At 40.9% G+C, this 104,301-nt stretch overlaps 2 protein-coding genes across 6 annotated transcripts; both read right to left on the bottom strand.

The window, feature by feature from the left end:
* Positions 1-14,970: 14,970 nt before the first annotated feature.
* Positions 14,971-51,829, bottom strand: fermt2 (FERM domain containing kindlin 2). Of its 4 annotated transcripts, XM_085256738.1 has the most exons (17): positions 51,608-51,829; positions 50,286-50,443; positions 37,414-37,647; positions 31,336-31,464; positions 28,110-28,142; positions 26,277-26,502; positions 26,044-26,146; positions 25,576-25,683; positions 23,486-23,620; positions 22,890-22,939; positions 22,204-22,328; positions 21,914-22,020; positions 21,617-21,832; positions 19,277-19,297; positions 17,928-18,052; positions 17,650-17,791; positions 14,971-17,276 (listed from the first exon to the last, which is right to left on the bottom strand). In XM_085256738.1, exons 2-17 carry the CDS (start codon positions 50,440-50,442, stop codon positions 17,103-17,105), a joined length of 2,085 nt encoding a protein of 694 aa, XP_085112864.1. In that variant the 5' UTR covers position 50,443; positions 51,608-51,829; the 3' UTR covers positions 14,971-17,102. The 4 variants fall into 4 exon arrangements, with proteins under 4 accessions (XP_085112864.1, XP_085112866.1, XP_085112867.1 ...); XM_085256740.1 differs by lacking the exon at positions 19,277-19,297; XM_085256741.1 differs by lacking the exon at positions 28,110-28,142 and having other exon boundaries at positions 51,608-51,828.
* A 2,619-nt stretch (positions 51,830-54,448) lies between these two features.
* Positions 54,449-74,723, bottom strand: ddhd1a (DDHD domain containing 1a). Of its 2 annotated transcripts, XM_085256977.1 has the most exons (14): positions 73,492-74,723; positions 72,063-72,239; positions 68,405-68,506; positions 65,313-65,441; positions 64,154-64,301; positions 61,932-62,041; positions 61,704-61,810; positions 61,355-61,617; positions 60,452-60,527; positions 60,071-60,220; positions 59,246-59,310; positions 58,973-59,145; positions 58,098-58,295; positions 54,449-57,196 (listed from the first exon to the last, which is right to left on the bottom strand). In XM_085256977.1, exons 1-14 carry the CDS (start codon positions 74,135-74,137, stop codon positions 57,012-57,014), a joined length of 2,529 nt encoding a protein of 842 aa, XP_085113103.1. In that variant the 5' UTR covers positions 74,138-74,723; the 3' UTR covers positions 54,449-57,011. The 2 variants fall into 2 exon arrangements, with proteins under 2 accessions (XP_085113103.1, XP_085113104.1); XM_085256978.1 differs by lacking the exon at positions 68,405-68,506.
* Positions 74,724-104,301: the final 29,578 nt, after the last annotated feature.

The following is a 104,301-nucleotide window of genomic DNA, read 5'->3' as shown; positions in this document are numbered from 1 at the left end:
AACTCCCTTTTAACAGGAAGAAACCTCTGGCAGGACCAGGCTCGGGGAAGGAGAGACATCTGCTGCAACCAGGTGGGGGTGAGGGGAAAGAGAAGAGGGTAAAAAGAGACAAAAGGTAAGCTAGAGGAGAGAGAGCTTCTGAAGTTGGTGGCCCGTGTCAAAATTGTCCCGAAATGTACTGTGAATGAATGAAACACTAATAGTTTATAGGGGTTAAAAAAAAAACAGAAAGTAGCTTCTCTTCAGTGATTCGGACTTCCCCAAGTTACAACTTTAAATAAATATGGCACTACCAAGGTTGCTGAGCTCATAAAAAAGAGCTTTCTGGCTTCTGAGGATATTGTGAGTGTAGTGGTGGAGAAATTATATATATTGTTTTTTGTTTTTTTCTATGTCTCAAACACTGAAGAAGACTGATTATCATATTTAGCCTACAAAATATCTTCTACAACTAATTTAGCCTGGTCTTAGCCTGGACAGGATTACAGTACCTGGTGAGGTAAACCTCACAGTCCCTCTGATGATATACTGGCAGTTATGACACCAATAGGTTTTATTGCATAGTCTGTATGACTCAGACTTTAAGTACAGTATGTGATATCTCCCTGTAAGAGTTCATGAACAGTAACTGTTCAAGAAGTCTTGTAAAGGAAGTTCTCTTTAAAAAAAAAAGAAAAAGAAAAAGAAAAGCTTATCCACCTTTACACATTTGTTTGGACATGTCTCCCCTCCTGAAACAGGTTACTAGAGTTCTAATAGCATCACCTCATGAGAAAACAACAGCATATAATGGTGTTATACAACAATTCTCATCACGCTGCCTGTGGCGCAGACATTACAGACTTGTGGTTATACGGCAGTTTCCCACATTATGACTGCTAACTAGGGCATTTCCCAAGATCATCTAAAAAAGAAGCTCAAGTTCTTTGAATTAGTCGTTTAGACAGGCCTACTCTACCTGAACACTTTCCAATAACGCCCCGCCGGACGTGTGGGAGGTGTCAGTGTTCAGGACCATCATCTTTTGTTTTTCTACAACCTTGCCAACAGAAATCTGCTCCATGGGAATTCACAAACACACAAACACACACACACAAACAGTGGATGGTTTTGTCTGGTTGTGAGTCATCCATGTTCCCCACAGATCCCTAATTCCTCTCCTGATAGATCAGATCTGGCTTCTTTTACACGCTCTGTCTTCATTTTGAAGAAACTTGGAAACCTCTGCTTCATCTGAGATAGCTCATATTTTATGTGCTTCTGTTTTTTTGCCTATGGGGATTTGATCGTTAACATGTTGCGGAGGGAGCTGTTGAGCGGTTAAGCTATCCTTACTTACCACGATAAGCAGAGGACCCGCTGTACTATAGCAGATGTCCTTAGGTCAGCTTTATGAGATGAAATGCATGATAAGAAAACCACTTGTGGCTGGAAAAACAGCAACGCTGTAATCAGAAATTCATGTTTCTGTTTTGTCCAGGAAAAAATCATTGAAAACAACTTGCAGGAGTTTGCCTGGCTTTACATTCTGGAGCCTGAGGAATCTACTACAACATGCTATTTTTTGAAATATAAGTCTAACTGTATTTATGGCAGATTTCAATCGGTTTTTCATTCAAGAATGCAACTTATTTATCATTCCACTGATAACGGGTACAGCTGATAGTCAGATTACTCTGCTTCATGCAGAAACAGAGGACATTTTCACTTGGCAAACAGCACAGCAGTAATTAAATATGAACGTTCCCAAAACTTCCTTGGGATCGTATTACTGTTTGTATGGCTTTGTTATTCCTTGCAGCAGGTAGCTTAGCAATCTGGCACAACATGTAGTTCATTTCAGGAATGTGGAATTTGAAAAAAAACAAAAAAAACCCCTCTTGATCCTCTGAGACTACCTGAGGCTACCTTGTGACCATCCACTTTGTTACAGAGACCCTTCTGTTGAGTATAAATTGTAATCTGAAAGGGGAATAGTTGACTCCTGTGGCTGTGAGGCCCCTGGGACAAGTACAAGAAGGTACTTTGACACTGCCCTGCACACACTCTGTGTTCTCCTACATGAGTAAACACTTTTTAATGTAATGACTCCCTTTTTCCAGGTGGAGGAAAAAGCAGAAAGTGGCCAAAGGGCGAGAAACTGATCCACACACACACACATATATATGAGAACACACACACACAAGCTGAGAGGGTGAAAAGGGCATTAGCAGGCATTAGTTTCCTGCTTTTGAGTTTGGGATTTGGGGCACTTGAGTCTCTCCAGGGAAAGCCTGGTCAGTGAATTTCTCTGATGAAAGAGGCAAAGCATTGAACCACGACAAGGTTTCAATAAAAGCCTCAAGACTGATTGCCCAACGAAAATGTCGGAACCTTGGCTATGCTCATTGCTCAATTCGATGCTGAGGTTAAATTTTGGATGCATGACACACCACAGAGACTGACACATCCTCCAGGTTCCCCTTGTGTGGTTTGAAGTTTCCAAGACACGTTAGAGGAGTGGAATCTTTGCGTAGGGAAGGCTGTTGGAAAAAAACAAAACAAACTACAGCCATTCACTGAAAAACAGACTCTATCAGCAAAGAGATATAACATTAGTAAGGTCTGTGGCAAATATGCAGAATTGTTAACTGTTTCACTCTTTAGAGGAACAATTTTCAATCATTAATGAGGCAATCATTCTGTTTTATCAAGGTGGTTACAAGACAGCAGTCAATAATTGTAAAATCTATACTTTTTGTAATTTCTGATGCTTAGTTTTATGAGTAAAACATTATGGTAAAACACAAGAAGCACAAAATGCATCTAGTTTTTTTTTACATTGCTTCCTCAAAACTGCTTTACTGTCATACTGAGTGATATTCAAACCACTGTTGAAACCCTCTTTTCAGCTGCACCATTATATCAAGTAGACATTTAGATGTGTTGTGCATCATTTTATGCTCATTGTTAGCACAGAGGAATGCATTTCCTCATAGCCAGGAACATTATACAATTCCAAGCTACTGTCAGGGCTCTCCGGCACTTATTCTCCTTTGGCTCCATCACTACCCCCCAACCCCCTCTTTCCCTCCCGCCAAAATCCTGGAAAAGATAAACACGCTTTCAGCCTGCAACTTCACTCGTGAGATCAGGGAGAAGGAGGTTCCTCAGTCCCATGTGGCGAGCAGGGTAAACACAGGGATCTGACTACAGAAGGAATGGAATGATGCGAGGGACCCTTTGCTCCAACCACCGCTTTTGCTTCTCATCTCCCCACACCATGGCCAGATGGCCGCCATCTCCATTCTTCCCTCTTTCACTCCTGCTAAATCAAACACTGAATTCATGTGGTTTGGAGCTTACTCTGCACAGTGTGAAGTATGAAACACACACACTCATCAGACACTGGTTACAGAGCTGCATGGGAGCTCACTCGGGAGAAAAACATGTCTTATTGTGGCTGCATACATTACTTCAGTAAGTGTGCACAGTGTGTGAGCTGTGGCATGCATTGATTTTTCCATGTATGGCTTTGTGTTCCAAGACAGCGTATGTTTTATACTCTTCCATCGGTTGTTTTGTAGTTCTTCCTGAATCTTGGCTCATCCAGAGCTGAGGAGTACGGTTATGAAAAGGGTGTGTCTGAAACTCCTCGTTTAGATTTCACTTATCAAGAAAAGTGTATATTTGCACTCTTCATGCACACGTAGCCCAGCTAATCACATTTGAAAGAGAAGCATCTGACCTGTGTTGTTTTTAAGGTACTTTCTAGCATTATCATTTGTATTTTCCACTTGAATCTTACAATTAAGTTTCTTTGCACGAGTGAGTTTTAGTTAAAATCCTCTGGTAATCAGAACCAGTTCTAATACACCTGGAGTAAACAAGCTGCTTGGCTGCGTGCACAGTTGTGCTCAGTGTAGCATGAAGACACAAACAAGCACCTCTGTGTTGATGGTTATTACAGAGTTTCTAAGACTTTATCCTTTTACAGTGAGGCATTTTAGGACATTGCCTGTCCAAAGGCTTCATATGATTTGCTCATTCATTTTGTTTATTTTGATTGCAGGACTTATCCATATGATCTTTCAGCCACTGCTGGAACATAAGGACCCGTCACTTCTTAAAAATGATCTCACCAGCTAATCGTATAACCGCTCACACTGACATAATTCTTGACAACAGTTTTGCTGAATTTTGGGACCAACACAGGACCATTCCTTTGCCAGAGACCGACACTTTAATTAGATTTGCAGAAGATATTAACCATCAATCATGTTAATGCCCAGCCAACCGCAAGTAATGACTTTCATGGTCTGATCAATCAGCGCGGCTTTGTCTCTTTATTAAAAATGCCAAATATATTTGCTTTGAATCTCTGTTTTGAATTCTGCATTCCTAATAAAATGCTGGTTTTTGAATCAGTGACGCAGGTTAGTGTGAAAAAAAAAGTCTAATTAAATCAAGACCCAGCTTATGAGGGAAAGGCAAACTTTGCACTTGTTGAAAAAAAATGAAAGAAAATGTTCAAGAATAACAACAAATTACTTTACAGTTTTATAGTATAACAAAGGGTTTTTTCAGTCTCACACTGTTGCTTGAATTTGTCCCAAACTCATCTAATGCACCACTCACACTTATTCATTCACTCATTTAGCACAACTAAGTGGTAAACTACCATACCTTGAAAACTGCTTTTGTAGATTTTGTTTACTATTAAAATTATTATTAATAATAATTTAATTTAGATTACAGAATGTACAGTGTAAAATTCCAGTACAATGCTTGAAAATCTAGCAGTTTTTACAGAAATCAGCCATGAAAACCTTGAAAATCAGTAAATGGTAAATGGCCTGTATTTGTATAGCACTTTACTAGTCCCTAAGGACCCCAAAGCACTTTACACATCCAGTCATCCACCCATTCACACACTGGTGATGGCAAGCTACATTGTAGCCACAGCCACCCTGGGGCGCACTGACAGAGGCGAGTAACACAAATAAGTAGTGAATACAAAATGAACCATTCAGCCTGTCACTCTAAGGCCGCTGCAGTAGTACGGAGTACAAACGAAACACAATGTGAAATGCCAAACACTTAATAACTGTGAAACGTGGTTCAGTCTGCCTCTGTTTTGCATTTGCCTGCCACCATCCACTGTGGAAACACTTTAGAAACTAATTTTGTCCACAGGCAGCTGCTTTATGCAGTGTTTTTGGGGGGAAAATTATTTTTTCAGAAGAGCTCATCCTGAATCAAAGTTAATACCCTGGGGTGTGCTGAAGCCAAATCTGAGAGCAGCTCACTGGGCAAAAAACTCCGTAATGGAGGCACGCACCATTAAACAATACAAACTCAATCCATCTCTATCACAGCAGCGGGACAGCTAAATGATAGCTTTGTGAGTGTCTCTGTGTGTGTGTGTGTGTGTGTGTGTGTGGGTATTGTATGGTACTCTTCAAAACACTGTCACCTTTATCATTTTAAAGGCACCTGCAATCATCACAGGAGTCACTCTGTCTGTATTCATGCATTACATTAAAGACGTCCTTTAATACAGCACTTTTACTTTTTTTTAATATATACAGCTTTCTACTTTCTTGGTCATTTCTACATATGTTTCTAAATGTCTAACAAATGTTGGAACCTGGTGCCATAAATATAAGGTAAGTTATTTCTTTACAGCAGTGCAAAACTAGCGAATCATTTTACTCTGTGCATTGGTTGGACAACTTCAGGTTTTCAGCTCTCTTTTCGAGTTTTCATCTAAGAGTCCTGTGTCTTCTCTTTCTCCTATCTCTGCCTGTCAGTGACTGACTCTCACTCTACCCCTTATCACTGTTTCACTGCCAGCTGACAGTCAAAAGCACCTAAATTAGCTTATCAAAGTGCAAAGCTCCCTGGGTAACACAGTAAGCTAAGATTCCTATTTCAATTTGCCGTTTCAATTTCGTTTATACTGTCGACAGAACAAAAGACACTGCTATACCCATGAGTCCAAACGGAGATAAGGTAGAGATGCAGGGACGGACATGGGAGCCACTGAGACTTTGGGACAAACACAGATCTATTAACAAACAAGCAATAAAAAATGAGGGCGAAATTGAAGGAGAACGCACCAGTGAGGTCTTTAAAAGTTATGGCTGTATAGGATGTTTTAATGCTATTGATGCACAGGGATCGATTTATAGACACCTGATTTTTTTTTTTTCAAAGGAATAGGTCATAATGCAATAAAAAGTGCTGTCGGATTGCTCTAAACTGCACATTCCCCCATTAGATTACTTCTGTTTTTTTCCTTGTTAGACAAGTCAGCAGACCTGAATAGATGTACTCTCATTATGCCTCAGGCAACCATAAGTTCTCCTACTGCCATGCAAAGTGACCTGACACTTGTCTTTTTGTTCCATATGTGCTCCCTGACCAAAACTCTGTTTTAAATTGCATGATTTAGCCACACAAAATACATTTTTGAGAGAGAGGTGATGCAAATTACCCAATTAAGTGCAACAGTGCTTAAAGCCAAAAGATCCCTGAGGGAGAAGGGAATTACTTTAAAGACTCTCACAGCAAATAGCCTGACAGCAGACTTAGGCTGAACTGTTACGTGAGCTGAAATACACAACATCTGTATCTTTAGCTATGGTTTCTAACCCTTATTGCTTACACTTGTTTGTACGCATGACCATGCAATCCTGCAGAAAGTGATGAAGCAAGCGTCTTGGCTCACCACAGGCCCATCTCATCTCAATAAACAGCATGTGACATGACCTCATCTGCTTGGAGGACACCCTCTGGATTGGCTCTGAGACTTTAATGACACACTTATATTTCTGCAAATGCATGTGAGGTGTCCTGGAATTCAAAGCAAGGCTAACAAGTTGGTGGTCAAAGGTTCACAGTGCTCATCCAACACATGAGACATAGGAATGCCTAATTTTGGTCATGGAAGGGGACTGCTTTCTGGTTTCCATCAAAACCAGAACAGGTTAAAGCAGTGATGGTATGATTGTGTAAACCAAGACCTGACCAGTGCCATTTGAATTTATGAGTAACAAAGAAAATAGGGAGGATTTAGGAAACTTATTGAATTAACTTTTTAGCCTTGGAAACAAAAGAACATGTGTTCATAAAGTCTTTAAAGTCAGGTTAGCAGCACCAGAGTGTAATGGATGACATCAAGATAAGATTCTTGGCACTCATTAGTGTTTAGCCCAGACTGAGCCTTTTCCATGGAAATATCTACACTGAACTGTCCAAGATAATGGCAATAACATATGTGAGGTTTGTCAAGGGTGGAATTCCTGTCATCTAATATGTGAAATGGAACGCTGAAGATACTATAAGGAAATTGAAAGGGTTTGGAAAGTGTCGTGTTTTCAATAAAACATCCGTAGTAGTTAGCAAGCTTCTTTATTTTAACGTGGCTCACATCCATGTACGTAAACATAACCTGCCGCTGCTTCTACGACACAGTATATATCACAATTTGGTTAGACAGCCCCCTAGTGGTGAAGCTGAACTACCCACATAACTCCTATCAACACATCCCCTTTTCTTTAGATGTTATCTGCTGAACACTATGGAAACATACCTAACATTGCATAGCTTGAATAACATCACAAACACTTGTGACAGTGTAAACTACGGAACACACAATAATGCAGAAAGTTCCTTTTTGATATATGCATATATATCTAGCTATATATGTATACACCAACATATACATATATATATATGCTTAAAGGTTTAGTCTATCAGGTGGCTTGATAGAGCGTGCTGATCTTCTGACAATGGGTGACTGGTCTCTTTGCTCCACACTGTCCTTCACGGGTGTTGTTGGTTCAGGTGGTGTGTTGTTGTCATCACACTGTTCTTCCGATGGTCCCATTGTCTTTTGAGTGTACAGTAAACTCCTCCGATTTCTCCTTAATATCAGTCCATCTTCAGTTTTCACATTGTACGATCTTGGGTTTACCTCCTCCAGTACAGTTGCTCTCTTTTCCCAGATGTTTGCATCTTCCACTCTGACTGCTTCATTGGGTGCGAGTGGTTTTAGACTTTTTGAGGACTTGTCAAAGTTGACCTTTTGTCTCTTCTGCAACTGTTTCATTTTGTCTCTCACTTGTTTATGTTTCCTGGTTGTTGTGTAAGGAAGAGTGGTCCGTAGTTTTCTTCCCATTAATATTTCTGCTGGTGACTTGCCATGCTCCAGTGGTGATGCTCTGTAGCTCAGTAGTGCCAAATAAGGATCTGCCTTACCATCTTGTGCTTTCTTTAGTAACTGTTTCACAATGTGCACACCTTTCTCTGCTTTCCCATTGGACTGTGGATGCAGGGGGCTTGAGGTCACATGTTTAAAGTCATATTCCTGAGCAAATAGTTGGAATTCTCTACAACTATAGCAAGGTCCATTGTCACTATGAACAATCTGTGGTATCCCATGTCTAGCAAATATTGATTTCATGTGCGTTATGACACAAGTAGCTGACATGTTGGACAATAATGCCATCTCTGGATAGTTTGACAAGTAATCAATAACCAGCAGGTAGTTTTTTCCTCCTAGGTGGAAAATGTCTGTTCCGACTTTCTGCCATGGTTCCTCCGGTATGTCTGTTATGGTCAGAGGCTCTTTTGGTTGTTTTGCCTGGTGTTTGATACACGTATCACAAGTGGAAACCATTTGCTCAATGTCTGCATTTATACCTGGCCAATAGACTGCTGTTCTGGCTCTCCGTTTGCATTTCTCTATGCCTAGATGTCCCTCATGCAGTCTTTTCAGGATGTCTCCTCTCAGTGAGTGTGGAATTACTACTCTGTTTTGTCTTAGCAGAAGTCCATTCACAACACTTAGTTCTGCTCTTATGTTGTAGTATGTTTTGCATTCACCTCTTGGCCATTTCCCATTCAACAGTGTTATAACTCTTTGCAGACTAGAGTCCTTTTGTGTTTCAGCCTTGATCTGATGTGATTTTCTGTCTGACACAGGAAGTGACTCTGCTACCAGGTTTACATGTATATTTACATCCATCTCTGTGGAGCTTTGCTCTTTGTTTGGGGTTGTGGCCCTAGAGAGTGCATCTGCTAACACAATGTGTTTACCTGGTGTGTAGATCAAGTTGAAATCATAGCGCTGTAGTTTCATCATCAATCTTTGAATGCGTGGAGACATTTCACTTAAGTTTTTCTTGATTATGGCTATCAATGGCTTGTGGTCAGTCTCTGCCACAAATGTTGGCAAACCATAGACATAGGTGTGGAACTTTTCAAATCCAAAAACAAGCCCCAATGTCTCTTTTTCTATTTGGGCGTAGTGAGATTCTGTCTCTGTCATTGCTCTTGAGGCATATGCCACTGGCCTCCAGTGGTCTCCATAAGCCTGCAACAACACTGCGCCGATCCCGGCCTTCGATGCATCTGTTGACACTTTTGTTTTTCTTTTTGGATCAAAATACGCCAAAACTGGCTCTGTTGTAAGTGTCTTTTTCAGTTGTTGCCACTCGTTTTCCAGTTCTTCATTCCATCTGAACTCGCAGCTATTGTGTAGAAGCTGTCTCAGGTGCACTGTTTTGGCCGCCAGGCTTGGGATGAATTTTCCAATAAAGTTAACCATTCCCAGGATTCTCAACACACCTTTTTTATCTTCAGGACGTGGCATTTCCAGTATAGCTCGTAGCTTTTCCTTGTCCGGCTCGATGCCTTCGGCTGTCAGCTTGTCACCGAGAAAGGTAATGTCACCCACGCCAAACTGACATTTTACTCTGTTCAGTTTAAGTCCATAACGTTTCACCCTTTCCAAAACCTTTACTAGTCTCTCATTGTGCTGCTGTAGTGTGGATCCCCACAAAATGATGTCGTCCATATAAACTCTGACTCCCTCAATTCCCTCGATCATATGCTCCATGGTCCTGTGGAATATCTCAGGAGCTGAAGAAATTCCAAAAGGCATTCTCAAGAAGCAGTAACGCCCAAATGGCGTGTTGAACGTGCAGTATTTTGTACTGTCCTCATGAAGCTTGAGTTGCCAAAATCCTTGGGACGCATCTAGTTTGCTAAAAAATTTTGCACCAGCCATTTCACTTGTTATTTCTTCTCTTGTAGGTATCTGGTAATGCTCTCTTTGTATGTTAGCATTTAAGTCTTTCGGATCCATGCAGACTCTAAGAGCGCCGGTTGGTTTTTTAATGCACACCATGGAGTTAACCCATTCAGTAGGTTCTTCAACTTTTCTTATGACTTCCAGTGCCTCCATCCGCTCTAGTTCCTCTTTAAGCTTGTCTTTAAGAGCAGCTGGAACACGTCGAGGTGCATGAACCACAGGCTGAGCTCCTTCTTTCAGCTTTATCTTGTAGGTGAAGGGTAAGACTCCAAACCCCTTGAATATGTCTGGGTACAGATCCACGATTTCTTTCACACTTTTGGGCTCAGAGCTGTTTATACTGTATACCCGTCTGACTAGGCCGAGTCTCTCACATGCTTTATCTCCCAACAGAGATTCATGTCCCTCTGGCACAATGATAAACATCAGACTGTGATATTTTCCTTTTACTTGTACCCGGAGCCTGCATTTACCTTTGGTTTTGATTGGTTCTCCATTATATGCTTGGAGTAAACTGTTATTTTGGAATATGTGTGGTTTCGTTTTCATCGCTTTCACATCCAGCTCATTCACCAGATTAGCCTTGGCTCCTGTGTCCAGTTTGAAAGTTACCAGGGCTCCGTTCACTGGTAACATCTCTGTCCATTTGTCCTGCTTCACTGTACTGACTGCAGGTTGGTCCATGGGTGTATCTTGCTGCATTACCATTCCCACAAAAAACGTGTCACTGAGAGCAGTTTCTTCTACTGTGTGTACTCTTTCTTTTTGTTTATTCTTTGAAAAACATTGCTTGGCAAAATGGTTTTGTCCATTGCATTTTTTGCATATTTTACCATAAGCTGGGCATTGTTTCCTTCCATGTTTTGTGCCACATCTTTTGCACAAGAAAGTGTCTTTTGATTCTTTCTGTTCTTTTTTGTACGTGCGCCCTGCCTGCCGTGTATTAACTGCAGCTACAGCTGTGCTTTCCGTGTCTGTTTCCCTCGGCGACCTGCTGAAGGTTTTTGCATGTTGTATGGCGAGCTCGCTGGCATGACATACTTTCACAGCACTTGCTAAAGTCAGATCCGCCTCTCTCAGAAGCCTCTCTCTTATCTTTATATCTTTTATTCCAAATACGATCTGATCTCTTATCATAGATTCTTGCAGCTGTCCAAAATTGCATGTTCTTGCCTTTAACTTGAGGTCAGTCAGAAACGTATCAAAACTCTCTGAAGGTTGTTGTATACGTGACCGAAAGACGTACCTCTCAAATGTTTCATTCTTTTTGGGCGAACAGTGTTCATCAAACTTTCTCACTACTTCGTCAAACTTTTCTTTGTCTTCTGCAGTTGCGAACACAAACGTGTTATATGCTTCCACCGCTTGTGGACCTGCTACGGTAAGAAGCAGTGCAATCTTCCGTGTATCAGGCTTACTATCTAGGCCGACAGCTTGCAGGTATAGCATAAACCGCTGTTTAAAAGTTCGCCACTCACAGTCCACATTTCCGTTCCAGTTGACGGCATCTGGTGGCTTAACACTGTCCATGATGACCTGCTTTACTACCCCACTCCTGGTACCATGTCGTGTTTTCAATAAAACATCCGTAGTAGTTAGCAAGCTTCTTTATTTTAACGTGGCTCACATCCATGTACGTAAACATAACCTGCCGCTGCTTCTACGACACAGTATATATCACAATTTGGTTAGACAGCCCCCTAGTGGTGAAGCTGAACTACCCACATAACTCCTATCAACACAGAAAGAATGATGAATCTGACATTATTTTCTTTTCATAACGAGTAGGATCTCAACTTCCAAAATTAATTGGCTTGCACAAAGAAACACTCAAATAATGCTGGAGACAAACTAGACTTTCAGGGATTATAGTCATTTGTTGTTGATTTACAAACCTAAATAAATAAGGCGATTAATTATGCTTAAAACTTTTTAAAAATTAGGTTTTGACATGAGTTGAAACATAAGAAATATATTTGTTTGCTGCTGGAGAACAAAATGGAGAAGAATTTAGGAGAATGCCAAGATTGTTTCATCATAAATCCAATGGAAATCTACTCAAGTTTTTACTTCATTGTGGCTCTTGATGGTAAAAAAGGGTAACTAAAACCATTAAGACACGGTGACTATAAAAGTCACAACAAAAAAAACAAAATATTACAGTCAGGACCAATCCAAAATATTGGAGTACCAACCATTAGAACAGCATCGCCATCCCGAAAATTAGTTTTCGCTCTCATTATATTTACCGCTAGTAGTTGAATCGCCACACATTTTCCCCTGAAAATGACATTTTAACAGCAGGTGCCAGGAGTTTGAGGAAGATAATAAAAATATTGATCTAGATAAAAACTGGTTTGAAAAGCAAAAAAAAAAAAATCTGCACATCTGCCGGCATCGCTCACATTATCTGTGGCACACTGCTCACTGCAGGCAAAGAGGGTAAATGTCAGAAAGGGTTTCCTAGAGAGAGAGAGAGCTCCATGACATTAACAATGACTTTAACTGGCTGTGAACTACAGGAAAGCGGAGCAGAACTTCCTTGTAATTGAATTATACAGCCAGGAAGCTGCTGCATTGAATGACAACAGGTGCTACTTTGCTCTCTGTATTGTGCTGCTTCTTTTATGTGTTTACTTCCTGCAAAATGCAAAAAAATGTTTGTGAGAAGCATATAGTCTATAAATGTCACCTTTAGGTCTCCTGCAACATATTCTTCTCTCACATCAAGGCAGTCTAGATGTTCAAAGAACTCCACGTCATTGGCTGGAGCCGTTATTGTGACGTCTTTACTTCCAGTGCACGCTTTGAACACAATAGGGCAAGATCCCACTGGAGTATAGGCTATATAACATCAGAGAGCTTTAGAAGAATAGCCACATTTATGCTTCCATATCTAGATCCAGTTGCCAAATGAAACTTGATTTGTTGACCGCATCAAATGGTTTCTTGGAAGTTATCGCTGCCCAACTTTCCAGTTTAACTGTTGGATTGTGACACATTTTTCAGCAAGAACAAGATGTTCTTGGAGGATTTATTATTCCCGCTGTCATGCTGCACACCTCATCTGATCGCACAAATGACCGCAGGGCTGTTAAAATACACTGTAAGATTATTAAATGAAATGTGGGAGGATAGGAGTTGAGGACTCAACGCCAATGCTGGAGAGTCTTCTTCTTCTTCTTTTTTTTAAAGGGATCATTAAAGCTGAAATCTCAGCAACCAGAGAAAAAAAATTTACGGTACTTTTTGTGAAACACATTTTTAAGGTTTCCAAGACTAAACTTCAGATGTACAACCTTCTCTATATTTTTTAACATAAGCATTGGCAGTGAGTCTATGGCCCAAAGTTTTCCACATACAAAAGTTAGTTATGGAGTTCCACAGGGTTCTATAGTAGGGCCAGTATTTTTCAACAATTAACTTTAAAAAAAAAAGAATATATTCATAATGATCACTGGATTTTTAAAGCAGTTTTTAATTACCACACCTAATTCTAATCATAAAATCATAATTTCATCCAACCCTGTGCTCACAGTCCCTGTCATCTTTACAGTCTCCATCAAATATCATGGTAGGAGCTCCCTGTTTAATACCTCCATCGCCCAGCATCTCTGCAGGTGACAGACATACACCGTACCCACTATAGAGGAATGGGCAAAAGCTTGCAAATAGGCAGACTGTCTGCAGGCGTTCTCTGATCTAATCTCCTCCACAATCTGGCATTTGGCTTCTGCTGGGATGCCAGGTATACCATTCAGATGTAGGCAAAAGCAGCTCTTTTTGGTTAAGAATGCACCCAGCACTGGACTGCAGGAGAAACATGGGCAGTACAGATGGCTGTAGACTGCCCTCTGGTGGAGAAATATAATCAGTACACTTGTATATGACGCTGCAACTCAAGTAGTGTTTGTTGGGTATATTATTCGGCAACTGGAAATTGTATCCTCATCACAAGGTTCAGTTTTTGTTTATGTTTCAATGGGAAACTCCGTAAGTATAATCTTTCTCAACTTCACTTAATGTATAAAAGCTTCTTTGTCTTGCAGTCTCAGCTGACTGTTCTGTCTAGTAGCTGGTGTTTTGCGCCTCTGGTATTCTTGCCAATCCCCGCTCATGTATTGACCCATGTGCCTGTTCATCTTAGCCGATATGATGCCTGACATGTACTACATTCCATGTAGTACTGAGGCAGGTTATTGGTCGGTAGTTGGATGGGACTGGTCCCTTCTTGGGGTCCTTGGGGATCAGGACCGTCCGACCTTCGGTTAGCCATTCCGGGTATCTCTCGTCAACTAGCAGCTGGTTCATTTGTGCTGCCAGACGCTCGTGGAGTGCAGTCAGCTTCTTCAGCCAATAGGCGTGAACTATGTCGGGGCCTGGTTCATGCTCTTCATACTAGAGACCCTTGCTTGGATGTCTGCCACCGTGATGGTTACTGGACCCTGTTCAGGGGGAGGAGGTTGCTATGGTCTGCCCTCAGATCCACTTGCCAACTTCTAGCCAAGCATCTCACTGCTGCCGTATTGTAGATCAGTCTCGGTAAGCGTGGCTGTAGATATCATCCGTAGTGCTGCATTAACATTATCGAGCAGACCTTCTGAGGCCACTTCTGCTACACTGCAGTAGTGATGTCGCGGTGGGAAAGCTCCACTTTACACAGTCTGCATTTGTTTACTGTGAAATGTTTTCACTTTTTAAAAAACCTGTTTCCATTTCCTTCCTTCTTCGTTTTGCCGTTCGCGCTAGTTTCTTCTTTGTAGTATTTGTAGTATCCGCGTCGTCGATTATAACGACGAATTGTTGCAGCCTTAATGTCATATTTTACTTTTGTGCAAATGTTATATTGTAATGGCAAATTATGTCAAATCAAGGACAGATACAGGTAATTAAATAAAAATTATTTTATTCATTTTTTTAAATAAATGCATTTTTACAGTCAGAAAACAGAACAGCAGGACATGCACTGCTACTCTTGACACTGAAGGCAAACAAAAAGTCAGAGAAATTAAAAATTAACAGAACAGTTTTCGCTTACCTCTGTTCTTTTTTTCTTTTTTTTTTTTGCTGATTTGTCTCTCCTTCATATGGACATTATTTAATTGCACACTTCAATTGTGTCAAATACCAGACAAATAGTAAGTAGTGAAGTAACCTAAAATGGCATAGAGTCAAACTTGCAGCAAAAAAAGCACATCAATGACAATGTCAGTTCTTTTTTTAAATGAGCTAAAAATGACAGAGCTACAAATGGAAATGTAGAAGAGAAAGCAGAAATGGGGGGAGACAGGGCACAGTGAAAAAGGCTTGTGTATCTGTATTTTAGAAAAATATATATACTCAACAGAACTTCTTAACCAAACCTGGAGTTTGAGACTAGTGTTATCTTCATATATATTCACATATATCTTCATCTGAAACTCAGTAAGACTACAACATGAGCAGGCACATTTACTACACGTGTTGACAGATGGCTTACCTGCAAACCCCCAAAATGCAGAAAAACAAAACAAAACTGTACAATTCTATAAAAATGTTTGTGTTTTTTTTACATTAGTTACAAAAAAAATACTTCATTTACTGATCCTTCATACTGAGGACAGAACAAAAAAAGTTTGCATATTTATTTTTTAAACTCTGTGACCTTTTGCTGGTGTGTACTGATAATAACGATAACAACAACAACAATAATAATAATAGTAATAATACTATATGGTGTGACAAACAAAACAGCGTTAATGTAAAAGCCAGTACAAGGGATATGTGATAATGTCCCTCCTGTTATGTAGTGTACATGCACTACGCTATGAGACATCAGTGGTTTCAGATCTGAGGATGCCGTTCAAAGCTGACCTAAAACTGTGGTCAGAAAAAGAGCCATAAACAGATGTGTTAATGCTCTCTGGCATAAAATCTGTGCACTTTAAGCTTTGTCTAAACAGAAGACTGCTTACAGTTTGGAAAATATAAAAAGACATCATGTTTTAAAGGCATGTTAATTACCTTAGTTGAACATTCTAACTGAAAATTTTTACACCTTACTTTAAAAAAAAACTAGTAGGCGGTTGTAGTCAGCGCTACACTCTATCAACATTTCTGCAGCAAGGACATTTACATCAGCCGGAAACCAGATAACTCAAACCCACTTGATGCTCATGCTGTTGCACTGAACTGTAGTGTGCTCTCATTTTTAGCGGTCTATTAAATACAGAGTACATCTCACAATGTCAAACCTGTCAGCTAAAACATAATCAACAGAGAGACTCAACAGGAAGGACACAAGTTGTGAGGCAACGACAGAAATCAGAAGCAAAAAAATAAACGGAAAGTTCAGGACAGCTTATTCATAAACAGGACTATATACTGCACAAGTGCACTTACACGTGACTTCAAAGAAAAACCTTTCACAGAGTGGACAGGATGGACATGCAGATCTGATCGACTGACCTCTGCTGTTATAGATACTCTTGATAACCACCTTTTAGGATGAGTAACTGTAGGTCCCTGAGGCACTACAATTACATTTTTATCTACGTTGTTATGTCAGCCTCTTTAGTCCAGTTCCAAAAGAGAGAGAAAAAAGGAAAGTGAAAAAGAATAAGTGGGGAAAAAAGATTCTTTGGGATTTATTCTGATGTTTGAATGGTGTTAAAGGGTCGTCATGGACGTAAGTTGGTGGCCAGTCCAGGAGGAGAGGAGACAGGTGGTTGTAGGACAACAGACAAACTTAGCTTTCTGCTCAACCACTGGAGTTCATCTGAACTGCATCCACCACAATATTAGTGTTGCAACAAATGACCTTGTCAGCATTAAGGCAAAAAAACCTCCAAAAAACTATGACCTTAAAAATAGCGTCAACCATGGCAATAGTCATGCTGCTCTGGGCTTTTCAGCGCAGACCTAAACAATTAAAAAGAAAAAGTAAAATAAATTCATATATTGAGGTTTCCCCCCGACCTCCAGCCACTCCCCCTCCTGGCCCCTGACCTACAATCATTGAACCCTGGCAGCCTGGAACAGCTCAGACCCAGCCGCTTGTCAGCTTATAGAACATTTCCTCATCTAGAGACTCATTCTGGTCCTTGGCACGCGTGGACAGGAAGATGTAGCCACCAATGAACTCGTGGACCACCTTACAGTCCACTTCGGCGCAGATGAATGAAAGACTGGGCTCGTCTGCAAATTCCACAGTCACCTGTGCACACAGAGCACGTCACATCAGTCACATCAGTCACATCAGTCGTTTTTTGGCTGACATAGTCGTTTTATATGTGTGATCAGCTAAGCTAACATCACAACAAGCAATGCAAAGAACTTTCACTGTTGACTTCCACCCTTTTTACTAGATTAATAGATCAACAAATTCAAGTCATTCACTTAATTATCAAACACAATTAAACAAACCAGCAAAATAAATCCAAGAAGGTTAAAAGGAAGCTAAATTTGCCTCTTCTGTTTTATAACACTGTGTTAATTTTGTATCTGATCGAATCAGTGTGCCTGTCATGTTCCAATAATGTTTTTAAGAAGGTAATACTAAAGGTAAAGCAGTTATGTGGGTTTCCTACCATCTTGATCTCCCAGTTGACGTTCCACTGTTTCATGTTACTAAAGCGCCATGTCTTGATGGCATCTCCGGTGCTGGCGTCCATCCGGATCAAACGATTATAAGTGATACCGATCAGCTCCTCCCGCTTTCCACCCTGGAACCTGCAAAGAAGAAAAGAGTTAGAATCTATTGTGGAATGAAAGTGTGTTGATACAATGACTAAATATGTGACTGTCAGTATGTATGATGAGTTTTTTTGGATGAAGACACATCTTTAGTCAGTTGTTACAAACATACTTTGCAAGGAAATGAGTGATCCCAAACTCAGGAAGGGACTGCCATGCCTGGATAAAGCGCATCTTGGCCTCAATGAGACTCATTTGGGCCACATTCTGGTGGGCTTCAAGAATCCGGGCTGAAATCTGACAGAAACAAAACCGCACTCATTACACACATGACTTTTTTTTTTTTTTTTAATGTATTTTTTATTTACTCCCACCATTTAAAGTATTCACGAACATACACACTAATGACTGTAAACAAATGCATCCCACACACCACACTCTAACAACCCAATGCACCAATTTAACACACGCTTAAAGTGTAAACAAGCTGTGGTTAACCCCATAAAGCTTTCAGAGCAGGGTGTCAATAACCAGTGAACGTTCACAGTGAATGTCTACTACGTACAGCTAGAAAACAATTATGAATCCGAGTCTGCTTTAGAACCCAGACTGAGGTTAATGAGCCAACTTAAGGAAGCTTTCAGGGTGAACTGTGTGAATTGGCATGCATGTATTCACACATGTGTGCCTCCCTCCAGTGGTGCTACATGATTCTTAAGGCTGTAACCTAAACCTTACCATGAGCACAGGAGCAGAAAGTCAAAATGACCACATAGCCCAAAACAAGGATTCTACCATTTCTGTCAGTACACTTAGAGAATGAGTAGTAAACTCCCCTAAAGATAAGTAATCCATCATGGACTGATCATTTTATACATTAAAAAGGTTGCAGTGAAGCTGCCTGAACATCACAGCTTCTCTAATGCACTTGAAAAGCTTTAGTGGTCTCTGCCGGACTGCATTACAATAAAATACGTAAATTAGATTTACCGTGATGGATCACTTATCTTCAGCAGTCTGGGCTCTGCTTTACATATATTAGAAATACATGAACTAAAATAAGCATCTAACTAAAGGCTAAACATATTATTAAAAAAAAAGAAAGAATAAAATACATTAAACTATTCATCAGTCTAAAAACATTTTCACAAGGGTCTGCTCTATTACATCAGTGAGGCTAACGTTAAATGCTGCATATGGACTGTGTGTTAAATGAGCTAAAACATGCAAAAGACCTGCATGGTCCATTTGTTTCACTCAGTCTGTATATTTATAGCCCCACACCACACAGATGCTCACTTGATACAATTATGTGTTACTTTCTTATCTTGTACACCCCAAAGAACACTGTTAGAGTTAATAACAAGTGACATACAGAAACTATACCATCTACTATGGCGGCCACTATGACTTGCTATAGTTATTGTTAGGTTTGATAACCCAGATACATAAATTGTTCAGAGTTCAAACAATCATGCAAGTATCTAAAGCTTAAAACAGCAGCCAGTGGACACAACTTACCAAGTCCCTGATATAGCCTGGCTGAGGAGGAGAGGTAGGTATGGGAAGATAGATGGGAATGAAGGAGATGCATACAGATAGAAGGAATACAACGTTTGGACAAAGAGAAGAAGACAGTAAGATCACTGTTGAGAGAGGAAAGATTAAAAAAAACAACAACAACAATGCAGGACATGACTGTAATAACAGAAAGCGGGGAGGAAGGCTGTGGAGCTAAAGGGGCATGCAGCATTCAGCCAGGAGGAGGAAAGTACAGCTGCAATCAAGGAAATCACACATTTTCACATAAAGGAAGTGGGCAGTGTAACTGCAGATTTTAGGTCAGATCATGCCTGCCTGTTCTTTGTAAACACAATGAGCCATTAAAAAAAACAAACCAAAAAACCCTGAAGTCAGTTTCTATGTAATATCTTTGTCAGCCACAAGATGGCGATGTGTGACAGCAGCAGTGAAAGGTGTTGGGCTTCTCCAAGCTGCAGGTCTTTATTTTCTGTTTAAAATAAACCCATTTATCCAGAAACCACCCTGACTCACGTAATCACAAAACTCCTGTGTGCGTGTATCTGGCTGGAGATGCAGCACAGAAGTCTACTCTGACAAATCTTGCAACAGGAAGTCCAGTTTAAGGGAGGTGGGGAGGGGCTGCAGCTGGCCAAAGAGTTAATGGGCTTATCCCAGACAGTTTTCCCGCGCAACATTCCCAAGCATGGCTCATTTCCGGATGTCCCACGCCCACTACATATGTGTGTGTGTGTGTGTGTGTGTGTGAACAAGGGACTGTACACCATTACGCTTTAATGTTATGCCCAGGGAGATCATCTATTAGACTGTGTTTGAGTGCGAGACTGGATCTGTGCCAGAAAGGACCACAGACAGACACACATCCTGTGCTATTACTACTAATACTCAAAAAACAAAAAGGGGAAAAAAACCTTCCTATTTAAGCTAGCCCCAGTTCCATGCAATTATTTTGCTACAGAGTGTTTCTTTTTTGTAACCCCCCCCCCAACAAAAAAAAAACCCTTATCTATTTCTACACCCCTTTTTTGTCACTGGCCACAACTGCAGCTCTGATTAAGTTATACAGCAAGCATGTAAGAAAAATGTAAAGAACTCTAAAATAGTGCAGGAAAAGATGAGCCAAAGTGAGCTAGGACTCTTCTCTGTCTCTCAGTGACATCAGGTAAACTGTAGGTTGGGCAGTGACACACATTTATGGCATTTTTACCTGACACTAAATCAACTCTTTGATTTTATTTTTTTTATCAGTAGGTTTTGTTATAGATGTGGAAGTAATTTCATGTGGGTGACCCCAAATATATTTAAGGGATTTCCTGACTAAACTAAGAAGATAGCGAGTCAGGCTCAAATAGAAAGACAGAACTGAAACTTTAAATTTGAGCTGTTGTAATTCGGGATTAACTGCTGACTTTTAGTACTGCTGTGTGTTTGATCTCTTAACATGCACATTTCCTCTATGAAAGGAGCATTAAAGAGAAACACTGCTTTGTACTGTGGTAACCTATAGGAAGTTTGCAGCACAGACTAACAAAGTCTAACTTCTCCTAGAGTGTCAATAATTTCTATTTCAACTGCTTTTAATAACATTCCTGGTTTCCTATGGTTCAAACCTGCCTAGATCCTTTCCTGTTCTACGTCCATTTTTACCCCTTTATTCCCTCATTTCTTTGAGCAATTTTTTTCCAGACATCAATGATACTTAAAGTTATGCTTCAGATAATATTTGAGTCGTCACCTGCTGTACCAGCAGCAGCTTCCCAACATCATTCTAGCCTCCTAGCACCACTGTATTTTCCTACTACGATAAGAACAAATCCAGATTGAGTGAATAAGCTACGAGAAGAGAACCCCCTCCCTCACCCATCCCTGACCATGGCAGCTGTGTACTCAGCTGTTCCAGGGTACACAAACACACAAATCTACATAACACTTGAGAACATTCATCGTTAATGATTAAATGTTACACCAGATTATAACGAGGTCCATAATAACGGGTTTTCTGATCCATTGCATCTGATATGTATCCATATGACTCTCTGCTCTTTAAGTCCTTTTGTCTACAATCACAGAGCTGAGAACGTGGTGGGTAGAAATGTAGAGAGGAGGAGTAGAGGAACAGGTATTTAAACAACTCAGATGTTAGGAGGACCCCACCTGGAATGAATCAGATGCTTTTCAACCTTTCAACCATGTAATCAGCTTTTCTAAAAACACACACTAGACTAGATGATAACCCTTTTTTTCCCCTTACCAAACATTTCTACCATTTTAACCTCCACATTGCTGTAAACAGATCCTAACCTGGACTACATGGCTTACCTGTTTGTTCTTGTACTTCTTCAGGTAGCGCGGAGACACCAGGCATTCTGGGTTGATATCAGTAGCAACTGGTTCAATGGGTAGGTCAGGGTTCATGTGCTGCATCTTAAGGAAGGACAGAATGTTCTGGACCTCCAGGTTGTATGAGCTATCCGCCATGGTCTTCCCCTTGGAGGCCAAGCGGCATGCAGCCATCCAGTGGGCGTACTGTTTCTCCTGGAGATGAAAAGTCATAATTAACCAACTCTAAAAAGGAATAAGACAGCGCATTAAAGGGTGCACCAACTTCAGCCTCACCGTGTCACACCGAAGCCAGATCTCATTCATGCCATCAGCCACAGGGATTAGCAACTTGATGTTGAATTTCTGACCAGAGATGTTAACATCTGGCGTTACCTCACAGCCTACAAATAGAAAAGCATGGTGCAGGCAGGAAAAAGAGGTCAAGTGTCAGAGCCTGTTCTTTAGACATGCAACCTCAGATTTTTTTTATTTGCAGGGAAAAAATAAATGGGCATGACATTGAGGGTTTTTTTTTTTTGTGTGTGTGTGTGTGTACTCTTATGCAACTAGGGAAGTCTCTGCACCTCTAAGATTCATTTGATGGGAAGGTGTCCCATGTGCCTCCTCTTTACTCTTGTAACAGGAAATTGTGATATCCTTGAATGTGCACCAGTACTGCTTGTAGCCCTTCAACGTCAGTTTCTTGGGTCTAGAGAGAAAAAAAGCGGAAGACATGTCAGAGTTCAGGTGGGAGAAAAAAAGAAAAAAGGAAAAAACAACCATTTTCTTTATTGGTGGTGAGGAGGAACAGCGGGGGAGGGGAGATCATAAGTACAAAGGAGGGGGAGGAAAAGAAGTAGAGCTTCTCAAGTGCAAAGTCAGCGAGATGAATAGGAAAGAAGCCAGCACTGTGGAAAACCATTAAAAGAGGAAATGCCTCTTGATATCATACCCCCCATTTTATGAGACAACCACCCAAGGGGCCACCTGCCTGTCAGCAAAAGCTTCAAGCCAAAAATGAATATGATTCGAAAGCTTGGTCCAACTATAATCACTCTAGATTTTTTGCCAAAGAATATTTGCAGGCTGAGCTTTCAGGTTGCCTTTTAAGCTCATAAAAAAATAGAAAAACAGGCTTACTTGGCCAGAGAATGGTCCCGCCATAGTCAACAGCTTTTGGATAAAATGTAATCTTGCATAGACTAACATGCAGTGTTTAGTGGTTTTGCTAATAGTAAAGGTGCATTTAACCTCATGGCACTGGACTTACTTGAAGACTTTAACATAGTCTGCTAGCTCAGGAATAGATGTGATGTCACCCTAGGAGAAAGGGGAAAGCTATTGTTAAAATAAGCCTGGAACACTTTAACATACATACATATATGTGAATAAAAGGAAAGAAAAAAAGGGAAAGGATTAAACACAAAACAATGACCTCACACTTGACTTTGTACATTTTCAATGTCATTGCTCAGCACAGTAAGCTGGCTTCTTATGTAATATCTCAGAGGTCAGTTTCCTCTGATAAGCTAAATACATGTTTCAAGAAGTTGTTGTAACAGTAGAGACATATTTTCAGTGGGGCCTTAGAACCCCCAGCTCTTTGTTAGATGCAGAGCTTTTGAATAACTGTGAAATTTTGCACTTCCAGCAAACTGTAGTGCATTGCATTGTCTTTGTGCGTTTCCTGTCATGTTTATGAGTGCTGATGAAAGGAGACTTCGTCACAAGTAGAAACAAAAGCACCTAACTGATGCCAAGATTTCACAATTGGGAAAAACAAATTCACATAATGACGCCCATTTGGACAAAAAGGATGCAGGCAAGCCCAGTGCACACTCAAGCACCAGTGGTTTTGTCTCATACCAGTGTGTTGGAAGTCTTCCCTCCCTCCAAGGTAATCTCCAGATCTGACAGGGCTGCATCCACTTCATCCACCTCCTTCTCACTATTATTCATGTGGTTGTCTGATGACATGATTGACAGCTTGTTGATGTGGTACTGAGAATGAAACAAAGAGCGATGCTCTGGTTAAAAGCATGAAACCTGCAATCTATTACTAAAGTGTCCATTCCCTTAAAGCTTCCAGGTCTAAAATAAAACACTTGAGACACTGGGATTTAAAGAAAGTGTGAGGTGGAGATAGACTGTTAGCAGCTTGTTATCTGTTGCACCAACATGGTCAACAGTATTGCTTTTTTCTATAAAGTTTTGCTGTGTGCTACCGGTGCATAAACGCTCCAGCTACATCTTATAAAAAGGAAAAACAATCTGTGATAATTGCCATATAAATACTTTAAGATGTGATGGCATTTGTGTTAGCAAGTGCTGCCAGCATACACCACTGAGTTTACCAGCTATGCCGTTTTTTTTGGAAGAAGCTGAAGATAAAGAAAGTTGTCTAAAGAAGAGAAGTGTGCTAAAGTTACTGGTAAAGATTCACTGAGGTCAGGCTGTTATAGGCAATGAAATTGTTTTTACCAAGTGTATACTGAATGTAGGACTGGTGCAAGACTGTAGTAAGAGATTGTTCTCTATTACAAACCCCCCACAAACAAACCCATCAGTGAGTCACAGATACCAAATTTAGCTTGTAGATAAATGGTATTTATAATGTCACCCCATCAGCAACCCCCACCAATATATGAATGAACAGCTGTCAAGAAAGTGAGCGATACAATGCAGCGTTTGATAGAGATTTAGCTGATTTAGCTAGGATTTAGCTGGCTAAGGCTTCATATTGTAGGACAAAGAGCTTGCCATGATGTCCAATCCTCTGGCTCATCTTTAAAAAATGCAACTCTGTGAAGGAGTGTTTCCCATTTTTCTGTTTGTTTGTGTGATCATCAGAGTTACTTCTTTATCTGCTGAAGTACTGACTACAACCTGTGTCCCAAGTCCATGACTATGAGGTCAATCACTAATCTTGACCACTGATTACCTCATATTTGAGAACTACCATAGTGATACATCCGGGTGACAGCATGCTAAGTCCAGCCAGCTGCATACCAGAGTTGGACAATCATTGCTCTTTATTTAGACCTTAGTATCTGTCAACAGTGAAACCTAAGCTAAAAGCCAAGACTGAAACGCAGTAGTAGCTACTAAAGTGCTAAAAGATAGGCAGCAACAGTCTACCTACCGGCCCAAACACCCAACTTAGATTAGCATCTCTCCCAGTGCAGTGTAAGAAGAAACCAGTGAAGTGTAATTACAACTGGTCAGACGAAACAAACCTAACACCTCAGAGTGAAAGAGTGGGAAAAGGAATGTGAACAGGTCTACAAGACCTTGTCTTTCTGGGGTGGGTGGTCTGAGGTATGGGGTCCTGTGCTCCAAGATGCCCTATAATTACCCTCAGGGTGAAGACAGGGTGGCGTCCTCAGGTCTTGGCACCCACAGTTTATGGGGGTCAGAAATAGAAGGAACACCACCCCAATGGTACATGAGGAAACCTAGGGGTGTAAAAGAGCTTCAAATCTGTACATCACTCCCATTCGAGCCAATATCCATTCTAGCGACTGTCATTTCTACTGATCTACTTTGAACTTGTCTCAAAACCCAATAATCCAATGCCACCAGTGCCTTTAAAGTCCACCCAGACCAAAATTGTGTTTCTGTTTTACCGAGAGTCACGTAATAATTCTTGGGTTCAAACTGTTTGACGAGTACACTTCAGTAATAAGAACCTCTCTTTAAATCTAAAAGCCTATTTACTTTGTTATTAGTATGAACTAAATAGGAAACAATACACAATAATCAAGATTTAGCCTGCATGCTGCAACAGGGCTTTCAGCATTACAGCTTCACTCTGAGCTGCAATCCTATCCAATTCATTACCTTGAAGCTGAGAAGAAAGCGTGCCTTCCACCCAATAAAAAAAGGTCAGCGTTTCTTTAAATTTCATACCTTGCCAACTTAAACTGTATCAGTACGCAAACACTCAACCTTCTTACCTGGAGGGCAGCAAACATCATCATTTCCTCCTCTGTGCATTCAATTTCCTCCAGGAGAATGGCCCACTTGGCCTGTTCATAGAGCTGGTTCACTCGAATGGCATCATACTGTGGGCACATCAAACCATATTATTGAGCAAACTGGACAACTTTGAATACAGTGATGTCAAAGGTAAAGGTTGTATGAGATTAATGATACAAAAGTATCAAATAACTAGTCTTTCAAACGCCCCATTCAGGTCATCGGTACCAGATATAGAACGTAAGCTCTACAGGCCAGTGTTAAACAAATATTTTTACCCAAATCATGGCAACTAATGGCTGGATGTATCCCTGCTTACTTTATGATTATAATAACTTATATCTGGTGCTTTTAGGTTATGATGATACAGAGCTATTCGGCATGGCAGGGTCTCAATAATTATCTCAACTGACTACAATGTGCTGTGCTTTTTCTGTATGATTTACCTTTGGATTGAGGTCAAAGAAGCTGTGATATTTAAACCTCAGCAGCAGCACCTCATTCTCCTTTACATCCTGCTCCATGAGAGACCTGGACGAGTCCAGCCACCTGTACAAACAGGGATTACAGCTAATTAGAATATGTTATTTTTTCACACAACATGAAAGCAGTCTCTTGTAAATGTTGTCTGTTAACGACCTTTTTTTTAAACTAAACCACTAGGCAAAGTTTAACTCACCCCTGATTGATTTTGGCTTTGTCCAGCAGGGACTGGGGCTTGTACAGTTTGACCAGAATGTCTGGTGAGGAGATTGGCTGGCTCACAGCAAGGATGCTGGGATTGCCCTCTGACAGGGGACTGTCTCCGAACCAGGCGGAAGTTGGTGACAAAGGGCTGCCGTCCCTTGAGTCATAGGTGGGGGTCATGGTCTTACTGTATAAGCCTGGACTAGAGTAGATGCTCCCTGAAAAAAGATAACCATCAGTTACCGTATTCCCTTGCGGAGCCAGAAATACAAACCTAACACAAAAAACTTCCAAATACTGACACTCACAATCAAGTTAAGTACACATAAGTCACTAACACAGCATTGAGGGGGAAGAGTGAAGACTTCTCAGCACACGCAAATGCAGCCTAGCCTGACCAGTTAGTGGTCAAAAACACCATGTGACTACCAGCACAAACTTTGCAGATGAGTGACTTCAACACCACCCTCCTGCTGATGGTGGGGTAGATGTTGATCAGCATGCAGGTGATGCACAACATGATCAGGTTTACCCATTTACTTACAGACCAAAAGAAAAACCAGCAGGAATGCACTGCACACAGCAAACTACAGCACAATTTACCCACGAGAAAGAGAGAGAGTACAAAAATATTGGAGGAGAATACATTGAATATCTTTTAAACATGTTAAAGGAATATAACTAAATAAAAAAAAACCTTTGATAAACTAAGTGTCTAAGCAACTTAAATGCTGAGTTATATGTATATTTGGTCTGCAGTGTTTTAATTTGGGAGTCTGGCTACAAACAAAAGCCCCCAAAGTGAAGTTATTTGCATTTCCTGTTAGTCCAAGTTCCAAAGTATTTTCATTCCCCTCCATTCCAACTCTCCCTCTGTAGGGTCAAGCAACACTGGCTAAACCATTAAACCCCTTCTGAAATGAGGAAGTGGGCTTGGTTTCTGTATGTGAGTGTGCATGTGGATGTTTATGTTTGCAAACTGAGGTCATGAGAACATGTTGCTGGCTATGGCCTCCCCTTCCTTGTGGGGGAGGGTGATCAGTGGTTCTTTCAAGGTTTTCCTCCCAATGCAAAGTTCATCAGGTCAAGAAGACTTATCCTATCACCCGTAGGGTCCCCTGGGGAATGCCAAATATCTAGGGAAAGTGTGTATAAATTGAAAGCTGGAGTTCCATTAATAACACAAAGGAGCCTCCTCCATCCTGTTTATTGAATCTCAAATGCTGGTGCAAAAACAAAGAATGCTAACATGACTTTACTCCCTAATACTCCCACACTAGTGATTCATAGAGGGCTTAGATGGAAGGAGCAGGACCACCATCAGCTGTTGAGACTACAAGTAAACCATGGGATGGTGGTCAATAAATGAACTGTCATGGATTTGGTTTTTACAGCGCTCCTGTGTGGGCTGCTATTTGAAGCATGCAGATAGGATTATAAGCATGTGATTTTAATTCTGAACACAAGTTTATGGGTAAAAACACAAATGTCCTACATATAACTTGCCCGATAACAACCATCTCATATCTGCATACTCAAGCAAGTGATTGGCTATCCTGCAGGCACAGTGAGCAGGCCCCTGGAGTAGCTTTAAGAAAAGTGAGCAATGAGCTAATTGCTAAAAGGGCGCAAAGCCTTTGTCATGACACCACCCGAATCAGCTGACTTCCTTAGGAGGACCAGTCAGGTGACTCGGTTGCTAGTCTCAAATGCTACATATGTCATGTGACCTTAACACACCAGCTGTGGGGTGTAGAGAGGAATAAGGAGGCAATGCTGAGGAAGCAGTGCTGAAAAGAAAGGACAGAGGAAGGGGAAAGCTTACCTTTCACAGGTCCGATGTATATTATCTCAGAGGCTAGGATGAAAAGAGAAAGAGTAAGAAAAAGAAAGACAGGAAAATGTAGAGGGAAGGAAACGGATAGAAATCAACTCAAGTGGACAGATTTAAGACACAGAAAACTCTACAGGCATAGAAGGAAACAGAGGAAAAAAGACAACAGTTGAGGAATACAAGAATGGGGTATATCTTTGGCATTTCCACAGACACTGCCAACTGCTAGCCTCAGAGTGGATGACTCAGTTTACCCTCTTCACAGAGGGAGATCGCCCTGGCATGACTAGTGAAGTTCTGCAGTTTCCATCCACCCATTCATAACCATCCAACGCAGCATGACTGATTGAAAATCCAGGCAAGGCGTTGGTCAGAATGACCCAGCCTTGCATGTATAAAGTGCAGCACATTTTTACAAAGTAAAGGCCGTTCGAGGTCTGTCATTCTCAACACTGACAAGACAGACGATTACAAACAGCGGGCATGCCAAGGCGTAGCCGCTCCACTGGGAGCTGCTGAACTGGCATCACAGGCAGCGTCGTGTCTATGTTCGTGTAACAACAACAGCTGAGGATGGTTTTTCTACCAAAAATGACCAATTACGTGAGGCAGGTCAAATGAGTGTGGAGACATTTCCTAAATAGTAATTTTAAATATAGAGATTGAGGTTTTGGAAAAAGATTGCCAGTCTACAAGTGGAAATAAATGGTCATGTACCCATTATGGACTTGTTGTTTAGACAAACACCCATTTCATTTGCTTCTGAGATCAGTGTGGAGCTCACTGTACAGTACACATAGGCTATTTTGCATGTGTTTAGGTACTCTATAGGCACACATTTCTTGTATGTATTTCTTTTACCGTTCTCGGCAGTAATAAATCAGTTAAAAAGACATTGAGAAAAAGGCAAAATGATCTGTTTAAAGCTTGAGTATCTCCAAAACATTCAATCGGACTCAAATACTTCAGAAAAGTGTTAAAATAACTGTCGCGTTCTTATGAATGGTATTATAATCAAATGTGTTGTTTTATCAGCTTATTGAGAAAATATAATAATCGCATTTAAAAAGGTGGATTGTGAAAAGACTAATAAAACTGTTGCATATTAATTTCCTGTAGATTGAATAATTGGTTAACTAAGTATTGCAGTTCTAAATGTGATAAAGGTCGTTCTGTGGTACTGATTGCATCTTTTCAAAGCCTTGTGATTTCTATCAGGAGATCTGGGCCAAGAGGCCAGCCCTTCCTCACGAGGGGACGGAATAACATCTTACAACTTGGCCATAAAATGTACTTTGACTGTAGCATGTGATCTGCGATCTGATGTGTGTGTGTGCGCTCACATACACACACACACACACACACACACACACACACACACTCTCTCACACAAGGAGACTGGTGACAGTAAACAGATTCTCCACATTCCTACTGAAACTCTGTTTCTCCTCACCACCTAATACTCTGACCACATTCACCCACTGGGAACAAAATGTATCTAAACCAAAGGCGTAGAGGAGTGTGTAGCACACCCCTTAAAATGTGGTGATGCAACTCTGGGCATGGTCGATGTGTTGGGAAGTAACTGCTTTTTGCAGTTTCAATCACTCATTACGTTTAAATATATGAGTGAATAAATACACCGTTCACTCTGATCCACATAGGTTTGTAATGATACTAGAATTTTAAACTTGATACAAAGTAATGCTCAATAGCATTCTTAGTACCATGGGAGGAAAATAAAATAAGACACATGACTCTTTTCTACAAGATAAGAACTAAACCAACAATAACATCAATGTTATTTTATATATTTAACAATATCTTATATCATTTTAAGCAGTGCAAAATTTGAGGTTGTCTGATGTAGTGCTGTGCATCTGGTGAGTTGGCACCATCCTTTCATTGTTGATCAAATCGTACTGTTAGGGGGTAGAGCAACACACTTTTTAGACACAAATAATTGTGCTAGTCTAACACAATTTACACAGCCTATTAATGTCGGGCAGGTACTGATAACGATTCCTGCCTAGTTCCACCATTAGCATCATCATTAGCACCTTAATGATAACTTAACAGCAGGCTAATGTAGCTACCAGGTAAATGCTAATAGTTAAACAGCAAACTTTTATGAGTCCAGTAGCCAGGTTAATGTTTCTGATAACCGTTTAAAATGTCTTGAAATTCCTTGAAGTGTTGTCCAGTGTTGAACTTACTGTTCATGTGTTCAACTAGTGAGGGGAGGGGCTGTGTGCCTGCCTATCTGCAGCAGTGCTTTTTGAAGGTCTGTGTCAACTAGAGGAGGCAAAGACAGCACTGCCGGGTTGAGTATCTAATCTGAGAGCCATTTTTAGTATCAAATAGTATCCGAGTATCAATTTTTTTGACAACCCTAGATCCAAATCTGTATTTCAGGAGAATTTGTTTTTCACAATGAGTGTTCAGGCTGCTATCCCTGCAACTGGTGAGTCTATATAGTCATTCAGTGCACACAGAGCTGACTCTGCAGAGCAGAAAAGACTAATCGCACAAAGAGTCTCATTCACCCTGTCTGATGGTGTTAGCAGTTCTGCTTAATGCTAACTCTGTGACAGCAGTCTGTTTTGTTCTGCTCCTCCCTGCTCAGATGGTTGTAAGTCTCCCATCAGGAGGGAGGAGGGTCAGTATGACTGCACTCCTGTAGCCTGGTTTGGGTTTAAAATGGCAGCGTGACCAACTATGTGTGGAATCTCAGCCATTTTTAGTCCTCCCTGCCAAGGAATTGAGAGCGAGGGCTGTAGATCCCATGCAGGCCTCAAACTCACACATTCATATTTGGTCACGAGAAGCAGGGCGCACCAAACTCGGGTCATCTTAGTGTTTTGGGTGGGTGTTTTTTTTTTTTTTTTAAATCGCAAGTGCATGAAATACAAAAAAGAATCTAAGAAGCTTCATGGGGCCAGCACAACCTGCCATACAACCTGCTGTCCCAGGAAAATAGGAGCAATTGTTTTTCACAACAAAAGAAAGTGAAAATTCTTCCTGATTACCTAAAAACAGATCAGAATGTAAAAACCTAAATGGTTAGGTTTATACAAACTTTCAACTCATGGGTTGGGAATATGAACTCAAAAATACCCTGGCTTTATTCATCAAGAAATATTTTTGTTCCTAACAACTCCAAACTCAGTTGGAGTTCTTTAGGAAACATTGTTAACGAGCCATAGAAGCAGCTCACCTGATCCAGGTGTTAACATCGGACCCTCCAGTTCCAGATCATCTTCTTCTGTCTCCTCCAACTTTTTCTTCTTCTTTTTGGGATCACGGGGCTTGCGCAGTAGAGATAACTCCTCTGGGTGGCGGATATCTTTTGGGGAGAAACATTAAGAAGATCCATTCAATGTCACATAAGCATAAACCTTGACTAGCAACAAAGCCATTTGGACACAAAGACAGACAGGCTTGGATGTCATAGAGTCCCCAAAACCATACAGTAATTTGTGTTTTTTCAACTATAGGCTTGAAATAAAACCACATGACCTCAATGACTTTAAGCTGTATAGTAGGTGAAAATAGGGACACTAAACCAACCCAAATCTCAAAAAAAAAAAAAAGGTGAGAGGCAGATGGGGGGGGGGGGGGGGGGGGGGGGAAAGAAGGACAAAAAAGCAAAGGGAAACAGATGCAGACAGCTGTGCACGTAAAGGGTGGAATACTGTAAATCCCTTTTCTCAGGGCTCTAACAAATCTTGCTTTAACTTTAATCCCCAGCTGAGACTGAGCAGACATCCTCCATCGCCCTCCTACTCCTCTTCCTTAGACAATTCCTCCAACACACATTAATAACACAATTCAGCCGACATTGGAGAATAGTAAGGTAGCGTTACTTTTACCCCCCTGCCCGCCAAAAACCCTCCCAAAACTATTCACAACAAACAGGTAATAAAGATGAAATGAACCAAACTGTAACTGCATGTATGCAAATGGAAGAGAAGTGTGCAAGATCCAACTCGGACAGTAAGACACCCGCCATATTGAATATAATGACTAAAACAGAGCAGTCTTTATTCCCTGGCTTCTCGCTCTTTTCCCTCCTTCCCTTGGGCCTGGAGGCCAGGGAACCATCACTCAGCAGCAGCAGAAATGATGTTTTAGGATGGCTTGGGGCGGTTCTGATATAGGCGGTGAGACGGCCAGAATGTGTCAGGACTAGAATAGATGGAGCTCGGCTAGAAGCAACGCACATCTGGACCCACAGCTGGACTTGGTTTTCTCGAGGATTCCATATTAACTGACGAGCACGCAGATACTTGAGAGCAATATTTCATATTTTTATGTAATCAAGTGCATAGCTATCCATTTTCTCATATCTATTGAATCAAATCATTTTTTTCAAGTAACTGAAGAAGGTGTTGTGGAAAGCACAGGCAGAAGGGTTGAGAGAACGTCTTGGCTTGATGTGCAAGCTTGTTTGGTTTGTGTAACTAAAGCAAAAGCATTCCAGGAGTTTTAAGAACTACCAGATGGGAGCTCACCCTTTCTCTGCCTCCCTCCTCCCCCATTCTCACTCTGCTGTAACAGACGAGCACAGTCCCCGTGCCCTTATACAGCCATGTGAGTTCCAGGCCTGCTGCTGCGCTTTAGCCCCCGAGGAGGCAAATATACACAGTAAAGTGTGTATCAAACGGCAAGTAGATGGATAGGACTGTGTCTTTTTGTGAGACATTGCAGAACCATGTGGCATTTAATTACAACCTAACTCTGTTTAATTGTTATGAGCCTATCATCAACACTGGGAACTTTTCCATATTATAAATATTAGCATGACAAACTCTGGGGGAGATAATGCATCTGATGTAATCGATCTCTATTATTTCAATGAAATGAGTTAACGCCATGTTTTTCAATTGTTTACACTACTTTGAGTTTGTTGTCAAAACCAGACAGCTCAAAAACTATTAAGAATTAAGAACTATAAACATGTACACGTATGCAGCAGTGTATCTGATTTCTGGAAAAATCTGTGGCTGCTTAATAACGTGCAAATTTGTTCCACTAAAATGCACCGACATCCAGAAAAATTATCTACTCAGGAGATCATTTATGCTGCTCGTATGCATGATTACATTCTTTAGGTCACTACCCACCACAGTTAGTGGCCATAGGTGGTAGGAATGTAGATTATCTCCATAACTGTTGAAACTACATCAATCACCCTGCTGATCTTCTGCTCAGCTCTCCTCGTACTTGGCAACCAGGCTTCAAGACAGCTAAATGCCTCCATTTAAAGAAATACTTCACTCTTAACTCAGAGCAGGCAGTACACCCTTTTCTGGCTGACAACCATGGTCTTGGAAATGCCAATTCTCATCCCGGGCAAGTGTTGTAGTTAATTTTTTGCTGACATATTCATACTCCTACGCTCACCACTTTTGGCTGGTGTCAGGAGGAGGAAAGAGGAGGAGGGTGATGGTCAGAATGCTTACAAAGGCTTGGTGGATTTTCATTTGCAGAAATGACACCTAGACAATAAGATCCCAATCTTCTGTCCTGCTGACTTGTGGCAGTAACCAGGCCTGAAGCCAGAGGAAAAGGATTGACTGGGAGCCAGCAGCGCATGCAAGATTTACTCTTTGGAACAGATGATTCACTGCAGTGAGTAAGACCAGCCGCAGAAGAATCACAAACATCATCACAGTCTAATTTTACAGCACTTAAGTTTGCCGTATAAACTGATATAGACCTACATGGGCAAAAAATTACAAAGGAATCATCTGGTTCCTGTGTTTCCCTTGCATACTCCTAAATGTTAAGAATAGGTGGTCTAGTTCCCACATATAGGCTTTACTTGGGCGGGCTGCCCAGGTATGTTAACAACAGGCCTAGGATATTTGGCGACTCGTTTTTTTGTTTTTTTTTTAGTTCTGTTCTTTTTAGCTGCTCACCACCAAGCCGGGCCCTTTGCTTCACATGCTACCAGTCTGGTGCTGTAGCGGTCCTCCATATAAAATATGGAAAACCTTTCCCAGTGGAAAGGACTACAAGTGGCGAGGATAGTCCTTCAGCTCAGAAGATCTACTGAGCGCTGAAGGGCACTTCAAACCTGCACCTGTAACAGGTGGAGTGGAGAACTGGTTCATGCAGCTCCAAGCCAAGCTCACATGAGTTTCAGAACAGGCTCTGCTGTCACCACACATGGAAGCTAGATGTTGCAGTTGAGTCACAGGTCTAAAGACTCACACACACACACACACACCATTTGCATTATATGTTTCAAGAATTGAGCTGATTACACATAAAGGAATGATAAACTTTTGGTGTTTATATTAAGTCAAATCATACTACGAGTTCATTCAGTTCTTAAAATGGCACAAGTCTCTTGTACTATTTTTCACTCTGGCTTTGACAATCTATACCAAACGGCCTTAGTGGCTTGGGAAGAGTGACAGTTCTCTTTCTCTGTCAGACACAAGGCTAAATATGTGCTAAAAGGCAACTCAGAAAGGATAATGATGCACTTACATTTAGGAGATGGAGCTGAGGCCAAACCACAGTACTCCTGTGTTATGACAACAGTTGAGAGCACATTTGGGCCCAGTCAAGCAGGCCACAGGTTGATGGGTCATAACTCTGCTGGACCAAAACGACAGAGCTAAGGTCCATACAAAAATCAGAAAGGTTTCTTGAGGACAAAGTGGTGGGACCAAAAAATTACAGATGTCTGCTTCAAAGTCACTCTTCATGTGAGGTGCTACTGACAAATTACTCATGAATCTGTTTTGCCAGACATTATTTAATGGCTCACTGTAACATTTCATTACTGGTGCGGCCTATTAGCCATTCCATAGAAAACCCTCTGTGTTGGTTTTCAAGCGCACAGTAGTTTAAAAGAGCTTGCACAGTTGCTCTGAGTGCAGCAGCTTGACTCTTGTTAGTCTGAAATGACGCTTTTCTAAGGGAGGCAGCAGATTTGCACCACCTCAGGCTCCAATGTCCCCAGTCATGTGTTAGTCAGTTATGAAGAGTACATTCTGTCTGCTGGCTCACAGAACAAATGGTGTTAGAGGGTGTGTGTGTGTGTGTGTGGGTGGGTGGGCTGAATATATATTTAGTCAATATGAGAAACCAGGTTGTGAAGATGGCACAGTGAGCAAAAGGAGGAGCTGGAATTTTGGTGGGGTGCAAAGCAGCTTGCAGGAAAGGCAGCTAACAACAGTACACCCTACTGTGGGATGACATTAGCTGATCCATCAGGATTGGGGAGTGAGTTGGATTTCATGACTTGTCTGAACTTTAATTACACAATATACCGAAGTTATTGGTTGCATCATTAAGCAAATGAAGATTCAACAATTTCTTCTGTTCTCTAAAACTTTAAGCTGAGTATCTTTTGGTGTGAATTGGGCCAGGAAATTGTGACAGAAGTTTTCCCTGTAGCATTGTAGTTGCATTTCTTCACAAAACAGAAGACATTACAAAAAGTGGAAAAAATATAATTTTGGAGAACTCTGAATTGTTTACAGAGTTCAAAATTGTTATCTTTAAACTAATTGTGGAAAATCCCAAATGCCTCTTTTTCCTATCAACTAAGCAGTAGAGGACACGATGTAAGGTCAAAACAGGAGTGGAACTGAGTGATTTTTGTGTATTACAGTACATCAGCCTTTTGCTGAGCCCTCTTCTCTTTTCCAGTCTTACCAGATGGAGTGCATTTGTCAAGAACAAGCTGCTTTGGACATGGGAGAAGTATGTAATGACAATGAGAGTGTTATGTTGATTTCTTATGCTGGATGTTCACTGACAGAATTCAATTGCTCTAGCGAGACTAAAAACCAGACAAGACATTAGTTTGGAGGAAAGAATAATGTTTGTTAATACTGCAAAGTAAAAGACTGTTGCATGAGGTAGTTGTAAAACTGTTTTCTCTTTCTGTTTTGCAGACTTGCACAAGTAACCCAATGACTGAAGAACTAAACACGAGAACTAGATCTGGTCTTAAAGCCAAGCTCATCATCACTGGAAAAAAAGAAGAATCAAATCTGGTTTCCGTCTTTCACTATACCTGCTCCTCCCTTTCTGCTGTCTGAAACAAAGGCCAGCTGGACAGGCCTCCACTCTTCCTGTCCACTCGTATTCACTATGCAGCTCACAGGCAGGCAGGAGAAACTATGCAGAGGAAACTGTCAAATTGAAAGCTGCCCAAATAACAAAAAATGCTTCCAGGTCACTGCAACTGTAAACTGTCATACATCTACAGCAAAAGGAAAAAAAACATCCCCACTCTCTATTTTTGAAAATAAAATCTTGCAACTTGCAAAGTCAGCTAAAATAAGTTTTTCTAAAATGTATGCTTATGTAAATGTGAATATAACAGATGTCTCTGCCCCGTATTTTCAAAAAAAGCTTCTTTGTATATTTACACTAAATAAAATGCTCTGCAGAAACTAAACTAAAAGCTAAGTCAAGCGATACCAAAAGGAGACCCTGTCACTGGAGCCCCGGATCCTACTTGCCGAACACAGTTCAGTGACCAGGACACAACAGGTGTGTTATGATCCTGTCTAAGGATACACGTGCGTGGGAGTTTTTTCAAACCTTCAAACTGTACTGTAGATAGTGATTGAGAGGCAGAGGCAAGGGGCAAGGATTGAGATCTGAGCTGAAGAAAAGTGGATGTTAGTAGGTCAGGGGTTGTTGGAGTCCAGCATGTGACCTCAGTCATCTTTGGCAGATCAGCAAATATCTATAGTGTGTGCGTGTGACCTTTAGGCATTAGTTACGCCATGGAGGACACTTAAATTAGAACTGATGTTATAAGAAGGAGACTGTGACCAACAGTAGGAGTCATTTCTGTGTACCTTGTTGCACACCTTTGTTTCTGAGACAGATAAATAATCTCTGTTTACGAAACATTATTGTGAGACTGATTGGAGCCCAGGTTTCAAGGACATGACTTTAGATTGGGCTGAAAGTCAGGAGACACCACTTTGGCTCTGTGAGCTTAGACTGTGTTTAATAAACACAACAAATTGCCAGGGATAAAAACAAAGAGGGAGGAAGGGCATGATTAGCTATGTTTGATGTCGAGCATTTTAGACCTTTTCCAAAAATACTATCACCACAGGAAGTTTCCAGTTAAACAGGGTGTGCATAAGTAAACTGCATGCCCCATTTTGCAAGTGAAACAATTTCAAATACATAACTACTTGCCAACAACACCTCATCTCACACTGGCTTCAAGAGAACTTTTCACATGTCCACTTAAAATAAAACTGTTCATTCTATTCCTCTGAAAAGGAGTCGATCGTTCACTCACTGAAAGTTTTGCAGATGTCCGACACGGCCTTGAAGACCCGGTCAGAGAAGTTGACCTTGACTTTCATGTGCTTCATGTTGGGGAGCTGGAGCCGTAGCAGTTTGTGCTGCGGCGTAAAGAGCAGCCTGGCGTCAGCTTGGATGCCGTACTTATCCAACGTCCAGTGGGTTTTTAACAGCCATGTCTTCTTCTTCTCCCACCAGAGAGCATGGTCCGACCAGTCCCTCTTTACATCTAAGAGAAGGCAGAAAAAGATGGAGAAGTTACAGTGATCAATATGTAAACTGAAAAGCTGCAAAGAAAACTAAGCAAAGAACGGAGCATTGATATTGCTGTATGGTAGAACACTGTATAACACTCTACTGATAACCCAACCAAGTATATCCCCTCCCAGCTGGAGGTCACACTTGATTGAAAAGGGGCACCAGCACATTATTGCAGAGACGGTGAAGTCAAAGACAGAGGAGGGGGGGAAAAGACTGAATGTGTGAAAGACGTGGCTGTTTGTGTGACGCTGAGGGAATATCAGGTTCATACCGCCCTCTTTGTTCCAGAGTCACACCGTGATCCCTTTAAAGCAGACGCAAGGCACCCAAAACCCTGCATTGCTTCCAGGCTTTTGCTCTGCAGGGGATCACCAACAATAGCGACTGACCTGTAGTCTCATGGTGTATGTGTCTCACTTCAAGGGGAAGGTGAAAACCACAGGGATTTGAGGGAACTCAAAGCATCTGTTTTGCAGATCACCTGGTTCTCGTCGGTATGTGAGCAGCTCAGCAATGTGCTGAAGCTCTATTTGAATTGCAAATCAAAGTGGTGAGCAAAACCGAATATTCACAGACATAGTGGTAGCTCTGTTAAAACCATTGTTCTCATGTATTAATGCGATTCATCAGTGACTGGGATACATTCACAAATTAGCCACGCAAGTTAAGCGGTTAGCTCAAAGGCTCATAACTTTACACGGTGTTTAAAATACCAACCGGCTATTTATGTACCCCACACTGTGCACGTGTTCCTTTATGATCAAGAGTAAAATTTAACAGTCTTGTTAGCAGACTGATAGTTGAGATGACGTGAATAAGCCTGAAGGTTTTTTTTGACTACTTTCAGATGTCCCCCGAGTAGTGATGTCATTATCCCGACATTATTTCAGGAAGGCATTTCCCAGATCGGTCTCATTTCCTCCACCCACATACCTCTTCACTGTTTCTCCAGCTTATTCTCAGTCTCACTCTGAGTCTCTCTATGCTCTTAGTGAGTCATTGCCCAGACAGAGACGTCAGTTTGCTCAGTCACCGTTTAATCAAATCATTCGATACTGATACTGCGGGGTCAGTGAGGGTGTTTGAAAAAGGTCTGTATGCTCGTCAACAACCTATTGTCAGACAGACGTTTGATATCCCTACAAAGATAAGAAACCAATAGTCAGATCACAGGAATATAGTGCAAATACAGTATATTGGCACATCATGATTCAGGTTTCAGTTAGAAAATACAAAAGCTCAGTAAAGTTTACATATGCAGACTAAGGGAAAGGTTTTACCACAAAATACCCCTATGAAGCTTCCAATTGTGCTATTTAATCTCAACTAACTCTAATTCAATGAATTATCGAGTCTGTACATTAATGGAAAAAAATATGTGCTTTCTTCCTCATTAAGGACACCGACCTAGTTTGCATTCAAGGCTGGTAGCACAGGAGAGAATACGTCGTCAGCTCATTACATCTTCTGCTGTTATGACACGAGGAAGGACACAGGTAATAATGCACAAACTGGAGCCATAATGGATTGCAATTACCTTCAAGTACACTGTGAGCAAGCAGCAGTTACACACAGAACAGCGCAAAACCTCACATCCATTTTCCCTTTATAATGTTGATGTTTGCTGGTAATTCATTCTATAAATTGAAAAGTACATCAAAGTGAAAGACTGCAAAGATGATCTTGAATGTTTCTCTTTGCGACCTTCTCTGTCAGTCAAACAGTTTGGTGCCACCATGGTGGGCTTTTGTTTCCATGTGCTGCTGTTGTTTTCCACGACCTTTACATACAGGCATCTATACACACTGTTGACACACTCCTGCGGACTCTGCCTAAAAGCTGAATGAATGGGATTAGTGGGTGAGGAAGTGAAACAACAGATTGTCTCTCCTTAGACCAAGGAAGCAAGACTGCTGAGATGCGAGTAAAGCAAACTGGGCTGAGGAAAGGATTACAAGAGATGGGGAGAACTAGTTTAAGGAAAAGAGTGGCCACCAGCATGTCAATGCAGATGGCATTGTGAAAGCCTAGGGCTCTGTGAATTCTCCTGGGGAGGGGTTGTTTGTCAGGCTGTTGGCACTGTTTACTCCAGTGGGCAAACACTTGGTACTTGAGTGAAAACATTCCAGGCTTTCTGAAGCCCTGTGAGAGTTGCTTTAGCAGCATGGGGTCTAGCTGTCATCAAGCAGTTCTGATGCCTCAGCTGTGCAGATAACAACTTCATATGCTACCTTTAGAGAAACTGCTCCCTTAAGTCTTCTACAGCTATTAAAGGCTGAAATAATGAGAGGGAGCACAGAGAGAAAATCTGAAAATAATCCTGAATGTATTTTCATAACTCTGCTCACAGTTTTTCCTCTTTCAACCTTGTAATTTCTGGTGTCTGGGAGCCCTGCAGAACAACTAGCATTAACGTTTGGCACTCAGGTCTTCACCACAGACCACATTCTATAGAAATATCCTTATACTCGGCATGCATGACCACCATACAATCTGTGGCAAGACATGAGTGCACTTTTTGGCTGGTCTCAGCTACCCTCAAGAAGCTCTCTACGGCCCCTGCTTCTGTTTCTTTGTTGCCATCTTATGCCAAAACCTTCCTGGACACGACTTTACCGTCTCGTTGCTTGTATCATTACGCAGTGGGTCGATGTGTCGTGATTGGATAAGGGCAGCTCGGGCAGGCCTCCATTGGACTCTTAAAGCTGTAACATGGTAACTCAATCCACAGATAGAGGGAGGGCCAATGGCATCTACCAGCTAAAAATGCAGTCTGCCAAGCCTGACGTAATACAGCAGCCAGAGGAATGGGGGGCCTAAGTAATTGGCTGCATTAAATGTGGACCCACAGCGCCTTAACAGAATGATGTGTGTGTGTGTGTGTGTGTGTGTGTGTGTGTGTGTGTGTGTGTGTGTGTGTGTGCGCGCACGTGCGCATGTGTACAGCTTGAATGACATGAGGAGGGGAAAGAGAATGGGAAAACCGTGTTTTATGACCTCTGCAGGATATGACAGATGATACAGAGTATGTGTGAGGAGGTGTGGGTATTAGTCTAGGGGAGGGTGGTCTTCTTATGCATGCACTAACTAAATTAGCTCCTTGTGTTATGTGCGTGTTCATGATTTAACAAGCGAAATTAATTCATAAATTGTGCCCAACCAACTTCTTTCCCCATTCGTCACCCTTACTGCCGCAGCTTTCAACCAAGACCACTTCCTCTGCTTTGTGCACCAGATACCACAACCAGAATTACTGGTTTAGAAAAAGAAGAGGACGGATTAATAATGCCATTGTTTTAGAAGGCATTTAGCAAAAAAGACAACAGACAGACAATGCTAAAATTGTACTCTAAAGGGCTTGAACTGCCACTCCCTTCTACATCCTGCCTCTTCATCCATTTTCTTTTAGTCAGCATCGGTGCAGTTTATATTAAGTGACTGTGTGTAGAGAGCCCGTCTGTGAGGGGGAGAGGACGGGACAACAGAGAAAAGCATGAGAAAAAGGGAATGAGAGAAAGGTCATGGAAAGGAGGAGTGGAAGAGGATGAGCAGAGGACGGGGAGGAGCTCTGTCTAGGGACACAATGTGAGAGGACAAGTGATAGGAAGCATCAGGAAGAGGAATTTCAAAATGAAGGTCTATCTGTGAAAAACACTAAATATACAGAAACATCTTCGATTGTCCTCATGCCTCCAAAAACTAAAACATTCATGTTTGCATCTGTTGCAGAACAATGTCATAAGCTCATAAATAAATCTTATCTGATCAATGGAAACCAATTCTCAATTGGAATAATGCTTCTATATTTCTAAAATGTACAGAATGACGACAAAAAAAACAACCAGCAGTTCTGCAATCATGTGACCATGTTTTCAGCTAACAGTTATATTTATTTTCTGAACTAATCAGCTAGTCTTTAAAATGTCACAAAGTGTCTCTCTCAGTTTCTTGAAGCTCAACCTGAAATGATGAAACGGCCAATTTTCTTCCATTAACAAACCAATTTACCAACAAATAAGACTGAAAAGAGCAGGAAAAGCCCACAAAGGACGGAATTTTAAAAACATAAATGATCTGAAAATAGCTGATTATTTTTCTATTGATCACTAGATGAACAACCTATTACCTAATTGTTGCAGCTCTACAGTAGATGGGACGCCAACAACAACAACAAAAAAACCACACAAGTCATTCTTAGATGTGGTCTCTGTGGACTCAGTGACTCATGCCCTCTCTTTATTGGGTTTCAACCAGCACAGTGACAGTCAGCTGTTGCCTAAAGCAAAATCCAGGCTCATTTCTAGCTTCACTGATGGAGATGATTTAAGAGAAGACATGGTTACAGCTCTAGACTATTTCTTGTGTTAGCAAAGAACAAAATGATTGTGGCTATCACAACAAATCTGTTAGCTGTCAGTGATATCCAAAGCCACGCAGTGCAAGATTGTATCTTTTTTTTTTTAAGCTGCTGATAAAAATTAGCTCGGTCATGCAGTTTCCTTGGTGACTTCTGGCTGACGCCACGGGGAAGTGGTGCAGGGTGACAATTTGTTTTCATACACAACAAAGACAGTGCAGCAGGTTCGTCAGCCTTATATCTCACACACACACCCACACTTTCTCCCCCTGTACAAAGAGAAAGCCCTTCTAAATATATTCCACATCTAAAGCAGGGTGAAGGTTGGTATTGACAAGCAAAGATACAGCCAACAACTGCAATGCACTAAAATAGAGTTACAGCAAATGGCTTTTAGGTTCTTTGTAGCTCGTACGGTCACGCTGGATAGCATCAACATCAGATAGCCAACATGTGCACAACAGGTTAAAAAGAGAGGTGATGACAGTATCTGTATGCAGGGCATCAGACAAAGTCACGGTGGATTGTATTTAAAGATCAAAGCGATACAATGAATTCAGCAGCTGGTGTTAAAGACAATGTATGGAGTTGTAAACAGTGTTAATCACTACACATCAGAAGACAGCCACACGATGCACATGTTCCATGTGATACACAACTAAGAAAAGTGTAAAGTTAATAAGACAAACATGCAGTGTTAATCCCTTTGCTATTCACAAAGCAACACTGTTAAAACTGCAGTGCTTTCCATTGACAGGCTAAGTTAAATTAGCTGAGATTACTTCAGCCTCTTGTTACGTAACACAGAATTCTTCCAATACCTCAAACATGCCATTTATCAAAGGAAAGAAATATGCAATACACACAGTGCCCAAAAACCATTTAAGTGCATTCTGATGTATTTTGGAATTTATAAATCCCCCCAACACACACACCCAGCCTAGAAGACTCCTATTTACACAACAACACTCGAAACTATACCATTACTGACGTCATCTTCATGACGGTTTCACCACGCCTTTAAAGGTCTTTAGTCTTTTGTCTTCCCACCTACATCACATGCTACAAACTACATCTTTTCAAGCATAAACAGGCCCTCTGGGTTTTCACATTAGGCTGGTATATACTTGAACGCTTGTGTACAAGGTACAGAGGTAATCTGGTTGGTTGTTTGGTCAACACCCTTTCATTCAACCAAAATTGCTAGACAATAACAAGTTTTACTTTAAAAAGGAGGAAAATGACCACAACAGTGGCCTTTAAGAACTGGTCTGTAATCACCGAAGGAAAAAGATCTACCCTGCATTTTCATGGCTGCTAGCTTTATTAAGGTTTACATTTACTGAACTCTTTTTTTATCGTTGGCTTAAAGTTTAATTGGCAGTGACACTGTCTAAAAGAACAGTACAGTAACTTGTCTCTGTTAACATGTTTTACCAGTGTTGGTGCAGAACACTTTGGACTTTCCATCTATCCATGGAAACTTACCCCACTTAGGGTCGTGGGTGTGAACACATCACAGTAATAATACTTTTATAATGAAACAGCCACAGATTCATGAGCCCCAGCATTTGTCAGCAGCAGCTAAAACCAGACCAAGCTGGTCTCTCCTGCAAACAGGAAACTGGCCGCGTCTGTTGTTATGATTTCAGTTGAAAATAACAAGTTCAAATAAGATTTCAGATACGATTTCAGCCAGGATAGTTTTTTTGCTTCAGTTAACCTTTGATTATATATAGACATGAATAGCACACCCAAGTACTTACTCCTATTGTACTTCTTTGAAGTACACTGCCTGCAGCGCGTGTGAACCATTACACAATCTATAGAAAAGACCCCAGAGTCGCATATAATTGGCAGGCATCACGGTCAGGTCTACTGATGGGAAGGATGGTGGTTCAATACCTGGCTTCGCCAACCTTAAAGTTGAAGAATCCTTGGGCGATATTGAGCCACAAATTGCCTCCAATGAAATAAAAGTGTGTGAATGTTAAGCAGCAATTATACTATCTGTGTCTGTAAGATCTTCATGATCGACTCAGGTCCCAGAGACATAAATTTTGTCATCAGACAGTCCTTGTGCCTGCCTGTTTTCTGTGACCACACCAACTCGTCCATGTAGAATTTACATTAGAATACACAAACTACGCATGTGCCCCAGGCAGTGGTCTTCGAGCGTACATCAAAAGACATATAACGCCTAGATTAGACTCCACTGCAGATGCAACAACAACAATGATCAAGTAGTCATTGCTGTTATACTTGTTTGACGTACGCTTGAGGTCCTCCACCTGATGAGAATGCATAGTTGGAGCATTGTAATGTAAATTTTCTGCGAACGAGTCATGGTCACATTAAAGTCTGCATAAACCCCAGCTCGTTGATTTCAAAATTTACGCCACTGGGACCAAAGTGGACCCTAGCAGACTCCCGGATGTGGAAAGTATAATTCCTGCTTACCCAAATGGCTACTCGTCTGTCGTGTATCTAGATGTCTATCGCTGCAATGTGGTAAAACCTAGGCTTTAGGTTAAAAGTGTTTAGGCATATAGGGAAAAAGCACTTGCATGAATGTGTATGTGTAAATGGGTGAATTTCATTTAGAAAAGTGCCACATAAGTAGCCCATTTAATATTACCCCTCGTGCTCACTGCCTAATGATGAAATTTAGGTCACTCAGAAACCAAGCAGACCCTCGTGCACTCGCTGACACATGAAGTGAAATCAAGGCCTTACAGTTTTACATCCCAGTCTCATCTCAGCAACTTACAACTCTGCAGGACAAGATCAAGCAGCTTCAACTATAAATGAAGAAGACAATATGGAGGCCTACACGTAAGATGGTAGTGTAAGAGCTGCTGAACTAGGCTTTTATAACATTGAATGAGATATCCTAACATGAAATTTACTGATAGGAGTAAAAAGGGTGTAACAGCGCTGGCTTTGATACATTAGGAAAGGCCAGAGGGCTATTAAAGGAAAACTCCTTAGAGACAGATAGTTTGTATCCATTTGTGTCATAATCCAAACACAGCAAAACAGTGAGGGTACTCCTCCTCCACCCTAACACAGCTTTATGCAATTAAGTGTTCAGGGACCCGGTGGAATAATGACATTACAAAGTTACTCTGGGACTAAGATCAGTGGAACAGATACACAATACTCATTTGTCCTCCATGTATGAAACCTACCAGACGTGCCTTCAGGACTGTGATAAGCTGGCCCGCTGATGCCCCTGTGATTTGGATGGCAAAAAACTATATTGCAACATCATGAGAAATTCTCAGGAGAACAAACATACCAAAGTGAAAGTTCTAAATACTGGAGGCAGCTAAGAAACTCTTATTTTAGATGATTTGATCACTGAAACAAAACTTTTCTCTATGAATGGGAGAGCAGAGGGGAAAAAAAGAGGTGGGGACAGCTTTAAAATGAATGAATGTGGGCTGAGAAGCAGAACAAAAACTCCAGATCAGTTTACTCCATTGACACACAGGTGTGTGGTGTTACAACAACAATGTGGAGCGCTAACATTTCCTTCCACTGGATCCTTTGTGCTGTTTGTACTACAGAAAGGTCAGGGGGGGCAAAAAAAACAACAACCTGGCATCAGTGTCGCAGAGGAGCCAATAATATTTTGTTCCGGTGCATGTTTCAGATGCCAAACATAATTAATTAAATCATCCATAACAAACAGCAGTCCTTTCATACAAGTGCTTACAGAGAGAAGGCAATGGAAAACAATGATATTAAAATCCAACTGGATAATGGTGCACTTTTCAAATCTACATTTGTAAAGGGGATCAGATTACCAGCCATTTTCAGTGGGTAAATCATAATCTTGATAGCATTAAATGAATCATTATTAAATTAATCCACTAATAGCTCAAGCTCTGAACCTAGCACTCATGAGATTCTGGTTGCATCAACTTCAGCTGTATAATCAGCTGAATATTAAAAGGAAAAAAGAAAAAAGAAGTAGCTCAGCAGACCTAATTGGGCTGCCAAACACTTCTATATATGGCCAACACAGAGTATGTATAGAATTATACTGACCAATGGCCAGCATATGATCACATTTGCAAGTCTAAGTACAGAGCAACACAATCACAGCATCTTACCGGTGAAACAGGAAAGCTCTAGCCTGGGCAGGACCACCACTTAGGATAAGTACTTCCTGCCAGAGAGATTAGACAGTAAGATGAACACACAGCCTGCCAGGCCATTTCTCACTTCATGAGGGCAGACCTTTCGAAAGGCTCCACAGCCACAATCAATGAGTCTCATTAAGTATAGCAATTTGTTTAAACCGTGTGTCGGGTCACGATGATAGAAAACAGAACACAGGTGGTTATAACCACCTATCAGTGTTGTCCTTTGTGTACTGTAATAAAAGTAAAAGATGTGAGAGATGTGTTCGCTCTCCTCGGGAAAGCTATAACTGATATTGCAGACCCATCTCTCTCTCCTCAGCCCAAGGCGAGGATGCAAGGCACACAGGCAGGAGAAGGTGCATTTAAAAAAGAAAAACCATAGCGGAAGGTCAACATCCTGTGCTAAACGGCAGCTGTTTCCCAATGAAACCTGGACACCACCGTCTTAAACCAGGGCCTTCTGGTCACCACAACCTGCAGCAGCGGCAAGATCAGTTTTATTAAAGACACCAAAGTTAAATAGCTGACCAAATAAAGTATTATCTTGAAAACCAAATTTGTTCAATGCAAACATTACAGTCACTTGCAAATCAATCCTAATTCAACACTTAACAAAAAAAGAACATGGTGATCATCACAAATGCATTGAGGACATGCAGCAAAGGTTTTCTGTGGTGGGTTTGTGGTGAGGGATCCAAAAACTGCAGGTCACTCACCGGAAACAATCACATTAACTCTCAAAAATATGCAAGCTCTATTTTTGTAACACTTAACAGTCAGTGTAAATGAACAAACCTGTGTACCTCTGTGTTTGCTATTGATTATTAAGCCTTGCTACGCCAGAGAAGTGGATGGTTTTGAATATTCAGACACAATAATCAAAATATATTTGAAAAAAGTGGAACAGAGAAAAGAGGGTGAAGTCAGAGCGAAACATGGAGAAAGGAAAAGACAGAAACAGAGCAGTAGGTGGTTGAAGCAGGCAGCAAAGACTCCAGCAATGACGGCAGCGACCAGAGCAGCATGCCAAACCTTTGGAGTCATTTCCTGCTTCGTCGAAGACTTTTATGGAATTTTAGCAGCGTAGCTAACGTCACAATGAGGACAGACAGCAACAGGAGAGACAGTTCAGGCCTATACTCTATACAACTTCCTCTCCCTCGCTTTCTACTCTAATTTCTTCTTCTTTGCGGGAAAAAGATGAAACTATATATTTTTTTCCTGCAAAGAAGAAGAAATTAGAGTAGAAAGCGAGGGAGAGGAAGTTGTATAGAGTATAGGCCTGCCACTTCTAAAACATTAATCGATTATGCACTTTACCCCAGTTTACCCAAACTAAAAGCTGCACAACTTCCTAATGTTGTTTGTACAATACTTGTTTTGCCTCCTAAATGGCGCAGAATTGCCTTTTAGAGAGGAGTGCAGCACTTTTAGAAAACATCAACAAAGTCAGAGAAAGCGCCAATGATTGAGCACAATGGCAGGATGAAAGGATTATAAGAGCAAGGGACGAGGGGTTGGTTAATCAGCTGGCTTTAAATACTGCTCTCCTGGAGTTTTGCAGGGAAATGGAAGCAGTGTCCGCTGCTGTGATCAATAGCGGAGTGCCTTCCTGGCATTTGTCTATTTAATCCATTATCGAAGGCCATCTGAGCCTGCACTGTGGATGGGAGACCTGCAGCACAGAGGAAGGGTTGAATGATGAAAGCAGGATGCATGCGGTTGACACACACCCACCAACCCACACAACCATACTCGCATGTGGAAACACATGGACAAATACTACTAATAGGAACAAATGTATAGCCTGTTGTTCTTTGCATAACAGGCAGACAACACACACAAACACGCTCATAAAACTATTATACGTACTGTGTGTGCAAATATACCCTATCACACATATTAACAAATGGTGCTGACAGCAAACAAAACAGTGCTATCATCATTGTGGAAAGCAGCTGAAAAAACTGAGTCAAAAGGTGGTTCCTTCATTTTAAAATGCAAAAGACCAAAATACGAAAAGAGGAGGGAGTGTGAGACAGAGGCCTTGCTTGCAAACACTCTTACACCTGTGTTCTTTCTCAAAGCACCATGTGAGAAATGCCATCTATGTATAACCACTACGACCAAGCCACCAGCAAATCCAACAGCGAGTACCCGACAACACTTGAAGGGTGTTTAGTACGCAGCACTCTCACTACCGAGAGCTGCGAGATATGGAAACAGGTTACTGAAAACGTCTTGCTTTTCATTTCCCCCAAACTCAGAATGTAATTTGAACAAACAATTCATATTGTACACCAACACAGTAACAAAACTTCAACTAAGATAAGAAGTGCGTGTTCAAAGCAGCCAAAATTCTGTGTGACAATAATAGTGCATGCTGTCCTGCAAAGTGCAGTCATGTGGATAACTTATACTGTCTATTGGTTAATGATTACAGTGGAAAACAAACTCGTGTTTAGGGATAGAAGAAAGTCCCAACAGTCTCCATAAACATGTTAGAAAGCACAAAAACATCAAACCATCAGAAAGCAATTTAATGCTACTACACAAGCTCTGCTCTACCTTGAAGTATACTTGAGTAAGCCAAATTAACTGCAAAAAGGTTGCTTGCAACATGACAGTATGGAAAAGATTCCAATATATTTTATGAATGTAAACAAGGCTGAAGCTACAGCACTTTTTTATTGTTTGATGGGATGTGACAAAGGCACAAACAAATATGTGAACCCACCTCCTCCTATTTTACAGCCAACATCAAGCTTAACAAATCAAAACTATTTTCAGTTGTGGACGTGAAGACCTCAAGTCACTGGATTCTTTAGGAGATTAGAAGAATAAAAGAATAAGTCATCAATGACAACATCCTTACAAACAGGAAAACAGAAATTAGAGATGGTGAAAACAAAAGATAGACAATCAGCCTTGATGCGGCCTCTGATACATGATGATTTAACTGTAATAAAACTGGTCTAACCTAAAACACCTTTTATGTTACGATATAAACCTATCATATCCCATGTATGAAACGTAATGACGCACAAACACCAACAAATGTTTGATGTGCTTTCAGTACACGACATGGCCAAGAAGGTGAAGAAAAGTTAACTCAGAGAAAGTGACAAAGCCATGCCTTGAGCAGAAAGACCAATGAATTCATCTCGTCCCACGCTCGTCAGCAACACTTCCCTCTCCTAGCAGAGATGCCACTCCGCACAGTCGACCACAGCGAACAAAGACCTCAATTATGTGGAGCTCTAACAGGAGAGCTAAAAACAGTACCATGGGCAGGGAATAAAACCTTGGAGCGCTGCAGGAATTCTGAGCATTCAAGCGTCGTCAACACACAACAAACTGTCACTCCCAAATGGCACTGCAACCACCACCGCTACTGACCTTTCTGCAGACTGCATGAAACAGGGCTGTGTTCAAGTGGCTGGAACAGAAGACTCTTATGCTTACTTTCACCCAAACTTGTCAAGTGCATAACTGCAGCTACACAACAGTTCATGAAAGAGTGGGGGGAGGGAAACAGTGTATGGTTCATTTTATACCTTGGGTTACTGACCCATATATGCTGCAGGGTAACAAAGAGCAACATTAAGCCCCGTTTGAGCTGGTTGCAAGCAACTTTTATTCTCATTAAGCAATTTGCACAGGCGAACCAACAGGCTGCCCTTTATTTTCAAAAACAATAGCAAACTGTGTCCAGACTCTAAACTGATCCCCTTCCTCTGACTTTCCTTCTGATTCCTAAATCCATACTTTTAAGCTTTGCCCATATAGACTTTGTGCTTTCACAAGAAGAGCTGTGTTTCTGTGTGGATGCTCACATCTAATTTGAAGAGAAGTAGTATTTACTGCCCAGCAAACATGAACAGATAACACAAATCAGCCACACGTCAGAAATTCACCAGTGGCAGGATGACACAAGGAAAGGTTTATTACAACAGGAATACATCTAATTATGTATCTGCTTATTGACTGTGGATTGCTTTCTTGTGTTAAGACCACGCGGTGCCTGTTTATTACACTTTAGATTAGCTGATTAAAATAGTCACAACCACTCCAGCAAGCAGCACACTCGCATACCTAACTTCTCCACCAGTTTGAGCATGACTCCACCGATGTGGATTTCCCCAGTGACCCTCAGCGACACGTCCCTGTAGAGGTCGGTGACATGAATCTTCAACTCCCACGTCCCGTCGGCATAGCAGCCATCGGGCATCCGGATCCCATCCAGCGCCATCCTGCCAAACAGAGCCAAAGTTTGAGGGACTGAAAGAGAGAGGGGGGCAAAGGTCTTATCTAACCTTTGTCACACTGATGTGAAGAGAAGCATTTTGGCCACTGTAAGTAAATGCATGTGTCGCAACCCCCAATGCATGCTTTCAAGACCTTGAGTAAGAAGCCTGTTAGATGCCTCAAACAGAAGGCTGATTTCCTTAGCATGGGTACATTTACTTTAGTAGTTTACTAAAAACATGTTACTTGCTCATTTCTTGAAAGCACAAACCTACTGTGCTTTCAATTATGACATTATCATGTCATTAGGGTGAACAACACAGGCATTTACAAGGGACAGGGGGTATTTTGAGATACAATTGGTGCACATTGTGGGGAAATCCAGGATACAGTGTTTCCAGTGGAGTGTGCAAGGTCACTGTGGGAAGTGTTACCTTCTGTGATTAAAGAATTTACCGATTGCCACAAACATCTGAATGTTGGTATAATAGTTAACCCCCATTCAGCCACTTTTTAATTACTTCTTGAAAACACTTCCACGCTTATGGCAAAGCTGTAGTTCTGACAGTTGTGGTGAACATTTGACCCTTGGAGAATGATTAAGTGAAGCAGGACGGAATTAACCGTTTTTCCATCGCGCCACATCTCTCGCTGGGAAGAAGACGAGCTCTGCTGTTGGAGGACCGCCAAAAAGTTACAGTATAGCCAATTTGTCATTCCTTGATCGGAGAGTGTCCGACAGATCAAAACAGCCGTCCAATCAATAAAAAACAGAACAAAGGCTATAGTCCCCAGGCTACAAGTTAACCAGAGGCCTTTGGCAGCGGTTATTTACACAAAAGTGCCGGTTCACCTGTTAAAAATAACGGTAAAAGCAGCCTTACAAATAGGCAGAGAGGGGGAAATTATGTAAGCACAGCTCGTACAACAAACTACCCGGCCCCGTGTTGCACATTCACCGAGTCGGTCCGTAAAGCGGTAAGTTCAGAAGAAAGTGTCTCTAAAAGCAGACAAGCCTCTTAAATTAGCCGGAAAAGTTATTAATATTGAACGTTTTATTGAACGCAGCACAGGCTGTAGGAGGAAAAAGAAAAAGGTTTTCTTTTTATGTATTTCACAGCAGAGAACGGGCACAGCTTTGAGGTCAGCATTTAACTCTGAACACTCACCTTCACAAAGACGAAAAAACGCTGAAGCAGTCGTCTACACGGTAGAGAATAAGTCCCCCGTCTTTAAATCATGTAGAAAGTCTGTAAAAGGAATAAAAAAGAAGAAAGAAATCCCCGAAGAACTCGCTGAAGAAGTGAAGTATCCCAAACTGTTTTCCCGCAGGCTTCGGCTTAATGGAGTCCAGCCTTCCCCTTTCCTCCCTCCCTCTCTTTCCAGCAGTATAACGTCACCGTCACTTCTCCAATCCCACTTTTCCTTTCATACTGGGAGCTTTTCTGGTCGCGTACTGGTCCCTTTGTCGCCTCTCACACACGTAACACTCGAAGCTTTCAAATGATTTGTGTGCCTCTGTGTGTGTGAGAGAGAGTCGCCTCCCTCCCGATACTTTATGCGACGTTGTAGAAATAATAATTAGCGTGACATTTAACTATTACTTAATTAAAATGCAATAAAACAGGACATTAAAAAAGGTAAAAATAATAGCATCAAAATGAACTCAAAAGTAAAAGTGCGGTGCTGATAGATATACCAGTAATGTATATGCCCTATATATAGTACAGTATTTTAATATTTTTAGTAAATCCATGATGGAAGAAAATCGTGTGTCTATGTGATTTTCATTATGTATTTCTGCCTACTTTATATAGCTACAGATTGGAGCTTTAAGCAACAGGAATGAAAAAAAAAATGTACTTCTACAAATATATCATCTTCCTTATTCTAGATCTTAAATGCAGCATATGAGACATAAAATCCAACATAATGGCTCAGGTTTTAAAAAGCTGTCTGACAAATTCATACATTTATTTGACAATCACGCCATCTAAAAATATAAGTCATGTGTGAATGTGAGCTATATGTGCAAGCTGTTTTATTACAGCTTTGCTTTCTGGAATAAGAAATTCATCCGTTTCTGGTTGTGTTATTAGACATGCAGTTAAGATCTCAAGCTACCTTTTATGGCAATCGTGCTGCTGAGCCTTGCAGCAGCATCCAGGGATCTTTGGTTCTTTATTCATGGGAGTAAGTGGACAGAATAACAGGGAATTTTGGTTTCATCACTTTTCCAATGTGTTTTTCCAAAATCCCACTTTACTGATAGCCATAAATACTGTTATTTTCTTTAAGTGAACACTATTTCAGCCAGTCGATTAATATGAAGTGTGGAAATTAGCCAAGCAATGCAGATCCCTCTGTTCTTTGCTGACATTGAAACATTTGGCTGTAAAATTTGAGCCTGTGAAGAAAACTTCCTCACAAATATTTATTTTTATCTAATAGAAAACAATATACCAGAGCATAAGACGTAAAACTCCAGACAAGAAATCTAAAAAAGAAGAAATAGGTCAGTAGTGAATAAATAATCTTAATTAGATTATCCAATTCCACATCACATATTATCTTTTGTAAACTATATTTAACTGTCTCTAAGCCACTAATTACACTGTATTAGAAACTAATTGAATTACAGAAGCATCACATGTTGAGTGCTGATAAATCATCAGTAACTGCAGAGAAAAGGGAACACTGGGAGCTTTTAGACATGCTTTCTGTGAGGTGATCAAATGAAAACTTTGTGGGGGGGAATCAGAAAGCCAGCCATCTACTTTCTCTCCAGAGCAGCAGAACAATACCCGCTCTCCAAGTGAGATGCAGTAAAGGGCCATGAATCATCAGTGTTTCTGGCTCTGTCTTCTGATGAACTCACTGAGCTCCAATCCTCCAGCTCAGGAATCTGGGCCTTCAGACTACGGTCGGCATCAAAGCGATTTATAACCGCTCTCCTTGCAGCTCCGACCCCCTCGTCAGTGTCTGGCAGTCGACCCATTGCCTTTTATAGGCTGTGTTTTAATTGCAGAGTAAACATTTGAGTCAGCCAGATGCAGAGCAGGAGAGTCAGATGGAGAGCTGGCTTGGCTGCTGGTGATGTGGATGAGGACAGAGGAGGTATAGTGGAGGAAGCAGAGCAGTGAAGGAGGTAAGGGTAGGAGGTAGCGGGGTGCTCAGGGATTCACATTTATTGGTTTTTTTTGGCATTTGTGGTTGTAGATGGCTGTAGTACATTCCATTTTTCCTTAAAGGTATATAAGTGAACACAACAGAGCAGTCATGAATATATTTAAGCATATTAATACTGCCAAAAATAGCTCAACTAGGTAAGAGCAATAGATGGAAATGACTTAAGAGGAAGGACACTGGACAGCTGGTCACTGTGGTCCTGTTTTTTTGAGTATTATCATTAGATGACCAATGACTGACCTCTTGTGGTCAAACACAGAACAACAGGGCCTTTTGTGAGTCACCTCTAACTGGTCCCATCTGTGAGCCTCGCCTTTGCAGATGTTGCTAAACTGCATTAAACTCGCCCCCAGTGGAAGCCACAACAGCTTTAATACAATGCAGGCTATTCACAATCTATAAGTCGCCTTTGTTGTTCACTTCAGGGGGCGCCTCGGAAAGAATCTGGTCTGAGTTTCAGATGAACAAACGCTTCTTTTGTCCTCAGTCTGGAAATGAGAAATGAAAGCATCGTCCTCCTCCACAAAAAAAGTTTCCAATCTCAATATTTTACTCTGATTATTAAAAGTAAAAAAAAAAAAAAAAAAGACAGTTAATGAAGTACTGATTACATCCAAATTGGAATACTTTATAAAAAGGACATTTATACAGTGTTTTGGATGGCAGTTAGAATCCAATACAGGCATGAGTTATTGCACAGCTCCTGGGACATTTCTCCAGATCACCATATCCCTCATCATCCCATTTCATTCAACACACCCACAGTTTAATGTACATCCATTTCCCCAAAAGCCATTTATAAAGGTCTTTAGTCTGTGGACACCTGTGCTAAACTGTTTAATTATGGCTTTAATCTGGTATTGACAAGAGTGTTGAACCTACAAAAAATGTACAAGCAGACATTTCCCTGATACTTGTGGTATCTTTGACAAGACAAAAAAAAAAAAATGTATTGTTGTCATTCAAAATGTTGTACATCAAAATCTCATACAGTAAAACTTACAGCATATTTTACCAAAATTATCTTTAATGCGCTCCAGTTTCTTGCCTGTGACACATTTGAAAATAAGCCTAAATATGAAAATGTGCAAATTTTCACACAAGTTTTAGAAACAATGTTATTGTTACAACTACGTATTTGCTGTGTTGAAACTCACAATGTTTGACTCAATGAATGCAAAGTAAGAACAGCACTGTGTATTTGAAATACATATCCAGATTGTTTTATGCACCGTAACAGACGGGAAGTAAAGAATAAATAAAAAGTCAAAAACGGGCTGTGTTAAAATAGTTTCTGTGCAATTTATAGCCCATGAATGTTCAAGAGCCACCAGATCAAATACAGTAACACTTAACTACCCCCCTCCCTTATTAGACCCAGCTTCTGCACTACTTCCTGGTTACCTATCAGGTGATCTCCACAAGGCAGCCTGGTTTAAGTCAGTAGGCCTTTGTACACATAACACAGAAGTTAAAGAAACGACAGTCAGCGACAGCCCTTGTGTGGCACAGTAAAGCTGCAGCTTGCACCATAACAAATTCAAAAACAACTGATTACTACATTACAATAAGCAGAACACAAGTTAAAGTTGACAATGACAGAAAGGCTCGTCTGTCACATAAATATTTACGAGGACAGTTTCATTTCATAATCTACAGCAAATAAAATCTATTCATTAGAAAAGCCAAAAGCAATCACACGTTTTTAGTCAGAATAAAGTTTCTTGGATGTGTGTTGGCACGCAGCATTATTCTTGTCCCAACAATCCATTTACTATTAATTTGACACCATGCAAAGTGAGTAAGCACTAACTTGTGCTGAATCAGTACTTGGAATTATAGCTACAATAACCCCCATCAGTACTACTATTATATTTTTATATATAAAATTTTATGATTTTCCATCATTTGTCATCTTTCTTTTCTATTTCAACTGAATTTGTAAGTAAACGATCAAGCTAGCAAAGTGTGAACTGTGGACAAAAAAAGGCAAACAAGACATTTGTTTTTATAATGAAGGTAACGTTTAAAAATTAAATAATCTACTCTACTTTTTTAACTCCAGGCCAACCACAATTTTGCCTTAGCATTAATTGAGCAGGGCATCTAATAAAAGGTGACACATACAAGTTATTTGGCCACAAGCTCAAATCCCTTTTTTTTTTCTGAGGTAACATCCAGTTTAAGATCCCCAAAGTGTCCGAAAGTTACTAGGAAAAAATATTTCTGTATTTGTTTTAAGAAAAAATACATCTAGTACCAATGATTCATCAATACAAAGCCACGCGGGCAAAAATCATCTCCATAAGTTATCCCTAAAATAGAAGCTTGTATTTAGGAGGAAATAGTGATATTGTTTCGAGTGTGTATGTAAGATTTAGATTTTAGACTATGGTTTAGATCTCTACACTGTAAGAAAATAAGTAAATACAATTTAGTCACTGTGTTTGTAAGACACATCTGCCCCCTTGGTACTGCACTATTTATCAGTGACGATTAAACACAAAGGAAAATGTTATACTCTATTTGTGCAGTATAAAACTAGTGTTTTACTTGGGCTTTATTTGGTGCACTCTATTTCAAGACTCAAATAATTGAAAATTTAAAAAAATAGAGGGGAAAAAAGTACCAAAATAATAATTATTATAATAATTTGCCAAAATAATATGATTTAATTATAATGCATTATGTGTCTTTTATGTGGGAAAGTAAAGAAATATTATATATTACACATTGCCTTTGTTTGCTCCCATGGGTTTCTTAGCATGCAGTAGCTAAATATTCAACTTGAAGAAGAGAACTTTGCCAAAAATGTTCTTTTCTTTATGTTTGTGTGTGTGCGCGCATTTGTGTAACAGAGAAAAACAAACAAACAAAAATATCAGACATAACTTGACACCTTAGTGACTGAGGCTTAGTCAAATGTGCCCCAAAGTTTCAGACAGAGTCTGTAGCTGAGCAAATTGACTTAGGTATTGTTTTACATGAAATCGATGGACATGATAGACACAGTTCAGCTGTCGAAATTCACACTGGGAATGAAGTTAGAAGTCTCTTCCTCTGGGTGCAACAATCACCTATGCATCAGTGCTTTTGTTCCTAAATAAGAGTTCCTGGTCCACCGGATCCACCATCAGGGTAAGCAATTGTGCAGAACGTAAAAAACAAACAAAAAAGATGAAAAGTTTGGAAGAAAGTTCTGAGTCTGTAAGTAATGATTCCCAAGTATTAAAAGTGCTTGATCGGGAGCCAAACAAAGACAGGATTTTCTTAGCGTATTTAAGTTTGTAAGCAAGAAAAAGTAATGAACAAAGTCACTTTATGTGTCACAAGAGATGCTTTCACTCTTTCAGTGTTGTGTTCCGTTTTAAAAAGCATGCTGCCTCACTCTGGATCCGGGGTATCTGCTGGGTTAGAGGGTGTCGCCTTCTGTTTATATATGAAGGTCAACAAGAAGAGAGCTATGTCATGTGAGCACCAGTAGCTTGTGTGTGAGGTCACTGCTGACCAGTAGCGGCTCTCAACCAGACCCTCTCTGAGCTCAAAGTCAATGCGACGCTCAAGCTCCACTGCAAGACAGAAAAACAAATGAGTAAAAACAGGAAGTATCAAGACAAATGCATAATAATACATGATTAAAAACAGACACCACATGACATCAATAGCCTGCACATAAAAGATGTCCATAGCCACACTGACATCTAGTCGACCGAGCACGTAGTGAGTGAAAGTGTGAATCTGCCTGGAAACCAAGGGCACATCATGCTGATAGTAGTGCCTTGTTCATCACACAGCAGACATGCCCTAGATTACTCTACTTTATCCAGTATCCGTTAACTTCACTTACTACAAATAAAAAATCATTTTTATTTAGTCTAAGGAGCTTGGAAAGAAAGTGACTGGACTTCATTACATTTCTTAAAAGACATATCACCTCTCATCCGCGAAGCTTCTTCAGTTCTAAAAAGAACTACCATGACCCTGAAGACATCATTTTTATTTATGTATTTTTTCACATTTTCATATTTTTAGACTAAACTCATTAATATCACGAATCAAGAGAACAGTAGGTTTATTTTCATAGACATCTACTCTATCCTCCTTCTTTATGCAAAGAGCAGTCGCCCCCTGCTGGCTATGAGAAAGAATGCAGGTGTAGGCCGTTTGTCACTTTCTCTGGAGGCTACAAACATCCTTTTCTTTTAAATAAAAACAAAAAACATTACTATATTACTACACTATACTATAACTATGTTACTGCATTATTTATTTATCTTTAAATCTAATTTAATTAGATTTAATCTAATCTTGAGTACAGTGAACCTCAGTGCCATTTCAAAAACAAAATACTTAATAAGAAAGTTAACAGATGGATGTGGATGATATACTTTTTTGCCTTATTTACAAACCAAAAAAAAAAAAAAAAAAAAAAAAGAATATAAACATTACTCGAGGGATAAGTGAACTTACAGGATGTGTCAGCAGTGGGTGAGGTGGGTCGAGTCAACATAGAGAGGCCGTATGCTGACTGACTTTCTGTGCGCTTTTGCTCCTCTTCTTCAACACTTGCTCCACCCTCAAGTCCCAGAGACACTGAAGGCTGGCTGTTGGAGCGGGAAAAACGTGAGAAGAGGATTCCTCCAATGCCCTTTCCTATGCTTGCTGCTCCTGTAGTGTCGGAATAAGACAGTAGATAAAGGTAAAGTGTCTATATTATGATTTCAAAGTATAAATGCATTCATTATTATAAAAGGAGCATATTCCTCTCATTTCCACTTGATGGCACTGTGGAGCTAAAACTGTGATTTAAAAAAAAAAAAAAAAAAAAAATCTCATCTTACCTACATACAACGACCTCTTAGGATAAAATAGATTCATTAATTACAAAGTACAAATAGCACAGGGATTTTTTTCCCAGCTCTCATTCTGAGCACATAGTTGTCATCAGAAATTAAAAGAACAGTCAACAACCTGCACTGATCAGCGACAGTATTACGAACATAGACGAGTGAAGTGTATAAAATTATCTCAGTACAATGCAAAGTTCAGCTGGAAATCCTTGGATCCTCGCATTCACATGGCTATTAATTCAACAGCGAAAACTCACTTAAGCATTTTTTCAGACTAACACATCAATTACCTTTTACCACAGTAGTCTGTTCCTTCAGGTTCATCTAATCTTATCCTGAAGTAGTGAACAACCACAGACACTTTGATCCTGAACAGTCATTACTCTAAACTTCCTTACAGACTATTTTTAAATTCTTTCAAAGTGTATAACTGATGCTGGATAACAAACACTTGTAATAACATAAACACATGTGCTCAGTTTGTGTTGGACTTACCCAATATGCTGGCCTTGCCCAAATTAGTGATTGACTCCCCATAGTGCCTCCGGGGTAGGACAGGTGATGTACTGGGGCTGGGGATGCTTTCTGTATCCGACGTGGGATCTTTAACAGGGTTGAGAAAAGTAGGCCTGATCTCATCATAAGTTGTGGGGTTAGTGGCGCTACACCTGATGAATACACAGACCACAAATAGTCAGAGAATAATTACTTATAAAATATTAAGAGTCCATTCAAGGAATAGCAGGGTGATAAAATTCAGATTGTTACCAGTGTATCTGAACAGGTGCAATGTTGCTATAATGTTTCAAGATGAGTGGCTCCAATCTGTAGGCCTAAAAAGGCAGTAAAACAGGAGTTATTGACATTGCACAGTGGAAAAAACAAAAAACCTAAACTCTTCAGAACAAAGCGCGCTCTAAATTCATGCAGACAAAACTAAATCTTGACTTAAGCAGTTACATTACATCCACCACATTTCATGTGCATTCAGAAAAAACGTGTGCTCACCAGCAGAGTTTAAGTTTGCTCTCACAGCTAACTTTTATCCTTTAAGTGCACTTTCCCAGACACAGAGCAGCCAAAGTGTCAAGATGGACTGCTGTAGGACTGTATGGAGATTGATCAACTTGAAATGTAACAATTTCATCAGCTAATATATTCACTTTAATAATTAATACAGCAAATGGAGGCCAATTCAGATTAATCGGAAGGGGAAAAATGCACCTGCTATAAAAAAAAGCTTTATCATCACTCTGGGATTTTGGCTAGCTTAGCATTAGCATGCTGTCTGTGCAGATGCTTGCAAAGACCCAAAGTGCTGTTAGCAGCAAAATGCCGTTGTTTTTGCTCTGAATGTAAATAAAAATTAAAGTATCGTCCATATCCATGCTGTAAACTGCGCCACTAATTTCCTCCTCAGACACACGAACTGAAATCAGCTGTTTTGTAGTGTAAATGGAACTGATAAGCCGACGCGATAGGTAAGCAGACCGATAATTCCAAAGAACTGAACTACTGGGAACCGGTTCTCGATTTCCTTTCCTGCTCATCTATAAAGGACAAGACAGTGATGGGTACAGTAAGGGTACTGACCACAGGGTCTGTGGGATGGAAGACATTGAAGAGCCTGCTACAGATTGAAGTGGGCAAGATGTGGTCTTGGTGAACACTGGTACCAGGGCGGATTCCTCTTAGTGCCAAAAATACTGCCAGAGGAGAACCCATGCAGAAGAAATTCTCTACCTGAGAAATGAAAGGTGCCAAGATTATTTACTGTAAATGTAGAAGTCTTTCGTATTTATACAGACAGGATTTATTTGTTGTGTAAATGCCACATTTAATTTCCGTTTTATTTCCTATATGGACATATATTCATTTATTTTAGGAGTACAGAACATATTAGTTTAACACCTAAAAGTTTGTCAAAGATTCTTACACATTACAGTAGTGATATTTTACAAAGCAATATAGTACCTTAAATTTCAGGGCTGGGGGGGCTGAGGGTTTAGAGGCCTCAAGTGTGGCGAGTTGATTTTCCAGCTCTTGTAACCTGCAACAAGAAGCAAGTAAAGAAGCCCAAACTACACCTTATAAAGAAATTTGAAACTTCTAAACTCCAGCGTGAAAATCTCTTTCAATATTGATACCCATTGCCCTATTAACAAAAGAGGCCAGTCATCAAAAAGTCCCCTTTTCAGTCAGATCAATAAACCTTATTACAGCATTTTCTTGTCTTACAAAGTTAATGGTGCACACAATAATGGCACTGTGCACACAGCGTGATGGGCAATGGCCAGCTGATGTATTACTCTGCAGCCCACACACACACACACACACACACTAAAAACAAACAAGTAAAAATAAAACTTTAAAATAGGGCACGAGAAGAGCAGCATGCAGCACATGGCGTATTTATTTTAAATAAATATATAACTGCTCACCCAACACACGCGCACACACAAAAATATTAGGCTTGATGTTAAATTTAAGGATATAAACTGAGTGACAGTAACACTGAGCCACTGATGTTATGGCATAGATGATTAAGGGAAACATTCGGAGTAAAGTAAAGTTCAATTAATCAGATTTTTGGAGGCAAAATAAACATTTAATTATGAGCTTTTCATTAAAATTCAGTATGAGTGGCTATTTTTTAAAAATATTTTAATAAACATGTTAAATTTAACCTATCTAATTCGACTACAAAGCTGAATTGGGGAGGGGGTTGCCATTAAAGTATCAAAACTCAATTCTCAAGGCTCCTTGACATTAACCGCTTTAAACTCATATCTTTTAGGATCCAAACAGACACAACTGAACTGAACACAACTATACATACAGCGCAGGGTGTCATTAACCTACAAAGGAAAGCTCTACCTGTTCCTTGTTTGCCTCTGCTGCTCTAAAAGGTGCCTCTCTTCATAGGACATCCAGCGAAGGTCTAGGTCCTCCTCCACAACGCGATGCTCCTGCAAACAAAACCGCACGGGATCCCAGCCAGTAATGATGTCATACGCGATGACACAGCCAAGAGAGTGAGACACGATAGACACTTTGCCACCCTTTTTCTCGAAATCAGGGTTCCGTGAACAGAAAAGTGAGTAGAGCGTGTTCAGCTCCTCTGTTAGACCCTTGGTAATCTGGAGAGGGAGAGAATGTGAAATAATGAGAAGAGACGAAGAGAGAGCACCAGGGACTCTAATTACTGAATCTGTATGACTCTTACTTCATCCCGGTAAAGAGGGCTGTTGTAATACATGATATCCATGGCACTGCTGTTGAGAAGGTCTCTCAGTCCTCTCACTTTGTCTGGTGTGATCGAGTCTACCGTATCTGCAGAAACATACCCACATCTGAGCACAAAAAAAAGAGCTAACGACAACAGACTATTGTTCATATATGCAGTCATCAAAAATGTATTTCTTCCACAAAAGACAACAACATGCATGCACACCTCCGTCCAGTGTGAGTTTGGAGCGCCACTCGACAGGCAGGAACTCCACATGTTCCTCATTGTGCTCTGAGAAGTGTTTCTCCTCCATCTTCCTCACACCTTCCCGCAGCCTAAACATACAATAACAAAACAGCATATAATGTATTTAACAACAATATTGCAGATATACAACTGAAGGACTTAAGAGTGCATTTGGGAATATGCTGTTTAGTAACCATGTCATTGTCACTTTGTCTCAGGAGCAGTTTATTATAACGACAGATTCGAAGTCTAAATCTATATAGTCTTAGTCATACGACTGTCAGACAGAAAAGAATGATGCCCATTTTACTGATGCAGCTGCTTCCCTTGTGCAGCATGCATACAAAGGCTACACTGCTATTAGCCCTATATGGGACACCATTAGCTTGCAGGATACACTAAATACACAAAGAGAGAGGGGTGAGGCAGTTGTTGACATGGATAAATGGAGGTTGGGAGAGGCTTTTAAATGACTGCACTGTGAAAAGAGCACCTAATGCAGGTTTTGACAGGACTTTCAGTGCAGGGGAAATGCTCAAAGGTCTGAGTGCTGCTTTACAGCTTTCCCAAGTTTTGTAAGGTTTTCCTTGCTTTTAGATTGGCTTTAATGAAGACAGTCAGGTTTGGCATTTGAGGATTAGCAGGTTTACACTGTCTGATTTTGTTTTAGGACATTGTAACTGGAACATCTCACCACAATTTGCTTCATCAACATACATGTAAGAGACTGAAAAGACAAATACCTAATATTACTTCAGGTAAAAAGAAGCAACCAAAAATCAAACAAATACATCAGGTTTTCAGGATGATTGTTTCTCTTGGCTGAGAAAGTGTGTGCGCTATAATCGACATGAAGATAGAAGAAATGTTTACAATATGTTTACAGTAAACATTTACATTGCAGCTTGACTGTGTACTTTATCTGCTTTAACTCCTTAGTTTGTGACACAGTGACAGTTCTGCACAAGTGTAATTAAAGCTTCCACACCTATGGTCCAAGGCTATTTCAGTTATTCCTTTAGATAAAAACAGACATATGAAAGGACTGCATCTAGCTTAAGCAACATATGATCAATACTGTATACACAGCTGAACTCCAGTGAGTTTAAAAGAGAAATTGATGCTGTGATAACTTACTTTATCAGATTTCTATAGACAGAAGTGTCTATTGTGCACTGTCATTTTAAGCTCTACATAATTTACAATTTTCTAAGTTCCTCATAACCAGATGTAACTTTTGAAAGACAAAAGAAACTCAGTAGGTTTATTCAAGTAAAGTATCAACACAGCATCAAGCTGACTGTTTTGTTTTTATGTGTCGAGTGCTCTATAGAAGATCCAAATAAAAGAGATACATCTTCCCACTGGCATGAAATCTGGACAGATGAAGGTTATATAACCAATAAGTATATAAAACACTGAGACAGAATGGCACGACTTGATTAGGAACTGATTAGGACTGGAAACATGGGCAAAAACTGTAACCACATTTTTGCCTATGTTTCCAGTCCTGGAAACAGCTGGTTTTATTCTGCAACATGAATCCTGTCATTTTTCTTTACTTACTTTTATAGAACTGCATTTCCCTGTTCTGTTGTGTCTATGTGTGTTATTTTTAAGGTTTGGTACACTGTGTGATCACACATTAACAACGCAAGTGTAAATTAACAGAACGGCATGAGCAGACCAAGAGTGAGAAAGATGGGTAGAGAAAATCAGGCAGGAGAAGAAAACAGAGTCTGCAGGAGTGGAGGGGGGAAAACTGAATGATTTAGTGGATACTGTTGTATGAGCAGTGCTTCAGTTATGCACTCTGACACTTCAGAAATGCACTAGCTACATAATTGGCAACAAAAGAAGACAGACAGGTATGTGTCAGGTTTATGTCAAATCCATCATATCACATTGCAAAAAAACCACAACAAAACGATGTAAGCTTAGTTAGGAGCACAGAAACGTTAACACACAGAGAAACTATGAATCTACAAAAGAGGAACAAGAAGTGAGACTGTTTGTTTTTAGCAGAGAGAACATGAACTGTGACAGTTCCAACATTACACCACAGTATGTCCCAGGAAGACTTTTCTTACATTGCCTTTGACTTCATCTATACTAGGTTTTAATTTTATTCCGGATTCCATTGGAATGAAATTGAAAGTACTGCTATCATAAAAAGAACAAACATACAGGTATCAACTCACATTCCAGTGTTTTTAATAATGCGCCCCTGGTCCATCTTCTGTCCAATGCCATGAACCACAAAGACAATGTGCGTAGTCTGAGGCGGTCTGTCCTCGGGTGAGGCCTCCTCAACATAACCCCGATGGAGCCGCGTACCGCTGCTTGAGGCTAAAAGACAAGTAAGGACGGGGTTGGAGTTTCATTTTACAAAAGCAAGCTTTAAAAAGAAAAAAAACCCCAGCTATTTAAACTTAGTGTTTTCTGTAGAATTTATGTATTTAAAAACACATTACAACTATGTTCACCAGAAAGCTATAAAAAGCTGCAGTGATGGAGTCCAAAGAGGCCAGTAGGTGAAACCTGGGAACCCTGCTGTGATTGTGGCTGCCAATGTGTCAATGGGGCCAAGTGTGTCACCTTATTTAGAATCTATAATCTAGTCTAGTCATGTGTTACACAGCAGGGTAATAGAATCTACTGGACTGCTGCCTGGTTAGCACTAAATGAACATCTCAGGTAAAATTGAAATAACCAGGTCCATTTTGTCCAATAACCTGAAAGCAGGAGAGATTAATGTGCTGTAGGGCTTGAAGACTGTAGATCAGAATAGAGTCATCCATCCGGATCAAACATCAATTGCTTTTTGTTATCTTTTCAGTAGCACATGGGCCCTTTAAGCACTTGGCAGATGGACACAGAGTGACCTCCTGGGCTAATCCAGTTAGGACACTGCGTTTAAATACCTGATGCAAACTACAAATGCATTAATATACAGGTCGTTGTGTGAACTGGACGCTTGTTCAAGCTCACGAAATAGGAAATCAATTCGATTTTCTGACTAAACACTTGGCTTCACACATTTTATAGGCATATCCTTAGCAAAGAGGATAAACTTTATTGAAATAAAATTTTTCTCCACCTATGCAAGTGTGCATGTCGAAATCTGTAAGGCTTGAGTCAGTTACTTCATGCTAACCTTTAGCAGATATGCTTACCATAACAATGTGTTAGCAAGCTGGTGTCGGCTGAATACTACACAGTAGAACACATGCATGTAAAGTCAAGGGATGCTAGTAATTGTAGTTTGAAATCATTTAAGCAGATATGATGCGTTTCTGTACCGTGCTTTCATCAGAAATGCTAGTAAATAAATAAAGGAAACCTTAAGTGGTTACAGACCTTTGGAGAAGCCCAGTTTCTGGGTGACTGTTCTTGCAATTTTGGAAGTTGTGGCATCGCTGTAGAGGTAGATCTCGTCCACGCTGTGCCAATCCACATGTGATCGACTCAGCTTTAGACTATGGATGGCTGCAGGGGGCAGTGAGAGAGAGGAGTGAGTACATGAACAGTTAGAGGAAAGACAGGACACAAGGAGATTGGTCTTGGGGGGGATAGAAGGAAAACTTAGGTAACAGGAAAAATCAAAATAAATCAAATTTACAAAGCAGTAATTAGGAATGTGGTGCAAATTAGCAAAAGTAGGAACAAACTAGTCTAACGGCTTGATGAAATGCAGCACAGAGCATTGATCTGCAGACAGAAAAACACATCAAACCAACACAAATTATGTTTGCAGATTTCAGCTCTGGCTTGTTGCCCTCCTTGTGCATCATCAGCTGTAGATATATTTGGTACTGATATCTACATTTAGTTCTCTTACTGTTATTTTTTTTCCTCCTGGTTCTCAATTCAAAGTGTAATGCAGTGACTAGAGCAAGTAAGAGCAGAGGTAGACTAGAGAGCAGGCACCATTTGCTACAGAAGCTAAGAGCAATAGGTGAGACTGGTTCACTCAACAGTTATTTATGTCTCTGTCCTTTAAGTGCATTGTGCAATCAAATTAATTTGAACAAGACTGGTGGAAAACTCATGCACTGGTCCAGTGCACAGTCTATTGTCTGGTTCACACACTATTGTACAGCAGCTGAAGGTCACATTTCTTCACATTGCTCGGAACCAAACTGGGAATTAAAACCCTTAAGAACAAAAAAGTATAGTACTTGGAAAAATGCCATTTTCCAGATTGTGTTCTCTAGTTTCAAACTCTTTAATATGGTCACACAAACCCTGGGGAAAAAATGGAACTGCATTACTATTACGCAGAGAATCTAATTTCTTAAAGTTTAAATGCAGTTTTTACTTAATAACAGAGTACTGAAAAAAATGAACATGTGTCACAACTATGCATCATTTCCATATTTTTATTAATTAAACATTCCTAACAAAATGGAAAGATAAATAGTAAATAAGACATCTGTCAATAAATTTGAGAATTTACCAGCTCCCTCTAATACACCTGAATTTAAAATGTGCTGATGCATCTGTTAAACTGGTCTACTGTTGCTTGGCAGGATACTTTCACTGTGGGTAGGTTTGCTTTATGGGTAATGTGATGACAAGCCCTTATTAAACTGTACTAAAGACCTGTTCACTTTGAATGTAACCAGTCCCAAGCTAAATGACTGCCTCTAAGAAATGAGGATAACTTGTAGAGATTGAAAAAAGAAACGTTTGTTGAAAAGAACAGGCAAAGTGACAGGTTGTCACTTTTATTTGGCAGATAAAAAAAAATAGTTTGTTGTGACATTCTTTCCATTTGAGGCAATTCTTAGAAAGTTTTCTCTGTCACATATATTTCCGGTCATTTTAAAATTGCATCACCAAATACTGACAGTAATCAACAAGAAAGGGAAACGAGCAGTTCTTCTTAGAAGAGCGCCTTTTGCCAACCAGGCTGGTTTCATCTCAAACAGACTCCTTACCTCATATCTCTGTACCCAGAAGACACCATACAGGTGAAAAGGAGGGTGGCATTTGCTATAAGAGCTGCACAGTTCTAAACAAACTAGTTTGAGGCCAACTCAAACTGTTGAGACTTATCTGTAGCCAAATCCACAGTAAAACAGGAGATACTTAATAACAGGAAAAAACTAGGAAGTATGCCTAACTTCTCCACTTTACTGGTTTTATTAATATCAAAAGTTTGAGTGAAAATTGTTGACTGATGTTTAGTGCTGTAAAATAACACTTCCTGTTTTACAGTGAAAGGCAGCAGGTAAGGAAATGAAGGTAAAAGAGGAGGGGATCAAAATGTACACAGGGACAGACAGACAACCCAAAAAAAGAACTCACTGAGCTAGATCTCTAACAGCCTGTCAAGAATGACCAAGAAACACAGGATGAGAGTATTTGTTATACAGGGATGGGCAAGGAGTGAAGGAACTGGGGAAACTCTTGAAGAAAGAAACTTCATGTATGCAAGAATCTCAAATCTGGAGAGAGGTAAAAAATAAATATTGGGAATAAGAATAAAAGGCAAAATTGAAATAAAATGAAATAAACTGGCCTGGGACTGTGACATTTGTTCCTGACGAAAAGTTTCAACTTTTTTCTTGACTATGTCTTGACAAAAATAACAGATTCCTTTCATCCAGGGCCACCTCAGAGCAGCAAAGAATCCAATTTTCATGTAATATAGCAGCTAGGCTTTAGATCGGCTGCTTCAGATTTACTAGAAGATGAGGACACAGACCCCAGGACTTCTCTATTCAATAAATCCAGAACTAGGACAGTGATGGACTTGAAAGAAGCTGTTAAGGGTTATAATAGTAACTGTTCATAAATGGCTTCTCTGTTTGGCTCATCAATTGTGCTTGGGTCTCAACAAAGAGCTTTGTTCATGGCCCTTAAAGTGGGAGCTTATGATGGTGGTTCATTAATGGTACAGTCATACTGCCAGAGGACTGAGATAAAGAGAGCAAAGAAAGAGTGAGTAAGAAATGGAGAGGAAAGGAGTTTTTTCGTTTTTTTAAAGACAGCAGAAGCCTTCAAAAGGCTTTTTTGAAGACTAGCTTATTTATTCCATGTCTACTGGCATTAGGGATCTTGCTCTGGTAGTTGAGTGAACCCTGTTGTCTACTCACTATTCCAGCAAGGAGATGAAAGACACATATGCAGGATTCCCCAAAAAGCAGCAATGCTAACAACTATAGCACAAAACTCTTAAGTATATGCACAAAGGAAGATGTTCTAGCAACTAGGCCCAGTTAAGGCTGCAGCACAGAAAGCAGCCTAAATTCCCTTTAAAACAACTGCTAACTGAGCCTAGGTCTAGTTTTTAAATAGTCAAATTATTTCAAAAGTTTGAACCACACAAGAAAGAAAACTCAAGTTTCAAAGGGACCAAGCTGCTATAAGAAGGGGATACAAGCTAGATCTAATACACCAGATTTTTTAGGGAGAAGAAAAAATTAAATTGTATTTTACAGTACCTTGGCAGCGTTTGCGCTTGTGACATGTAGGTTTAGTACTCGTCTGATATCCACTCCATTTGAACAGAAAAGGGAGGTAGAAAGGGGGCAGGTGGGAGAGAACTAACAACCAACAGTGAGTGAGTAATGGCCATTACCCTGGTGTCACACAGACTACTGCTGTCATCACTCTTGAACAAGTAGCTCTATCAAGTAGTGCTGCAGTCAGGTTACCACTTTAACCAGGACAGACTAAGAGTCTGCGCTGGTTACCGCAGCGACCTGGTGGCTATAGGAAATGTCCTGATACAACGCGAACTTATTGTGAGCCTTCAGGCCGAAAATGCAGCACTGTTTGACATGTGCTATAGACGACATTTTTACACTTATCAAAGAAATACAGAGAATATCTACACATGGCATGACTCTGACTATACAGGCTACAAATCCCCATTATTTCTTTTTGTTTACGTGTACTACATAAGTTCATGTCTAACAGCATTAACAGTACTTATTTTTCCATTTCACTTAATGAATAATTCATATGTTCCTATTTATAACCATTTTGAGGAGGTGATGCTGAAACCAACCTACTGACTACATTTTTACAAAGAGCTCTGAATAAGTATCTGGGAGATTATCTCCAATGCCTCTCTTACCTGGAGCACAGATTAGAAGATGTATTTCTTTCCACTGTGAATAATCTAATTGCTTTGTATATGATTTAATTAGTTAGATATAAGTAGGTGTTTTAGTTTAATTGCAAGTGCTTAGAAGTGGTGAGAATGAGGATAATTTACTGCCATATCTTATTGGATGACTGATCTAATTTCATTTTCTCCTTCAATAAATGAGTGTCAGCTTGTGAAAACAGCCATGTAAAACCACACACATATGTCCACTGTTCGATAGAAACTAAAACTTGGTTATTCATAATATTTTATCATGACTGGGTAATTTTTTCTCTATTGATTTTATTACTAAATTTATGCTAGTATTTTAATTAGTAAGAAAAATGCTACGTGACAAAATCAGTTCCACAAACATGTAGGCTTTCTCAAATTTGTTAATCAAATCAGCAAGTGCACAAGACATGTCTCACTAAAACATTCAATCAAAGACAACACAGACATCAGACTTGCAAATACTGGTAGAGGTGAAAAGCTGTGGAGGACAGAACTGCTGAGTGTATGGGAGGGTTTTGTTATAAAAGCTACCAGTAATGTGCATTTGGGTATTACAGCACTGATGGATCCATTCATAACTAAGTGGTTCCTTATGATTGAGATACCGAGTATGAGAGGAAGCAGTCCAAACAGGTCACAGTGAACTGATAACCTTCATCTGTTCTGCATCATATAATATAAAACTATCTTTGCGGATAAGATAAAACAAATCCCTTTACCAACTCTTTGTTACAGTAGGCTGTGAATGTAAACACTGTAAACCTGACTCTTCCTGCCAAATGACTTCTTTGTTTGTATCCTAAGCACAAGTCAGTACCATACATCTGTCAAATGTACGCTATGTTATTAAGTGTGAATTTTCTGTTTCTTTTAAGTATGTATCAGTCATCAATTATCCCATGGTGTTCCTACACTCTGGTGTTTAATAAAATGTAGCAGAATATGCAGCACACAAACTAACTTATGAGGCTTGCCTACATCAAACGACACACACTGCATTGCTCAAAGATGACACAGTGTCCAGCCTGCACGCTTTGTTTTTTCCCTGACGTCTTTTAAGGCTGACATACTGGACACGCCCTATAGTTTTTACTACTGGCTTACACCAGTGATCACCATCTGCGATTCCTGTCAGCTTAAGACTCAAATGACAGCAGGCATTCCTTGAAGAAAGTGTCAAACGATAACAATAAAAAAAATTTTAAAAAAAAAGGAAATAGGGGGTGACGCCATTGTTTAATTTTCTATAACAGTAAAAATCACAATGAATCTTCACTTCATAAAATACACCATATCACGCATGGGTGACACATCAGATTTAACTCTTCCTTGTTTATTATTTAAGAAGAACCAGCAGAAGCAGTATATCAGCCCATATTTTGCACTTGCACCACACTGATGACGATGTACCTGCAGAGCATACTGGTATGCCTACCATGTCTTCTGCTGCACTAACATTTAGTCTACGCTAGGGAACACAATAAAAATAGTAGCAATAGGTAAAGGAGACAGCGATATCTTGGGGAATGTATTTACTGCAGTACTGTCAGGGATTGCTGCCTTATTGAATGACGCATTTATAGATCGTGGTGCTAGCCCTTATTGTTGTCAGGGCTTCAAATGATTAGTTTCAAGATAAAACATATTTCTTTAAAAGCTGCCTGAAGGAGGAACTCAAACAAGGTGAATTATCAGGAGCTACCATTCACTTTCCCTTCATGCTTTTACAAATATAAGAGGAAAATACTTTTTTTTTCCCATGCAGATCTTGAACGTTGCCAAGATACGCACTACATGAATGCACATGCAAATGATGGTTCTTTAGGTTTTATTAACATATATATCTTACGTATGGCTTTCAAAGGGTGAGTAGGTTATTCTCCCTTGCAATAGTACATTAGACAAGTTAAAGTCTTATGATCTGCGCATTGAGTAATGGAGAGTCTGCCAAGTGTCACAAAACCAATTTGTGTGGCCTTGTACATTATTTCTCTCACCTTGCAAATAACTGGACTTTGAGCCTTCTTTCCACTAAGACTTTATACACTTGCATCCATATACTTCTAAATCTCTTAGCGTCCGTGTACACAATGCGTGTCAAACATGAGCGACTTTATATCGTTTTCTCTTATATGTCTTGAGATTAAATAAAAATTGAAGAAAAATAGTGACATGTAATGTCACTAAGATTGAAGCAAGGTATGCAATGTAGTACACAAGTCCCAGATTACCTTGGTGATATTGTGAGTCTTGTTTTTACAATAAAGACTAAACTTTTCCCACCATCTTTATCAGCTGCTGCATGCTTTTCTCTCTGCTTTTGCTCTATTTATCACACACCCACACACTTATCACCAGTGAAGGTCCTGTAGATCTGGCTGCGTAAAGGAGACTGCTGAATCAAAGAACCCCTTTCTTATTGCCTTTCACAGCTAAATGCTGCTACATTTCGCTTGAGCCAGCCCTCAGAGGAGGACCAGCCAGAACGTACGAGTTGCACCTGCTATATACTAGAAGGGTGACATGACAAAACCTACACCCACATGAATGGACACACCTGCCTCATTCATTTCAACTGAACGTGCATCTACACTAGCAATTTTGAGCTGTCTCAAAATTGCTCATTTATGACTCTGGTTACTTTTATTCTAGTTTCACTGTTTCACAGATTTGGTGCGTTTTTCACTGACTTACTTTTTAAAGGAATTTATAACCAGCAATGGCTATGAGAGCATTTAATCTTCTCACTTGCATTCGCAGTCATCAGTAGATGCATTGGAAGGTTATTACTCAAAGACATTCTGGCTAATGCAACAATCAGCATCAGATTAAGCTATGATCTAGTTAATAAGTTCATTTATTGTGTTAGTTATAAGAATGGATGCTTCAGTGCTGTGTTCTTTAACGCATTTTTGTCTTTAAACGCTTTATATTACAGAATTTACTGCACCAAGGTTAAGGCTGTCCTGCCCTTGCCCTTCCCCAGAGCTCACCATCTTTACTATCAATGGTCCTGGGAACCAAATCCATCTCAAAGGTATCCTGCACGTGTTGCCCACGGAAATGGTTAAGGTGCTCCCGTTCGATGAGGTCGCTTTCGTCTTCATCTAATGGCAACCAAGTACCATCGATAAACCACTGGCCTCTCATCACTGGGATATGGTCTTGTTCTGTAGGACAACAGCCATTATCTAGTATCAAATCCAAAACAAAACAAATAGCTCCTGCATGGATGGGAATCATGAAATTTCAATTTTTGGCAAGGAATAAATATATTGTTTTATTTAGCAAGTAGAAATGAAAGTAAGTCGGTTTCTGGAAACTGAATCCTTTCGTTGTAACTCAACAAGTCTGACAAATCCTGGGGGGCAAAGTCTCAGTGGTTAATGCAGAGAGGCCATGTTTGATTACAGTCTTGAGTGACATCATTAAGTAATTCTCTGGTGGTGAATAAGAGTGTAGGATCTTAAATTAGGCTGCCTTAGAAAGAGAACTTCTCTCTCTCTACAGAGTGAGCCTGTTCAAAGTCTGTCTATTTCTATTTAAAGACAAAGTGTTCTAAAGCTAATGTAGACACATAGACTGACAGTAGGTACAGTTCAGTCAAGTAAGTTTGTTAGGCTTGTCGGCAATATGCCAAACTAAAGCTAAGAACTATTTAACACAACCTTGATTTTTATTTTTTTATTTTCTAAATATTCTGATGTTTTCTATCTTATAGTATATCAATGACCTTTATACATGTTCCATTGTGTAAACTAATCTCTCACTTGTGAACTGATATGCTTTGGATGACTATTCAAACGTCCTCCTTTAGTATCTATTTCACATTCTTAACTGTTAACGTAGCCGTCAGACCACACTGAAAGAGTACAGAGAGGGTCTCAATGCATCCACAGCATCAACAACTGTGAAAATAACCTCTTCTGTAAATGTCATTTGAAATTAAGCTTCAAAAGACCCAGTTAACCATGAACCCTATTCATTCAGGTCAGGTTTTCCGAAGCTCTATAGCAACTGCCTTCCTTTGTTCCCTGCCTTTTCCTGGAAATATCCACGAATTAGTTAATGCAGATCAGCTGAGCTCAATACACTGACATCCAGAAAAAAAGGCCAGATGAAGTACTTAGCTTGCAAGAAAAAAAAAAGAAAAAAAAAGAAAAGACAACTATGCAGTCTACAGTAAAAGTCTACAGAAAATGTATACTCAGCTACAGGTTTAACATTTAAACTAGAACCTTTTACAGAACAGTGTGAAGTGTTTTGTAAGCTAATATATTGCAGATCTCTGTAGTTTTCATAACATCTACGTGAGGTTTGACTAATAGAAGTTGTGTTTCTTATTCTCTACCAGGAGCTACTTTACATGTGACTGATGCAGAGGTGATTTAATTTGGGTTGCATTGGGGTGATTATACTTACGTTTCCAGTAGACAGGATAGCATTGTCTCTGTATTATATCAACCTGATAGAGTCCTCCTCGCACACACACTGACTCTACATTGAGTTCAATGCTTTCAGCGTCCCTCTCATCAGAGGACACGGTGGATGTGTCCAAGGACCCGCGGCCTCCGTGCACACTGCTGGTCCTCGTTTCTGCTGGCACTGCACCGTTCATCCCTGTGCTCTCCAGCTCTCTAGTCCCGCTCTCCTCCTCTCTTCCACTGGCCTGGGGGCATGCTGCACCGGGGTTCAGCTCGCAGTGTTTCCGAAACATTAGCTCAATATTAAGTGAATCGTGGCCCAAAAAGGGCTTCCAAGTTTTTTTGTCCTCTTTGTAAAACCACCGCACTTCCTCCGGACCGAGCTCCGTGACCACCTCGTTGAATCTATGTCTGGAGCTGTTGGATCTAGATCTCTTTCTTCTCTCGAACAGAGGACCGGTGTTATTCCCATAGTTGTCATACTCAGGAGAGCTACTGCTGAGGTAGTCTTCCTGGGAGTTCAGATCCAACACCAGACCGCCTTGAGCGCTGTGATGTCTGGCGTGTAAAAGCGGCAGCTGCCCTTCCAGTCCCGACTGGACTGAGGACATCCCAGCCTGCAGTGTTTCATCGTCGAGACTCATCTCGTGACAGCACGAAAACACATCGCTTCTCAAAACTCACTCTTTGTTGCCGGTAGTGTCAGCGCTGACCTTTTAGTATAAAAATAGCTTAATTGAGGGATTTTGGTTGTAATGTTGATGCTGCTCATAACTATCCAAGAAACCCGACCTCAGCGCTGTGCTCACTGCACCTTCAGAAAGCGGTTACTGCTCCGCGGCAGCTATCGTCAGGCTTCATATTAGTCCAAAAATGAAACTTTCATAAAGAAACACGCCTAGACCAACTTCCATCACATTTCCTGAGCGCACCACAGCGGTCGCTACATCACCTTGTTAGCCCAGCTTGCTAGCTGGCTAAGCTAATACCGGCTGGAGAACTCGGAGAATTGCGTATTAGCGAATCTGCAGCGATAAAACGAGAAACGAGTTTTCTTGCCCTTTAAGTGAAATAAAAACATGTCAAACCACTTTCCTGTTATCGACTTGCTGTGACGCTGCTTGACAAGAGTAAATATTACCGTCACTATACTTTGAGTGTTCCGGGTCACTGTGGAATTTCCGATTCATTCGTTGACAAACAAATCTCGCGTAGTGCGCTAGCATGCGTGTGCTTGACAGCAGGTCACGGGATCCATGAACGCGCACGTAGAAACTGTGAGAACATTACGTCACTCCGCCCTCTGTTTAAAAACTGAATTGTTCTTATCGTGCACTAGATGGAGATAGAAACCTATAATAGCCGTTGGGCACGAGTCTATTGCAATGATCGTGACAATGCTCTAATTCCCACTAGATGACAGTAAAGACTTGTTCATTTTAAAGAGATTCCTAATATCACCGCTTTAGGAACTGTTTAAGGAACTGCAAGTTTACACTTTCAAAACACATTTCTATACACAATTAACTATTATAGGGACATATTAATAGAAACAGTTGACAGTGTTGAATGCCCTTTAAAAGTCTGACACATATGACACATTAATGCAAAAAAAATAAAAAATCATATATAGGTGTTCAAATGACTTGAGATCTGGTGGCTGAAAAGGACATAGCAGGTCACCTAATTTTAAGATCCATCAGACTATTCTGTACCCCTCTCGTGCCTTGTGGATGGGGCCATTGTTATCCTGAAAGAGGACCATCAGGTCATCACTCTGAACAAGTCTATGCTAATTTACACTGACTCTGAGTTCAGATGTTGCCTTATTTGGTGTCTGTGCAAAATATAGGTTAATAAAGTAATTACAACAAAAATGGTGCCTGCTGACTGCCTTTCAGTCATCAGATCTCTAGTCCTTTGAACACCTATATATGATTTTTTTTTTTTTTGCATCAATGTGTCAACAGCTATCTCTACCACCATCTTCAAAATAATACATGTGGGAATATCTTTTAAAGGTATGGTGTTCATATCTCTTTTTAATAATATAAAGTATCAGTGATCCTGACCTTTGACCATCAGTTCTAATCACTTCATCCCTGAGTTCAAGTCAGTCTTAAAGCTAAATGTATCTAATCAGAAATCTTGGTACCATGCTGTTAGTTTAGTTTTTGTTTTTTTGTTTTTTTTAATTTAGCTGCATTCTTTTTCTTTAAAAAAAAAAACAGATATCACATTGATGAGAATGAGATGAATGCACAAGGCCTCTGGCCACATCTGTTACCAGAGTGGAGGCAAACAAAATTACAACCTGAAATAAATTCATCCATTTTTTAAAATGCTTATGCAATTCAGGGGAATTGGTGGGCTGGATCCCTGCTTTCACCAGCCAAGGGATGGGGCACACCCTGGCCATGTTGCAGGGAAATAAATGCAAAAGAAATAAAATCAAACACCTATTTATTTATAGGAACACGAAAGGAATCCTAGTTTTAGTTTTCTGTACTATGTCCATCAGGCAAGCATGTCCTTCTAGCCAGGTAACTTCTCTTCAATGGCTTCTCTGAACATTTGCTAATGAATAGCCCAGCAGTAAGCAATACTTTTGAGGAGTTTACCCATTCATCCACATCTTCACTATGTGAACACTTAGTGCCTGCCCTTTTGCACATGTTCTACATAGTGTGGTGGTGTCTGCCAAGATGCACTGCCTGGGCATGTCTTCATGCCTTTATGGTCAGTATCATAACAGGCGGAGAGGGCGGGGGTTGTCAAAGACAGTTAGATTACATCAGAGAATTAATGCTAAAGAAAATAAAAAATAATAATAATAATTTTATGGCCCACAATAGCTTTTCATTTCAGTGGTTAACTACATGAAAACAGCAAAAAAAAAAGAAAAAGGAGTTGAACTATTTGGACTGCTGGCTACTTCCCAACGTGGATTATAATATATCTGTTATAGTGCTAACTGGTGTGTTTGTATGAGAGTGCATCAGTGCAGTGTGAGTTTGTATCTGCCTATGCGTGCATGTATGCATGTGCCTGTTTATTTAGGCAGAGTGCGCGTGTTTGCACAATGTGTGTTTTGTTTAGCAATACTTGTGTGTGTATACTGCTGGTCCAGGTGATCCTGGGGCCGTGGTGCGGTTTGTGGGGAGAGAAGCGAGCGAGAGAGAGAGAGAGAGAGAGACAGAGAGAGATAGGAGAGAGGCCCATGCAGCTGTATTTGGAATAAACAGACATTACCCTGCTGTGTTCTAATTTACTGCAGAGTGGGAATTAAACTTTAAGCTCGTCCCGCCCCTCTGCACTCTTTTCTTCTGGCCATCAACAACTACTTGCACAATGTGAGTTATTAAAGTGTTACTCCACCCAAATGCTGTCTTTTTAGTATCAAATTAACAACCCCTATAGGCTTGAGAGGTGGTTGTAAAAGGGGGGGGCATCCGCACAGAATCAGCTTCCGGAGGAACTGTGGATTTCCCGAGTGCAATAGAGACATATAAAAGCAGCATATGAAGACTATTTGAGCCACGACACATTGTCTTATAAAACCATAAATGTGTTTTACTTCTTTCTGTTATTTTTGTTGCTTACTTATACATTGCATTATGGAAAATTGCCCCCCCCCCCCCCCTCCCAAATTATAGTCAACTCCACATGAGCATTCTCATATTGGTAATAATCATTAAAAAAATTGCTCAAACATCGCGTAATCATAAGTGCAAGGATAATTCCCTTTGTGGTAATGTGTATGACCAGAATAATTACCAGGTTAAATATGCAACCAGATCTTGCCAAGAGCTTTCTCTTACTGCAGGTTTACACTAGAGGATGACATGTGGCTTTCATATAAGAATTAGTCTAAACAGGTTGCTCTTTCTCTCTCTCTCTCTTGCTCTCTCTCCCCCTGTCTTGATGTTTTGCAACCACCAGGCCCACCACCTGGATGAGTGGATGACAAACAAACTGCACATTTTCCCTTCCAGTAACTGACCAAATAGATATTTATAACCACCTGGTCACCTCCTCTACCCACTGATGCCCCCCCCCACACACACACACCCAACAACCCTCCAGCCATGGCTCCCTTTAAAGATCAGTTGTGTCACTTCTGGCTTTGTTCTTAAACAAAGAGAACTGCCCCTCATCTGCCCGTAATTGGGCCTACTCTTGGAATGTGCTTGATGTTTCCCGCGCGGGGACACCGCCACTCCAACAGACAGGGAAAGGTTTCTGGGACATAGCAGACAAATGAGTGGAAGCTCGTCCACTGATCTCTACTTTTGACCTAATTTTTTTTTCTTTCTTTTACTTTTTTCATCCCGTCCCTCTTTCTTTTAAACTCTGTTTCACACTGTTAGCCACCAACTGCATCATAATGATGGATCCCCCCACTGAAATAAAGAAATCCCACGCTCACACTAAATGGAACGGTCTGCAGATTGCCCTCCCCGGATCTGCTCGGTTTCTCTGAGTTGCACCACCTCGCTAAGGTGGAGCAGTTGGATGCGCTACAAGGCCAATCTTCAGCACATGTCACGAGCAGTTACTGAGGTGATGTTGACCATGCACAGATGGTTGAGAGAGGATTGGAGGGTGTTTACTGCATTGTTACTAAAGGGAAGCAATTTGGAGAGCTCAAATTCCACTTGCAAGGAAGGAAAAAATGTTAAAACAGTAGTTGGCATCCTACCAAAAGCCTGAGCCCCTAATTGTTCTCATTAATAGCAAATAATCTCAAAGTGCTTACTCTGTATTCTGGGAAACATTATGGGGTTATGTTTAAAATGTGTACATCTGGGAAGTCTCAGAGGATTAGTTTAGAAATTTGTCTGCAACAATCACATGAAGCTCAAGTGAAAAGTTTTAGCGCTCTTACGCTCAAACCGCAGATACGCCAGAGTCTTTGTGTCGGTGTTGTGCGCCTTTTGGTGTTTAAGCAACCTTGTCCCCAGAATCCAACCCTTTGGTTTTGGTCATGACTCATTTACTCCTGAATCCTTCACCTTTCACCCCCAGCTCCACTCTCCATGTCACTCGCTAGCTAACCTGGATAAGTAAATACATGATGTAATGTGTGGTTTTTGCCTCCACCCCCACCATCCTCCACACACACATACAGAGGTGATTAAACTGGAGCCCAGCAGTTTGAGGTGGAGCTGGCAGTAGATGAGCAAAATGGAAGGGAATTTAACTGGGCTGATTTGGGGTAAATATAATGGAAAAGGTGGGCTCATGCAGGTCACCAACAGTGCAGGACCTGGGCTCAGTTTGAGAGTATTTTCAGAAATTCTGAGAAAGTTGGCATCCTCTGATATCTGCCTAAAAAACTACAAAGTGCTTTGCTTGTCTTAAGAACTATTCATTTGATCCGTTTCATACCTGGCGGACATATTGCAGGAATCAAAGTAAGTAGTGCATTATCAAGAATGTCAGCTCATAATGACATCTGTGACACTGGGTGCTGCACTAGTTGCTGTCAATTTAAACAAATACGAGCAGTCTTGGCGAAATGCTTCTTGGAATTCAGCCCAAGTTCAACTAGAATGTTATTTAAGCAGTATCTTAAGTTTTTGCATTAGAAAAAAAATGGTAGGTAGTTCTGTTAAAGTTCAAACACATTAATTTTCTCTACTGTGAATTGGAATTTCTTCTAAAAATGCATATTCATGCAGATTTGGGATCATGAGCTGGGAATGGGTGTGGTGATGGTCTTTTAGACTGCATATGCAAAGGGAGTTCACAGGTCAGGTAATTGCTTTCCACACCCTGAAACAAAAGAGATTTTCTCTGGCATGACGTTCCTCCTCTATTAACAGCATGAACCAAAATTAACATTTGAATAGGGTTGCAAATAGGGAGGTTAGGCTAATGCTGTGCTGCAACAATTACAGTCGTGGAATGAGTAGTTAGCCTCTTTTAGGTATTATTTTAAACAAAGATGTTTTTGTTTTTCATTACATTTATCATTCTTTTCATGGGTAAAGAACTTCGAGGTCTCTCTTAGTGCTAATATGATTTATTGGGAATAGATCTGTGCCAGAGATGCTGCATATTATACTACAGGCTGTTTTCTCTGGGTAGGGATTCTCCATCCAAGCAGCCTGTAGATGAAGTCAGGCCAGCGGCTCCACCTTTCCCCCAGTTGTCTGGGCTCAAGGTTTCAGGATTGGGCTTGCTGACTCCAGCACACGGCAGGCACATCTCTCTCCTCTGGGGTTCTTTAGGGTCCACTGTCATTCAAATTCCCTGCTGCAGTTTATAAGTCTGATGCCTCAGTTCACTGTCACCTGACTTCTGTCATTGTGTTTGCTTGTGTGAGTGAAAGTGAGCTTGTCGAGAATAAGACGTCTTTACATCATGTGTGATTTTAATTACAATGACAGAGCAGTGACACCTTTTAATATTCAAGCCTCTTGTTTGTTGTTGTGCCAGTGCTGGTGTCACTTTTGTTATCTGACTTGGAAAACTTAGTTCAAAGCTTAACTTTAAGTAAGTTTAATGCAAGCAACGTTAAAGAAACAGTGTGACAATTTGAGAAATACTTTCTTCCTCTCTAGTCAAAATTATTTATGTTGGAACCGAAACAAAGTGGCTTAAAAAGAGGGAAAACTTAGCTCTCTATAAAGGCAGGAAAGAGGGGAAACAGCTACCCTGGTTCTACACAAAGGTTAAGAAATCTGGCTCTTAACATGTATAAAGGGCAGGGATTCTATTGGTAAGAAACAGAGTGAACATATTACCTTAAATGTCGAGTGACCACCAGTTCCTTAAACATTTTCCTTTTACAGAAAGCACCTTTTTACATATTTGAACGTCTAAGCCTGCCTGGTTTGTGTCTGCAGACAGAACCCTTTTGGTGTGGGTGAGTCAGCATACTTCACCGAGGCTGTCTTTAGACGATGAAACTTATCAAGAAAAGTTTGGATATACTCTCTTAAGCATGTCATGAGACTAGCCTCACTCCTTACCAAGCCAAGAGAATATAGATTATGTGTCCAAACATATTGGAATTCCTTATTCCATTTTAAGATACAAGTCCAATGCAGAGGAAATGGAAGCATTCAGAAAAAAAGAACGCTGGGTAAATTACAAACCGTGTAAGTTATTACTTGTGGGTGACGTTGGACATTTCGCGTTTTAAGGCCGCCGTTTGAGTATCTGTCACTTTCACCTCCATGTAAAAGTAAACTTACTGGTAAAATAGACAGCCTTAGAGAGGAAAGTGCCAGAAAGATTAATGAGGTGTGCCTTTCGCTCATTCGCTCTGTTTAAGTGCGCAGGCCATGGGTCGATGTGTGTGGGGGTCCATGTAGGGTGGGCGTAAGGGGTAACGTGCTGAAGTAAACAGGCAGCGAACACAGCAGGGTGATGTTTCTCTCACTTAGCTCTATGCACATCAAACAAGAAGCTTGTGTTTCCTTGTTTAGACATCTTTTCTAGCTTATTTTTTCCAAGTGGTAGCATCTTCAATCTGCACCCTCGCTATTCTACCTTATTACACACTTAGTGTAGGTTTAGTTAAGTGAAGAAGATTTAAATGGAGAAAGTTGACGTCATTAAAATGTTGGGTAGAAATGTAAGTGATGTAATGCATTAATTTATTGGACTAACAATAACAAAACTGCTTAGTATTCACCAGACAAATACATTTATTCCCCAAATTAAATAATTAGCACATTAATAATTTAATATTTTGGTACATTGTCTTGAGTTGGGTGTGTGGCAGGCAGGACTCAACAGATGGAAGCATACTTAAAATCACAGCTTTATTTATGCTGGCAAAAAGGCAGAGAAAACAAACAGTAACAGTAACTGAGAAGGATTGTAACAGACTTAAAAAAAAAAAGAAAAGAAAGCCAAATAGACTGAGAGATAAAAAGACTGCCGGACTAAAACTCTCACACCATGAGGAAGAATACAACAAAAGAACACACACACACACACACACATTATATGTACAAGAGGAGAATAGGGCAGAGTGGACACACCTGTGGAAGACAGCTAAACAGAATCTGACTGATAAGACAGGGGAAGCAAAATCTGAACAGCACATGCAGGAGACAGACAATCAAAACAGGAAATAACACACACTGAGACCGGACTAAGACACGTGAACTTCATATGGCGGTTGGAGATAAACAGACATGAAGACACGAGTGAGAAAAGGATAAAACATAGATGATTACAGAAACAGGAAGGGAGAAAGACGGGGACCAGGACAACAGACCTATAAACATGACATGACAGGCAAACCAGACAACCACAGAGACAGGACAGGGAGAGACCAGACAGACACAGGGGACTGACCGGGGAGACAGAAAGGATAACAAAACACGGAAAACAGACAGACTACAACAGGAGACACAGATGACAAGATACAGAGACGAGACAAGGAACAGACTGGACATGAAGGCGAACTAATGTAATAAAAAGGAACCAGGAACTAGAGATAACAAAACTCAGATGCACTAGAGAACACAAAACTCAAGACTAGGTAATACAAAACATGATTGTAAACTTTTCATAAATCCAAAGAAGTGAGTAGGAGTCCAGAACAAACTCAAAAACCGGGTCGAAGACCAAGGAGCGTGACAAAAATGGGCTAATTTTTACTCTTGCTAACAGGTGTAGCACATGTCTGTTGATCAAAATACCACAGCAAGCAGCCAGTCCAATAGAAACAGTGAAATATTGATATATTTACAGCTTCAATGTATGTTTTTTTTCTCTTATTTGTATAAAGTACATTTAATAAAGCACAGTAATTAATCTGCGGCAACAGAATATTGTGGCAGATCATGAAATACTCAACCTATAGTTTATTATTTTTGTGTTCTTTTGTGATTGCTCATCTTTTCAGTCTCATGTGCACCAATTTGTCTCTGTGCACACAAAATTTATATTTTCCACTTACATGGAGTGAAAAAGGTCACATTTGGAGGGTGAAGAAGTGGTGGTGGAGTGAATTATTTAATCACTCACACCAGGCAATTCAGTTCATACATGTAACAGATCTTCATATTACATATGTATTTATTTTTAATACATTATTAATCACAAATGCAGTTCTAGTTTGAGAATTAGAAATAATCTGGTTAGGATTAGGCAATAAAACTACTGTGTTAGGTTTGAAGAAAATTTTTTTTTGAAACCCTCTTCACGATACTGCTTTTTTGTGATTATTTCATATTTTGCTATGATACTTTATTGAATATATTGAATATGTATTCCAAATTCACTTGTGCTTGTAGCGATACACCCTAATACACACTTCAGGGTGTATTGCTACAAACACAAACACAAACACATTTTTTTCTTTGTTACTGTCTGTACCTGCATTAAAGTTTAGGGTTTGTTACTTCCAAGAAAGTGCCTGTTGTTTTCTTCTCCAGCCCTGATTATGACTCTATGAGTGCAGAAAATGATGCCTATTACACAGTCCATGAGTAAAATTTCTCTGGCTGTCATTTACAAGGTGAGTACTTTGCCCTTAGGACCTCTGTGGACCTAAACAGAGACCTACATGTGTTTGACCAACCTCTGTGTTTTTAAATGATGTTTCACACTGTCAGGGTTAACTTATCTGAGTAGGGAAAAAGAACCAGGGAATAGACATATCCTCTGGAAAGGTTTGGAATGTTTTTACTATGGCACGGGGATCACAATCAGGGCAAGAGTTGTGTTGTCCAGAAGATGTTTCTTAAGTTTTCTCAGTTATCATTTTTAATTGTCAATTTAAATATTTAACCTGATAATCTCAAGTAGAGTCAGACCACCTAATCTTGGCGTGATGCCTGGTAAAGCTGAAAAGACATGCCAAAACAATATTCGTTTCCCCTAGTCTCATGGTCTGTGCTTATGATGATATGATAAAGTGTTTATCTTAATGGTAAGTAATGCTGTTTTCAATACAAAGAATGTGAATTGTACATATCTTGGTATCTAAGCATGGTTTGGAAACATATGCACATGTTGAATTGGTTGGATTCCTGTTCAGAGGAGAGAGAGACGGAAAAAAACCCCCATACACAGTCCAAGTTTGGATTGGTTTCCAGTTGTCAGAAATACCCCCTTCTTTCAATCTCCTTCGTCTTCCCCCTTCCTTTCTTTACTTTTCTACGAGAAGAGCTGAGAGATGGGACCGCAAGTCCCCTCAGAGGCTTGGTCCTCCATCACAGTATTTTTAATGGATGTCAGATGTGTGTGAGAGGAGGCCATAGCGTGAGTGTGTTTCATGTTAGTTCTCAGCATGATGAGCAGGGAAGCAGCTGGAGATGAACAGAAACCGCCTCTCGCCCCCAACAATACCTCCATTTTTAATCCCTACTTCAGTCCTTCCAAGTAATGTTCTCCTGCTTTTCACACTGTAATATATTGGCATTAATAAAGGCAAACAAAGGCAAACATTCTGTAATGGGAGAGGAAGATATTTTGGTTTCCTGGAGAACCAGACGGCAGTCTCTTTAGTTTTTCTCACTATAAATCTTGTGGCAGTTTCAATGGTTGGATAGCCATGCACTGTTTCCCTCAGTTGATTACAAAGGAGTTCAAGGCAAACTGCTCTGTTATTGCTTACAGCCACAGTACCTAATAATATGCTACAGTGAAGCACTTCAATCGCATGCACTCTCATACAATATCAATTTGGACCTCTACGGGAATATGTTATTCACCAAAGCTACTCCTGAAGAGAGGTTGTTTTTTTTGCTTTTGCTATGAGTGGCATCCAAATGAGCTCAACTAAAGGCCATCCCCTCCCGACAATGGAGCTCACATCCCAATTGCTTAATAAGAATTCAACTTTCCCACAGACTTCTTTGTTGGAACAGCACTCTTTTACCACAAGCATTAAACACTCCAGCTCACATTTCTTGTGACTTCTCAGTAACTTTTTATTTGTATCGCTTGAGTTTTTTTTCTTTCTTTGCAGCATTGTCCTCGGGGAGGGCTTGAGGATAGTGCTGGACTGCTAAGCTAAATGAGGGAAAAATACAGCATGGGGTGTTTGTTGCATTTTATAAGGTGACTGAAACTATGTGTTTTGCAATTGAGTACCAATGAGTCAATATGAGTAGTTCTCACTCATCAACAAACCGAACTGCTTACGGTGAGTAAAACCAAGTGGGGGGATGGTGCATGGGCCAAACCGCTAAGTGGTGTGAAAGGAGATGAAAAGTGTTTATTTCAGTAAGGACCAGCATGGTCAAAAGAAAACTGTTATTTCCATCTGCAGCAATTTATATTTGGAGGTAGGGCTCTGGTTTGAAAACTCTTCCCCCTTCCATTTTTATAATGGAAAGTCTGAGAAAAGGACAGGCATTGGTGATGACAGAAATTACAACTAACAACTAAGACAAACATAGTGGAAAAAGGAAGAGACGGGTTGCAAAGGGGCTTTCGGAGTCCACACTAGATGACATTCTCTAATAGATGTGTCAAAGCATATCAGCTAAACCCTTAGACTACTGTATGTCGACTGTTAGTGCGATCAGGTGATCTGGCACACTAAATGAGCCACACTAGTGTTTTCTGATTTTTAGAAACAACCTCTACTTTAATAGGCGGTCTCTTCTTCTGTCCATACAGATATGAGTACCTACTTATATATGTGATCACCTCTTTTAACACAGTCAAAGCACGTAATAATTTTCCCACTCATCCGGGTTTTCTCTGTGTGACAGAGTTATTGAAATTTGATTTGATTTGATTTAACCTCTGTTAACCAGGTGAACAGTTTATCATCATAAATGCGTCTTAACTTGAACAAACACAAATGGAAATAATGTAAAGTAAACAATAACGATGTGTCATTAGCTTACAATAAGTGATCACACAGAGGATCAGAGGTGGGTGTAAAAGTGAAAAAACAAAGCAAAACCATTAACCAGTTTTTGTGTAATGCCACATGGCTGCTGGTGGATGCCATAGTTTTCCAAAACTCTCCCATGCCCAATAAAGCACAGTTTTTGTTGTGTTGGAATCTGCTCCGACACAGACTTCTGTTTTCCTCTACTTCAACCTGAGCCCAAATTATTTCCTAACCAAAACCAGTCATTTACTGTAATGCATGTACTCAATCCAGCCTACCCTTAATCTAAACCAGTTATCTCCGCAGCGCTCAGTCATAACCTTTTCAATAGACTAACATAGCCAGAAAGAGCAATGTTACAGGAAACATGCACCAGACTTCTTAATTACGGAAAGTTTAGTGTAGACAGAATGCCAAAACCAAAGGAAGAGGAAAAATATGCTCATTTTAAAACCCGAAACAGAGAAAGAAATAAGTACAGACAAGCTTAAATCAGGAGAGGGTAATTTCTGAAGGTGGAAGGTAAAGACCACTTGGGTTGATGCAGGTTGCCTGATCATTGGAGAATTTGAGCAGGCAGCCAGTTGGTAAGCTCTGCAGGATGGGGGCGGAGGGCCTCATTATATCTCTCTCCATGTTGGGCCCTTAAGTCCGTCTCCTCAGCGCCTGCTCTGTTTGTTTAGAGAGCCAGAGCCTTTTAAAGCTACGTTTGGCCTAATGAGCCCATTATCTGCCAATGATCCACAAAGAGGCCCTCCTCTCACTTACTCCCTCTCCCTCTTCCTCTCTGTGTAGTAGCTTGCCCTCTCATGCTCTCCTCTCACCCTATTTTTCTGCCACTTACCCCCCCCCCCCCTTTTTTTTTTTTCTGGTGCAGTCTACCCTCTCCTCTAAGTTTGCCTTGTTTAGCTCATTTTCCCCTCCCTGCTGCCCTGCTGTTTTCCCAAACCTGTCACACACTGTGCTCATTTCATTTCCTCAGGACAGCAGCGTAACCTCCTTCTTTTTTTAAAAACACCCGCCTCCTTCTCCGTTTTATGCTTGTTGTTGGGAAGTACTTTAACTGCCTTACACCTGCAGATAACGTTGACTCTCTTCATCACAGCTGATGGCATGAGTTACCTGTAGGAACAGAGAGTAGTTTATTCCAGTGAGTGTTGAAGAAGATTTGTAGGGACCCCTTGTAAGAGCACAAAATCGGCAGTATGCTAAACCCCTCTTTGGGAATTGAAAGTGTTATCTATGCAGCCTTTTATATCTACTGTAGGTGTTACAGGTGTGCAGGCACAAGAGGCTGGTGTTGATCAGCTGTGTTTTCAGGGCGTGTTCCACCTTTAACACCAAAAACCTTATTACGGTGATCTGGCAATAGAGGAGAAAACAGAAGGAATGCTGTCCTCATGGCTGTACCCACAGCAGGATTAACTGCACGAGCTGCACTCTCCAACCTCCACAAGCTTGACGGCCCCTCTCACAGCTGCTTTTGTCTTGCTCTCAAAAGAAGGAGGGTGTGAGGAGGTGGGAGGAGAGGAAAGAAGAAAAAGACAAAGAAAATTAATCTGCTGGGTGCAGGATCTTAATTCGATTTAATGAAGGGAGCTTGAAGTCTGAGAGGCTTTATGCTCACACACTTCCTCGGACACGTACGCATGCACACACACACACTCAACGCTCACTCATGTAGGTCTTATTGATCTGTTGGAACAAACCTATTATGGGCAATTATGTTATTCGCCAGCCGTGGCAAATCCATTCCTTTGCTTTTATTACTTGCAAATACATGGAAAGGAACTCTATTAAGCTTGAACGTGATGCTTCCTGTTCACTTTGGGTGTGAGATCGGAAATCTGTGTTTCCGTCTGGCTGTAATACGTCTGTCCCACATCACTTTGAACCTTTCAGAGGAAAAGACTGTAGAAGAAAAATGGCTCAACATTTGTTGTTGTTTCTTTTTGCTAAATTGTTGAGCCGGAAATTATTTGACTAATATGATTTTATGCACTCCCGCAACCAGAGTGTAATTTAATATGCTAACTGCTAGCTCACTTTTGAATGCATATGTAGCTGCTTGGGTTAAACTCGTAGAGCTAAAAGTCATGTGGCACACCAGACCTGGGCTTAAAGCAAAACAATCACATAAGAAGGCCTCTCTTTGCACCACCTTTTCAGCCCAATCCCCTCCCTTAAGAAAGAACAAGCAAAACCAGTCTTTCCATCTCTCAACCAGTGCAGGAGAAGCCTATTACTATGTTCATCTTCTCAACATTTGACAGGTGGAAGTAGAACTTTGGGGTTTATGTTTTAATTATAAAGAATTCCAGATGTGGAGGGGGGCTCATAAATTAGAAGCAGAGCTACTCAAATGTCTTTTTTCAAAGGGACCAAGAGGGTCAGCATCTGCTTCTCATTGTAGCCAATGTTATTAAGGGCCCTGACTACAGAAAGGCCCAAGTCCCCTGTCTGGCCCCACAATAATTGACACTATTAAATGTGCCTAAACAGATTTAGAGCGTCCAGAAAAGTTACATTTGTCTTGCAGAATGACTCTAATCATCTATTTTAGATTGAAAGGACCTGAAGAGGAGGAACCAACCACATAATCTGCAAAATGATAGAGGGGGAGAGAGAAAAGGAAAGAGGCAAAACAGAAAGTGGAGATGATTGGGGGGAAAAATGCACAAATACAAACAAATTAGAGCAGAATGGCTCTATGTAGGAATGCCAGGGAGGGTGGGAGGGAATGACAGAGAGGAGGACCGAGGTCTGAACTTTATTACCGCACTCCAGATCTTGCTCTACAGGCTGGAGCTAGTTGAGCTGAATGTACATGGATAGCTTTACAAAAGCACCAGTCATGACAGACCATCTGCTCCACTTCTCTGGTGATCTTTTAAACCTACATAAATGCAGTTTTTTTTTCTTTCTTCACAGAATGATGCAATACCCTGAGTGATTTTTTAAAAATTTTCTCTGGGGCTTGATTCATTCTATTGGCCGGTGTTTGGGAGTGGACATACTTAACAAGGTACGGGTTTGATTCTTAATACATTAGTCTTATTCCGGGGGGACATGTTTGAAGCCCTTCTGCTGCTGCCGAATTGGGAACGGAGGCAGAGGGAGGTCCTGCGAACTCATTGGCTGCGGTACTCATGTTTGTAGTTTTGGCCAATGGATGAAACAGGGTTGCAACTGAGGGAACAAGACAAGATGCATGGGGAGGGGTAAGTTTGCGCTTGGGTTGGTGTGAGGGTGTGATGTTTCTCCACAGTGTGCAGCTGGGGGGAAAAAAAGAAGAAGGAAAAGAGTAAAAAAGAAACTCCTTCATCCAAAAAGTGGAGCCAGATCAGCAGAGGTAAAGTGGGGCAAGAATTCTCAGGGGTGTGATTGAAAGGGTGAGAAGTTAATTTGGCAGCTTTTCCTCTTCGCTTTGCTAATGTTTCCTCTCAGGACTAAACACCCTCAGCACCCCTCGCCACCACCTCGCCTCTCCAAACTCTGTAACCCCCCCTCCATACACCCCACTACTTCATCACACAATCACCCAACTTCCACTTCTGGCCCTTTCCAAACACACACAAACTTCTGCCACCCTGCCTGTGCTGCAGTTTGCTTCTTCAAACATCCACAAGTTTTGTCTCTAATTCTCACCGCGCCTCCTCTTCCTCGTTTCCCTCTCATCGTAAGCTGACCGCCTCCCCCCCAACGCGCCGCCTCCCCCGCTCCCCCACACCCTCGTGAAAAAGCACCCTCCATCACAGCAGTGCACACTGACCTGAGACGAAACCTTTTCTCCCCAGGAAACATCCTGCTCTGAAACACTTTGGCTCAAGTGTGTTTTCTCCTGGGACTCGAAGAGGAGGACAGGGTGGGGGTGTCTGAGGTGATGGTGGTGTGGTACTTGAGCTAAATGGAGACCATGTTGGTGTATCTTCACGGCCTGTCAATCAGAAGCCTGCTGATGTGTAGGGGGGCTCTGCTACAGCTCAGGATAGGATGAAGGGTCACATGGGGCACTTGTGGAGATGGTGGTGGGTAATGGGGTCGATGTGTACATAAATGTGTGCGTGTGCATGTGGTATGTGTGTTACACAGCAGAGAACCACATGGTGTCCTTGCTCTCCTCACTCACCACACGCAGGATCGCTCACATCAACAGGAGCGTGCTGCTGGCGTGGAAAAAGGGAAAGATGTTGGTTGAATAGACTTAACCTATCTTGACTTTGTTGCTCTTTTTCAGATTTTAAAATAAAATTTCAAATTAACCTGAATTAACCTGACTGAAAAGATCACAAATCATTGAAAAATGAGCAATGAAATCTACATTATCTTACTCACAGCTCTTTTAGGTTAGATGACTTGTGCTTGTGTCATTCGGACACCTGCTTTCTTACAAACATAAAACCTGAGAAACACCAGAAGCTACACGCAGGGAAGAAAAAAAGGCTTATTGTAAGGCTTATTGTAACTCTTACTGTAACTGACATGTAGTATAATACATTTTGGTGTTGCTTTTACTGTCATGTTAAATGGAAAAGAAACACAACAGGGTGGGGTTTTAGAATGAAAGAAAAACTCTACCTTTGATCAGAGGTCTACTTGGCATTCCTGTTTATTTAATGCTGACATGGTGGGCAGAGATCAATCAAAGGAAAACAACACAGAGAGTAGAATGACTGAAAACTCTGGAGCCTCCTGCTTTGCTTTAGGCCACACATGGTTGGGAACATAAGCCAAACGTATTTGAGATCTTCACTTTTTATAAGTTACAAATGAACTACAATATATAAGTAATTCTGTAAATACTGATGTACACAGTGTGTGATGTGGGAGAGTGTAATAACAACGACTCACCCTGAAACACTGTGATAAAACCTCAGGAAGATAAGAGTAATTAGAAACTGGCCTAAAAATGGAATTTCAGTGAAGTATCTGATGGATATACAGCACCATACAGAAGGCATCTGGTTGGTTTCACAGCAACCATGTCAAAATCACAAACTGTACATCAGGAAATATAAAGAATTGTCTCCTGAAACAACATACAAAGCAGTCCAAAACACAGATGTCCTGAGCCCTAACTTGGTTGTAGATAAGTCAAGGGACAGAGGCAACTGAGACAGGCTAAATCCACAGAAGAAACTCAGCAAAGTGCTCATATAACTGGCCATTGTACTCAAGTTCACCTCAAATAACTGGTGCTGTGTCACAGCTAATCATGGTCATACCATTTTTCCCTTTTTATGTACTGTTCTCTGTGCAAAAAATAAAAATATTTGTGGCATCATTTCTGAAAGGATTCTTACATCATTTTGGTGGCTAAAGCTGTTGTGAAATCTATGCACATCTATGAACACTGTACATGTTCAGCTTAAGCATGTTAGTGCAGCAGTTTGTTTTTTCTTCGTTCTGACATAGTGGTTGTTAAGTGTAGGGAATCTAAACCTACAGGATTTAGGGTGGGGTTGTACCATTGGGTACCAATAGGACTGACATCATTTTATAGCTCTAACTCATTCTGTTACCACTAACTGTGCTGTATGTAGTGAAACACTAATCAAACATATTTGCACATACGCCCATGACATGCACCTATATTCACAAGTGCACACTTACACGTCATTGCATACAACAAAAAGCATGATCTCACACATCCAAGTACGTTCAACCTGTCATAAATTTCTAGCCGCCTCCATCCCTCTAAGTACCACTGGGGTCCCCATTGCGTGAGCACTTCTTTTTAGCTGTATTATTTCTTGACATTCCCAGACAATGTCAATGGGGGGATTACAGGACTCTAACAATGATGTAATCACATATCACTGACTTTTGATTGAAGTGTGAAATGCATTGTTATCCTTGTTGGATGCTAAAGCTAATCTTACAGAGTCAAAGTGAGCATGTGCTTGTGGTGTGATTGGGACCTTGTACTGTAAAAATAATAATATACTGTATGTTTTAAGCCTGCAAAGATCCACTTGCTAGCATAAACGTTAAACTCACAATGTTTTGTATTGTATACACCGCCATGCTTGCCTGCAGTTTGTATGTTTCAGTGTGTAGGTGCAGGACTGCATTTATGTGTCTAAATACATTCTCTTTCCCCAAGGACTGCCATGGGTGCTGAATAAGAGGACACGCGGCTAACACACAGGTTGCGGTGTGGTGTGAGACAGGCCAGGTCGGCTGGTGACAGTGTGCAGCACCCTCTCCTGCCTCATTTATCTGCTATGGCAGTGGACAGAATGCAATTTCCTGCAAGGGGGAGGCCCGGGGGATGGAGCGGTTAAGGGGGATGCAAAGAACATCAAAGGCCCCTGAAAGCTATCAGGAACTTGAGTACTGCCAGCACTGCGTGCCAACTCGCCAGTCCTCGTTCACCCTGTGGTGCACCCGGACATCAGCCATGGATATGCACACAATTCACAGTGTTTGTTAATATGTGAGTGAGTGTGTGATGAGGATAAAAATACCCCTCCATTTAGAGGCTCAGACACCTTGAGCTGTGGCACTCAGAACAGCCATTAGGCATGTTGCAAGTATGAGGAGAAGGTCGCAGTTTATCATTCCTGCCACCCTACCTCTCCAACACAGACACCCTCTTGGTATTTCCTCTGTCTCTTCCTCCACCTTCAGCATCGGTTCCGCCGGCTGGCTGAGAGTCCTTGAGTTGCTATCAGCAGAGGTGAGGGGAGAGCAGGAAGGTTTGGTGAAGACCATTTGGTGCAGATGTGAGAGTGGAACCTTTAAATTTGAATCCAGTTGCATCAGTATGCTGTGGCTGTATACTTGTGTTTAGCTTCTACAACCACGAATGCTCACAATCCCTTTTGCTGTATTCCCAGTGTGGACAAAAAAAGTACTAAAAATCTTACATTCATCCAGTTACGTTGGATGTTTATGTGTGGTGTTTTGCGATGTGATGTGCAGTTACATACATTTTAGTTCACATTTATGGCAATACACAAATATGTGTCTGTGAGGACGGAGGGACAGCTGTTATGACAGGAAGTAATAAGGTAACCCGAGGTGGATTTTATCTCTGCCTTCCCTAAATGCCCGCCTTCTTACTTCGTTTTATGTGGTATTAAACAAGTCATTTTTAAAGACTAGAGGAAACTGTCCATTCATGTTCTAGATTAGATTAATGTTATAATGATTAATGTTTATATACAGATTTTATACAACTATAATTTTTGACTTTGTGTTTAACAAAAGTTGATGTTGCAATGTAAGTCAAAACTCATTAGACCAGGAAACATTTTCTTGTATTGTCCAATTTTGTTGGGCAAATTGAGCCTCAGTTTCCTGTTCTTACTTGGCAGGAGTGTTACCCAATATGGCCTTCTGCTTCTGTAGCACGTCTGTGTTCTGGAGATGCTCTTTTGCATACCTTGGTTGTGACGACTGGCCATTTGAGCTTCTTGTTGCTCTTCTATATCAGATCAATGCAGCCTGGCTATTGTCTTTTGAGTTGCTGCAATGTGATTGGCTGATTAAATATTTGCATTAACCAGAAGGTGAACAAGTGTACCTAACAAAGTGACTAATGACTGTATAGAAGTCATATTTACTACCTCAGTTAAGATAGTTCAGTTGCTATATGTCCATGTTGTGTACTATACTCTATGTACAAGTTATGAACTTATCAAAAACATGCCTCAGATCGCACATAATACAATTTTTCCTCTAAAATTTAGATGACAGTTTAACACACGTAAATACTAAAATATGTCACAGCCCATTTAATGTGATATAAAATCTGCCATTGTTAGCTCGATACCTGTTGACATCATTCATGCTGACAATATATTCTACTTCTGATGGATACATATTTTTTGGTGGACCCTCCCTTTCCATGTGTGGCGAAGATGGCAGCTGCTGACTGTGAAACGTTTACAGTGTTTCATACTGAAGGGTTTGACTGTTTTGTGTATACAGTACCTTCTGGGTACACTTCATAAAGCTGTAGCCTACCTGAAAAATATTCACTCTTATTCTCTCAAAACAGCAAATGGATAAGTATGGCAGTAGATGATTCAAGACACAGCCATTTAAATCGCTTGCATCAATTTGATTGTTGTTAGGCCTCAGAGAATCATAACATTTTCTCCATCCACTAGCCAGCTGCATACACTGGAGTGCTCAGTGGTTCCTATCTAGACCTATCACTAACAGGATGCCAATGGAATGCTTTTGTCGTAGTCTGTGCATTACTGTGTGTGGGAGGTCATATTAGTGACCTCCACTCGTTGCCTTCCGCTTTCACTCAGTCTGTTACATTTGTGCATTTCAGCACAAGACCACCTTACTTTGTCTGTCAGTACCTCCACCTCCTGATGGGATGCTTAACCTGTTTACTTGAAAGGATGGAGCTGGAGGTCTGGTCAAGGCTACAGAGGTAGGACACCGGGGGTGGGATATCTTATCATGGCCATCAGAAATGCCTTGTCGGCAGCCATTCATTGGGGTTGGGGAAAATAAACCAAACTGCCCCAGATAACCGTAGACCACGGGGGTCCCCTCTCCCCTTTCCCCACCCGTCTATCACTCTTGCTCCCCGTCTCTCTCGCTTTCTTTCTGTGGCTGGTTTTATTGGAGAGGAAACAGAAAACAGAAAGCCTCAGTGTGGGAAGCCACTTGTTATCTGAGAGTCTTGGGAATCGAGGCCTCGGCAGAGGCTTCACTCAGCGCATTAATGAAAGCAGGACAATTTGGCCGCTTTCGTTCCCAACATAGTTAGACCCCCATCCTCATTTGAGTGCAGGTACTCCTGCTTCTATTTGCCTCCCATCCGCAGTGTTGCTTTTTCCTGTTCATCTGCTCCACATCTTCTATTCTGGTTCCCTCTCCTTCTCCTCTCCTTTTGGGGCACAGTGACCTGGTAATCCCACAAATTGGGCAAATGTTTGGAAATGCTTAACAGTTGCCGTATTGCAACAGTTGAGCATTTCCTGTAAAACAGTAACTTGTGAATGTAATGAATAGCAACATGGACATTTAACAATTTAATAATTTCATTATTTCTGCATGTGAATATTTTACTCAGCATCAGCTCGTCTGGCAACAAGCTTTATGGTATCATGGAAAACTGAGAACATTTTGTGTAATTGCTATTGGCTATTTCAGAATATGTCCTGTATGTATTGCACACAGCCTGTTTGTTAGGTCTGGCTCTGTAGAAAGCAGGATAGACGGGCTTTTGAAAGTCACACATGGCCCCTTGAACCATGGAAAATCCTCTCTATTCAACAGTTCATTAAGGCTAGAAGATTTAAGTTTCCACAACTAAACAATGCAGCAGAGAGCCTCTAAGTTCACCTTTGTTTGCCACATAGCTGAGGTTTACCATCCCCAGGTGAGCAGCTGAGAGCTCCTCTCTGTTCTGATTCCCTCCATGCTGTGGCTTTCCCAGTGGAGCCAGGGCAGGGAGGCAGCAAGACCATGTGAATACCGTATAGTAAGGTAAGACTTGGCCGCCGGGCATCCGGGGAGAGGGCTCAGCTCCCTTTGTGGTGGATCCCTGACAGGTTAGGGCGATGCACAGGCCAACCCCTCCCATCCACTTTCACCTGTGATATTGTCCCAGGTGGAGGGGTTGGAGAGGAGGCACTGAGATGTGCCCATAGGGCACAGCTCCTGTGAAGCTCGATATCCCAATGGACTTTGTCGACCTCCAGAGAGAGGTTAAATGAAGCCATGGCTGTCTGATGGACAAAGGCCGCAGGTCAGTACCCAGTCCTTTGATCCATTCCTGCCCTCTTCAGACCGCAGAGCCAGACCTTTTTATTTCACCTTGCTTTTCTATCCCTAGGGCTAGTCCCCTTTTTTCCTCTCAATCTGCCCCTAACAATGGAGTCACTTACAAAGCCCTGTGCGTTGTATGGTCTGCCAGTCACCAGAGGGGAGAGGTTTCAAAGGGAAGGTAGTGGGGCTCAGTGTCTCCCAGGTCCCCAGTGACGAGATAGAAACTGATTCATTCAGTCTCCTGTATTGGGCCACAACCCCACAGCTGCATCCAGCACTTTAGAGGCCTCTTCCAACAAAGACTCAGTGAGGGAAGTTCATTTATGGGGTTGAACAGTTGAAAAGAGAAGCAGGGAAATTTGTTGACACATGCTTGACTGCAGCTCAGCTTCTCGCTCTGAGACGAGTTGTAATTTTTTAAAAACTTTTAAAAAACTTTGTACAATAATGACAAGCAGACCTAGGACAAAAGTATTTAGAGGGTCGTAATTCTGAGAGCTCAATGCCAAAAGCAGCTCACTGAAATATGACTTTCATTTTTTCTCATTTCTCTCTAATGGTCAAAATGGGAGAAGAAAGGATTTATCTTGGAGCAGCAGCATCAGCAGATGTAGAAAGACACACTGGATCTAACAGCGTATTTCGGCAGCCAAAACCCGCAGGTGTAGACCCGCTCAGAGACCACTGTGGTATAAAAGTTCAGTCATCCTCTCCTACCTGTCCCAGTGCGCCTATAACACCTTGACGTGTCAGGACGTCACTGCCTCATCAGAATGAATCTCCTGTGTTTTGAATAAATAAAAAGTGATTTATGTGTGATTTCACAAAAACCCTGAAACAAATTTGCTCAATGAGCGGCTTCAATTTTAACTAATGTGTTTCGTAAAAAGATACACACTTAGCTCAAGGACGACGAAAGAATAGAAGGTGACAGGTGCAACCAACAAACTAGATTTTCACTTGAAGGAATGTATGATCTTAATTTTTGCTTATGAGGATAGGTAGCAGTTTATTAATGTTCTTGTTATTGTTTGTGTCCTTGATAAGAATGTTTGGGCTATTTCAGCATCTCCCATAGGAGCAATAGAAGTGTGTGTTTGTGTGTGGCAGGGGCCCTGAGTGAGGGCCACAGGGGTAGGAATGTAAAGACTGCACTGGGGGCCTCTGTGGTGCTAATGGATTAACAGGCCGGCTTGGCATGCTAATGGAGATTGTCTGTGATGTAATGAGCTTCTAATTAGGTCACCTCTGAGTTTGACCCCCTTGTAATGAGGGGGGTGGGGGGGTGGGGGTGGGGGGGCAAAGGGAGAGGAGGGGCCGGGGCTGGTGATAGCACCCTGACCTGCAGGTGTGAACCGGCCCGAGCTGTAAACAGGGTTGGACATTCCTGGCATTCTCAGCTCAGCATCCCCTCCCCAAACTCCCCTCCTCCTGCCTGCCAATAACCCTTCTCCAGCGCTATGGGTGGATACACACACAGAGAAACAATTGGAGCCACATTTCATGCTCCAAGGTGCTTCCCATTTTGGTTGAAAGAAAAAAAAAGTTCTCCTAAGTCCAGCTATTATTCGATTGTCAGACACTACTTTTCTTTATGATATTCCTGTCACATTGGGGTTCCGCAGCATTACGCTGAAACCTGGATTCATATGCTAAAGAGATCTGTAGGAGGGGAACTATCTAATTAAATGTGTAAGAGTTTAATCACCCTGTGTTATTTTGGCAGCTCATTCCCACCTGACAGGTCTCTGCTTGCAGGACAATCATTAATCCTTAACTCCTCTCAGGCTCTTCTTCAGCCTGTCTCACTTGCTTTCACTTTCTTTTTCTCTGCTTTGGCACAAAGTGGCGCACTGATACCATCCCTAATCCATTCTCTCACAGAACAAAACACCTCGTTATTTTGTGGGGAAGAGAATAACACCCACCGTGCCACCAAGAAAGAGAGGAGGCAGAGACCCATCCATCTGCGCTCATTACAAATGTTCTGTGAAAGGATTCCAGGACTACTGCCAGCAGTTTTATTGCACCATTTATAGGCATTACATTATTATAAGTATTGCTTGATTAGTCTGACAGGGATTTTACAATGTGGTCTCAACAATAGTGCTGGATTAAGTTTAAAAGAGGAAAACTTTGTTCGTTTTTCTTGCTTTCTTCGCTTATTAAACAAATTAAAGCTATTCTTAAAACATCTCGCTAAATAGCATTTTGTTCTCATAAAGATTACAGCTGTACGTGCTTTGTAATTGCCTGCGTTTAAGCATCTAAGTACTTGTGCGTGCTTACAACAGGTGTGTACGCATGCCCACGCACATGGGGTAACTTGATGGGACATGGTATCAATATGTAGCTTTTATTGTTCTTGGGGGGACAGATAGAATCAATGTGGGTTATCAAGTCATGGAGGGCGGTGACCAGGATGCATGGAGCTTAGGGGGGAGTGGTATGATGAATGACCTACAGGAGCTTATCGCTGTGTTTGTACTGTTGAACTTATCAGATGTTGAGAACCAATCCAGTCGCTTGGTTGAGATTCTTTTTTTTCTTTGTGTCTCTGTGGGAAAAAATGTAAATTGTTGTGTAGAGTTTTCCAAGAATGATTAATTAAAAGTAATGTCTGATGGCTTCCAGCGAATTTTGATGATTGAACCTGTGAAGATTACGTGTTGGAGAACTTAACAGAGCAATTAGTGGTTTTGATTTGTCATCAAGAACAGTTTGTCACCCACATAACAAGTTTTTACGGTCTATTCATCCTTTTAGTACATTGTGTTATAAGCCATTAAATAACAACTAGTGCTGTGGCCATGTTCATCCTTTTGTAAATATGGCACATACAGCAGTTCTGTTAAAGTTATGCTATTCTGTCATTCGGATCATGTTCGTTCTAACTAGTTACACGTTGCTCTCTCACAGGCTCCGAGAGACAGTGCTGAAAATGCATCATAGAGGAATGTTTTATTATTTTCTTTACAAGACACAGTTGATCAGACATGAGATACAGCTATGTGTAATCCTGCAGGTGCCTATCTGCTACTCTAACTAAATCCAGTTTTGACTTATGCAGCATTAAAAGTGATACAGAAATGTTAAGTCCAACCTAGTTAGAACGCTATCGCAATTTATCTAGAACGGGTGCTCATTCAAGCATATAATGCACATGCTCAGGGCATTTCTGAGAGAGGTTAGGCTCACACACTTTGATGAGAACCTCTAAAGGGAACAAATTGGGTAAGGGTGTCTTACTGAACATAACAAAAAACAGCCTACCTCCATTCTGAGGTAACGATCCTAACTGAGATAGACAAAGATTACAGGAAAACTAACCTTTGCTGTGTCTGATTTTCACTCATGTTTGTGATTTCTTCGACAAGACCTCCGAGGGCAGGGAGGTGCGGAGACGGGAACCTCAAAGTAGTATGTGGACACTCTATCAGTCCCTCATTCCCTCTATTCTTTTAGAGACCTAGACTCATTAAGCCATCTATAAATGGTCTAGTCTTAATGAGGAGGCTTTTATAGGCCTCTCTCTCTGGGCCTCGAGGGGATAATCAGACTGCAGTGGTAGTAGGAAGTCGTCTGTCTTGATAGTCTGCCCCTTTCTCAGTGGTGGTCTGGCCAGGTCTAGCCTCAATCCAGAGCGGAGTCACAGCACTTATCAACTGTACCGCTATTCCCCATTTCTTTCTCTCACTTCGTTTTCCTCCACCTCTGCATCTACTCATATCACAGCAGAAAGAAAGTCAGCTGGTGCACAGCGTTCAGGCCACTTGGAGTTCTTTTAATTGCCTCCTTCCTCCCCCTCCTTCCTCACTGGTGGCGGCAATTTTATGAGCCCCAGGGCCCCGGACCCACCGGCTGCTGCTCACCCTTTCAAGGGTCTTCCTTCTCCCCCAAGGCATGTCTCCTAAAGCATGTCTTCATTTTCAAACGATAGATAGCTATGAATGAACAATTCCACTGTCATTCTAAATATGACAATAGTCTGAATTTGATATACGTCAAGCAAACAGCATATTCCATTTGGATGTTTGATTTATCTTTTTTTTTTTCATTCTGTTTTTAGAACTTTTAGGAGGTTTTTTGGATGTATTTAGCACATTTTGGATATGCGTCTCAAATGGGGGTTTTACCACAGCTTTTAGCTCATGGATTCTTGTTTACAGTCAGCTCTGAGCATACACAAAACCAACACTTTCCAAAGCTGTGGTAGAGATGCATGCCGACAAGAATAACCCACATTTCAGATTAAAAGGAGAGTGATCTATTTTTAAACATCATGAAAGACCTGGATAGCAACAGGTTTTGGATACATGCAAATATTGCAACACTGTCCTTTTCAAGAAGGCAGTTGAAGACATAAAAGAGGGCAGGCTGTGTCAGACAAATCCTTCAGTGGCGGAATGTGGGAAAAGTATCATTTTTTGACATAAAATCCAAAATAGCACAAGAGTCTCCATTCACTCTACTTTTTAGTATTTTGATGTGATAAGCAAAACATCAGGACCTCATTTCCTATTAAAGAAAGCCAAGAATGCACATTAACCTGAGCGTGCACTGTTAAACAGGAGTATTGGTGGTATATTTGTTTTCAGTACTCTGTATAAAGCACAGTAGTTGCAGTTGTGTCTTCTGAAATAAAGACAAAATAAGATTTGAATAATTTGAGTAGTTATACAGATGGTGGCATCCCTTTTCCTCTGAGCTGATATTTGGAGCTCTTACAGATCAGAGACCTAACAGTAAACAAATCATAAGCTTGAAACCTCAGTTTCTTTTGCAGTGGATACTCGTATTACAGCAGGCCTCTCCTTTTCTTCTTCTTTTAACATAAAGAGATAATCAAGATTCATTTTATGTGTAACTTTGGGTGATTAAAAGTAAGTTTGTCAATGTCAACTCAGGCAGTGCTTGAACAAGAGTGAAAGCCTATCCTTGAGCAGATGTTTACCACTAAGGTCAAAGAGCATGCCGTGTTTACATCAGCAGGTTTAGGATGGACATGTTTAGAATTGGAAATGCTGCTGTAGGCAACGACTTTAATCAGATTACTTTATTCCTTTCCTGATCCCCTCTCTTTCAATCTGCTATTCCTTTTAAGAACTTTCTTTTTGTCTTACAAGATTCAAAACAACTGCTGCTTAGCATCATGAGTATGTCACTTCCTGCCTTAGGGTGAGTGTGGCCTCTCCACTTCCTCCCTTATTCATTCCAGAGGTGGGCTATGAAATGCTGCTCCATTTGAGCGAGCAGTGGGCCTTGGGGCTCTTTAAAAGGCATGCAGTTTGTGATTTGGAATAAGATATGTAAATCTGGAATGGTCTTTTAGTATGTTTCTGAGAGGAAAGTTACTCAGCAGCTGCTTTTTGTAACTGTGTCTAAAGTCATGCCTTTTAATTCTTGGCAAGAGATACAAAGAGGGGCTGAGAGGAGAGAAGGGAGAGGCATGGCTTATGGGAAATGGAATGATAGCTCAGACCAAAACAAATTGTTTCTGGTTTCACTTGGGCCCGACCCTATTATCAGGCCGTGTCAGATCAGACAACTGTTGAAGCAGAGACAGTCCAGATGGAACAGTGAGAAAAGAAAGACCATTTCAAAATAGTTTGCACTTGTGTAAATGCGTTTTCAAAATTCAAATGACGAAATGTATAATGCGTGTTTGTGTGTGTCTGTGCGCGTGTATGTGTGTATATTGCGGAAGCCCGGCAGGCTGAAGGTCAGGTCTAAGGCCGAACTTTCTGCGAGGGATGGGGGTTGGGGTTGGGTGGCCATTACCTCTGAGCTGCGGACATGAGGGAAAAGTGAAATACGCTCCCAGATCCTAATGATGTTTTCCTTTGGAGTAAAACATCTAAACATGTCCATTGCTCAGTAATGTGACCTGATGTGGGGTCACGGTTTGGTCACTGCAGGAAAGGGTTTGCATTTCACTTACCGGAGCTTGAAACAACACATTTTTCTTGGGGAAACTTAAAGAAAAATAAAAGGTAAGGAAGCATCTTCAGCATGTAGACGTCCTGTTAAATCATTTGAAGCAAAGCCATAAAGCTATCAGAAAAGAAATAAGACAACGGATCAGTGCATGTGTCCAAGTTCTGCGTCCGACACTCAGTTCCAGCGTGTCTGCATGTCTGGTGCAGATGAAACAACTAGCTGTGATTACTGGGATGGGTGGGGCATGCAAGTAATAAGTCATGTCAGATACCAGCCAATGACGATAATTTATTGCATTTTCATTGGGGTGTGTATGTGTGTGTTGGGGTTTTTTTTGTTTGTTTTTTTGGGAGGGGGGTGGGGGTGGGGGGGGTTCTTTCTAAAAAACCCTGTGGTTTTAACAAGTGATAGTCAAGCAAGAGAAGGAATCACTTGAGAATTTTTCCCATCTTACTCTGTTTCCCCTGTCCAGGTTTACTCCTGTAATTGCATCATCACACCATGTCTCCTCTTCCTTCTTCTTGGTTCTCTAGTGACACCTCTGCCTGACTAACATGGCGTTATTATGGCTACTGAGCAGAGCATTTGGGTGAGGCCCACTCTTTGTTGTTGACAGGATAGCAGTGATTAACGTGCCTTCTCCTGACCCCAGCTGCAGCCTGGTCCCTCAGCCCTCCCTCCCTGGTCCCTGCTGCTCCCGATGCCTCAACCTGCAGCCCTAGAGACAGCCCTTTCTCAGCCTCCGCAACATGTGTTTGTGTGCACATGTGTGCTGCTTTGTCTGTTTGGGAGGCAGTAATGATGTGTGAGAACGGTGGGGGTTTGTTTAGGCTGCTTAATTATCAGGTAATCGCTTCCTATAACTTTATAGTGTTTCCACTGCTTTATAGAGAATAGCTTCTTTTTTTCTTACATATGGAATTTGCCTAAATGCTGTGATGTCACCCTTCCCCCCACCCCTTCCATCCCCATCCAACCTGGCTCGAGGGCATCGCAGACAAGGAAAATTAGAGGGGAACTTTCACATAAAAGACCAAGGCTTGGCCGGTTTAGAAGAGAGTCAGGTGATGTAAAGGAAAACAGGCATTCACAGGCTGGGTTCATTTTTTTGCTGCTCAGTTGTGACAAATTCATTTTTAATTATAGAAAAAAAAAGCATCCTGGAAGTCATTAGATTTTTTCCAGCCAGGCACTATAATCAATTGCTCTTCAGCATGGACTGTTGGAATGGTAGTTGACCACAAAGCCTGCTAGTTAGTTAACCGCATTAAAGTCGCACTGTTGAGAGATGCTGGATTAAAGAACAGGGCTAAGGGGAACTCTCCATACTGCCCCTGAAACCACCCACTGTTTCATGTGTGGTTCAACTGCATGAGGGTGGAGATGTGCATGCAAGGTGTGTGTGTTTGTGTGTGTGTGTGTGTGTGTGCGCGCCTGTGTGTTTTTCAGCGCTCATATCGACGCAGACGTGTCCTAACATTCAAAGCCGGTGTGTGCACATGAGCGCAAAACACTGCCACTGCCCCAAACCCGCCACAACAGGCTGAGCGCTGACTTGCTTTTCCATCAGCCGCTCTCCCCTCACTGTTTGCACAAACACAACCCGAGCTTTATATTCCAGCAGAAAACAAATATTAAGTGCATGGCTTTCTGCATTACCTCTGCTACTGTGTATCTGCCTGGCTCTTGCTTGCTTCTGTTCCTTCACGTCCCAGATATAATTATAGCTGTCCGAGGGATGATTATATGTTTACTCTGGAAGCTGGCCGACTGCCTGTCCCCAGTCCCTGAGGAGCTGCCTCTCAAAGGGGTTCCTCTTGAAAAGCACCACAGAAGTGGCTTCAGCGCCGGTCGAATACGTAATGCAGAAGATCGAAAGACTCCAGAAAGACAAGAAGCTACAGCGAGAAAGAGAGAGAGAGTGGCGGTGCCTTTGTGTTAAAATATCTATTTAAACAGGCATATTCAGTACCCTAGCTCCTCTGCCTTTTCTCTTGAGAGGGCTGGTTAGCAGTGTCTGGCCAGCAAGCAGCAGACAAATGGTTGAAGGGAGGTTTTAAGAGGCACCAAATGAATGCCTTTAGAAGGTAACAATGCATTTATATTTATACAGACATCAATCCGTCTAACGTGGCTTCTGCTGGAAGATACATGTTATTGTTAGGATGAGGCTATGAGAGACAACAATGAGCTAAGGCTCTAACAATACCTTTCATTCCTCATTTGCCCAAATACACTCTGTTATCTTGTTTAACATGCAGTTACTTTTTGTAGGCAAAAAGAAGCCACAAGCACAAACTATTGGAGCCTTACATGTCACTTATTTTGGATAACCTAGAATTAACAGAATTCATGCCGATAATTTATATGGATTAAATCATAGCTTTAAGATCCACATCTAAACCCTCTGTGCAGCTTTTTGGTGTTTGCATGGTCAAATTAAGTGTTTGTAATGACTTGAGGCAGAATTTTCAGACCCCACATTCATGTTGCTTAGCAATAGCTATTAATCTCTCCATGGCTGCTATGCATAAGGGTCCCTTTAGGCCAGGCAAAGGTCATCATTCCACACCTAATTAACACTCCTCACACAACATATGCAGGCACAGAGACTCACAGCTCATTTGCACTATAGTGATTTTCTTTAAATGCAATCATACAGCAGCATGTTTGAGGGTCTACTAGAACCCAGCTCTGCAGAAAAGCTGGACTAAAATGCACACTTATCTCATTCTTTGACTTGTTTATAGTTTGGCATTTCTGAAGGCAGGCATAGCTGACCTGTAGCTGTTAGTTGACTGGTAATCCTTGGGAATTTGCTACAGTTAATCATTTCAGCTCTTATACATGCTCAGAACTGTGGGTCCATCTGATAGGAATGAGAACAAAAGTTACACACAAAGAAGCAAAAGCAGGAAATTAAGTGTCTGCTATCAAATAATTTCCAACAGTGTATAAACAAATGAATAGTTTGTTGCTGGGCACCGGGAGGACGGAAGGACAAGCCAGTGGCTGACTTTGCAACATTATTTTTATTGAGCTGTGATCCACAAGATTGTGTTTGCCTGAGGGGTCTACAGAGTACATGTTGGCCCCAGTAAGGTTAAAAGTTGGATGTGCACAGCTTGTATATTTGTGGATATTTGGTTCTAAACTGCTTTTGGTTTCCAGTTACCTAATTTCCTGAATAAGAACAAATAACTAAATACACACTTACATAAAGAGACTTTAGACGGTTAAGTATACTCTGGTTTTATGGCCATAATTTTCCTTCCCCTTCCATCTTTTTAAGTAGACTATCAT

Source organism: Mchenga conophoros, linkage group LG19 (assembly GCF_057382185.1).
Source record: "Mchenga conophoros isolate Kocher_MC1m ecotype Shallow Benthic linkage group LG19, M_conophoros_male_GT1.1, whole genome shotgun sequence".
In the NCBI taxonomy this organism is placed as follows: Eukaryota; Metazoa; Chordata; class Actinopteri; order Cichliformes; family Cichlidae; genus Mchenga; species Mchenga conophoros.
Note: the sequence above shows the minus strand (reverse complement) of the source record. Positions and strands in the feature narration are given on the sequence as shown.

Coding starts and splice junctions, on each gene's coding strand:
- ddhd1a (XM_085256977.1), bottom strand. CDS start 74,137: ATGAGTCTCGACGATGAAACACTGCAGGCTGGGATGTCCTCAGTCCAG. Junction 62,042..64,153: donor ATTATTAAAAACACTGGAAT/GTGAGTTGATAC, acceptor TTGTATGTTTAG/GCTGCGGGAAGGTGTGAGGA. Junction 57,197..58,097: donor ACCCACTGCTGACACATCCT/GTAAGTTCACTT, acceptor TCTGTCTTGCAG/TGGAGCTTGAGCGTCGCATT.
- fermt2 (XM_085256738.1), bottom strand. CDS start 50,442: ATGGCGCTGGATGGGATCCGGATGCCCGATGGCTGCTATGCCGACGGG. Junction 26,147..26,276: donor AAAGCCAAAATCAATCAGGG/GTGAGTTAAACT, acceptor CTGTTTGTACAG/GTGGCTGGACTCGTCCAGGT. Junction 18,053..19,276: donor CAGGCTATATCAGGGACTTG/GTAAGTTGTGTC, acceptor TGTTTCTGTCAG/ATTTCAGCCCGGATTCTTGA.